The sequence below is a fragment of the Aythya marila genome, assembly GCF_965140915.1.
Source record: "Aythya marila genome assembly, chromosome: 11".
Classification (NCBI taxonomy): Eukaryota; Metazoa; Chordata; class Aves; order Anseriformes; family Anatidae; genus Aythya; species Aythya marila.
In genome coordinates, this window is record NC_139052.1 from 19,144,265 (window position 1) to 19,245,594 (window position 101,330).

The 101,330-nt window shown below is 51.3% G+C and overlaps 1 protein-coding gene across 1 annotated transcript; it reads right to left on the reverse strand.

The window, feature by feature from the left end:
- Nucleotides 1–5,727: 5,727 nt before the first annotated feature.
- Nucleotides 5,728–87,214, reverse strand: IGDCC4 (immunoglobulin superfamily DCC subclass member 4). Its single transcript, XM_082768785.1, has 20 exons — nt 86,990–87,214; nt 57,346–57,675; nt 50,217–50,358; nt 45,520–45,653; nt 31,430–31,564; nt 28,717–28,872; nt 27,763–28,173; nt 26,740–26,904; nt 25,712–25,849; nt 24,137–24,307; nt 23,507–23,740; nt 19,078–19,185; nt 18,187–18,370; nt 17,375–17,502; nt 16,825–16,995; nt 16,142–16,279; nt 15,530–15,635; nt 14,625–14,859; nt 9,140–9,304; nt 5,728–7,450 (listed from the first exon to the last, which is right to left on the reverse strand). The coding sequence occupies exons 1-20, from the start codon at nt 87,084–87,086 to the stop codon at nt 6,920–6,922; spliced, it is 3,879 nt and encodes a 1,292-aa protein (XP_082624911.1). The 5' UTR covers nt 87,087–87,214; the 3' UTR covers nt 5,728–6,919.
- Between the last annotated feature and the right edge of the window lie 14,116 nt (nt 87,215–101,330).

A 101,330-nucleotide genomic window follows, 5' to 3' on the forward strand; every position in this document is an offset into this window, starting at 1 on the left:
CCCTCACCAGAGCTGCCTCACGGACATCCTCTGAGGGATCTTTCCTCATGGGTGTCCCCTCAAAGGACTCTTCTGAGGGATCTTCCCTCATGGGTCTCCCCTCAGAGGTCTCCTCTCAACCCTGGCCCCTTGCTAATCTCCCCTCATGGGTCCCCCATCGCCATTCTCCTCTCACCAGAGCTGCCTCACGGATCTCCTCTAAGGGATCTTCCTCATGGGCATCCCCTCAGAGCTCTCTTTTGAGGGGTCTCCCCTCATGGGTCCCCCATCACCAGTCTCCCCTCACCAGAGCTGCACCATGGACCTTCTCTAAGGGGTCTTCCCTCACGGGTGTCCCCTCACAGGTCTTTTCTGGGGGGTCTTCCTCACATATCTCCCCTCGCAGTTCTCCCATCACGGGTCCCAGCTGTTTAGCACAGGCTGTGCTAATGGCAGGGGCTGTTTTCCTCATGTCTGCCTCAGGGTCTCGCTCCTGCTTGTCACCACTCAGAGCGACCCGTTGTTGGAAATGGTGACCAGGACCAAGGAAGAGGGCGAGGGCAGGGTCCAGCCCTGCAGCCGTAGCCGTTCCCTATTGTGGTTACCCCACTGGCCCATGTTCTCCACAAACACAACTCCCTGACATCATCAACAGCAGCAAAATCATCCCTTTGATGACAGCTCAAAGCCTTTTGTGTTGTTTGAGGGGAAAAAAATATTAGAGTTGGATGGTAACTCTTTTCTCTTTTCAGAACAAAAACAGAGCTTGATGTACCAGGTTGCTAACCCTGCAAACCTGTCCAGAAGCCTGATGAAAAACCTTTTGCAAAGACAGGCAACGCCTGGCTCTCCTGATGGTGCACTCTGAGCATGGTGGAGTCAGCTAGCAAGGAAAGAAGACGTCACTGCATCTGCTCCACATTAAAGGTTTGCTCATTTAGGGAAGGAAGAATTTGCTCTGGGCTGAACTGGCTCTGTTGGCCTCTCGGTAACATCTGAATTTCTGCGCTGTCCCTGACCTTTTGCACAAACTCTGCTCCTGTTCCCCAGCTGTCTTCCTGGCTGCCACCACGCAAGCATTTATCACGAGCAGCCATTGTGAGCTTGTAGGGACTCCACCAGCATGGTGAGCAGGCTCCAGAGCCCAACTGGCCCCAAGGACAGCTTGTCAGGATCAGTAACTCCAAGAGAAACAAAGCACAGTGTGCTTTACAGGGCTTGTTTCCCCCAGGAACCACAAATTTTGGATGCTTTTGTTCCTATGCATGGGCAATACCCTGTGTGGCAGTGGCAGGACTCAGGAGCAGGGGTAGATAGCTACCTCTTCAGAGGATCTCTAAATTCAGCCCACGTTGTGCAAATGACATTATTAGTGTCAATTTCAAAAGTCACAGGTGTGGTTCTGCCAAACAATGGGACTCACCTGATATTTTGGGTGGGATGAGGTTTGGGACTCACCATGATATTTTTTTTTTAAGAAAAATGCAGGTTTGGGGCTCTTCTTAGACTTACTTGAGGACAGGAATCTGGAGCACTCACGTTTTTCTGTGCTCCTCTGTAAACTACGAAGGCTAAAAAGTTGCTTTGTATTGGATGCAGAAATTTATCACACAGTGAGCAGAAAGAAAGAAACTTTTGAAAAACAGCAGAGCTGCAGCATGGAGGTGCCCAGCCTGTGCCAAGGCAGTGTGGGGTCCATCCCTCCATCCTCCCTCCTGCAGAGGGGTCCATCCATCTGTTGACCCTCCCCACAAGGTTATCCTCCATGAGAGCCAGCCTCGCAGGGCTTTGCTCACCCCTTGCTCAGTGAATTTCCATTAGCTCCAACAGTGCTCCTGATTTACACCAATTAATTGCAGACTGAGGTCCCCAAGACACCATTAGTAGTTTCAGAGGATGAAGCAGGAGATTAACCTGTCTGAATCCACTCCATTTATTATTCTATGTGTAATTGTGGCTTCCCTGCCTGCTAACAGCCTGGGAGATTTTCACTTACATACACACACGTGGGGTTTTAGCATCTGCTTTGTGGTCAGTATTGGGAAGAGGAGCCAAAATTGGGGCACCCTGCAGCACTGGGACATGCTTCTGGAAGCCGCTTTTCCCAGTGGAAATCCTTTGGCATCCAGTCTCAGGGCTGGGACCAGCCCTGGCTGTGTGACAGAAGTGTCATCGCTGCAAAGAGGCGAGGAGATGGCGTCACCGTCCGTCCTTGGCGAGACCTCTCTCCCTTGGGCATGGCTGTAAAACACAGCGGGGGGGCACGCTGCTGTTTGGAGAGCCTGGGAGAGGCTTTATAACCGCTAAGGTACACATCGCTCCCAGCCCAGTCGGTATCCAGAGTGCGATGGGAACAGCTGTGGAGCATCCCCGGCCACCTCGCTGCAGCAGGGCGCGTTGCCTCCCAGCCCCTTGCTGAGCTACCTGAGACCACGGGAGCCTCGAGCCCAGTATGAGGATATTGCCAGCTGCATCACAGCACGGCAATAAATACTGCCAAGGAAATGAAATGCAAACAAATCTCTTATCTCCAGTCCTCCATAGTCCCAGCTCCCCTGTAACCGCTCTGTCCATCCGTCCCTCTGCTCTGTTAATCCAGGTGCTGCCCCACCGTGCCCCCTCGGCAGCCTCCTGCAAGCATCACATGCTGTGAACTGAGGTGGATGTGGGGTGTGTGCAGTCATAACCCCCACAAAGGTCCTTCCTTGCTCGTTACCTGTCATTAAGAGAAAAACTCGTCAGAATTGGGCAGTCTGACAGAGTTCCCTGTAACCACTATCAGCGAACACTATGCTAAGTGCAGATTTATTACCTCTATAATGCAGATAAAATGAGTTTTTATGGCCCCGTAGTCCTGGCAGCATAAAGCAATAATGGAAGCCATCTCCTCAAGTAGGGAATGCATCCTAGGAAGAAAGGGAGATGCATGGGAGGTTAACAGTGTGTCCTCAGGCACCGCCAGACATCTTCTTGCCAATCTTGCTGGACACAAGCCACTGAGTATTTAACCTACTGCACCATCTAGGAGAGGTCTCACCATTTCTTTGCTAGATGCTTCTGCTTATTTTCCCCATAAAAATCCCCAACGAGACAATGTACAAAACTGGACATGTTTTTTTTCTTCTAGGAATCAGTTCAACAGTTGAGAAATGAGTAAGCATTAAAACCACATTTCCCAGGGCCCAGCCGCTCCAAAGTTACAAGACGAGCCTTCCGCAGCAACTTGCTCTCTGAGAGCTGTAACAGACTGACTCCTGAGACAAATTCCACTGTTTTTTTAAAATATTTTATTAATAATCCATTAGTTAAGGAATATAAGGACAATGTCTTCTTACACTTTAACACTAAAGAGTATTTGTGGAGTAAGAACAGTCTCTGAAGAAAGAAAGTTATAATTAAGTACAGCATGGAACCAAATACAGACACAATCTTCAAACAAGATCAAGTTCTGGTTACACGTCCTTATGCACTGTGTAGAAAGTTAAATGAAATTTAATTTTAAAATATTATCGAGGGAATACAGTAACAGAACGAGATGGTGGATTTCTGCTGGACTAAAGCCCTCTTTTCTAACAAGGGTATTGATTAGAAAAGACTAAATGATCCCTTCAAGACATCTATTTCTAATGAGACCAGAAACATATATAGCAATGTACTGAAGTGGTTGTTTTCTTATACAGCATGTTTCATGGGCTGACCTCAGGATTATTAGGCTAGTAACATAAAAAAACTCTCAGAACCTAGGTTATGAATTATCTGATTTTAACTATTTCAACCAGAACTTTATTGTCTGTTAAGTAGGAAATCAAAGAGTGGAGATCCTCAGCTGAGTCATGTATTTCATGTAGCAGGGATTTAAAAGAAGTAAAGGAATAAGAATTGTGACTCTCACAGCAGCATGGGAAATATACAGTTGTGTAGCCAAATGGCAACATTAATACTACAAAATTATGCCAGTGAGACAAATCTGACATTTTAACAATGTAAAACAATATACACCGGCAAAAAGCTGACTAGCAATAATCTTTAGTGTTACTGAAAGGAAGGGAAGGGGGAAGGGAGCCTGATGCGTAGGAACATATATTAAGTGTGATGGGTAATTAAAGGTATCAACAGCTTGAGTGTCTGTGAGAAATTTGCAAGAAAGCTACTTATTTCATGATAAAAAAATATATGCACTGGTTGCTTCAGCTTTACACGTCACGTGTGTACTGTCTGTCTTCTTCCATTCATTTCTAACCCAGTCCCACGCGTGCTCAGGACAGGAGGGCCCTGGGGCAGAGCTGCAGCAAACGAGGGCACCAAGGCCCCCGGACACTGCATGGACACAGTGCTCGTACGGAGCCTCGCTGTTGGCATCTCTTGGTGTGAGGGAACGGCCCTGATTTCTGCAGATGAGCTCTGGCACTCCAGTCCACTGCCCCCACAGCGCCGGGACATCCAAACGGTGCCAGCTTCGTGCCCTGGTAAAATCTACCGAGGTGGAACGAGATCAGAAGCAGCTTTGAGGTGGGGACACAAAACTGTTTCTGTGGTGTGTAAGGAGAAGGGTCTGCTCTCTGCTCTCAGAGCACACAACTAACGTGGAGGTTTCACGATCGGCCCCAGATGATCCAGGGGAATGCTGCCACGCTGTGCCTGCTTCAGTGACAGGCTGATCAGCAATGCTTACCCCACTTTCTGCACATCACAGCTATCAATGTGGCTTGTGCAGGGTCTGCTCTGTCACTGGGGAAGGACAAGGACCCTTCCATAAAGCTAACAGCAACTCAGGCCCAGTCTCTCCCCCCACCCTCCGCAGCTGGGGCCTGATAGTGCCCAGCTGAGGGTTTATACCTCTGCAATTGCATCGGCTCCCAAAGAACTGTGAATTGCCCTCATTGCCTGCAATAACACTTCACTGCCTTATCTGCAGCCCTGCTAAGTCGTTAGTCTCAAAGTCTTGTGGCAGGGAGTTCTGGAGGTTAATTATGCACTTCCTCTGCCCAGTTACCATTTCTTGGCTTTCTAGCTCCATGCACTAGCTCCTGCCTGGCCTGCTCGCTGGCACTGCTCTCCAGTCTCCGTGCCACACACAGCCTTGGTGACTCTGAGACTCAGTCAGCATTTCTGAGACTCCTCAAGATACCAAGCACCAGCTGGGAATCTTTACCCTCATTTTATCTTTTAACAAACAGCCAGATCTCTGAACCCTCAGGAAGGCAGAACATTTACCAAACACCCCATGAGCAGAATTAACAATCCTGATCACCCCCAAGGAGTCCATCTACAGTGTTCACAGTCAAAATCCACGACCCTGGAACAGGGCAGAGACAGGCTAAAGGCCAGCCAGAGGAGTTCACCCACCACCAGAAGGCTGGGCTGAGAGACACGGCAGCAGCAAGCCAACAGTGTCAGCAAGGAAGGGCCACAGGATGTTTGTCAAATGTTATCTCTAATAAACCTGGACCTAGCAGTGTGAGCACAAGGACTCGAGGACTTCACTTTGATTTTGTTCTGGTCTTAAAAAGTACTTCGGCCAGCATTTTCAGAGGTGACTAGAAATTATCACCTGTTCATCCAAAGCCTTTAGCGGGTCTACAGCTTACAGGAGGCTGAGAGCTGCTCTCTGAAAAATCAGAAACAGCTGAGGTGTCTCCACTTGGGCACAAAGACATGTCCCCAAGATCACAATTTACTTTTGCAATTGGTTCTTTTTTCCCCTAGATCACAGCTTGATTTTCTAATTGGTGTTTTTTCATCTTTGCTAGTATAAACTTCTGAAGAAAGGCTGACCACCATCCCACCAGCAGCCTCCTTTCACCAGCTCCTGCAAAACAGAGTCCTACAGAGCGCACAGCCCAACTCTCCAGCTGCAGGGAACGTGTCCCCCAACAATACTTAGAAACAAACCAAGATAAGACATCAGCTCTGCAGCGCTATTCAATAAAAATAGTCAGCAACCAGTGCAAACATATTCTTTAGAAAAAGGCAGTATAAGAATAAGTTAAAACCTATAATGGACTATAACAAAAGAGTAGATTTACTGCTTTTTTTTTCTCCAACAGACATGAGGTAGTTGTGTTGTTAGGGAGGAAAAAAAAAAGAGAGATAGAAGTAGTAAAAATGCTACTCTATACCACACACTACTCCACTTTATAAAATTAAATAATATAAAGATGCTCCAAGGAAATAAAAATACATGTTGTACATTAAAAGGACAGATGTGTACCTAAAATATTAGGTACAAGAACCTACGTAAAACCAAGCCCGGGCTGGTGAAATGACCCAGACGCTGAAGAAGGTTCTATATAGTACAAGTTGTTAGAGGCACTCGTAGAGTGTGTAATAAAAGGCCACTACATCAGCCTGCTAGCAATAGTTACTGTGGTAGCGTACAAAGAGAGCCTTATAATCCTTTTAACCACGGGAGGGCAGAAAAGGCTGGTGGTTACAGCTCGCGGCATCTGTTTGTGTTGCTTCCACCCCCTTGTGGGACTCGGAACTGAATTCATCCCAACACGGCGAGGCAGAAGGCAGTGCCAAGGCCCTCCCTGGCGAGCAGACGGTGGAGGAGAAGCGCCCGGTGCACCCTGCCTCGAGCCAGCAGCAGCAGGAGCCTTGCTGGGCGCCTCGAGGACCGCAGCGAGGGGACCGCAGCGGGCTGCGTCCTAGCCCTGGTGCTGGGTCAGACTTTGGAGATGGCTCAGTCCTGCTCCCACGAACACCAAGTTACTCTCTAGCTTCAGCGGGAAGAAAGCTGGGCCCTTATCCTTCTACCTACTGGTTTCTTGAAGGCGCTATGTACAGCTGACAGGTCCTAGCCCCGTCCCGGTGAGATGCTGAGCCTTCTCAGCTCCCGCTGGGTCCAGCGAGTCTTGGGCACGCGGTACCTCACGGGGACAGGCCCTTTGTAGTGCTTCTAGCTCTCCCATGATCAAAATCAGATCAGTTTAACTCTTCAGTGATTGTGGACACATGCCATGTTCTCAGATGCTGAGGACGAACTGCTTAAACCAGAGTTACTACACAGGGGGGCCTCCTCCAGCGCCACGGAAAGCGATTGGCACTTGACCGGCCGCACATCCCCCCTGCACTCCTGGACGGAGTCCGAATCTCCGCTTTCCACCGAATCCAGACTCTCCCCGTGCCTGTGGAAGCCGTTGGTGAGCCCAGGGACGCAAACGGCCTCAGTTTTGGGAGTCTCTCTGGCGCTGTGTAACGGCTCCTCCTGGGTCTGAACCTCAGAACCACTCCGGGAGCCATCCAATGCTTGGCCAGCATCCTGCTGGGCGCTGGGAGAGCCAGGAGGAGCCACCTCGCCAGAGGGCAACTCTTCAGGCTCCTGCTCTTCTGTTTCTGCCTCTTCGGTGTCCAGGCCGTGCAGCTGGGAGTCGTAGTCTCTGTCAGAGGCTGAAAAATCAGAATGGACGATGACCTCTGCTTCCACTTGGTGGAGGCTGGCTGGGGGGTGGCTTTTCTTTGCTTCATTCTGTTATCAGAAAGGGGAAAAAAAAAAAATTAAAAGGCAAAGTAAATTAATTGAGGCTGTGACCCAACCACACACTGCAACATGCGGTGTTTTTTTTAATCCCACAGAGTGCAATGGGATGTACACGTGCTGCTATTAAGCATTATCTTGATATGTTTTTCAGAGCTGAAGCCTTAAGAAGCATCTCAAATCATCTCGGGATCATTATTCCTACTTCACATTTGGGAAAGCAAGTCCCAAGGGAGCGATACGCCCCAGGTTTCTTGGCAGGCTGAAGCAACCATTTCTCCAAGCCTCTGTCAAAGACAACAATTTTCAAAACTCACCAGTCCATTTCTGTATTAACAGCCAGATTTCTACAAGGTGAGCAGGCAGCACTTGAGAAAATTGGCTGCTGAGACAACTCATGACAAGGAACCACAAGTAGATTCCAGGGCTCCCTTCACCTTTTTGGTTTAAAATAATCAGTTCTCTTCTGCAGTTCCAGTAGTTCAGGCTATAGGGTCTGCAGAAATCTGGCTCACAAGCAGGCCATTCTGCTTATCATTCAATAATTCATCTGATCGCCACTCAATAATTCATCAGTCAAACTATTTTGGAAGTTCCTGAAGGGCACCTCAGGCAATCAGCACTCAGATTCTGCGCCGTGTGATTTAGCAGGAAGAAGACGATTCGGAGTATGGAAGTGAGACATCCCATGTGTAATTTGTGCTCGCTGTTGAAGCCAACTTTGTGCATCATTTACATATTTTAACACTTTTCCCTCTTTGTTGACAAACTCTGATGGGTAAGCTGTGCTGTAAACAGTGCCCCGTAATTGGGTTGTAAAACATTGTCTTAACTCTATCCACAATGTTAATTACATCCTGCGTATAATTGATTTTCACACCACTATCTAGGAAGAAAACATAGGTGGGTTGCTTGGAAGAATTTGTTGGGGGTGAGCTTTTTAAAGCAGCACCCAGACAATTCTGGTACAAACAGCCTGAGCAGGTACCAGCTTGCTTGCAGAGGTGGCCCAGATGTCCTCTCAAACACAGTTGTACACATTTATTCCCATGAAGCAATACCAGAAAGAGCACTTCTTCCCAGTCCGTACACCCACAGACGGATGACAAGTGCAGTGGGAATTGCTCTACTCTGGAGAAGTTCAAATCAGCCCTCAATCTTTGACTCCTGCCACAGGGAAAAATGCAATTCCTTCTTCAGGTGAGCACGTTGAAGATTTTAACGCCTCTGTGCTGAGCACTGCAGCTCCTAGCTCATGAGCAGACTGCTGGTACCTGGCTCTAGATCCTCAGGAACCAGGACTACCACAACCTTGCTCCCTGAGCCCTCTGGCCACCACCCAAAGGCCTGAGCCCTTTTCAGCTTTTGTTTTTTTTCCAGCCCTCTTCAGCACAGGCCCTTGGGGGGTGGCTTAAATCAAGAGAGGAGACGAGGGGAGAGCTGAGGCTTTCAGAGATGCTTGGAAAAAAAACAAAACAAGCAGCTTTTACTCAAATCCCATCCGTCTCACTGGCGTACGCTCCTATACCCAGGAAAGAGATAAAGCCCGTGAGCAGCCAACTAAAGCCAGCTCAGAAGAAAATATTTTCTCCTTTTTGCTGCAAAAAGGAGGAAGGGAGATGGGGAAAAAGGAGAAAACCACATCAGAATGCACAAGCCAATAAACCAAAGGACACCCACCAACACGGCATCATAAACCAGAGCTTGTAACAAAAGCTTTTGTCCTGTGCTGGAAGGGAGCTTCAGTGATCCGTTCACGGCAGAGAGAGGCTCCTTTGTGATAGCGTCCCCGTATCGGGCTATGCTGTTTGTCCAGGGCTGGTTAGCCGATTTATTCCATGAAGACTGCAGGAAAAAAAAGTGGGAGAGAGAAGAGATCCAATTACCACAGACACCGATCCTTATCCTCTTAAGCCTGAAATGAGAAATGGCTTGAAAAAGGGAAGTGCAACTTGGAGAGAACAGCGTGGTGTTGGGAGATTGAAGCTAAACGCAGGGAATGCTCCTGGAGGCATCGAAATAGGAGCAGACTGGCACAGTCACCCCACGACAACAGGTCACTGCTCTGTGCCACCGTCTGATGGCGAGCAAGTGGCTACGAGTTGCCAGGTGGCTCTCAACAGGGGCCTTCCACGGATTCTCACACTTTGAGCGTACGCCATGGCACAAAACCCACCTGAAGGTCCCCTGCAATCGATCCCCTGCGAAGCTGCCAGCAGCCCCGAGCAGAACGAGCCTCCTGAAAGCACCGCAAAGCTGGAAGTGAACGGGGATGCTGGAAGCCTGGAGCTGCACGACTCCAGTATTTGCTTTGGCAAAAGCAACGCTCCGCAGCGTGGAAAAGGACCCTCACCTGTGTGCAAGGGCTGAAGACAATGCTAAATGCCGTGCGGACACATTTCCTGCTCTCAGCTCGGGCCTGGGTAAACACTCGGCTATTGCCCGTCCATAAAGAGGCACAAAATTCGGGGCCTTATTTCATTTATTTATTTATTTGTTGCAACAGACCACCAAGCAATTCCTAGTTCAGCTGAAATCCCCTGGGCAAGCAGTGTTACCTTGTTTGTAGATCTAATTAAATTATATGGGCTGAACGCAATTTGTTCTGGGTTCTCTCAGCTTCCCCTTGCAATAAACTGTTGAATGCACACCTCTGTGCATGGGAAATGTGGGCCTTTAAGAGCTGAAGTTATTTAACAGCTCAGACTATTAGTTCACAGGCAGAAAAGTATTTGCTTTCCAGGGTCTGATTTTACTGGGCTGCCCTGCATCTACCTGAGCTCAGCCTTGCTGCTGATGCAACCACGCGGGTTTAAGGATGACGTGAGCCAGCTGCCTGTAGGCTCCTTCCTCAGATGCTAAAATCTGCCCAGACAGATGTGAGAGGATGATGCAAGGTGAAAGCAAAGAGAAAGTGAAGAGGACACCCTGACCCGACAAGCGTGGGTGTGCACAGAGCACTGGTGCTGTGAGCATGGTGGTTGTTGAGGGTGAAGATGCGCGGCACTTCCATTCACACCCCCAAACCACCGACTGCTCGCTGTCAGGCAGGGAAAAACCAGGTTTCTGCTCTGCTTCGTGCCACTGCTTGCACAGCCCTGCTCTACTCCAGCAAGAGAGAAGGCAGCGCGAGCCCAGCCAAGGCAGCAAGGAGATTTCTGACATCAGCCTGACCTTGCGTGAGTCATTTGACCTCCTCGTGCTTTGGTCCATCTGGCTGGAAATTAGGTAGAAATACAGGACCAGATGTTGTATGTGAGCCAGGCATTCCTCAGTCAGCTATTCAGCAAGCAGCAAACGCTACCTCGTGCTGGCAGGAGGCATTTTAAGCGTTCACCTACACGCCGAGGGGCTGCCTGAGCCTTCCTGAGCCCTCTGACCACCCTGCCCTGGTGGGAGGCAGAGCACATCACATCCCTGTGCCAACCCCAAGTCACAGCAGCTCGGCCACTGCCTCAGGATCAAGCCCCAGGAAAACAAGGAGTAAAGAGCCTCGTTTAAGTGACTGAACCCTGTAGAACAGGGGCTGCTCGACCTGGAGCTGTGGACGTCAAGCAGTCTAATTCAGAAGTAGATGCTGGAGGCAGCAGCTTGGCTGTTTTTCTCTCCACCATCCTCAACAATATGCTCTGAGCCAAGAGCATCCCCTAACCGCTTCCCTTGTAAGCAGGCAAGCACTAAACTACCCTCTAACAGCAAGAAATCAAGCAAACACTCACACAGGGCTCACGACAAGGAATGTCACTAAACGTGAGTGCTCAAGCGATGCGCTCCGGTTGCTTCTCCTGCCATCTTTCTGCAGCTCCACCGCTGACTGATGGCTTCTGTGCCTCTTCCAAGGAACATACGTTACTGAGCAAATACTGCCTGGAAATTTCAGCACCGAACCTACACAAATATGCACACCCGCCCGCAAATGTGTGGGTCCTATTATAGATGCTCGCATGCATATTTGCCATCAGAGAGATCTGAGCATCACACGCATACGCATACACACAGAGCAAGCTTGAAAACCTTCTTGCAGGCATCTTGTGAATACCAAAAAATGTGGAGAGAAACAGGCAGCTCTGCTGCAATCCCCAACGGGCCATCTGTTAGCGGAAACGTCAATCTGCCGTGTTTACATAGGTTTTGATGACTCCGGGAACAGCCTGCTCGGCTCTGGCTGAAATTGGCTGCAACGAAGAACAAACTTGTTTTGCACCACTTTGCAACTTTCAACAAACAGAAAAAAGCCATCAGCCACACAACATGGCCCAGATCCCGCGTGTTGTTGGAGCCCGTTACGGTGCGGGGGATCCCTCGTGGGGCTGAGTCTCCGAGGTTGGGCAGCTGCAGCTAACTCCAGGTCTGCTTTCATCGTAGACCCATCGTAGCTTTGTGTGCCTCAAAGCTTCTGTTTCTTTCAGGCAATATCTTCTGGTGTAATAAATGATACCGTTTGTTTCCACACAAGGGCAACAGCGAATGGCTGAAGACGACAGGGAAATGTTCTCTTGTCTTTTGTGTTGTTTTTTTTCTTACCATAGAAGAGCAAGGGGAAGGGGAGTCAGCCTAACACCAATTCAGAGGGAAAAATCCCTTTTTCAGTCCACCGCAAACACAAGAATGGAAACAAATAAAAACATCTTCCAATGAGAGGTGTTTCCACTACAGCTAAATCCTTATCAAAGCAAACAAGCCTCTTCGTTTTAGCCTGTTCATAGAAACTCCACCTGATAAAAACGTGCCCAGACCATGCCACCTTCCAGCGACAAGCAGAGATTTCATGCACATGTAGGAGCTGAGAATGACCATGTAGGAAATGCTGATCCTGAAGCCTTCCCTGTTTTATGGGGACTGTTATTTAAGCTGGCTTGAAGCCCTGCACAGAAGAAAGCTGGCGACATTTCAGACTTGCCCAGCTTTTAAGGGTGGCACAGTGGAGAGAAGAGACTCATCGCTGAGTGGTACCAGCCTGCAGGAGAGGGAAAACCCTGTGTCATGCAGACAAACAGGCCAAATCCCTGCCCACAGAGACCAACACGAAGCTCTCCCCGGTCAGATAAAGGAGAATCTCTGCCAGCTGTCAACGGGAGCACAGCTCTCACCTAGGACTCTCCAGAAAACATCGGGATTTTGCTTCCACGCAGAAGAATTTCAACAAAAAAATGAAAAACAACTTGGGGAGATCCAAGCTGCCCGACGTGTTACAGTTTTGCCCTCTGAAAAACAGGGATGCTTCAAGGGAAACACAGTCCCTGTGGAAGGAGACTCCCCAGGACAGAGCTGGGCAGCAAGCAAGCAAGGTTCCAGCACAACAGCAAACATTTCTAGGCCATTGGCTTCCCTCAATGAAAAGCTCAAGTCTTCCACGGAAAGCAGATGCTTTTTAATGCTCTCCCCCACCCCCCGAATTGCTTGGCCCCGAAGCAGCAGTGGCAGAGATGCCTGGAGCAGAGCCATTTCAGCATCCTCAGTCCATCTGTCAGGGGAAACGGAGCTGCGGCACCACGGCCCCTGCGTTACGGCGCCACTCAGAGCGCGCTGCCAAGGGTGGCAGCCTGGGGGTCACTGGGAAGGGGAAGACACGAAAAAAAGGAAAAAAAAAATCACTTGTCAGTGCTCGTAGAGACCCTGGTGTGTGACCCCCACGTGGTGCCACCCAGACGTGATTTTGTCCCTTCCTCCTGAAGCCACGCTGCTGGGAATCCACCCGGTCCCGCGCTGTGATGGGAGATCAGGAGAGAGGGGCTGCTGCTGCTGTCCCTTCTTTGTGCCCACACATCTCCTAACAGCACGGAGCCTCCAAGCTCCGCTGGAGTCTCTTGGCAAGTGCAGCATAAAGATGGTTTTGGGCTGGGTCTTTTCACATCCGAATATACCCAGCAGGGTATGAAGTGGGTGAGACAAAGCTCGGGCTGGCTCAGGTGGCACCTCCCAGCGGGCAGGGGGCAGCGGGGGCTCCTGTGCGGGCGCACATCTCCCTCCAGTGCCCGCTCCCAGCAACAGCAGCCTGTTGCTGCCGGCCACCACTCCAGCTCTGTCACCTGCAAGGTCATCCTCAGCTCACCGGGCTCCTCGGGTGACAACGCTGCTCTCCGGGTGGCTGCTCCATGGTGCTCCCTGCTTCCCTGTCCACATCCATCACAAGCCAAGCCGGTTGTTCTGCCAGCAAAACGACTTGGCAACCTTAACTCTCACTTGCCTTTCCCCATCCGATTAAGGAGGCAGAGAAACCACTGCCAGAATCACCCCCTCCCACTGGAGGGCACTGCCAGCCCCAAGTCAGAAGTCATCCTGCAGATCCCTGCAGACAGCACTCCTGCTTTGGAAGAGAGATCTGGATACACTGCCCCTAGAAAGGCCTCCCAGAGCAGGGGACTTTCCTCTGCCTGACCTGTTCTCGGGGTAAGTCGCCATCGCTGAAAACATTTGTTCCTTATTTGACAGAAAGAGCTGTAGGAAATTCCTCACACTCTTTCTTCGGCTCGGGTCCAGAAAGGCAGCTCCATTCTGCTGAAATCCAGGGATGTGGCTTGGCTGCAGACGGTCTCCTTCAGCTGAGCGCCGATCCGACACGGCACTCGGGGGCTGCCAAGAGCATGGCTTCGGTGCACGGGGCTGTTAAAGGCAGCTGAAGGTGTTTTATTTCCTAAAACAGTCACAGCTGCCTCGCTGCTAGCAGCAAGCACAGGTTAGCCACACATCCTGAGCTCACCTTCCCTCCTGCGACACACAAGAGGATTGTTGGTGCAAATCCCCTGTGTTCACAAGGCGTTTGTCTCACTGAACCTCCTAATTACTTTACATGCTCTCCCCGGGTTACAAAGAGAGGCATAAACAGATTAACTAAATTAGGCCAATTAAAGGTTCCCTAATGGAATGAAATGTTTCAGACGAGCTTGAGAGAGGAAATGGGCAGGGAGGAGGGAAAGACAACGCAATGTCAGGCAAGCTGGGAAAGACTTCTTGTCCTAGGGCTAAGGGGTCACTACCCCTGGCAGGTGAAGCAGGACAGCAGATGGCACAGTGATCCCAAATTTGGACCTGACAGCCTGCAGCCAAGACTACCAGCATTTTACAGAGCCAGACAGAATCAGACCCTGACTTCCCAGCAGGAACACCCCAAATGAAGGCTCCTGCCTGGGGTAGGATTGCAGTCACCACGTGCATGGGTCCTTACCTTCCTCTTCCCATGAACAATGTCCTCAGGGAGGCTGGTGTGGATGAGGCTGTGCACTTCTGTCAGTTCTGTGATGTCTCCCAGGGGCACGGGTGCATCCTCCGGCAGCGGGGACATCAGGGACTCCAGTTCGTGCGCGTCTGAGGTGGTACTGGGAGCTGCCACCCCTTGCCTGCCCCAGTGGTAGTAAGCGTGGTTGCCGGCTGCCTGGGAATCCAGGCCTGGCAGGGCCTCCCTGAGGGAAAACAACAAGAGTTGACTTCTCTGATCACCTTCACGTTGTATTCCTCTGCCCCAAACTACCAGATAAAGTAATCCAGCTCAGGCCACTCAGTCCATGCCTGTAGAAGCAACTAGACCCCAGCCTGACACTCATGAGGAAGCTGCTTGTTCCGAGGCCTGGGATCTCTCACCAGCTCAAAGCTCTCCCCCGGCACTAAGCTGGTTTCCTATCACAGTCTTTCCAAATGCTTGTGGCTGGATCCAGACCCCTGCAATAGCAGGGGGCTTTGGGCTGAGTCCAATCCTACCTAAAACAAGCTGTTAGTCACAGGGCGGTCGCTGTCTTTCATCACCTTCCCAAGTGAAAGTTTTACCAAACATCCTTAGAGTTGTCCAGCATCAGAAGCAAAATACTGCTCAAACACACACATGAAATAACCAGGCAAATGGCAAATAGTGTTTTTTTCCCTTTTGTTGCCTTTTTTTCCCCCCATCGGAAAAAAAAAATAAAATATATGTTCCTTTTAGCTGGCTAACGCTCCCATAACTCAATCTCTACATTAACTGGTGTCATGTGCACTGCATCCCAAACCGCCCAGCTGAACCTGGAAGAAGGTCCCAGCACATTTTGCCTCCTTCCACACCAGCCTCCTCTCCCCCCTGCAAGGCGAGGTGGCACCTACCTCTGCTTGCTGTTGCGAAAGCTGGCGCACATGCAGAAGAGGATGCAGAGCAGCCCCAGGCAGACTCCCACGATGATTCCGGTGACAGAGTGGATGTCCAGAACATCTAGGAGGGGAAGGACAGCTGCGTTATTTCAGCTGTTAGCAGGAAGAAGGCACAAAGTGTTCTCAGTTCAGAGAACCATCAGCTTCACTAAAACCAATGGGTGATGCCTTTATATACAGAAAGGATTAAAGATGGCTTGGCAGTGACAATTTAGAACACCTTAAAGCAAGCTGGCATCCGTGTATATTCATTAATTTCATGCTACACAGGCCTAACAAAGGCAGCGAGATGCAGGTGGCACGTGCCTTTAAAGGGGGGCTGAGATGGCAGATGAGAGACTGAGTTCTGCTGCAGGATGGGTTCTGGGGCTGCTTGGGGCCTACGGAGCTGCACATCTGAGGACCCCGCTGCGATCCTCTGCACTCTCCTACCCACAGTCTCATCTCACATTCTGCACGGTGACACCAGGCAATTCGTTAGCAAACAGAGAAATGCCACTGCTGATGAACTGCGGTTTTCAGCACTGCAACTCGTTTCCTGCCCCGGGACAAAGGGGAAATTCGTACCAGACAATTTCTCCCGCAGGGTGTGCACATCCTTAACGTTTGAATAGGGACCAGACCCCACCACTGTCTTTGCTCCCATCTTGAAGAAGTATCTGGTATCACTTTCCAGTCCATGCACTTCAGTGCTGAAGATATTTCCTGATCAAAAGCAAGCCAAGAGAGGTTAAAAATGTGCAATTTCAAGTGCATTCACAGGGCTGCAGCAAAGCAGCAGTGGAAGTCTGCTGAACTGCCAGAAGTGAGAGATTTTGTGCCATGAGCTCTAAGAAGTAATTCAGACACCTCCTAGGTCTTAATGAATGTGCTGCTTACAGAGCTGATGACACAGACTGCATGCAGTGTTGCTGACATACATCTTCCTAGGAGTGACTGGGCAGTGGCCTGTATCTCCTGGATGTCTGCTGGACAATAATGGCTGTTTCAGCCCTAGATATGTACGTGATTTCACATCTCTCATCAGTCACAGCCCTGCACTCTCTTGTATGACCAGAAGAAATGATCAGCATATGTGTCATGAACGCTGGTGGCTTGAATTTATTTGTATGTACTCAAAGAGAGGCAAAAATCAGCAGGACTAACCAGCCCAGGCTGACACAAAACCCAGGGGAGAAGGCAGGAGCAACCAAATAGCTGGCGGGGTATTTAGTTGAGTTTAGTAGAGACTGTTTGCCTGGATGTCTCACCTTCTCGTGTCAGCAAGGTCCACATGTCGTCAGGCTGCGTGTTGTTGGCGTTGTACAGGATGAGGTACTCCACGATGATGCCATTGGGCTCGGCAGGAGGGCACCAGTGCACCTGCACGGCGTAGGGGTTGAGTGGGTGCAGCCGCAGGTCAGACGGAGGAGTTGAGGGACCTGGCAGATGTGAGTAAAGACCCACTGTGAGCAGCAGAAATGAGGAGGAGAGCCCTCAACCTGCAGGGCACGATGACTGTGCCTTCCATGAATCTTTCTCAGTGGTGCCACAGTTATGCTGGCACACATAAAATGATGTGTGACCCAGGTGGCTGGACAGCTCATCCAAACAAGCTGCTGAGAGTGCAGAGGGAAGGAGGCTGCTACTGAGCCCGCTACAGGGCAGGACTTGTTGTGTTGCTTCAGTGGGCTCGGAACCCTGAGCATCTCTGAGCTTCTTATGTACACAGTGACATCAGAGCTTGGAATCTCTCAGGGATTTGATGGAGATTCACAGAAATCCAGGAAAGATCAAGGTTCAATTCCCATAAATACTCACGGTCGGGAAGGGTGAACCGCTCCACCACGCTGCCGAAGGGCCCGTCGATACCAACACCATTGGACTGCACAGCAAACTCATACCTGGTGTAGGGCTTCAGCCCACTGATGAGGATGTCTTCATCCGAGCTGCCAAAAGAGGAGGCATTCAGAAGGTCATTAACATGAGATGGAACCCATGGCTACCCTGGTACCTTACCAGGAGCACTGTAAGAGGTTATCCTAACTCTTACAGTATTTGATTTTTCACCTAAAGCTTCATCTTCTGTGGTCATGTGAATGCTAGAGCACTCAGCTCCCAGATACAGAGGAAAGCAGGTTCCCAGCCTTTGGGACCCCTTTTTATGTATTTGCAGAGAAAAGCCTAAAGTTACAGGCTGAAGACCTGCATGGAAATCTAAATTTAAAATATATCCCCAAATCACAACTCCTTAAACTCTAGCCATTTTTAAACCAAACTTGTGAGGACCACCTTGCAAATCACGGATGCATTGAGTCTGGCCATAATTGTGCCTGGCTTTGTCATCAACAGGGAAATAAGCACGTAAGGTCCGTATAATGCAGAAAAGATGCAGAGACTGGTCTGTAAATTGCCTCCTGGTATTTAAGTCATGGACAAACTCCCACTGTGGAAATCCCAGTGCCACATTTCACCATCTCTGAATCCATCTGTGACCGAAGCAGACAATCCCAGCATTTAAAACACCTAGGATTTTGCCAGGAATTGGGACATCCCTGCAGATTCCTCCTCCCTTGTGTTTACTCCTGATATGAGCAATATATGGCAGATGAACCCTCAGCATCCCTCTTTACCTTGTGTAGTACGTAACAAGAGAGGCGTTTTTCAGGCCCCAGGGGCTGAAGCGCACGGTGTAGTTGACGATCTTGACCGTGGTGAAGTCAGGTTTCTTCCACCTGAGCCATATGGACGTTGAGCTGTTGGACTCTGCATAGACTTGGACTGGAGGCAGTGGGGGACCCTTCTGCACCGGGGGATCTACGGTGGTGCAAGGCAAAGCGAAAGATGTGGAGATGCAATGACAGTGGGGCAAGGGACAGCTATCACAGACAGAAATCAGGGAATAAAACGGGCTGTGAAGCTTGCAAAAAGATGTTGTCCTCCAGTGTAACCATGGATGTCCTGCTTAGCCCATCTGTGTGCACAGCTGTCCATGCTTTTCCTCATTTATGGGGAAAAATCCCAGTGAGGACCCCCACACCACGCTGGTGGCGTACTGCTGGGGCATACAGGAGGCCAGCTTCAAAGTTACCTGCTCAACAGGCCCACACCAGGGTGAGGAGAAGCCCAGGCTCTTCACCACCCCACCACAGACTGGCAGGGCTGGGATCAGAGCCTCAGAGCTTTCAATTTCTAACACTGAGAAACCTGGCATGCAGATCACCCACATTCCTGAATCTGTGTGATGTACGAGATGAAACCCAGGTTACTGGGCATTTCCAAAACCATCCCTGAGCCACTTCATGGGGCCAGAGAGTACTGAGAAAGAGGAAAATTCGCTCCATTCTCTCCTTCCCAAGATAATTCCTCCAAAACAACTGCAATGACTGTCAAGGGGAGTTCCCTTATCTTGGGACCTTCCCCGTTTTGGCACTGTGCCTGTTGAAGTCCTTCTGTACCCACACCTTTCCTTTGAGGCCACGTGCCAAACAGAAGAGACAGACAGCAAATGGGGCATTCCTCACCTACTGCTGCTGCAGGTGCCTTTTCGGTTTTGCCCTTCCAAACGGCTGCATAACCATCTTCATGCTTGTTGAATGCCACCAGCTTCACCTCGTAGAGCTTCCCAGGAGCTGGAAAAATCAAGCAGGGTTTGACTGGGGTTACTTTTCTTACCGGTCCTCCTCCACTTAGACTTGTTTTCTTACAGCTGACCAGCTTTTCCCAAGAAAGCAGCTCTAACAGAGCTGTATTTGCTAAAATGCATCAGGACACACACACCCCCTTCCTCTTACAGGGTTTTCACATTCAAATATTGTCTCACAACTGGAGCATTTATCGTCACAGCTACTCCCTCGTTCTCCTCTCCCTTTTTACAGGAATTATCAGTAGCAAATGGACTTTTGTCCGTTTAAGTCACCGGGAGCTTTGTTGTATGGGGACTATTTTGCCTCCCCAGCAGAGTTCCCACATTTGCAGTTTGGAAAGCAACAGTGCAAACAAAACCCACACCAGAAACCTGAGGATCCTCTTTACATGCCCTTCCCATCAGCCAGGCACATGCTCCATGGGGAGCATCACACTCCGATCCCAAAATGAGCTGCAGGACAGGGCACCACGTCACCAAACAGCACTGGCCTGGTCCAGAACCCACTTCTCCCTTTCCTCCTGCCTTTCATTATCTGAAACGTTCCTTTGCCATGCTAAGAAACATCTGAGGGGGTTTTCATGGAGATGTTTAATCAACAAAACAGCTTGGGACATCCCAAGTTCTCAAATGAGCCACTCGCCAGCCTCGCCCTTCAGCAGCCAGCCCATTCAGAAGCCCAGCAAGAGCCTCAGACTGTCTTTAGCTGCCTTGACTGCAGCATGTTAATGAAGTTTGTTAATTTGGGCCGAGCCTGTTCATTCCCTGCCCGGATAGATCACTGCTTGCTTTGCCAGGCAACGTAAGCAGAACAAAACCCTTCTTATTGATGCCAATTTTATTATTACTGCGCTGATTACGCTCCCAGAGGCTAATGGTACCAATTACCCAAGGCTCTAGCTGCTCCACAACACATGTTCACGCTCAGAATATAAAAACAGTTCAGCCACATTTTTGTCCCTGAAAGAATCTCCAACGCAAACAGAGTTTTATCTGCCTCCAAAGCAGCCTGATCTGCCTCTCCACACTCTCCAGCCACAGGAAAATGCTTCAAACCCACACAAGGGGGAAGAGGCCAAAAGGCACTCAACTTCCAAGCAGCTGGGGCCACAGGCTTGGTGAAACAAAGAACCCCCAGCCCATCTCTCAGCAGCATGCATGCCCCAGCCTCCTGCTTGAGCTTTTGGCTGGGCTTCACTGGGTTCATCATGAATGATGGGATCCAAAATGATGAGGAAGAGCTCACAGATGTGATCCAGCTGCAGGCAGCTCCTGTTGGGGCATGAAGCGAAGGGAAGGAGAAGGCCTCCATCTCCATCCTTGGGTAGGAAGAGTACGGCAGCCACTCAGACGTGAAGCCAGAGCAGCTCTGCTACACGACCGAGCAATTCGTATTCTGAAAACAGGGGTATTTTGGGTTTCTCAGAGGTTTGGCTTCAATTTTTATACACAGGCCCAGATGTTCAGACTCTCAGAACAAGCAGACATAAAGCTCTATCAAGCTGTCAAGAAGCTAGTAGGCAGCATGGAAACAGATGTATTTCACTACATTCCATCCTACATTAAGTATAAGCAGAATAATCCAGTCCAGATCATTTCAAATCACTAATCTGGACGACTGTGTGTAATATATCCAATATGCTAAATACGTTGTTCCGTTCAGTTTTTCAAGGTGTTCATGTAGGCCAGATGCCACGTGTTCCCCTAAGTGGGAAATCGCCCTGATCTCCAGGCAGTCACTTCCAGGGGAATGCACTCTTCCTCCATGGGCACGTGGAAGACAGGATCAGGTCCTTACCGTTTGTTTTTCCTGTCGATTACAGCCCTGGTAGTCACACACCATTACAGAGACCGACTGCTAGAAAGGAGATAGGAATCGATGAGAATTTCTCAGGGATAAGCCATCCTGGTGATTCAGGACAGCTTCCTTTGGATTTCATGGGATCGTTAAACTTCTGTGTTTCTTCTGTACCTTTGAACAGCTGCCCACCTCTCTGGCAGGATTTCAGCACAGAACTCTGCACGTAAGAGCAGATGCAAAGAGCGACCTTAGTGATATCACTCCAAGGAGACACGGTTTGTTCCCGAGGTTAGCAAGAATACAGGAGAAAATATCTTCTCTTGCTTCAGACAGCTCAAATAGAGGGAGCTGGGATATAACCAAAGGCAAAATCAAGAAATCAAATATTGAGAGTAAGGCAAAGGATGAGGAAGAGGAAGCCTGCAGGACAGAGAAGAGGTGGTGGGCAAAGCTGGCACTATATTAGTAGCAAGACCAGCTACAACATGGGAAACTAAAGCTGGGAAACGTGGGCAGGGCTCTTTGCTGGTGCAAGAGCTGCATTGTTGCTGTGAATGAAGAACTCATGTGCTCAAGAAGCTCTGTCCATGGCTGCTTTCTGCCCATCCATCCACCTCTGCCTGAGACATGTCTCAAAAGGAGCTGTCCCATCAGAAGGCGTTTCCCCTCTTGTCCTGCTGTGCTCCCCCCCCCAAAAAAAAAAAAAGAAATCAGGAAATCCGAATCAAGCTACACAGGATTTTATCCCTCAGGCTAACCCTAAATCAAGACAGGACAAGGGGCGGTGAATCCAGTGCAGAGAAGTGGAGCCAAGGAGCACTGAGTGACTGCACCACAGCAGTACACAGTGTGTATGCTGGTTTGTTTGCAGTAACACGGCGTGCAACTCTGTCTGAGCTACAGCCTTGCATTCCCAGTGTCTAATTCTGGGATTTCCTCACACCTCCCCTCTTCAAGCTTCACTCAGTTTGGAGTTTCAGCCAGGACACTTCAGTGGCCCATCTCTTCTGGGCCATCCAGACAGCACCATCACCACGTGCAGCGCCCTTGCTACCTGCAGGACCCCTAAAGCAGATGGAAGTACTCGCACTGGGCAGCTCCCTGCCATAAACCTCAACTCCTTTAAACCCCAGCTGCTCCTCCTCCTCGTTTCATGTCCAAACTCCTGCCTTTCACAGCACAGCCAGATTCCCGACCCCATTACTGTACACGTGCAGGAGCACATCATGCAGCAGCACGAGGGGAAGAGAAGAGAACGACCATGGCTGGAAGAAACCAGAGCCTCTTCCTGATACGGCGATGGCTGATACACAACAGCCAAATCATAAGGAAGCTATTAGGTCTTGACGGATGCCCAAATTTAAGGAAGTAATTACAGAAGAACAAGCAGCCTTCTCAGCATCGCCATGCCAGAGCATTTGGAACCAATTCAGCCCGCTCCCGAGCCCCTCTGCTAACTGATTTGCCAGTGGTTAGAGCAGCGCGTGATGATGTTCACATGTGGTTTCCTCAATGCAGTAATTACAGACCTAAATTCTTCAGAGGAGCTCCTAACTGTTAACACCCTCTCAGTGGCAGGACGGCTGCAGCAGGCCTGGAGTACTGGAAACCCGCTCAGTGATGACACGAGCTGTCCGTCCAGGTGCTGCAGGCTGCCCTTACACCGTGCACAATCCACCTCAGCCGTGTAAGATGAATCAGCAGGAGAAACACTCACCCCTCAGCCTCAGCTGTGGGCATGGATGAAGCATGAGTGGGGGATGGAAGAACTCTAAGAAGCAGAATCCTGTTACCAGGACGCATCTGCCGTGGCTCTTTTCTCTCTCTATCCTGTATCGATGGGCAAATCAATTCATTAGTATGATGAGATGTCAAAAACATAACCCCTTATGGGAAAAAATACATGTAGTGAGCCAGGCAGATAACTCTGACTGCAATGCAGACTTGTTCTACAGACACTCACTCTTGTATCTCTTTTCCCTCAGAGGAGGTGGAGGAGAACGCTGACCCAAAATTAGTATGCTGTGATTTAACCTATATCTGCATTTTAACACAGAGACATTTCAAATAGCATGTAACTGTTGAGCTTCTTAGGAACACACAGACAAGGAGAGATCATTGCCCTGACTGGTGATTTTAATCTAAGCACTCTCATATTGACATAATAAGGAACTGTAATTGATTCATATCCCCTCATTACTATATACTAAGTATATTAGTGGCCCTCGGTTAAAAATCCAATCGCTGCTACACTGCCTTCATCAATTTCTGTCTTTCAAACTTTGCTTAGAACAAACCCCAAAAGCCTCACACCAGAAATTATTTTGGGTGCTCTTAAAAGAATAAAAAAACAATCAGGCAGAGTGCTCAGCTCATGCAGCTGTGGACTTCTACACGCCTGCAGGTGAGCAGATAGCACTGAGCTGCCTGGAAGGATCCTGGGACTGCTGTAAAGTGTGAGAGTCAGACCTGGTTTCTGCACCCAGTGCTAAGACGACCAGCTCACCTAGTCGAGTCAGTTCATACTGCTTCACTTTCTTCTTCAGCTTGATGGGCCCTACGTCCCAGCTCTCATCTTCAGCACCATCCAGGGGGCTTTCATCGCTGGCCTCCTCCTGGCTCACCTCGCGGTAGTACAGCTTGTAGCCTGATATCTGGGCATGGTTGGCTGGGGGCTGCCACGTTATCAGGAGAGACTCCATCTTCGCTCGGACTTTTAATTCCGTTGGGGCAAATGGGACTAGAAGAGGACAAGAAAAAAGTGTTCAATCACTCATCTCCATTTCCCTGCTCTACTGAATCCTCCCTGACCTTGGCAGAGAGCAAGGGGTGTGAGGAGAGGCCATCCTGCCAGAAGGACACCTCCACTGCCTAACAGAGCAGTGTGGTTGTGCCCTCCCATGAGTTTACCAACTGCACGATGCAGGAAAAAGCACTTTCAAAAAGCTGTGTGGGAGTTTCTCGGTGTATTCTGAGTTACCACCACCTTTAACCACAGGTACCCTGGTCCAGCCATAGCCATTAGTTAGAATTCCCTAATGAAAGCAAACATCTCTGGTTATGCCTCAAGCTCCGCCTCTGAGAAATAACACCCTGCAGCCCCTGCTCCCAATCCCAGGCACCATCCAGCTCCTACCGTGCGTTTGGTTGTCCCTGTCAGGAGTCCGGTGCTGGGTCCACTCAGAGGGGGCCCCGTAGCCCATGCTGGTGCTGGCCGCGATGCGTACTTTGTACACTTTGTTGGGATGCAGTGAGTAGAGAGTGATCTGTGTTTCGTTTCCACCCACCTCAATGGAGGTAACCTGATCTGCTGGAACCAAGGTGACACCAATGAAAAAGGGTTTTCCCACCCAAAGCGCAGCCACAAAGCCCGGCAACACCCACATGGCCCTCTGCCACCAGGAAAAAGCAGAACTAGAGATTGGGCAGAGCTGAAATCCTGACTGACAACCCCCTTCATCACATTCAGAACCACAGGACGCCTTCAGCACTGCTGAGCCTGCCTGGAGGGAGCCATCAGAGCCCTTACTGCTGCTGACATGACGGCAGAACAGGAGCACAGCTGATGGTAAGTTCCAGTGGTTCCCACTGCTGTATTTAAATCCACACCTTAATTTGAACCAGAACCATCCAGCAGCCCTGCTTTCTGCAATACTCACACCTTCACCAACACCAGATTGAGTTTTTATCACTCCCTCGTCAGCCCACCCAAGTTCGCAGGGGAGATAGCAGGAAATTTAAACCGAGAATGAGCTGGGATTTTCACTGTAACGACTAATTGGTCTTGCAGGAGATTCATACGGCCTGTTTGGTGAATGCAGAGGTCTTGCTTTTCAGCTTCACCGGGTGTTAACTCAACTGAGAGTACTGCCCTGCCATGTAACAGCGTCTGGTTGAGTGTGAACTCTGGACTGCAAGTGTTTCCAGGGTTTTACGACGCCACAGAGCCACGTGCAGGCTTGAGGCAAAAAAAGAGAAAGAAAAAGAAAAAACACAACAAGAGCCAGGAGTCACACTGCAGACTACTAATCCAGATCAAACACATGGGAACATGTCCAACACTTCATCACATTCCCCATCCTTCCCTTAGTAAGAAGCATGACCCCGGGAAGTGAGAAGCTGCAGAGCTTTGATGGTTTTAAGAGCAAATACCCAGAAGGATTTGCAAAGCAAGCACACATGGAATCAGAACAACTGCATTCAGCATATGGAAATGTTACCATCCCTGCTGAAGGCTTCGTGTAGTGTCTGACAATATAAACAAAACCAGATAAAACTCAGTAACAGGGCAACGCAGACTAGCCAGAAAACTTACGTAAGGATCACTGATTAGAGTCCATTTTAAAGGAATCCAATGCATTAGCCCTTGTCCTGAAGCAGCAAAATGCCCTTCTCCCAAAACACACAGTGCACAGGGCACCACAGGGTTGGTGATGGAAGCCTTCCTGGAGCAGCAGGATCGCAGGAGCCATCCCCTGGGGACAAAGGCTCCTGCACAATCACGGGAAAAGGCACCTGGGAGTAGCGGGAGGTAGCACAGCAGCAGCACTGCTGTGACCACAAACAGCACAGTCCAGCTTCAGGAGGGCTGTTCTCAAGTAAAAATGGGTCCCCCGGTGAGGGACCTTGCACCTCTTCCCCTCAGCGTGACATGTTGGTAGTGTTGCTGAAGCAGAAGACACAACCCCCTTCCAAAAGTCGTTTTCCTCACCTTCCTTGAGGGTGCAGTAGTCAATCTTGTACTTCGTTATCTTGCCGTTGCTCAGCTCCGGAGGAGGAGGCAGCCACGTCACACGGATGTCACCAGGAGTCATGCTCGACAGGGACAGCTGAGGGGCAGCACTGGGAACTGGGCAGAAAACATAACAGAAAGTCAGTAAAGACTGTGTCTTCTACAAACCAGGCAGGTTAGCAGGTTAATCTGCCTACGCTGTAGTGTGGAGCATGGAGACACTAAAAAAAATGCCTCACTGATTCAGGCTTCAGCCCAGGAATCCCCATCCCCTTGAGAATTAGAGCTCTGTGCTGCACGCAGCTTTCATGCTTTCAACTGAGCTTTTCAGGCTTGTGACACAGACACACGGGACCACGCAGTTCACTACGTCAGGAGCATTAAAAGCATGTAATGCACCCCGCAGCACAGCAGGGGTTTGCCTGAGGTCTGCCAAAGCCAGCGTTTCTTGCCTCTGTCGTGCAGTCTGTTGTGAGCTGTGCACACACTCCCCTGTCGGGCAGCTGTCCCTCTGGCACTCTGCCTTTACTGCTCAAGAAATGCTATGTGCTAAGTGCTAATATTAACAAAAACTATTGACTCTTAAGGGATCCAACCTCAAGCCTGCTCCCACCCCCTACAAATTGCAATAGATGTTTTTCCTCTGAGCTGAAATCATGTTGGGCCCAGAGACAAAGTTTGGAGCAACACCATGTTAGGTAGATGGAAGTCCAGAGGATCTGACTGCAATTTCTGCAGAATTCTCAAAGGCCCCAGTATCAGCGAGGGCATTTTCATGCTCTTCACCATCCAAGCTGATGATCAGACCAGGGTAGTTTTATTATCATCATTTTTTTGTTGGTTGTTTTTTTTTGTTGTTGTTCTTGTTTTTAAAAGGGTTGACAACAACAAACTGTAGGAGCAGTAGATTGAGGTTCCTAGGATTTCATACTATTCTCCAGAGCACATCCAATGCCCACCATGAAACTGGACAAGAATATTTGCTATACCCCTCTAATTCAACGCACCGTCCTCCAGTGTCTGAACAATTATGGAAGAGGACGTCCGGCTGGCTCCGAGCTGGGAGTACGCGACCACGTAGAAGACGTAGTTGGTGTTGGGTTCTAGGTCCTTGACTTGCAGCTCAGTGGTATCATTGTTGACAGCAAACTGGTACTCCACATTATCTGTTCCTAGAGCCAAGGAAACACTGATCAGCAGGTCAGTGAATTGCCAAGACAGTCCCTGGAAAAAATGACTTAAATCACAAGACCCATAGCGCAAAGCCACCTTCAAACTCACTGTGCCCTGTCCAATTTTCCAACTGCCTGTACAAAACCCATCTCTTATGTGAACTCATTGGGCAAAAACATCCAATGCTTAAGTGTTAACAGCTCCATTTTGACTCAAGCTCCTTGATCCATGCTAAAGCAGCTGAAATTACCACCCCAAATTTCAGAGGAGCTGTGGAAGCAGTTCAGCAGGAGTGCTGCCTCGTTGGCTGTTCAGGCAGACAGACCCCAAGCAGCCCAAGTGCCTCACTCCAGATTCTGGGTGTCGATATTTAGTGACCACCTCTGTGCACAGTACAGCTGTTCAGTATCTCCATTGATAATCATACGCTTTGCATATAAAATCAACGTGTTGGAAGAAGAAGAAGAAAGAATGGAAATAAGTTTCCAGAAGTGCCTTCTAGAAAGGGAAGAAAACACCACTTAGGAGATAACTCGGGTTGTTTCCAAACCATCTGGATGCACTAAAGCTATCCCGACCCTGTTGGAACAGAAACAAGAGTATGAGAGTGGATCTCTAAAGAGGTGTTGCAAACACCAGACTACAGCAGCTTGAACTATCCAAACTAACACACCCAGTTCTTTGCCTTGAGCACAGTTCTGCTGAGAGCATGGTAAGAACAACCCAGGGGAACTCCTGCAACTATAAAAAGCACAGTACTAAGTGCAGGGTGGACTTCCTGGTGTTTCAAAAAGGGTCTTCTCTGCCCATCACATCCCCACGGCCACTGCCGTGCTGTGCAGGCAGATAACACCTACCCACAGCCCGCTGGTAATGCAACGAGAAGCCAATGATCTGCTCGCTGTTGTACTCCGGCCGCTCCCAGGACACTAAGACTGTGGTGCTGGACAGAGACACGGCTGAGACCTTCTTGGGAGCGCTGGGCAAGCCCTCCCGCACAATCACGGAGAGCTTGGCAGTGGCACAAGCCATGCCCAGGCTGTTCTCAGCCACACACTGATAGTAGCCGGCATCCTCCAGCCCGATCTGGTTGATGACGAGGCTGCCGCTGCTCTGGACCTTCACCCGCCCGTTGGAGAGGATGGCCTCGCCGTTCTTCAGCCAGTGGATGGTGGGGGCTGGCTCACCCTCCGCCTTGCAGACAAACCGAGCCGTGCTGGCTCGGGTGCGTGAGATGGTTTCAGGAGCCTGGGAGATGCTGGGCGTAGCTGGGAGGAGAGAGGACAAATTAATGCAGGAAGAAGGAGGGAAAGAGAGCAGAGCAAATCCCTTCTCCTCCCCCCCTCGCTGCTATGTTTTATTCAGTAGCAGCTTTGCTTACAAGATAGGATTTGCCAGGCAGACTCTAGAGGCTTAATTTAGACTCTGTCCAAAAGGAAAAATAAATTCCGTATCAATCATGTGCTGCGTTCCCTGATCCTAGGCTGTTCTCCCTACTGGCTTCCACAATGCTGGAAGTTAATTGCTGATACAGATTTCCATGGGGGGACCCAGGAGAACAAAAGCAAGGCATAAAACGCTTCAGCAAACACAAGGAACGAAACCCCAAATTAAAGAGGTGACACTCCCACCAAGAGCTATCCCAACCCAGGGCCTCCCGACTCTAGCCCGACTCCTTTCTTCCCCAGCACAGATCAGAAACACGACCTCTTGGGGAGCTCCTGGATATGAAACCAGGTAATCCACAGCTCCACGGCCAACGTTTCCTCACTTTACCTGGAGCATTCATCCTCCTCCTGCTCTCTACTCACCAAGGACACGGAGCTCAGCTGCAGCTGTAACGAATTGCCTGGTCTGGGGTTTGTTAGCACGGCAGACGTACACTCCAGAGTGATGGGGCTGGCTGGAAGGAATGAGGAGGTTTGTCCGACCCAGCACGATCACGTCTGTGGAAACGGGCTTTCCATCTGCAGGAAGAAACGTGCACAAATGTGGGAGGGAGCCTCAAGCTGCCCGTCAGGAGGGCTCGCACACGACGTGTCTGCCTGGATCCAGGAATGCAGCTGGGGAGCAAGGAGACCCTGAAATCCCAAACCACGGCCCCGCAGAGGATTTCAGCCCGGACATTCCTCGGTGCTCAATGGGTGTAGGCCAGCCCAAGAGAACGCTGACCCAAGGTTTCGTTTAGCAATAATGAAAAAAGCTCTGTTTTGGATCAAAACAGTCTCTAATGCCTAGGGCGTGCCTGGAATGAGACCCTCTAGGAACAGCACGTTTAAGGGAAAGCTGTGCTAACACCTTCTTTGGAAAAACACACTGCTGGACCTGCCTGCTGACCCCATACACAATGCACATCTCCTCCCTTCATGTGTTAATGCAAATGTCAGTGAGAGCGCTGCATGGCTTGGGGGTTCTTCCCTCTTCTGGGTCCTGCAAGTGAACCCAAATCGGAACCCCCTTGGGTTCATTGGGAAGCTTCCCCATTTACCAGCAGTGTTGAGGTAGGGAGGAGATGGTCTTCTACAACTTCAAACAGCCCCAGGCTCTTCAGCGTGTCACAGACAGACAGACAGCGGGCTGCTGGGCACTGCTGCCTCCCAGCATTGGGGACCACTGTGTGGGTACCTGAACAAGGAAGGGGACAAAGGCAAGAGCTGGGGACAGGGTGTGGACAAACCCAGTGTGGCCAAGGCAAGGCACAGCTGGGCAGTCAGGAACCCCCTAGAAGCACTTCCCAGGGTAAGAGAGCCAGCCAGCTTGGGCAGCACAGCACCGGGCTTTGTCCCTCTCCAACTGCAGAAGAATGGGTACAACAAAACCTGCAGCACTCCCCCGCCTTCACCTCCAACAAATTCACCTGAGCCTGCACCTCAAGGCAGGAGCGAGCTCTCCACCTCCGCTCAGAGCAGCTGCACCTACTTAGCACCATCAGCGGGGAGCACAGCTGCCATCAGATTCTCTGCCCCCTCCATTTATTTCAGGGGCTTTCTGCTGGTCTTACAGTTCAGTGGCTGTGCGCTCAAAGGAACAGAAAGGCTGCGCACCCCGCTTGCACAGGAGTGGCTTGAAAACCTGCCTCCAGATGGTAGCAATTAGCTGACACCACCCGGGCTGGCAAGAGCCAAGCTGGCAACCTGGAGGTACAATCCTCCGAGTTACCCACATGCCAGTAACCCAGCCTGCTCCTTAACATTATCCTGCAAAGGAACATGCTGGTATAACACAGAGTTCCTATTACACTCAACACATCCTTTCCCACTTGAAAAGTCCACGTTGGAAAGCAGAAGGGACCAAGCAAAAAAATAAATAAAGCCTGCAAGGAACTCCTTTACCAGCCAATTCACCAGGGAACCAATCCACCAGCCTTTCACCAGGGAACTCTTTCCCCTTCCTCTCCCGCCATCCGACTCAATTTCATAGTGATAATTTAACCCCGATAACATCTATTATACGCTGTGCTTTTAGTATAGCAATGAGTAAGTGATCTAGCATGGGAAAGCTGTGTATTTCTAATTGTGAAGCACACAGGATAAAACACAAACGTTGCTGCCACAATATTTAATCCTTGCTGATTTGATTTCCAAAGTTGTGTCCCTTGAGATTTTTTTTTTTTTGCTCCTTTTTTGAAGGGAAGAGGAAATATTTGTATACACTAAAATCACTGCCTGTGGACAAGTCTGGGCTGAAGACCAACTGCAATAAATGGTTACAGAGGGAAGGAGTCTTAAATTGTGACCCGGATTTATGGAAATGACTGAGAGCCTTTTCTGGGAGGGAATCGATTCCTGAGCTGAGAACGGGTTCAGTCAGAGTCTCTGAAACATCTGATGGGTTTGACACTCTCTGAAGTGACACTAGCATCCTACTCGTGACTTGGGCTATCAGTGCTGGGTAACGTATGCCAGTCTGGTTTATTTGTACACCTTGAACAAGATCTAAGCATCTTCTTGATCCTTCCATTATTCTGGGGAGAGGGGGAAAAAAAAAAAAAAGCCAACAGTTTGACACAGGAAGATTTTTGAACAAAAAAAAACAAAAACCAGCAACACTCCCAGCTCACAGCCATTTCAATAATTAACAGATCTTATCCTGTTTTATAATCCTTTGAGATAATACAAGTTTTTTTCCCAGCGCAATGGCAGATTCCACAGAATCCCCGCTAACCTCTGAGTCACTGGAGGAGTGGCAGAGAGCTGACCCCATCTGGTGACCTTTACTGCTCGAGCTCCTACAATGAGTATGACTAATTTAGATCAAAAGGCATCCAGGCACCGGAACTCCATATATTTCGCAGGTCAAACAGATATAAAGTGAACTGTGTGCTTTGTAGCCTGCTAGATTTAATCAGCATTTCCAGCTTAGCAAGGGCACCCTATCCTGTGACAACACCTGCGTCATTAGGCACTGATGTAAAAAACACCTTTCTTGTCCCCCAGATTTTTCTGCCTTTTAACAGATTTTGAAAATAAAGAGTCCCCAGGTTCCTCCTGATGACAAAAGCTTAATTCTGTCCCACGCACTCACCCTGTCGTATCCAGGAGACGAAGGGGGTGGGATCGGCGGCTGCCATGCACTCCATCACCACGCTTTCCCCCGCCACCACCGTGGTGTTCTCTGGAGCGGCAATGATGGTGACATCTCCTCCTGCTGGCTGGGAACCTAAGGCCAAAAATAAAAAGAGAAGTCTGTTCCTCCAAACTGAGAAGCTTCCAGGAAAGCGGAGAACCCCAAACCATCCCAGCCATGCTTCCCCAGGTTGTCTCATGTGTGTTAACAGCTCGTGCCTAGTTGGAAGAGAAAAACAGGTCTTGGGTCTGTGTTTTCATGGAAAAATAACAAAAAAGTGCACTGAAGATTTATTCTGACCACACCAGCACTAACAAAAATTAGTGTCAGGATTTTCACATGGAGCATACGAAGAGTTCCAGCCCTGCATCTTTGTCACTGTTTCTAAATGGATGCTCGTTAATTATGTGGAACAAGATACCTCTATCCTTACATGGAACAACTGCTCGGGACACAACCCAACCTTTGCCAAGGCAAAGTAACAGCACAGAAAGAATCTAACAACTCCGTTAAAGAAATTCAGATATCCAGACGTGTATTGTAAACTGCAACAAAGAGAGGTCGAGCCTCTGTGCCCAGACCTTCACCCCAGAGCACAAAGGCTAACTAAATCAGTCACCGCGCATCTGGAGGGGGCTGTGCTGTTTAGCTTACATGTGCACAGATGAATGGCCGGCACGTAAATCAACTAACATCTACACGAAGATCTACAGGCTGCCTTGCACAATTTCTTGAGAAGGAGGTGGGGATTTTTTGCTTGAAACGAACCTTCTGCATCTACCCACTGCTGAGCAGAGGTTAAGGGAAGGTGAAGGAAATGCCTCTGCAGAGGCCAGATTTCTGTTGTCAGATTAAAACAACCAGAGCACGCTTGAGAAGACCAGACTGTTTGTGACCTTCGACAGCAGCAACGCTGTTTTTCCAGTTTTCCCTGAAATGTCTAACTCTGAGGGACAGCTTTTGTTGTTGTCCTCAGGAAAGGAGAAGTAACTGCAGAGGAGTCACAGAGCTTAAGTAACTCCTAGGCCTGCTCCAGGTGCTCCTAGGATGTAGCAGAGAAATCCACGAGCCTCACACAAATAAAAGCAGGACCTTTCTGTACAGCTCCCAGTGAAACTCCCACTCTCAGGATACTGCACGGTTCCCACTAAAGAAGTTCGGGGAAGCTCGTGAAGGACACGTTTACCAGGGCTGTTAAATTGAAGGCCTCGCTGCAGGCCCCAGCCCAGGCTGTCCCCATGTCTCTGACCGTCAGAGGCTGAAGGAGATGTCCACCTTCCCCTTGAGTCTGCTGTGGTCACTTTTGGAGATGAGGCCCTCTGGCCTGACCCCCAGTGGCCTTCCTCGAGGCATCCAGGCAGCATTTTTACCGACTGGACGGTGAACGGAGCGAGCGGGAGCCTGTGCTTGTCCAGCAGATGGAAGCAGAGACCAAGGAGCGCCCGCGGTCCCCCACCTGGGGCAATGCCTGGCCACAAAAAGCAACCCCAGCCCTGTGTAAACACCAACAAAAATAGCAAAAATAGCTGCCACAGGGCACAAGGGGAAGCCGAGCCAAGCATCCTCCGTGCGGCAGAAGGTGTAGGCCGCATGCAGGGCCTGGTGCATACGGGCATGTAAACATCACAAAAATGTGCTTCCAGCACGGTGTGGGCTGGTCAGGGCTTTGGCACGTTCAATTACAGAATGGGGACAAAAAGAAACCACGGACCAAGGATTCAGAGGCCCCCTTGCCAAACAGATCAATGTCCTGGCCACTCCTGACTGCAGCACCGAGCTGAGCCCCAGAGCTGCGGAGAGCAAACAGGCTGAATGCACAACCAGGCACGAGAGCTTCCACGAGAGGCACGTAAGCTGGATGCTCACAGAAACATGAGGCTTTGCAGAACAGCAGCTTTCATTTAGCTCCAGCTCAGCAAAGCACTAAAATCCACAAGTAATCGTTAGCCCTGCAGAACAAGCGAGACACGGCTGGGCGAGCGCGGCTCGGTGCAGTCTCTTAAATTAGCAGCACGCCTCTGCCCTTGCTCTTCCCCATACAGAAGATGGATGAGAACAAGGGGAAGGAGCTTTTGAGCCAGGATTTTGGGCAGGACATGGCTGGCTGTCCACGTACCCCTTGGGCAGGACCCAGCTGCAACACTCCTGCATGCATAAAAAGACTCCTGCATGCATAAAGCTGTCTTTTTCTGCATGGTGCTGGGGAAAAAATGCCTAGAATGACAAAATAGCACCAGCCAGATGGCAACACTTCCCTCGCCAGACTTCCAAGCAGCTTTCTCTACCGTTCTTAGAGGAAGAGAGCGACCTCCCTGTCCCTTTGCAGCCCTCTGTATCAGCCAGGCGGGCAGCCCCCAGGTGTGACTGACACAAGCATGGAAGAGGCTGCAGGAATTTCACACAAAAACTGCTTTCCTACACCCAGGATCACATCACTCAGTCCCTCAACAGCCACGTAGGGCTGTCGCTCAATGGGAGAGGCAGCTGACGAGCTGCCCAAACCCTCTCTCTGAAAAGGTCCCAAATCTTGAGCTGCCGACAGCTGAGAGCATCCTTTAGAGCATATTTTTCCCTTGCTTTCTCAACAGGCCGGTCGGATAGGATGGAGCTCAGGGTAACTGCTATGAACTGGCTTTGGTTTGGTTTGAAGAGTTCCCAAGAACCGACTCAGCTAACCAGGAAAAGCTCCGCTCAGTGCAGTCTGACAAACATCAGAGAGCAAAACCAACTCTAGTTTTTGCCTCCGCTGCCACTGAAATAATTTCAGGTCAAGAGGGAATGTTGTTAGAACCAAAGGAAAAAAGAGCTGCAGTTTCCAAGACATCTTTCACTGCCTGAACAAAATAGGTCACCAAACACATCTGCACCATGCCGTCCGGTCTGGAGCACTAAAAGCTTTCCACAGAGCTGCTATTTAAAACTTGGGTTTTGAGATTCCTCTTCCCCATAACCCCCTTTTTGTTTTGTCTCTCCAAGGAGCAAAGCTGCCCCAGGCAGAAGCTTTGCCCAGCCCAAGGCATGAGCCATGAATTCAGATAAAAACTCCCTCACCGCTGCCTTTGCAGAGTTTTTGAAGCAGTTGGACCAATTTTACTCTCTTTTACCAAAAACTGCCTGTAGGGTGCAAAACGCTGCTCCGCGATGGCTCTGAGGGGGTACTGAGACTGAGGGAAATCCCCTGGGCACTGGAACAATTTGAAATGAAGGCTCTGCTCCTGCACATTTTGTCAACCTGTGCCCACGCTCAGGGAAGCTGCAAGGCTGCCGGCCCAGCACAAGAGACAAGGTGATGATACCGACGATATCAAGAAATATTTCAAAAAATATTCTCCTAGTTTTCACTGTTTATGAACGACTCACTCCAGCCGATTTCTCAGTGTTTATGCATTTTCCTCCCCTCCTACCATGAGTCAGGCAAGTCAGGCCAAATGGGGTCCAGGGCCGGGTGGGACAGGCTGAAAGGAAACACCACAAATCACTCACTCACCAGCAGGTGTAGTATAAAGATCAAAAAGATCAAGGGGAGCACAGGGAACAGACAGCAATCGTGAGCATGCCCAGCACATCTCTGCCCACGAGCTGCCTAACCTGTAAGAAAATCCTATATAGTTTCGGAGAGGAGGGAAACTGCACAGGGATGTGAAGGGAGGCACCATGGGGAGCTGCTTGGGACGAAGCACAAAATGCTTACTTGAAGTTTTAGCTTGAGTTATAACATATGAGAGTGACTTCAAACTCCACGAGTTTACAGCTTGGGCCTGCCTCTAACACATCCATAATTCATCAGCTACCCTCTCCCCCCGGCTCCTGCCAGCGCAGAGTATCAGCTACGAATTCAGGCAGTGCCACAGGAGGGAAGGGGTTTTGTTCAGCCCATTTGTGACGGTCGTTTGCAGTGACAAGGGGATGACTTCTTGGACGGGAACTCACACCTCTCTCTTGATTCCATGAGCACCCTGCCTCGGCAGAGCTGCTGGAGGTTAAACATGACTTGCATGGCGACACGTTCAGCTCTCAGCTGTCGGCAGCTCAAGATTTGGAGATATCCAACGATCAAGCAACAATCTTCTGTTCTGAGAACTTTCTCACCCTCTCCAGAGGAGGAGCATGAAACCTTATTCATCCCCGCACGTCTCCTCCGGGAATAGATTCTAGCACCGAGCAGCTGTTCATTAGAGAAAGTCAATGCTGTCACTGCTGTTATTCTGCAGACAATAAAGGAGCAAATTACCCATTGCAAAGCGCACACCTTCAAAAATGCAGGCGCTGTTTGCTGAGCTCGTCCTACTCCCACTCCCTAGCTCCCTTCCCTTCTCTCACACAACTCACAGACCTCCTGGATCGTGCAGGGAGAAAGCTGACAGCAACCACAGAAGAGAAAACACATCCTCCGCACCTGCCTTTGTCCCCTGTTTACAGCATCCTGGAAATTTATCAGCGATTTATTTCTACTTCTACTCGGAACTGGAGATTCTAGCAGGCAAAACGTCGAGGCAGGCAGGATGCTTGCCTAACAGGATCCTGAGATGCTGGCACATCTGCTTTGGGGCAATATAAACAATGTCAGGTCTTAAAACCGAGCACACTTAGCAGCAAGCATTTCTTCTCTTGTAGCTCTCCTCATCTGAGCACAGCAACGAACAGTTTGTAAACAAGAAAGTGAAGCAGCCAAAGGACCAGCCCCAGTGGTTTCCAGAAGTGACGTTAGACACCCAAAAATTCTGGCTTCCCCAGAGTATCACAAGTCAAATGTTACTCTTTTCCCCAAAAGCAGCTCTCACAACCATGCACCCTTTCCAAAAATTACTGTTAGCTTCTCTCTTAACTCCCTCCTGCCCTTTTGCTAGGCCAGTCCCTGTGGCTGTCTGAATCCAAGGTGTTCTCCTTCATCGCTGAAGCCAGGGATGGGTAACCTTTGGTTACAAGCTTACAGGCTCAATTCACCAAATACTCTTTTACAATTCACCAAATTACTGCTTTGATGTTCTCTGCACTGAAAACACCTCCTCTGCAGAAGATCAGCCTCTGGTTCCCAAACGAGCCTTGCAGGAGCTTTTAGATGTGCGTCTCAGAGGCTTGCAGAGACAACAGAAACTCCAGCACTAACCACCCCTGGGTACCGAGACTGTAAAGTTTTCCCACTGCAATCCAGCAGCACCGGTGCCCATAGCCTCCACCACCAGAAACATTCCTTCCTCTCCCTTTTCTGGAGCTGCAGAGTGAGACACGAGTCCAACCTGGAAGAGCAGCTGAAAAGGAATTTGTTTTTTATTGCACAAGCGACACTGTATTGGCAGAGCTGTTTTTTTCCTGCCCAATAACGTAAATGAGCTCAGTAAATCAGTTTCGTGTTGTCTTTTTACCTCACATCCTCAAAACATCTTGTGAACAGTTACGCATCTGTCAATGCAAAAGTTTAATTGAAAATCTGAGCGCCCGCATTTTGGAACAGGGATGGAGCCTGTCTTCCTCAACAAGTCGGGGCTGTAGCAGAGCAGCTACGGAGAATTTATCTTCTTAAACAGCACACAAAGAAACACATGTAAATGATTAAAACACAGAAGTCCCATCATGTTCTTGGAGCTATTGAGAGAGCTCCGCATACAGCCCTTGTATCTCAAGCTACTATCACAAAATCCCCAACAAAAAGTCAGCAAACAGATCCCCAAACACGCACTGCAGCTACCTTCTAACAGCAGGCACGAATCCTACAGCCTAAAATATGAAAAATTGAGAGTTTAATAGACAAAACCACAACTTCTTTGATTTAAAAAAACATCAAAGATTAATGAGTTTGGCCAAGGAGTGTTCATTTACCGCCGGACACCCTCCTCCCACCTGCCACGGCTCTGGGGTCCCTCCTTGGAGAGTGTCACTTGCTGAGTGCGGCAGGAGGAGCTGCTCTAGGAACTGCTTTTTGCTTGGCTGGGACAAACAGCCTGTTAAATGCTTCCCCCAGCTCCTCGTCCCTTGTCTGGAAGCCAAGGAAGCACATGGACCCGCGGCCAGACAGGCAGAGGGGCCATCAGGCAGTCCTCTTTCATTCCCCTCAGCTCCTTTATACAGCTGACAGCTTTCATCCCAGAAATTGAATCCCTTAATGCACCAGCTCGGCCACAAGCTGACACCCTGGACTGGGTGTAACCAGAAGCCCAGGAAGAGGCTGAGCAGTGGCAGCTTTCAAGGAACGGCCTAGGATTTTTAGGGGGCAAAACCACCCCAGGTTTTGCTTTTGCAGTTTTAGACATCCAGGCAACGTTGAGCCTTGCTGCAAAGCAGCCTGAGCGTGCTTTGCCCACCGCTCCAGCTCCCATAAAGCTGTCAACATTGGCTCCGTGTTTGCGTACACGCAGTTGGAACTGCTCTTCGTTACGCCAGGAGGGCCCGGAGCCAGCCAGACTGCACCACGGATTCCTGCTCCCTTCCCCAGCGAGCATTCGCAGCGCCCCGAGCGGGAGCCAGGCTCAATAAACACGAGGCGCCGTGCCGACAGCCCCAGCTGCCCCACAGAACCGGGGCTCTTCTGCTTTTCTGCTGGGGGCTGCAGGGTTGGAGACCTCAGGACCCTAAGTCTGAATCTCCAGCAGCTTGAAGAAGCGTGGTGAGGAGCTTCTGGGAGGCAGGAGACAGACCCAAAGCCGGGACATGGCAGCAGCAATGGGAAACGCAAGCCCAAGACACAGCGGGCACTGCGACCTACCGTTCAAATACCATTGATGGTATCATTATTGTCGATAAAAACTATTATTTATAAGCTTTGAACAGCTCTTTGGGCTTCTGCATAGATCGGTGAGAGTGAGAAATTTCTCAATTTCTGAGTGAGAAAGTCACTCAGAGCAGGATTTAACCCACAGAGGACACAAAGCAAGGAGCAGGTACCAGGTGTACCTGAAGCACTTGGGAAAAAGGCAGAGCAGTCCCCGTCCTAACCTGTCCTGAAACCCAAAAAAGTAACCCCAAAGGGCCAGGGGGCCCTAAGCTCTCCAGCCTCTGGGATTCAGGGCTCCCATATTTCTTTAATCATAACTCTATTTGTAATTAAAGTGGGAAGGGGGGGATTTGGAGAGGGGCACAGGACACAAAGGCTGTCCCGTGGCTCCTTTCCCCACACGAGGAGCTCACGAGGAGGGTTAGTTAGCTGACCACTGCTCCATGCTAGCACGGCAGCCTGTTTCTGCATTTTTTTGCCCTCAGGCTAGTGCACGGGCAAAAGAGGACTTGGTTGTGTGCACCTGCCTGGACAGAGCTGCAGGCACCGCCACTCCTGGGTCTGAGAGGTCACCCCTGCACCCAGCACGGGGCGGACTCGCTCACGCATCCCGACACCAGCCAGCCACTTCCCCGGGGGGTTTCTCCAGGCCACTACATCCAACTTCCAGGATGCTGCAGGAGAAATCTCTCAGGAAAAAAAAAATGAGACAGAAAAAAAGCAAGCTGTAAGGCAGACAACTATATCATTACCCTTACTACAGAATTCAGACACAAACACAGTCAAGCCCTTTTTGGCTTGCTCGCACACCCCAAGCCCTGAAGCCCCTCCTTACTCAGCCACCTCAGCTCATCTCGGCGCCCGGAGCCATTTCACTCCAGTAATTTCCTGCTTGCGCTCAGAGGCTGACATTTCCCAGGGGCTGACACCTATTTCATCAGCTCTATTTGCAATTCAGAGCCCCTTGCAACATCAGAGCTGTTTGTAATTCATGTAATCCGCACCCCCAGCGACGGACGGAGGGGGGAACCGGCTGGGGGCCGAAAAGAGAAATGTCGGAGGAAGCCACCTCGTGGCGGGGTCTCCCCGGTGCCAGGGATGCAGAACGCTCCCTGCAAGTGATGCTTTGAGCACGCAACACTGGGAGCCTGCAGGAACACAGTCTGGCAGCAAAGGGAGGCTGCCAACTTGGAGGGAAGAGCTCAAAGCAGATGGCTGCATCTGCAGTAACTCGGGACAATGCAAAGCTGTTTTGCTAGGAAAAATCTGGGAGGAAAGCTGGCTTTCCACGGGGAAAGATCGCTAGCGTTACCTCCTTAGTACCTCCTTATGCACCTCCTGCATCCAAAGGAACAGGACCGTGAGCTCTGCCGTGGCTCCGGAGCCTGGATGTCTCCACTCCAGCTGCTGGGATGCTGCAAGCACCGCGGGGCACCGCTAGCCCTCGACCTCGGAGCGCTCCCGAGGCTCTGCTGCGACACAGGCGATTAATAATTAACGAGTGCCATCAGGAAGCCAAGCACAGCAGCCTTGCTGTCCCGCAGCCCCTTGCAAGCTGCCGAGCTGATTATTATCGCCGGCGTGAGCTGCGGCCCCGGCTCGGCAGGCAGGCACAGACTGGTTAACACGACCCGGGAGAGGCCGCCTGGGATCCCTGCAGCGCCGACACGCCACAGGGGCAGCCCAGCACCAAAAGGCTCCCCGAGGAGAGAGCTGAGTGAAGCCTGCGGCGAAAATCCTGCTTCAGTCAGAGCCTTACCAAACACCAGCTTGTTTCGAAAAGCCTCAAAGCGCTGTCGATCTGGGTTAAGAGATGCAGGTGGAGAAGAGTGGAGGACTGCGAGCCATCCCCAAATCCAGCCGGCCCTCCGGAGGCAGTGCCCGCAGCACAGGACCCTGGCAAACCCCAAATCCTTCTGGCAAACCCCAAACCCTGCAAGCAGCTGGCAGAGCGTGTGGGAGAGACCAGCTGCCCCCGGGGACCTGGGAACAGCTCACCTCCTCCCCGCCTTACAGCCCCTGCTCTGCTCGATTATCCTCGACACCTCTGTCGCCACTCACTTTGGTGCCAGCCCCAGGTTCAGCTGTTCCGTTTAATGGGAAGTGAGGGCTCTGGGGTTCATTTATTTATTTATTTTTATTTAAAAATCAAACCCTCTGTCACCGCGGGCTGCTAGAGCTGTCAGGAGCGCGGCGTATCATAGCCCTGCAGAACTTCACAGACAGCTGAGCTGAAATTCCCCCTCCGGCTCCCGGGAACAGGCTGCTGCCACTCCAGCTCCGAGTTGTTCTCCCTCGGCGATGAGCACGGTGTGATGCATGCTGGCCCCAAACTGACTCCGGCAAGGAACGAGCTGTGTGTTTGGAGGGGTTTCTGCACCCACCCTTCATGAGTTTCACCAAAAAGCCGTGGTCTCAGTCCTGTTCCATGCTCCCTTGAAGCCCCTGGCTTTGCCAGGCTCAGTAAAAGGGAGACAGAATGAACGCTTACAGTCCCTCCTCAGCAGAAAGTCACTTCTGGCTTTAAAGATTTACTTATTAAGCTAGAAATGATGTCTAATCCCTCCTTCACTTTGCCACCCTTCGAAATCATACTTACTACGGTTGACTTGGCATCACCTACCACAAAGCAAGAACGGGGAGTACCTTCCCCACCCCAGCAGATGCGTTACGTGCGCAGCTTCGGCTGCCTGCTGCCCAGAAAACACATGCAGAGTCCTCGTGCGTGAGCATTTGGGATGTCAAGTGCAGACCAATCCCCTGCTTAAGTGCCAGCAAGGAGAATGAGCAGAGGGAGAAAAAAAACAGGATGCCAGTTAAACCAGCAACTAGCAGTAAAAATGTTTTCTCCCGACACATTTCCACAACCCCCTTGTCTTCCAGAGCAGCCTCTTGTGCCCTGCTGGAGGAAGACCACCCTGCTCTGGTCAACACTGCCCTTCTCCAGCATCAGCAGCATCACAGGATCGATGCCTGGCTGTGGTTGGGATGTCAGAGCAGAGCAAAACTGACCCAAATCCAAGCTGCCCTGTCCCGGCACCCGCATCCTGAGCGGTGAGGGGAGCACGGCGCGTGTCGGCAGGGCTCAGCCTGAGAGCCAAGCCAGCATCCCGCACGTCATTCGCACATGCGGGGCCTGAAAATCCACTTGTGGTAACAGCACGTCTGTTCCTGCGAGGTGGTGGCCAACTGCGAGCGCTGCTCACTTCATCAGCACCTCCCCGGCCCTCCCCAGGGCTGGTCCCATCCACGAGCTGCGTTCTCCTGCAGCAAGAACCACCCAGAGGTTGGCTCTCCCTTGGGACCTCAGCCACGGCCGTACAAACACCAAAAGAACAGAAAACACAAAGGTGTTTCTCAGCTCCGTCCCTGTTAGCGTATTTCATACAAATATTTGACTCAGAAACGCGTTTGCTGGGACGCTGCTGCAGCAAGCTGCTGTGACTGTCAGTGGAAATGATGTTCTGCCAACGGCAATCGCCTGGTGTCACCTCTAATAGCACGGCACTAAATCCCAGCTCACGGGGGACGTGCTCAGCTGCTGGAGGGCTCCTTGGTGGCACGCTCAGCCCAGACCCCAGCCTGGCTGTGTGTGCGTGCAGGGCGCTGCTCTGCGCTCCCCAGTCCTGTATTTACCCCAGGACAGGCACAGGACCACGCAAAATGTGTCTGTGGGACCACCACAGCACCCTCGCTGCACAGAGCTTGTGTCAGTGCTGGGGGCAGGCTGCTGCGTCTGATTCTTGCCAGCCTGGCCTGGGGCAAAAAGGATTTACCCACGTAGCAGCACGATGTGCCACCAACATCTCACCTAGGGTTACTCTGCAGGCACTAATCAAGAACAGGGTGCAAAGAACACAGATTAAAAAAAAAAACAACAACAAATCACACCTGATCAGGTCCGTATCTGCATCTTCTTCTGACCTCAGCACCCAGACCTCCTGCACCAAACGCCCGCACTGCCTCCAGGCTGACACATCGCTGCTCCAAGCCTGTGTGTCTGTACTTATAGAGGTGGAAATTGAAGCGTTAAGGGACTGATTCTGCCTGTGGCACACTCAGAAAGGAAAGGAGAACCTGAGCGCCCTGGCTCCCCGGACCTCGCTGTAATTCTTCTGCAATGACCACCCTAAAACACGAAGGGAGACAACCACTGAACTCTCCAGGATGGGGCTGTGGGGTCAAGATCTCAAAATGGTCTTGTTTTGATCTCTGTACCTCCCCCAGCCCAGTCAGACTCCGTTATGGTCTGAAATTGCTCATCCCGCACACAACACCGTGGTGCCCAAACCTTGCTGCTGTCCGTCCTTGAGAAGGAAACACTTGGCAGCACTTCCCCGTGCGCGCTAAGGACTTGGGGCAGCAGAGGGGAAATTACCATTTATGTATGAATTCAGAGCAGGGCTCCAGAGCCTGCTTCTTGAGAAAGGAGCTGCAAGAAACAAGGCGCAGCCCCGCAGGAGCTGACCCCGAGCAGAGGCAGCACGGACAGACAGCGCCTGGGAAAGGCGCCCTGCAGCCAGCTCCTAATGCCCTTCTTGGCAGAGCTCGCAGCAGGGCTGCGGCGTTCATCCCTCATCCGTCCAGGTGAGGGGTGGAGGGACGGCGCTGCCAGATGTGCTCGGTGCTCCTCCTGCCAGGGAGCAGATCCGGGGAGGGGAAATCCAAATCCCCCCTCTGCTTTCTATTCCTCCGGCGGGCTCCGTTTCAGGGCTGCGTGACCGAATCCCGCTCTCCGTTCGCTCTCCCTCCCCTCCTGCTCGAAATGCTGCTTTCCCAGGGGAACGTCTGGAAATTTGCACCGTGAAGTCTGCACAGCCGAAACATCTGCAGGGCTCGCAGCCCTCGCTCGGCCCTGCCTGCGCGCGGCCAGCGCGCGTCTGGCCGCTGATACACGATCTGGGCAGCTCAGGAAGGGACGTTTTGGGGTTTTTTAGTGTGGCAGAAAGGGGTCGTGCTCATTGCTACCAGGAAAAAGCCTTTAATAAGAGAGATGGAACAACCCCCAGCCATCATATCTGGAGCAAAGGGGAAGGGGAGGGAGAGAAAGGGCAACTGAAGAAGGAGTTTTAGGGAATTTAGTTCTTTTGCTGCATGCAGCCTGTTCAAATCCAGCACAGGCACGAGCACGAGGTGTTCCCAGGCCTGTGAGCTGGCAGCCTGGTGCCAGGGACAGTGTTTGCATTGCACCAGCACGACCCAAAGTCCATCGGGACTGCCCAGCGCTGACACCAAAGCCGCAGGTGCAGGTGGTGAGGAGCCTCTAGCTCCCACGGCACAAACCCTTTCCTTCAAAGACTGGGCTCCTCTTACCCCAAAATCAACGATTCGCTAGCCAGCAGCATGCTTAGCTGCTCCTTCCTGCAGACACAAAGGAGTTTGGCCTCTGAAACATCCAAACGAGCAACTCAAGCAATACTAAATAGCTGCATCTCGGGCTTTTGTTCTTTTTTTTCCCTCCCTTTCCTTTTCTTCTCCGTCCCCTAACCAGCAAAGGATTTCTGCCTGACCAGTTCACCCCAAGTGCTGCCAGCTGCTTCTGAACAGGGACTAAAAGACTCCTCGAGCCAGTCCAGGCATCCAAAAACGTGCCTCTGATAGCAAAGTGCTGAAACAAAAAAAAAAAAGGATCAATACCACGCCAGTCACTCGCTGAGGAGTGTGTGGCCTGCACAGGTCACTGCAGTTTCCCATCTGTCTCAGAGATACTTTTCCCCAATTATAAAAATCCCCAGAGATTTAACAGGCATGTTTTTCATCACTAGCAGCTCAATCTGGTGAAAAAACTCAACCTCGCATATTTGTTTTTGCAGCCAGCGGGTGGTGTGGTGCTGCAGAAGCGAGATTTGGGCGAGAACTCCAGGCAGAAATCTGCTCGGCCGGCTGGTGCTCCAGAAGGAACGCTCCCCGTTTAACCTCTTCCACTGCCTCCATTTGCAAAGCAGATTAAACACCGCGGAGTACACGACACAATTATGCAGAGCGAGTTATTGTGCCAAGGACGATATATTCACCTCTGTGGCCTGATCAATGTTACTTATCAATAGTGAACCAGACCCAACACGGGAGCTGTGGAAGGGGCCCTCAGCGAGCCCTCCCCTTGCCTCGCAGCTTCACGAAGCACACGGGGGATCTGGCAGAGGCTGCCAGATGGATGCAGAGCGCCCAACTGCTCCCAAATTCTCCGCAGATTCCTCACGGATTGCCTCCACGACACAATCCATTGATCAGAGGTGCGTTCGCAGGCCCCCGTTAATTACGTTCCCTGCTGATGGATGAAGAGCAAAGGCGTCTCCGGGAGAACAGGCTGGCAGCAGCGTGCCAAGCAATACAACCCCAGACAAAGACAAAACGGGCTGGGAAGCATTTTGGAGCATTCAAGGTTAAGTGTGCCTACAAAATTCATCGGGGTCAGCAGGACAGCGTCCCAAGGGAAGGGACAGCTCAGCCAGTCCCGGGGGTTTTGCCACTTTGCAAAAGGGGATTACACCACCGGGGAGGCAGCCAGGGAGTGCTGGGAAGGATGCCAGCGTCTGGAGACCCCCGCTGCACTCACGCTCGCTCTCAGCTACCTCCTCGTGCCCCAACTTGCCCACCGTGCTCTTGGTTTACAGAGAAAAATGCACTCCGAGGCTGAGGCCCGGATCGGGAGGCGAAGGACAGCTCGCATGCAAAGCCCTGCTCCATCTGCGTCACCAGCAGAAAGCCCAGCTGAGAGTGCTCTCAAATAGCAGGAGGATCTCTGGAGCCTGCCCCCCAGCTCGGCGGAGAGCCAGCGAGGCAGACACGGCGTGCTGGGCGGGTGTCTGTGTGCTGAAGCTCCTCTGGACAACACTGGGGTAGACACAGCCCTGCTAATTACTCCGTCCTCTGCTTCTCATTAGCTTGGCAAGCATCTTCCTCTGTCCGTGCCACTGCTTGCCTTGCCATCCGAGGCCCCTGGAGCTTAGATCACACCACCACTGCACCTCCCCGAGGTGCAGGCAGGGCGCCTGACCCTTTCTAACAGCCCTAGCACATAACTGCTGTTAAAATCCACCTGTAAAAGAAAATCCCTGGGTGCAGAGTGAAACAAACCCTTTATTACTCTCAGCTGCCTGGTCCTGGGGCTGGCCACAGCAGCCAGCTGCAACCCCCAGGTGGCAATACCTTGCCCCAATCCTGCTGACCCCAACACAGCAAAGAGAAAATCCTTATTAAAATGCCTTCTCTGCAAGTTTTGGCCAAACGCTGCCCCACGCAGAGCCACAGGGGCAGGAGAGATTCTCACCGCCGTGTCAGCTCAGCTCTCCATCACACAGCAGCTGCGTGGCCCAGCCCAGCAGGCTCTGCCCCTTACCTTTCAGCACCCTGAGCACCGCGTCGTTGCTGTAGCGCTTGCGGGCAGCGTTGCTCGCCACGCAGTGGTAAGCCCCAGCATCGCTCTCCTGCACGTCCACAATTTGGAGGACACCGTTTGGAAGAGTTATAAACCTGAGAGAACAAAAGGAAAAATGTGAGATAGGCTATGCCTTGCCTGAGCTATCTGTCATCAGTCAAAGCCCTTTTCTCCTGCCTTTTCTCCTACGGACAAATCGCTTTTAGGACCTGGTAACCACAGCACAGTGGGACTGGGAAACCTTCGAGCCAACCAGGTACAGACCCACCCATGGCACTCGAGCCTCTACAACACGGAATCAGCTTTGAGGACACCAGGCTAACAGGGCTTTGCTGATATAAACCAACTGGACAGCAGCAAACAATTAGGTACACACAGCTTTCCAGACATCCCCAATTGTCCAAGTGCCTTCACACGCACGGTCTGCTCTGACCAGCCTCAGCACTTGCTCTTCACAAAGGTTTGGTAGCCAGAGTGAAAAGCATCGCAAGGAATTCTGCACAGCATCCTGTTCCTGCTGCTCCTCGTCTCCACGAGTGGCCATCAGATGCCCCTTCACAGCTCCAAGCAGCCAGGACACCGCTCCTGTACCGAGCAGCTGCCTGAAACTGCGCCATCCCTGGGCTGTGCCGATTGCTTTTGTTCTTCCAAGAATTTCTGGCTTTTCACGAGCTGGCAAACTCACACCCAGGCATTCAGCATCCCCCCCCGTCTGCCCATGGGGCGCTACCGGGGAACACTTCCACGGAGTGAAATGGCTACACGGCTCCCAACATGAACACAATCCTTGCTGCATTATAGCGAACAAAGCAGATGATTAGCAATTAGCATAAAAGTAGGAGCTGGCTGTCAGCATCTCCATTTTCTGCCTGGATTCCTAGATGGCAGCCTCTTTATTCTTGAATGCAAGGCGCAAAGCCTACGTGATCCTTTTTAATTATATATGAGATCCATTTTTAATTGCAAGCCTCTATAAACAGAGCTGCCGAGCTTTGACAGGCAGCTCTAGGTTATCAGTCTTCATTATGAAAAGGACACATTCAAAGGCAATTGCTGAGGGGAGGGATAGCAGCTTCCACAGGAACAGCACAAAGACATGTTATAACCACGGATGCCAGCCCTTCCATCCATGAAGATCCCTGAAAGTAACCCTGACATTAATAACTGTGGTTTCTCCAGGTGCTGAGACAGCTGCATCCATGAGCAAGGGTCACGGAGCCGGGGGGACAATAAGAAATGAGCCACCCCGTGTCCAAGCCATGGGCACCAACAGCACACCCACTCCTGCAAACACTCATTTCGTGGTCCCAAACCTCCAGCAATGGAAATCCCGTCCCCACCCCAAGCAGCTTGCTCCAGATAAATATCCCAGCTGCAAGCCTAGCCCAGACCTCAGCTGCTGCGATCTGAGCTCATCGCTTCTTGCTCTCTGGGCAGCAGATGCAGAAGCAGAAGAGCTCACAGAGCTCCTCCTGTGACCATGCTGGCACTGTGTGCACGATCCTACAGCTTGATTCAAGGACGCAGTCTTGGTGAAGCTTCCCATATAATCAAGGGCCGCTGCTCCACATCCCCAAAGCCCTGCTCTCGCTGCCTACAGAGACACATTTTGCTCAGGATCCCTCTCCAGAGACTTCAAAGGAGGTGGTATCCTGAAAGCCCTTACCAGGATGCCTCATCAGGACACGGGAGAAGGAAGACAAATATTTGCATCTTGTCAGCACTGCGGAGGGAAAGCTTCCCACTGTGACAGCATTTATTTTTGTCGTGCATCTGCTGTTTGAGTCCGTAATTAATATCAAGATATTTCAAGCAGTAGGCAAAGCATCTTCCAGCCACAAGAGAGAGCCTCCAATTCTCCATCACAGAATCACCGGGGTTGGGAGCGACCTCTGAAAATCTGAAGTTTTCTCCCCTCTCGGAGCAGGATCAGCTGCACCAGGCTGCTCAGGACCACGTCCATACCGTGTGTGTAGCAGAGAATATTCCAGCGTGAACAGCACCATTCCCTTTCTTACCTTCTCCCCAAGAAACTGCTGCCACATCCTTTCTGGCAGGCTAACACAATACAGGCTAAGGCACCCCAGGACAAGCGAGGGATCTGCTGCTTTGCTGCAGGCTCCAAGGCTGCTTTTGCTCGCTGCTGCAGAGCCGCGTGGGTGCACCCAAGCACATCAAGGCACTGCTGACACACGGCAGAAGTTAGCCCTCCATGAAGATAAAACCCTCACTTAGCCCCAACGTCGACAGAAGATGCTGTGACCGCAGACCGTGTGGTCTAAGGTACGTGGTTATGCGCAGACCTCCGAAGACCTCCAGCTCTTAGCAAGTGCTCATCTGGGCTCTAGAGGAAATAATCAGCAATTTGGAGCCTCGTGTGAACCACGGCCAGTATGTAAAATAGAGGAGAGCCTATGCCAAAAGATGCAGCACACACCCCAAAACAACTGCAGTCTGGAGAGATCCTGCAAGCCACTTCTCAGCAGCTGCTGCAGATTTAAGACTTTTTTTTTTTTTTTTTTTTTTTTTTTTAAGTGCTTCAGAGACAGAATTGCAGAAGAATTCTGTGTCTTACTCCCATATGGAAGCTGGATTCTGCCCTGAACGTCAGCAGGGTGGGAAAGGTATTTTGAAAATACCCATAAACACGTCCATACCTTTTGGGTTGTTTAAGTGGTTTTTAAGCTCAGCCTTCGAGACCTTTGAGATGGCACCGTGCTAGCACCTGCACCCAAAGGCAAAGGCCAAAGAGAGTGCCCAACGGCAAGGTCAACACAGGAAAAAAACAAACAAAAAAAAAAGAACAAAAATAGTTATTATGCTTTTTTTCCAGTTTGCTGTGATTGCTCTATCCCTCTTCACACGCACCAATATCGTAGCACTGTCTGAAAGGCTGTACCTGCAGCATTTGGGCATACATCTGAGGGTGCTGTTTTGGGATACGAAGCCATCATCCCGATGCCTACCTAACCCAATGAGGGCTTTTTCCCGGGCTCATCAGCCACGTGCACAGGAGGGAGCGCACAGCGGTCAGAGGCTGGTCCTCAGGCGCGATGGGGCAGAGCTGAGAGGGAGAGGGCTGGGTGGCAGCCAGCGGTTCCTGGAATTCACTTCATTCCTTCGAAAGCCGGTTACGTTAAATCCAACAACAGCAACAACAACAACCAGACAGCAGCAAAAAACGCAAATCCTTCTGAAAAAGGATATAAGCTAAAAGCTAAAACGCGATTTAAAAAGCGAGATCTGCAGCCAGAGATTACGGTCTGTTTTTTACAAGGAAAACAATTTTCAGGCTGCCCGTGTTGAAAGCAATCTCCAAGCAAGTACCTTCACGACATCCATCCAGCTGTCTCGTTAAAAAGCCATTGCCCAATCTACAGCACGCTTCCTTCTGCCAACCCTTTTTTTTTTTTATTACCTTTTTTTTAATTAATTAATTTTTGTCTCATTACAAAGCAACAGCTTCCTACGAACCTTTCCATACCACACTTCATACTCAAGGATCCGAGCCATTATTCTTACAGAAGCTGTTTTCGTAGAAAAATTATTCCTAAACCTTACCCCCTCTCCTCCTGCCTCTTGGACTGGCTTTCCTGGGAGGGAAACAGCTCCTTGCTCCTTCTCCAGGACAACAAATGAGATTTTAGGAACTAAAGGGCAATGCAGTCACTGATCCCTTGCAGGGATGATGTCTACAGACCAGCTAAAACCCAGCTAATCGTTTGTTCTCTTTGCCTGTAGCTGACTTTCCTTAATAGAAGGTATCATGCTGCAGGGACTCTTATCTTTTCCTCCCCCAGAAAACAAGCAAAATTCGGGAACTGTCACTAGATCACCTCCATACATAGGAATAAAATAAATGGCAAGGCCACCCGGGTTACCGAGCACACACAGAGCTCCAGAAGAGTCATTAACCCCAACACAGATCCGTGTGGGACAACAGTAAAAAAACAAACTGGCTCTAAGACCACAACCAAATCTAAAGAAAAAAGGCATCACAGCTCTGTCAGGTACACCCCACAGTCAGATGGGGAAATATTCCTCAAGCCAGGAGCCCCAAAAAAACTTCTACCCCACTTAAATTTGCAGGAGAGGATGTGCCAAATGCTGGGGCTTTCCCAGGGTGCAGGATCCGTGCGGTACCAACTGGCCCGATGTCAAGTTTCTCCACTCAGGTTTATGCTGCTGTCTGCCCTTTGGCACACTCTTCTGTCTCCCTTCAGCACTCCAGATTAGGAGAAAGTGGCTGATAGGGAAAACTGCAGCCCAGGCCTCGTTTAATTACCTTGCTCATTAGCCAGCTTCTACCCAATCAGCCAATTTTATAGACTGAGCACTTGGTCCATCACGGCAAAGGTTCCAGAACAAGAGATCAGTAACAAAAAAGGGCACGGTTTGGTTGGTGTTTTGTTGGTGGTGCTTTTTTTTGGTTGGTTGGATGATATTTGGGGAACAACTTATTTAATTTTGTTGTTTTATCAACCTATAAGCATGAATCCCTCCAACACCTGCTCTTACAGCACTTCATTTTTCATGTTCATACCTGGTCTATCATTTTTCTCCTCATTCTACCTTTTATGAAGGGTTTCCACATCCTAAGCAGTCACGTTTCAGATTTATTTTTTCGAGCTAACCCAGGAAAACAATCAGAGCATCACCTAGGTTCCTGTGGAACGGCTACGTGATCCTTCTCCCAGGTGATGACAGGGGAGGGCAGCCCTTCGATCCGGCACTCGAAGCGAGCCATGCCATTTTCTTCCACTGTCTGCGACTCCGGCTGTTGGAAAAAGCGGGATAAGGCTGGGAAAAGAAGAAAGGAGGGAAGGTTAGTGGCTCGAGATCCTGCTGAGAAACGCAAACCTGTGATGCCGCGTGATTTAAGAGGAAAGCTTTTATCTGTGAAAGAGCCTGAAATGTAATCTCTCCTTTTCCTGTGTCCTGCAAGCCCTCAGCGGTCCTAAGGACAGCAACTGAAATGCTTCCATGTGCAAATTTCCATCTTGCCTCATTTTCTCCTTCGAAGGCAATTTTGTGAGAGAAGAGACCATCAGCTGGTTTGGCCACTTGCTTTTCTAAATCGCTTCCTTGTCTGTTCAGTTTCTCCACTGGAGAATGACACCCAGAATGAGAAAAAAGAGGGGGAAATGCCCTGAGAGGCAAGAGTTTCCCCTTGCCTTGTGGCACCCCCACAGCCCAAATCAAAACAAGGCAGGAGGAAGACCAAAGCCAGATGTCAACTTCCACAAAACTGCCCCAGATTGACAACGCTGGAGACAAGGCTGAGATCGTAAGGGCAGGAACAGCTTTGCTGAGCAGAAATGAACCTTAGCCCACTCAAACAGGTGAGATGTGGCAGCATCTCATGGCCGGAGCACGTGGGGATGCAAACAGCCATGTTCTTAAGAAAACGAGGATGGATTTCACACAGGCCAGACCACTCCAATGCTCTCCAAGGTTCATCCCTGTCCATGCAAAACCCTGCTGCTATCAGAGTGGAGGCTGTCCCCCTGTGGCCATCAGCATCCGACCCATCAGTAGCATAACCCCACGGCACCTCAGCCACACGCGGTTTTGGATACGCACGTGGGCACCTCGGCTGGAGCAGAAGCTGAAATTCTTACTCAAAGCAAGAGCCAGGTCTGCTGGAGAAGTCTCTGTTGAGCCGCCTTTGCTGTTAACGCCACCCAGCAGCACAAATCCTCCAGCGGTGCTGTAACACGAGCACCAGGAATCCTGACCGTGGCACAACAAACACAAGGACCCTTGGTGACCTCCTGGTCCCCCACAAGCATGTGCTTGTCCCCCTGCCTCTTCCCAACACCACCACGACTTCACATCTTACAGAACCCACTCATTTCTGTTCTCTTTGCATCACAGATACACACACACAGAGTTCATCGCAGTGTTAGCCTGAGGAAGAATGGACGACGTCGAAAATCAAACGCTTTTACGCGCCCCATTTTAACCCCAGCGTATTCTCAAGTGTCATTAGTGTTTTTCTTGAACTTAACCAGTTATCACTTGCTTAAAGCAACTCACTGCTCTCTGCAACAGTTGCAGGCTGAGTTCTCCCACCAGCTGTCTGCCAAGTGTAGTTTTACAATTCACTACGAATGGCAACGAAAAGCCTTTTCCTGGAAAAGTCTGAAAAATAAATCAGCGTAAGGCCCCACTTTGGGCAAACGGCTTCAGTGTTTTCAAATACACTCTGCAGAGCACTTTAACACGGCATGATTTCCAAGAACTGCATGAGCTTTTAAGCTCACACTAGTGTATTTTGCTGGACCCAAATGTTTAAAAGAAAAGCCATCAAATGCAAGAGCACATTCGGGTTGGCATCACCCAAACCACCTCCTCCTGGTGTCCTTAATGCTCTGTCCCACTGCGCTCTTTTCATCCTACGAGTGTAAAAAAGAGAACTTTGGCAGTCTCTGAAGGGTCAACACGCCTGGAAATGTCACGAGGGGAGGCAGGAACACCCCTAAACAGATTAAACCTATCGGTATCTGTTCCCTCTGCCCCAAGTCAGGTCACTTGTTTCATTAAGTGGCACAATCCAAGCGGATAGGATGGAGTCCCGAAGTTTCCAGCTTATGCAGCCCATGGTGTGCGTGAGCAGCGATGCCACCAGCAGCAGCAGCAGTGAAAAGGCTCCGTAACTTACAGCAGGCAGCTCCTTACTCTTTTTTTCATCTCCTGTATGCAGTGTGCCAGGAGATGCAGGATGGCCGCCAAGCCAGACTTACCTCCACCTATTTTTCCACGAAGTACAAAGGGGCACAAAGCTGTCCCAAAGCCGCCACCTTTCTCCTCCCCATCACCTGCCGGAGCCTGAAATTCGCTGCTGAGAACCAGAGCCTGCTCCACGCCTCCCGCCAGCCCCACACGCCTGCTGTGCTGGGCTCCAGCCCGGCTCTTCAAAAGCCCAGAGCCAAGAAATGCACCCGTGACGGATTGCTCGTTAGGGTGTGGAGGAGCGTGACTAAAGGGTGACCCTGATTAGGGAGCGCGGCGGCCAGGAGCAGCGCGGCTCCTTCAGCCCCAGCGAGGCCGAGGAAACCCTGCCTGGAGGATCTGCTGGTGGGGTTTGGGGACCGGGCAGCTCTGCTGCTGTGCCCTGATAGCATCAGGGTAGGGCCCGTGGGGATTGCTGATGCCAGGCTGGGAAAAAAAGGCTCTGAGAGCTCTGGAAGGAGCTGAACGAGCCCGGCTGCGAAGGCCACGCACTGATGGGTGAAGGAGGGGACAGGGAAGAGGAGTTTCTTCTCCTGGGGTCTTTTGTGCACAGAAGGGGTGCCCGGGTGGAACAGAGGCAGCAGGAGACGCCTGGCGCAGGCTCAGGACTGGGCTGCGAGCTCGCTCCAGGGCCCCAGGGTTATTCGGGAGGGTCTGTGCTCGGGAAAAATGTCAGACTGCGGGTGTGAAGAGCACCAGGACAGCTCGCCCTCAGCACCGTGCCACAGCACCACGCTCTGCTCCGCTCCCCCTGCTGCTGGCACCTTAAACCCAGCTGGAGCCGAGCCGCGGTGCCAAGGCTCCCAGCCCGGGGTGCCGGCAGCACGGGAAGCCCAGCGCCCTCCCCCTCTCCCCCCCGGGCTGATCCACACAGGAGGCCCCGAGCTTGGAAAAGCTGCCAGCCAGCAACACTACACCCCGGGCAGAAAATGCTGCCTATGCGAGGAATTCGGCCTTCTGAAACCAGCCTGCTGCTCTCTCCCACAGCGCTTTGCCCCCCGAGCCTCCACGTGCTCGCTCCCCGCATGCCTTTCCTTATCATCGCTCGGTGTTTCTGAGGTGGGGGCAACTCCAGCCCCCGCTGAGACCACATACAGGGCTACATGGGATGGGGAGGCAGCAGGGAAACGTGCAGGAAGCCCTAGGGGCGATTTGCCACGGCCCGAAGGGTGGAGGAGGCAGAGCCAGAGCTCAGGCTGCAGGGCTGGAGGGGTACAGGACCGGTGCTGCCCAGCTTTGTGGGGCTCAATTCTGTCTCTACACATATGCCAGCTCCTCACCTACTGCAAACAGCATCCAGAAGTCACACCGATGATGTTCCAGAGCTCGTGCAGTTCTCTGCTGGAAGTTTTCTGCCCAGAGTGGTGGCAAGCAGGCAGAGACCCCCACCGAGACCTGGCTCCGCGCACAGGTCTCCACTCAGCTCCGCACCTAATCCACAAAACAGCATCAAACCCATAAAATGAACCCTTCTGATAAGCCCAAATCCCGTTCTCTCAGACGCAGTGCATCACGGAGAGCAGCTCTCCTCGGGGAGAGGAGCACCGGCGTCCACGTGCACTCCTTGCTGCTGGGGCTGCTCCGCCAGCTGCAGCAACACCAAACCTCGCCGTCAGCTGCTGCCAGCGCCGCGCGGTGCGGGCCCGTTCCCTGCAGGCACAGCAGACGTCTTCATCTGACAGCTACAATTACTGTAATTTTCCAGAACCTCCCTCGCACAAAATGTTTAAGCTAAATTAACAGCTTTAACAAATCTTCGCCGATGTAGTTATTAGCAGGTAGAAAGCTACACCTTCCCACCACTACAACAACGCCCCTGGTGTTTCCACGTGGGGGGAGAGCCTGCAAACCTCCCTCCTCAGCCGCCCCGGCTGCACACAGAGCAGGTAAGAGCTCAGCAAGACCCCTCAGTCCCTCCTCCTGCCACCACCACGAGCTGTGGTCGGTGACACGGGTCTCAGTAGGCGGGGACGAGGAGCAGAGAGCCGCAGGGTGCTGTTGTGTCGCACGTTTATCCAGCACAACACGAGCTGACACGTGGAAGGGGAAGGATGGAGGTCATCGCAGTGTTTCTAGGTTTCCCTGGAAGGCTCTGACGTGGCCAAGACACCGGGTCACCACCACGCGTGGCAAAGCCACCAGTCACCGCCGTCACCTGTCCCACAAGGGCTGCGCTCCCCAGGCCTCCTCCTCCGGCTGTGGTTGTCCCCAGCAATCCGAGCCCTGGCCCAACGCTGTCCTGCGTGCCCCAGGTGACAGGCTGCACCCCTGTCACACACGTGAACGTCTTCTCGGCAACTCCGACAGCAGCAGGGCTGCCTTTGAGGCCACCTTGACTGCTCAAGCATGGGCTGAGCACGGTTTTCCTGTCTGCGTGTGTAACGGGAGGCTTATGCATTCTGGCAGCTGCTGTCAGACAAACGAGCCGTGGGGTTTTTGCCCCTGTTTCACTCCGTTTCCGTAACCACCTCCAGCAACCCACAACTTGGTGATCCCTCTTGGCGCTCCGCTGTCACCTGGGCAGCCTGTGTCAATCCAGCTCTCCGGGGACGCCGTCTGTCTGCTCCGATCTGCCTCTGTGAGCCTCCCCACTCACCTCGGCCTGACGCCTTCCCTTCCCAGCTGGGAACCAGCACCTGGGGAAATGCCAGAGCTGCCCTCACTTTTGGGGCTATCGGGAGGGCAAAGCTGACTCCACCGTGTCCAGCGGAGTAGAAGAAGCGCTGACAAAGGCCACTCGTTTCACTTAGCTCCTGCACGCACTGCTGAATAAAGCCGGTAAGGACCAGGCACTGCACGGGCAGGCAGGAGGAGAGGAGCTCATCCCCACCTCCACGGGGCTCCTGCCTGCAGGGGAGCCCAGCAGGATGTGTCCCAGTCCCCCCAGGACTGCCTGCACACCCACTGCAGCAGGCGCTGGGCCAGCCCGGAGCTTCCTCCTGGTACTCTGCCTGCACGGGGCAAGGACTGAACGAACAAAGAAACGACTCAAAGCATGAAGAGCCACAGGAGATGACTCGATATTATGAATACCAAATGTTCTTACTTGTCTTTGCAGCACTGAGCAGCGCAGAGCCCAGCTCAGGATCTCCTGCCCGGGTCGGGAGCAGGGGCTGAGGCTAACGAAGCCTTCCTGCTGCTCGGGTTTGCTTCTTCTGCCTCGTGCTGGTCAGCAGTGCCCAGGGCAGTCAGCACAAAGAAGAACTCCATCCACACGTAAACAACTTTGGGCAGACTGCTGCATTCAGCCAGCAGGGAAAAAAAGCCTTCAGGATCCTCGTTTGCACCAGCTGAATGCTAATGCGGCAAGCGCTTCTGCCCAACCCCGAAAAAACACAGCCCGAGATGCATTTCATTAATCAGTTCCCTCGCTGCTCTCCCTCTGGGAATGAATATTGTACATCAGGTGCGTGTGTTTGCCACAGGAGCAGCACCTTCCCGTGCAGATGGCAGTAAGATGTGAGTACGCACAAGGAGAGACAAGCTGCAGGGAGCTCACCTGAAATTCCTCGTTTCTGAGAGACCTGAAATTCCTCGTTTCTGGCTCCTCTGGAAAAATGCAGGGGAAGGGAAAGGTGATTTCAGTCTGCCTCCTGTTTTTGAGAGATCCTCGGACCTGGCAAAGCCTTCGGCTGCTGTCAGGACTCCTGCTTCCTACAGCCATGCTCACAGTGGCCACATGTGCTTGGCCAGACCTGCGCCCCCTGCCTGGGGCACCCAAATGTTAAATACATCACGGTGTAACGTGGATGTTCGGACATCCTCTCTGCACGTTCACCTACAACAGCCCTGAACACGTTCAGCAGCACCTCAGCCCCAATTTCCCAAGCCTGGAAACATATTTCAGGCCTGCACCTCAGGGTGCCCCGTGCAACTGCATCCAGCAGCATTTACGTAGGCAGCTGGACTAGAGAGAAGCGTTTCTGTGCTTGCATTATCTTCCAACCTCTCTTGTTTGGGAGGTCAAGGAATCATTTATTGACACTCACGTAGTTAAAATAGCTCCGGTAGCCATTTCTGCACAGAAAGGAATTTTATTCTTGAACGCTGCACAAAGATTCGGCAGTTCAGATCTTAGAGTGTTGTTCTGAGTCTGAACTGCAGACCAGCCTGAAGAGCCCTCTCTTTCATCTCTTCCATTAGAGAGGGAGATTCACCTCAAAACAAAGCCTTAATTCCAAGAGGAGACACAGCTTCTCTGACACACAGAGACGCCTGTCCCAGCTTTGTTGAGCACTGCCCTTCACTGTCGAGCTCTTCCCCTTGAATTCAGTAAATTCTTCCTGCAGCAACACCTGAGCAAACCCTCTGGCACCTACCGCACTCACCTGCTTCCCAGAGCACCAGCTGCTGGGCTCTGCCCTGGGCACGCCATCCAAGTCCCCAAATCTCCTCTGTGCCCCTTCCCAAGTTGTGCTGCCTGCTCACCAGGAGCCCAGAGGAGACCAAGAGCAACCTGCAGATGGACAGGCTGATGTGTATGGCCAAATCCAGCACCTAAGACCTAAGCTAGCGACCAAAAGCAGGGACAAAGGGGAACTTGGACCCCTTTGTGTACAGCCTGGCCTGTTTCCAGTGCTTTCTGCCCTCACGTAGCCACCCACTTCCACTTGCCCACCTCTCAGTGATCAATTCTGATAAAAGAGACGATGCTCAGACTCCAGGCAGTGCTCCTCATCTACATCAGGGGGAAATAAGCCCGCCACGGCCTTGGCTGCGGCTGCCAGAGCTCTCAGAGCCACCTTCCCATGCAGACAGTGCTGACTCGAGGCTCTGAAGTGTTGATTTCCCTGCAAAAACAAGTGCTGGCTTTTGGAGAGTGAGCAGAGTCCTGTTTTTAATTCATGGCTGATGGCACTTACCTGGGAGAGTCGCACAGGATGTTAACAGTGGGTCAAGAGACACATCACAGCTAATTTGGGTGCTATCCCAAATCCCACCCACGCGTCATTAATACAATTTCACTTCACAGACTTTATCTTCAACTCTCTGGGTGGTAACGGTCTGTACAAAGACCAGAGGAAAAGCAAGACAAACACGAAACACACTTACTTGAAAATCTGACAGCAGCCGTTTGACTGGTGACAGCCCCTAGGGAGCTGTGAGACACGCAGGAGTAATTACCCTCAGCGCCTGCCCTCTCGGGATATTTGCTGTCCTTTGCCACAGCCTGGGACGAGATGAAGAGTGATCCATTCGGGAGCACACGCAGATGTTCCTGCTCCACTACCGGAAAGCCATTCTTCTTCCACGTGACATTGATCACCTGCTCAACAGGGGCCAGGTTGCAGTCCAAAACCACGGCTTGGTTGGGCTCCAGTATCACCTTTGCGGGTCCAGCACTACAGCTCAGCTCCAGAGAATCCCCTTCCAGCAGCCTCCCTGCAAAGAAAAACAGACAGTGGTTCCTTGGGGCTTTCTCCATCACACATCTCTCGGGCTGCAAGCACAGCCAGCACCACCTCTGCTGCTCCCCCTCGTGCCCAGCAGGCGCCTCTTCTCTCCCTGCTTGCTTTTTCCACGCTGGGTTCAAGCGGAGAGGAACACCTGGAGGAAGGTGGCAGGGCAGCAGCAGCAGCAGACACCCAAGATGCTGCAAGAGCCCCAACCTCTCCTTCACCTGCCAGAGCTGCCCGTGAGAAGCGAGGGCTCCCTCCCACGTGCTGCAGACCTCAACCTCCTCGAAGGCTGATGAGCCCCCAAGGAGGTGGCTAGCACAAGCCAGGGTGCTCGAGCCCAGCTTGGGAACCCCGTGCCAACAGCAAACTGGGTCAGAGGAGACGCAGGAATGGGTCAAAACGTCCTCAGGGAGAACTGGCAGGAAGAGCTGGGAACCCAGAACAGCAGCACCTCCCAGTTCACCTCGTGGGATTTTCATTTCAAAGGAAAGCTGACAAAAGAATGGTTCACAACGTGCCCCGTACCCAAAACAAATGCCCCAGATGCATTTTCCCTGCTGCCCTCAGGCACCCCTCCTGCTGCAGCCAGGAGCTCAGCAGGGCTCGGGGCTGGCCCATTTCCAAAGCCACGTCCCCGCAGGAGAGCTCCACCTCCGAAACAAGGCTCGGCGTTTCCTACAAGAATATTGCCATTAATAAAATGCATTTGCCGTTAGAGTTCTCCAGAGACACTAAGTCAATGTTAGCTGGCAGCGCTGCTTCCACACACCAGCAATTTCAATCTCTGCCGTGCTCAAACCATCGCCATCCACTCTTTTTATGGCTCCGCTCCAAATTATTTTGTCACCGCTCCAATCAGAAATGTTTCCTGCCTCTATAACAAGTTTATCAACACTGGATACGAACCACATGGCTCCCTGCCCGTCTCCTATCGCAGAAGGCTACAGATTAATTTTATAGGAATTCAAACACCCTATTAAACCTGCTACTACCTACTGCTGATAAAAGGGCCGCGTTTTAAAGGCGCGTGTGTTAAGCGGGCAATTAGGGGCAATGACACGCAGAATTACACGTGCGGGGAGGTGGAATAATTTCGAGGCGTGTGTCGGGGACTACAGGTGCCCCCGAGGGAAGGAGCTCGCCCTGCCCATGCTCGGGGCTCGCTCGGTGCCCACCCAAGCTGATAGGGACAGGTACACGTCAGACCTGCCCTGATTGCTGGTAGCAACCCACCGAAAGGCAGCCCCCAGCCACACCGTGCTTGTGGAGGCCTTTGAGGATCACAGCAAGCTACAAAACTCACTCACTGACTCCACGGGAGGCCAGAAGAAGTGGGGACAAAGCTGAAGGGGCGCTCTGGGAAGATGCTGCCACTGGGAGCCTGCCATCCAGAACAGCCGCTGCAAAAAAACTGCATGAAACAGGAAAAATGAAGCATGGAGCAAATTCCCAAGAAGTGCACGGCCCCTTGCCTCCTCCTTTAAACCCCACTGCCAGGAAAACCCATGGGCAGCCCCAGCACCACAGGCACTGATGCTGGAGGCGCCTCCTCTCGCCTTCATCCTCACAGAGCTTCCCAAAACACGGGCATCCCCTGTGCCACCAGGCACCCAGTGGCTGTCCTTGCCCCTCCAGACCCTCCACGGGCTCATGCTCCGTGCCAGGCCCTCCTCCTCGTCACTCAGCAGCACAGCCCGAGTCTCTGTCCTATTTTCTGTTTCCCTCAGACTGCCATTAAAATGGCATTTTGCTGAAATTACTCCTCCTCTGCAGAAGGTGCAGCGAGAAGGGGCAGCTGGCTGGCTCAGGGAGCCAGGAATAGAGCCGAGCTCTGCGCTGCTGCTTCCTACGCCAGCACAGGTCGGTAGGAAGCAATTATCAGCCTCTCAAACTTCAGTCTTTTAAATATCAGCCTGCTCACGGCGAAGTAAAAACAGCATCGCGGTAGAAGAAACGCTTGGGTCTTTTAAAAATACACGGTGATGGTTCTATATCCCTAAATATCGCCCAGCTCTTTTCCTCTAAGGCAAAACCTGGCCGGGTCCAGGCTTCTAGTTGGTATGTTGAAGAAAAAAAAGGGGAACTTAAAGAAAAAAGGGGCAAAACTCAGTGCCAGAGTTTTTATGTTAAAGAAAAAAGGGGCAAAACTCAGCGCCAGATTGCAGGGCTCACCCACGCCGTCCTGATGGGCTGGTTCAGGCCTCGCTCTGCTAGATCAAGGGAGGAGAAAGGACCGGCAAAGGATCCCCCCCAAAATACTGCAATTTTGGGGGGCAGGCCCTTTGCACACACAGTTGGAGCAGCACTGCAAAAAGCCTGCGGCCCTACGGTGTTCACAGAACGGCAGAAGCTCTCCCTGATGAAGCAAAAAAATACCTTCCAGGCTCTGACAACGTAGGAGGAGGTCTGGTTCAAAACACCGCACTAAATTAGCCAGCCTGACAATGAGATAAAAGCCCTTTCAAGGGAAAGGATCAGAAGGGAGTAAAACTACTCCAAGCGAGATCAAAGACAAACGAAATCAGGAATGTTAAGTGCTTACAGAAGCTGCCGACTGTTTCCAACTTCCATTCTTCATCTCCCGGTGACAGAACTGGGTACGACCCTGCTCCAACACCCAGCCACGCGCAGCCTCCTGCTCCCCTTCAGCTCCGTACGTACCGGAGCAGTAACAAATGCAGTGAAAACCACCCAGAAAAGCCATCTCCATCATCCAGAAGACACGGCTCCTCCAAGGGATGTCGGCAGCACGGAGCTGGGTTTCTGAGCCAGAAACCTTCCCACTTACCGGTTGAGGTGGTTCGGCTACAGACCCGTGCCATGGAGCTGCAGAGCTTGCTGCTGCCTTTGGCTCCTCTTGGATGCAACTTCAAGTGTTGAAGCCCGGCAGATCTGGAAGCTTTTGGCTCATGGATCTCTAAATTGAGGGCCACAAAACCCCGCAGAGCGTTCCCCTAAGGAGGGTGACACTGCACGGACATTCAAAGCAGGCTTTTGTATCACAGATGTGCCAGCCCACCGATACCCAGAAATTACCTAAGACAACTGAAAACATCTCACAATAACTCTTTGGAAGGCAAAACGGGGAGTGGGGAGAAAGGAGCCAAAAGCAGAGAGGGGATTTGCAAGGAGAGAGGACCAAAGCACTCTGAGTCCTTCCAGGTGACCAGCAGAGCTCATACCGAGCCCCACGAAGCCCAGCAAATTGCTGAGCTGTAACGAGGCAGACAGCAGTGGCTTTGAGACTATAAATATACGTGCAAATAAATATTTGTGCACATATGGGTACAGAGAGCACATATATGCACGCACACAGTTGTGGAGGAACTGAAACATTATTAACGTGCCCTGAAGTGGAGGGTCTTTGCTTTGATATTCTCTGGCCCCAGCTCTGCAGGGGTATTTTATTCTCTCCCCTGTTGCTAATACTTAGGATACTTTATGCGATAATAAATAAATAAATAGAACAGCCCAAGAGAAAAATGGTCTTCTCCCACATCCACTTCCATCACTTCCTCTGCTCCCATTACCGCTCCATCCACCTCCGCTGTCCAGGCCCAGCCAAATAAATGGAAAAGCCTCCTGTTGAGTGGCAAAAAAAGAAACGGGGCCTTTCGGATGAACGCAGGATGTGAAATCTTCGTGGCACAGAATTGTCCCCTGCCCTCTGCAGCAACCCCAAAGCAGACACCTCCAGCCCACGCCTCCCCTCCCAAAGCATCCCAACGCAGCGCCAGCGCCCACTGCTGCGACCTCCTTCCCTTCACACCAGACGGAGGCATCGAGCGAAGGGGAGAAAGAATCAATCCTCTGCTTTCCACGCTTACGGGGCTATAAATAACCAGGTGAAGCACGAGCTCGCAGCACAGCGAGGTTTGACAGATTCCTGACGTGTAATTACTCGGTCAGAGGCAAGACCCTCAGAGCAATGTTTTCCCATCAAGAATCGCGCTGCTCCGAGCCCATAAATCAGGTGGGAGCTCGCTCTCGGTGGCTCAGACCAGCAGAGAAAACCACTTGTCTCCTCGTACGTACGGTTATTTCCCTTCCCTGGGATTTCAGCACCTAAACCGAGGAGGAAGGACGCAGACAAGTGAGATGCTTGTGGGGAAGTTAAGGCTATCGGCAGTAAACGCGTCGTCCTTGAGCTCTGCTGGGCAGCACGAGCAAATAAAAGGGTACTGTGCAACGCGAGGCTGTGTTTGGAGGAGGAGGAGTTGTGTTTTGGTCATTATTTGGAAAACAAAACCACGCTGGCATAAACCAAAGGGGAGGCCCTTCTGTGTGAGCCATCGGTGCGTCTGTGCCTCTTCGTAGAGCATCTCACACGGCTGGCATCAGGATGGATTTGTTCCATCAGCTGACTCAGTAAAAGCACCGTGACCAAAACACTGCTACAACAACAAGGTGTTGATGTTATGGCTTGGGGGCACCCTGACAAGGTTTAGACCTTAGCTTCAAGACAGGGCTGAGCGGGGCCCCAGGATCAGCTCGGGGCCAGGATCCAGCCCAGCCCGCGGACAGCCTCCAGCGCCTCCCCCCCTAAAAAAAAAACCCTTTAACGCTTCCAACCCAAAGCAAACAAAGCTGCGCCGAGCCAGACAGGACCCGTTACAGCGCAGGCCTTGGGAGATTAATACTTCACAGGGAGCAAAGTCCAAGGGTTTCGAACCTGACACACTTCCAGGGCTGACATCACTTGGAGCTCTTGGCAGCCGGCGGTTTTCCTGCAGGTCCCGCAGCCTGGAGCCCGGCCAGCTCCTTTCCTATCCCCAGCACATCTGGAGCTTTGGGAGCGCCTCGTGCACCTTGCAGGGCTCCGGCCAAGGAAAACCATCCCAGGAGGAGCGAGGAAAAAGGCTGGGACGGGGCAGGGGGCTGCTCGTCGTGTGTGTTCTGCGGGATGCAGAGCGCTAAGGGGGGGAAGGAGGAGGAGGAGGAGGAGGAGGAGGAGGAGGAGGGCTGCTCCCTCCCCTCCGCACCCCGCGGGTGGTGGCAGGGAGTCAAGGCGCAGTTAAAGCCTCGGCGCCGTCGCCTGTCTTAATTTATGTATTTATTTTGGATGCTGAGCTCGGGGAACTCAACAGCACAATTAATCTCATTTAAGTGGGAGTGAACAGCACCAAAGGAAAACCGGAGTTATTGCTTCCAAAGGGTTTTCCTATCAACAAGCCGACTACTGTGCTATTATTCTGCCGCAATGTCACCTTCTGCTGATGCTCTTCAGATGCTCTGAGAGCCGTAGAAAATCTTTAAGTTCCCATTGTCTAAGTCAGAGAGCAGCTATACTTCAGCATGTCCCCATGAAAGCAACACAAAGCCCTCTTTCTTCTCGGGAAGCTTATGCACTGACAATTAAAAAGTCAATAGCTTGGTCTCAGCCCGTTTTAGGGCAACTGCACTTGCCAAGGAGCAACCCAGAAAGAAATCTGGACGGAGATCTCAGACTAAGGCTGCACCCTGAGCACTCAGCACCGGCAGCACCAACAGCAGGGCCAAGGGAGCTGTGGGGTCAGAGGCTCCAGTTCACCAAAATACAACTTCCATGATCTCCACCAGCATCTGAAAGATCAGTTGTGCACCTAAATACCAAGATTTTTTTATTTATTTTTTATTTTTCCCCCCCAGGAAACATTCTTCCACCCAGCTGTAACGAGACCTGTGAGACGGAGGGGTCAAGATCTTCACGTTCCCTCCCCAGCACCACCACCAGATGTTACTGGAGCTTTCCAGCTCGTAAGGCAACACGAGCGAGCTGCAAATAAGAAAGCAACACCTACAGCCTGTGCTCAGCCTCTCTGGAACAGGAGGCTCCTAAAAGTACCTTCGGGGCTGCTGGAAAGCTCATTTTATTAGCACTCGGTAACCACACGCAGCTGAGCGATCCCAGCGCTGAGCAGCCCTTGCCAGCGGGGGACAGGCCTTACCCTGTTCCTGCACGTAGCAGGGCCTGGTGGTTTATTTAATAATGCACCACCTCCCACTGCTGCAGGGATATTTATCCAGCTGGCAGCCAGGGACTCTCAGATCATCCCTGTCACCCAGCAGAGCCCAGCCTTGAAAGGAGCAGCCGGGTGCCTGCAGCGCTCTCGCCCCATGCTGGCTGCCCCTGTGCAAGGGGTTCGGTACGGTGCCGTGCCCTGCACACCCTGCACGGAGCTGCTGCAGGGCCCCTCGTGTCCCCAAACATGTACGAACCCAGGGTGAGCGCTGTAGGGTGAGCACGGTCCCGTGGAGATGCCCAGCAGCTGGCTGGTCCCACCAACTCGGCTGGTTTCGATGGCTGCAGAGGGATGACAGCTCTGGAACTGCATTTTAGACATTTGTAGGATGGTCGCAGCGCCTTGCTCTGAAGTTTTTAGAGGATCGGGGTCCAGACAGTCTTCTGAGTGAAGTGCTACCTGGGAGCAAACACACCCAAGCCCTATTAACTGCATCCATCCGAGCAGGTGAGCCGTGGGGTCGCTGGAGAGGTGAAAGCAGCCCGGTTACTGCAACAAACCCAGCGGAGGGAGCACGCTGCCAACAAAGATACCCTCTTCCTACAGCTCTGCTTCACTTAATTATAAGGATCTTTGCCTCTCACAATTCTTCACGAGGCTTTGTGGCTTCGGGACATTGATCCGAAGCCATCATAGCGGTCCATTATTATATTTTCACATGTATACAAAGCCCTGCCATTTAAAAGTTAAATTAATCACAACTTATCAATTTGTTGTAGCAGGCTCTAAATGCAGCTCTGCCTAAAGAGCCACGCTGGGCACGAGGCCCTCGTCTTTGTTCTGTTCAAACCCCCGGTTAGAAACAGGAGCAGAAAGGATGGCACGAAAAAAAAGGCGTTATCTAAACCAAACACAACGCCACATCACTGCTCACACACCACATCCGCAAAGCTTGATGTTATCATCTAAAGCTGTGATTAAGGTAAATAGGTTAATGACTAGATTCACTTCGGTAAAAAGCAAAAGCTGCCAAAGCCCCGGGTAAACGAGTAGCTCTGAGTATAAATACCACGCGCCAGGCATCAAGGAAATAAAGCAGCAGCAAAGGTTTCCATCCCAGTGGTTTTAAGGACGTTTCTGATGCCCCTAATGCTGAAGCCAGCTGCAGCTGCCCAGGACCAGAGCCACCAACCCACGGTGGATGTCACCTTGCTGACTCAAAAGTGGCCCATCAAAGGCTAGAGCTGATTTCTATGAAGGAAGAAGTGCTCTCACGCTTCAGTTCAATCATCAGGTTTGCCAAAGCCCCTTATCTACAGATGACGACTACCAGATAGGGATAAATGCAAAACCAGCCCTCAGCAGAGCTCAGTTTCGTCGAGGTGTGTGTTATTCTAATGCATCTCCTGCAAACAAATGGTCCAGAAAGATGAAACAAATCGATAGCAGCAATAATTTATTCATTGCGTTGAATTGTCAATGGCAATCATAATGCTGAAGTGCTTGACTCTTTCGTGAAGGTTAAGTCCTTGTTATTTCCTCCTCTCTGACCCCAGAAAGGCTTTTGAAACAGCAGCTGAAGGCAAGAGGAGGCTAAAATCTAGGCTTGTTAAGCCAAGCCTTCTTCAGGTCCTGTCCCCACTGCTGGGAGCAGCGCAGGGGGAGCAGCCCCAGTAACATCAGCAGCAGCCTTCCTTGCACTGAAGAAGTTACTGAAGTGCCAGAGTTAAAGGCTAAAACCCCTGAAAAACACTTCGCAATCCCACCTTGCCCAAACCAGGGAGGGCTGAGCTGCTTCTGCCCCTTTCCCACCTGCTCCACGCCAAGCACCCGGCGTGCAAACATCTCTGCAGAACCCTCCTCCTCCGAGCTGTCACCCTGCTCCTCTTGAAAAGCCAAGAGGGAACAGCTGAGAGCATCTCTGCCGAAGCTGCTGCAAGCGTGGGACGCACGGGGAGCTCAGGACAGGGCCTCGGCTTCGCGTTCGTAAATGTACAGTGTGGAGGCAGATTAACATTACAAGCTTGAACAAACACACTGGAACAATAACGCATCAGAGTCCTGTAATTGGGCCCTGAAATACACTTACCGAAAAATACAGACCAGCTGCAACGTTGGAAATGCTCCTAATGCAATCCAAGGTAATTATTGGTAACAGACCATCAAACAAGTGCATTAATATGCTCTGATCAGAGAGAGAATCAGATGGACAGTCTGGCACAGCAGCTTGTACCTGCAAATTATGTAAATTATTTGAAAGAGCAAAGCCCCAAAGCCCTAGAAACACTAACTGTAATGAAAGTTATTAAATGCTATTTTTGCTATCTGCTGGTGTTAACAGTCTAAGGCCCATTTGCCGAGGTAACTGTAATTTTGCTGCCGAGCTGAATAAGCCTGATATTTGCCATTTTAAAGGGCTCCATCAAGCTAAAATGACTGGCTCGGATTTGCATGATTTCGTGGGCAACATTTAAACACATAACTACTTTTGGCATTTTCTCGCCGATGTTAGAGAGGAAATCCAGTCATTTGGGTTCTGTTAGATGCAGAAGTTCCTGTTTTTATTTCATGCATCATCGCCACGTTTGATCTGCAAACATCACAGGAGACTCTGAACCGATCTCCTGGTACAATGTTATCTATTTTTGTACTTGAACTATTTAAGTTTAGCATATTTTTAGGATATACTTTCATCTTTCAACGCCTGAGATAGCTAAAAACATGCAATACGATACAATCTTCAGTGTTATGCCTCTTGAGAATAGTCACTTAACTAGAAACTAATATTATCAGACAAAATACACAAAGATCCTCCACCTATGGGCTATAATTAAAACTCCAAGTACATTTTGTGGCTGGTTTCCTCTCAGTTAGTGACTTTATGACTCAGAAAATAAATAAATAAGAACACAATAAATGGAATAATATTCAGCTCCAACAGCGAGTATCTCATCTGTCAATTCTTCATTACCCTACAGAGGAAAAAAATAAGCAGCACATCCAACTTCAAACCTTGGGAAAAAAACAAATCAAGGCACAGAGGGATGGAACAACATCCCCACTGCAGGGCTGAAGCTAGCACCAAATAAACCTGTATCCTCTCAACCAACGATGCTTCAGCCTCTGCACCTCAGGCTGATATAGGCAAAATCATACAATCATTAAGGATTGTATTATTTTGAAAGAATTTTGAACGAATTCATTATTATGAAAGAATTTCAAGATCATCTGATATAACCAATGTCCCACGCAGCCCTGCTGCAGAGTGAAGGAACATCCTGGCCACCTCTGCTTTTGAAGACCTCCAGAACTTGGGCCATGCTTTGTAATTTCCCATGCAGGACAGCGTCTGCTCCCAAAGACTCTCCCAACTCCAAGGCATGAGCACAAACCTGGCAAACACCAGCACAGTCTCCAGGGGACCACACGGTGCAGTTCAGTGCCCAATTTGCTTCCCAGCAGGGTGGGCATGGTGAGCACCACCAAGGAGTGCAAGAAAGCTCAAAAACAAGGACACAAGGAAGGGTGTGCTACAGGGAAAGGAGAACACAGGCCCTTTGAATCTGCCCTTGCTTGGGTGTATGAGGCCTGTGAAGGAGGATGATGATGACAACAGCCGGTGTAATTTCTTGGTTGTCTCTGTCCACACTCACCAACCCTGCACCAGGACGCACAGCTCCGTTTGCAGCCAGACAGAAACAAGGGGCAGGACTGCAGGCAGCGGGGAAACGCTCCTCCAACACGTGCACTTTCCCCTTCTCGGGCTCCACTTCCCGTTGCCTCGCCTGTCATTAAAAGGGACTTGCACCGTGCTGCCGAAGGATGCGGTGCGATCAGAACAGCCGCGAGAGCCCCGAAAAGCACGTGGAAGCACAGCTCAGGAGATATTTACGAGCGCAGGATACCGCAGACCAGAACGGCACCAACTCTCCCGAGTGTTTCCACTATTTACACTGAGATCAGAAAATTAAAATGATATTTTACGCTTAATGGCTCGAACAAGACCTGCGAAGTCCTTCTCGCGGTCCCATTTACAACAAACGCCAATGACAGAGCAGCAGATGGTCAGAAACACTCCCCTAGAATATTCAGGCGATTCAACTTGAATCCGTGCCCAAATCATTTAACTTTAATGGATTCTTTCATTAACAACCAAAGAAAGGGAATATGGTTGCCAGGACATTAAAATCACTTTTTCAATTATACTGTTATAAAATCGAACAAATTAGCTGTAATTCTTAGCTGAAGCCTAAATGGAAGCACGACTTTATGAAAGAAATGAAAATTGATTTGGATTAGTGGGCATCAAGGGCTTTTTAAAAATTAACAAGATTCTTATGACTTCATAGCACGGATGGATTAGCTGGAGGTTTCACTGCCCCGCGTTTGTTACCTGCCAAAGCGCTGCAGCTGGCTTCACAGCATTTGTTACAGCAGGTTTTAATTAGGCTGAGGGAAGAGGATGCAAAGATAGGAGCTGGAACCAAATTTCTGGAGAAGCTGGGCGGTGCCCGAATTCACCCCTTGGACCTGGCCCAGCAGAGTCTTGGCAAAAAATGGGAAAATCAAAACCTCTGAGCTTTAGTACAATAGGGACTGCAGGCTGGGTGATTTCGTTTGGGGTGGTCTCGCTGTAGGATCAAAGCAAAAGTGCATTAGATGCTGCACAAAAAATAAAGGTTGAGCCCAGGATGCAAAGAAATCACAGCCTTAATGCAGACTATTAAAAAACAAACCAAACAAACAGGTAAGGATAAGCACAGAAGAATGATCAAGAAAGAGCAATTCATAAAGGAACCGGGAGCTGTGACATGGGGCAAAGGAATATAGCTCCCAGATACAAGGGAACTACAACACAGAGCAGTGGGGTCACCCTAGGAAGGAAGAAAAATTGCCTCTGTGTTGTATATTACAAGCTTAATGAATGAAACATTCACTGAACACAGCTTACAAGGATCCTTGGATGATTTTTTTAAATTAAAAAAAAAAAAAAGGAAGGTGGCAAGGTGGCACTACAAACCTGCTCTGGGTGCTGAGACACAGACGGGATGTTCTAGCACACCCCAAACATCCCCGGGACGATGCGGTGCCACGAGCACCTGCCAGCTGGCAGAACTGGCCTCGGTAAGGTAAATGCAGCAGAACATTTCAAAACCATTTTCACGAACTCTTGCAACACGAAGCACTTTAGATGATTCCCCCTTTACCAGTCAGCACTTCATAGTTTGTTATTTCCCCTCTTTATTGCAACACAGTGGTTGACAATTTGCATCAGTGAAAGCTGGCTTGAGAAGTTAATCTTTCTTTGGACAATCCAGGATATTCCTTCTTTGCCATATTCCTGATTTGTCACCCCATATCTGGCTCTCTGATGTGTCACAGGGTGGGATTTTTCAATATATACAGAGCTATTCCCTTTGAGCCAAGCCTTGCAGTGTAATCTTTGCTCTCCATGTGCTTGTTGCTGTTTTTGGATGTAAGGAAACAGAACAACATCCTAATACAGAAGCTGTCCAGCTCCACCTGCCTTCAAATTCTTTCAGGGGTCTGAAAATGAGGGGACCCCTTGGTTTTCTTTTATAATTCACGTGGCAGGATTTGGCCTAATGGGATAGCAACTGTGTAGACAAATACAGCAGGTGCAAGTAAGAGGTTTTATCTTATCTGGGGTAGGTACTTGCAAAGCTTCGAGTCAGAGGTCTTTAAGAGAAGATACCCCGAGATGAGACTATCACAGCCAGTAATGTTTCTGTAAGGCAAAGCAGAACTGGCCTAAGCAATGTTTTGTTGTTGTTGTTGTTGTTGTTTTTTACTGTTCCACCACTGCAGTGGAATAGGAGCATTCACACATCAAATCACCGTGCTTCTGCTGAATGGCAGCAAATGCCAGGGTAGGGAACAGTAATTTCCAGCTAAAAGCGCAGGAACTTTCTGACCCAAGCTGCCCGACACATCCAACCAGCACAGAGGAAGGCATTTGCCCATACCTGTGAAATCTGGCCTCCCAGGATCGTGCTGCTCACAGGTAGAAGCAGGCAGAAAGCTGTGCACACGCAGCACCTTCCTGTACAGCAGCGGGAATTTAACAGCGCCTATGGGGGCATCTGAATATCCACTTTGATTGTCTCTGAGAAGAAGCTTATTATTATTGCAATTATTAGCAACAATTATACAACTATTATATATGTTAATATATGTCAACAGAATAAGGATATTAACATATTCTCTACAGGGTATTCCACAGAATTAATGAGATCGAGTAATGAGCCTAACCTCTCTGACATCTCGCTGATGCTTATTTCTAAGCAAGCTACCAAATTCAGCAGGCATCTGCTCCGGCAGAGCACCGGGGCTGCAACTCAGGACCTGCAGGTCAAAGGGACACAAATGCTGATGAACAAAGTTTGTGCCTGGCTCGGGGCAGCGATGGAAAAGGTAAACACGTATTTGCTTCGGGTACCCGTGCTAGAGAGCTAGCACCCTCTTCCACAGGGCTGGCAGACAGTTTTGAGCAGCCACATCTCACAGCACGCCAGCTGCCTGCTGCAGTGAATGCCAATCAGCCCCCGAGAGCTCCCTGCCATCGTCACGTTAATTAAAGCCCATCTCAGGGCTGGCCCTACCTCCAGTCCCACCTCTTCGCGAAGACCTTCAGCGCTGCAGGCTGGAGGAGGAGACTCCAGCGAGGCTGCTGCTAACCAGATGATGTTTTGCTCGTGGCTTTAGCTGGCACACAGGGCTTCCCGTCCTCTGACACCTTCCCATCACTCTCAGGGGGGAAATAATGTGAAATAAACTCTGTTCAGTGCCCTGAGAATAGATCAAGGCAGCCTTAAAGACAGGGAAATACACCCCAGGGCCCTCAGGCCAGCCACAGGGGCAGCCAAGGCAACTTTTGGATTACTTTACAACTTACCACTCCTACAAGCTGGCTACTTGGTAAGAAGAGAGAACTATTTCAGACCCTAAAAGCCCTAATTCTGGCGTACTGAAACCAGCAACAAGATTCCCACGGACTGAGGGTGGAAGATGCAGCCCCAGAGAAGCTGCGAACAAAACCAGCATCTGTGACTCCCCTGGGAGACCCCCAGCACACAACGGTGTAAAAATTACACGCACGGGGACCTGATGCTGCCTCCTGGAAAACGATTTTGGAGTTTTCCTGCCTGCATTTCGAAGCACACCGCAGTTGTCCTAGGAAAGCCCAGGGGGGACGCTGACGGGGACCTGCTCCTGTACCTCAGCCTGCGAGCCAGACAGCGCTGTCAAAGGGCAAAGAATACACTCTGCAAACAAAACCTCTTTGTTCCTCTAATTTTGTTCCAGTTAAGTCAGTTCAGCTGTTCCATACAACCAGTCAAAAACATTCAGCATTTCCCAAAGTATTTTAAGACTTCAAAGTTGGAGGTTTTATTTTGACAGTTTTTAAACTGCACAGCTTCTTTTTTTCTTTACAGATTTTTTTTTTTTTGCATTAAAAAACAAAGCTGTTTAATAAATTAAGCTCCAACACAACCACTGCCGCTCTGCTTTTATCATGGCTCCAATTAAAAAACTGTTTCTTGAAGACAGCTAATGGCTTCTGAGAAAAAAAAAAAAAACAACAAAAATCACAAGGGTGTTTCACTGAGAACATTTCCAGTAGACTCCATTTGTTAAAACTTGTGATTAAAACCAAACTCCGAGTACAGCTGGCTCAAAACTGGGGCATTTAAAGTTTGCCCAAGCTGCTGATCTCAACTCAGGACTTCCCAGCCTTAAATGAATGTGTTCACCCTAAAAAAAAACCAAACTGGTCTCTGGGTCCGTTTGTGCACCTCCCACCTCAAGCCGTGTCCATAGCTGTGATCCCTCTGCCACAGTAGGGCTGCGGCAGAGGAAACCAACCCTTTGGGAAGGTCTGGGGAGGGTCTGTGACCCCAAAAGAAGTGGGAAAGGGCTGCTGTAGGCACAGGAGGGACCTCACGTGCCCCTGTGTGCAGGTCGATGCTCGCAGTTACCTGGGCGCAACAGAAGCGGTGGCAAGGCTGAGAAAAAGCAGCAGGCAGCAAATACCTCTCCGGCACACACTGATGAGGAAAAGGCAGGAAAAAAACATTATTTAGAGCCGCGCCTGGCAGCTCGGCAGCCAGGAGCTGACGGGGAGCAGGCTGTTCCAGAACAAAACCTTTCCACATAACCACCCAGGCAACAGATCTGACCTTTTCATCCACGGAAAGCAGGCAACCCGCCGCTGAACTCATTACCGCGGGAGCTCTGCCCCTCAGAACTGTTTTGTTAGCAGGCTCGGGGCCGGGCCCGCGCTGACACCGATCGCCTCTCCTGTCAGGAACAGCTCGGGGACGAGACCTGTGCTGAAACCAAACCTGCCTGAACTCTCCCCGCGTAACGTGAGCTTCGCACCCCGGTGCTGACGCTGTCCCGACACCGAGCGGGGAGCCGGGCAGGCAGGCGAGGAGCTGCTGTCTTCAAAAGCAAACAAAAGAGGGTTCTCAACACTAATTAGCTTCCAGCCGCCGGGTGCGATCGCAGCTTTGCGAGCACACCTCCGAGGGCTGCTTCCGAGCAGGGCCGGGGCTCGGCACCGTCACGGTGCCAGCAGCTCAGGCCCTAATCCCATCGTTTGGAGGCCAAAGCTCCGCTCGCATGGTTCACGGCGCGGCCCCCAACCAGCTGTGTCAGCACAAGCGAGGGAGCGGGATCAAGCAGCCGTGGGGAGGGAGCTTTTAAGCCGGCGACGCTGCCAAATGCTTCATATCACAGCCCTGCCGATTTGCATTTCTGCCTCGGGCCCCATCTGTAGCTTCCCATCCATGTCAAAGCCGCCCCCGGGGAGGAGGAAGGCCACTGTCCATTTGTTCGACACATCCCAAGCGCGTCCAGTTTCAAAAGAGCGAGGTGGTGAAACCCCTAAAGCTCATCTTTTCGGGGAGGTTCTGCATCTCTTGTCGTCTCGGGGGGGGCAGAGGAAATCAGAAATTGAGCCTAGAAGGCAGGTCTCCAAACGTAGCCTCAGTTAAATCACTTTGCAGTAACACGTAAGGAATAAAGTGTCTTCAGAACATGGTTACATCCTGTTCCAGGAGCCTTAATGGGCCATATTTTTAGCCCAGGAACAACCTGAAAGCCAGCACAGACACACTGCAGCACTGAAACTGTGTCACTGCAAAGCTATTTCATTACCAGCCACAGCTCTCCTCGCACAGAATTTCTTCCACGAGCCCAAAGGAGCTGCTGCAGGGTTTTTCCAGCGTGCACCTGCGTAGGGCAGCCAGGAACGAGCCCAGTTCGCCGTGTAGAAGTTGAGAACCAGGAGAAAAAAAACAAGGAACGCAGGAGATGGGTCCTTTGAACAAACAGGGCTCAGCAGAGGTCACTGCAATGACTTGGAGCTGGAGGAGGGCCAGGGCACTGTGCAGGCATCTGTCGGAGATCCCACCCAGGCGCCAGGCAGGCATCCTCAGACACGTGCTGGCTGCAGGAGCAGGGCAAGGGGGAGCTCAGGCTGCGACCACACATCCTCCTGGGCTCCCAGTACCTGCAGCAAGGAGCTGCCCAGCACAGCCGAGGAGTTAACACTGCATTCGAGTGAGCACAGGGTGCCAAGGAGCTCTGCACCAGCCTTTTTGATTGAGCAGCTCTGGCAGGGACTGCAGGCTGGGCTGGGAGCAGCCAAACATCTTCCTCTTCCAAAGGACTGCAGATCAGAAGCCTGTCCTTGAGGAGAAGCCCACGGTGCTGACAGCACAAAACAAGCAGAGGGTGATGTTGGTGGTCTGTGTTTTACAGGGGTTTCAGTGTGGGTGGTGGGCAAACCTGGATATAAAACGGATCCAGAGATGTCAGTGCCAGGTATCCCAAGGTCATTTCTGCTCACACAGAGATCTGAACAATTCAGCAGCTCCTGCAGCAGCTCACCTGAGCCCTGGTCCTGGCTTGGACGCTGCTGGGGACTCCTCCAAGGCTCACAAGGTGCAGGATTGCTGCTCCTACCCTGTCCAAATGATGCCCCCTGGAGCAACGTGGAGACAGGGCTAGGGACAGACACAGCCCCAGCCCTCACCACGCATAATTCTGGGGGTGGGAGAACCTGCGTCGCTGTCCTCTTCCCTCCGAAGGGCAAACAGGTCACAGGGATGCCCCCGGCAGATGCTGGGAAAGCTGAGACCCTTCGAGGGTTGTCTGATGAAGAGGGGCAGCATGAGACTTTGGTGGCTCTCAGCCTGCGGAGACAAATTTCACCGTGCTTTTCTGAAAGCTGCTCCTTCCTGCGCGATCCTGGAGGAGGGCTGGAGCAAGAAAGCACCCACACGGTCCTTATCTCCCTCATTAGGAAGGAAAGACGTTGCACAAGAACCTAAAATTGGCTTCTCCTCGGAATCAGCTGCAAAGCTGTCTCGGGAAAGGTAAGGTACGTTATCTCCCGGCAGCCCGAACCACTCCAGTGTGATACAGAATAATAAAGCCATTAGTTCTGTGCAATCAGACTATTACACTGTTGTTTTACATGGCAATAAGTTAACAGTTCCTCACTGTTTGCTTTAGGAAATCTGTTCCTTGAAAGGTCTATAAAATTATGAACTCTTGCTCCAGTTTGAAAACGCAGGCACGAGCAGGGATTCCTGGCCTGCTCCCATTCCCCTACCAGCAAACACCAGCTCGTAGGAAACATCTTTTGTTTATTGGAAGCAAATCGCAACGTGGACGTTTTAAACAAAAAGAAGGTGGGAGGCTGAGGGGAACAGACTATGTTTTCCACTTTCATTTTGCCTTGTGTCTAAACAAACAGCTCCCAACAGCTTTGTTTTCCAAAGCAACTTTCTCCCAGCTGCTGCCTGGAGCCACGGAAAGGGAAAGCCATACCCAAAATGTGCAGGGATTGCTTGATTTCCACTCTCTGCACCCAGCAATCGGTGTCGTGGATGTGCAAGCCACGTGGAGCATTATTAGGAGGAAGCCACAGCCTTGCAGGGCCTGGCTACAGAGCAGTACAGGGAGGGTTTGCTCAGACACCCCAAGGAGCCAGCATTTTGGCAAGCTTCTGTGCCAGCTCACTTGCCGCAGGACCAGACCTGTTGCCTTCCACCCAGCCACAACACACATCAGCTTGGAAGATGACTCTGAATCCATACAGCAACAGCTATGGTAGAAGACCAGAGAAAGTAATTCTTCCAGATCAGCTACCTGTAGCATCTGAGCAACAAGCTCCTACCCTCAATGCTTTCAGCTCGGGATCTTGCCTGTTCCCATAACGTAAAGGCACCACGAGGACACTCAGCCCCAGAAAATCCAAGAAATTGCGCTAGGATGGAGTACATCTCATGTTTCTGAATTTTTCATTATTCTAAAGATCAAAGATCTTAATCATCAAAGACCTTTCTCATCCCTCTGCCTTCAACTGATGATCAAGGCATCAACTCCTCTCTCCCTTTTTGCTACGCCGGCTTATTCAGACTGGATCTGATTTAGAAGCTCTGCCTGCACAAGAGACGTGGCAACATCACTAAGGCTTTAGGATAGGGATAGCGAGTTAGTAGCATTTTGATGCTTGTTCTGTTCATATAAGATTGCTTACATCTGACCGTAGAGGGAGATACATCCCCACCAGCCTCAGAGATGACGTGCACGTACACAGCTCTGTCACAGCCCTCACACACCTCTGAAATTTCCTCCGTGGCCATCCCACGGCACAGAGCACAAAACTGTGCAGCACCCAAGCAGTCATCCCACAGAGAGGGACAACGGGGAGCACTCTGCAGCAGCAGCTAGACACCTGAGTTGCCAGAAGACCTCAGAGAGAACCGCCAGCATCTTCTGCCCCAGGCAGAAGGAAAGGCCCCAGGCCATGGCCCAGCCAAGTCCCCTCCCTTCAGCCCCCCTTGCGAGCAATGAGGCACGTCTACATCCGAAGTGAAGGTGCTGCTGCCCACCTCTGTGCCTCTAGGATCCTTCCTGAGCTCCCCAAAATTGCCCTACAGCCACCTTCTTATGGCAACACCCACCTTGGTCTCGTTCCTAAAGCTCGTTTGCGAAATCGCTTCATTCGGCCTCATCCAACGCCTCCTGTCCCCTCCCGGGGTGTCTCTGGCCATCTGCTGCCACAGCCTCCAGCAGCCGTGCCCGGCCCAGTTGGTATTTCCACAGATGGCTCCTGGCCCCGCCACCGGGGTTTGTGAGCCCTGGACGTGCTCCACGCTGCCCCAAACGCAGCTCCTTCTGCCTCTGCAGCTGGACTTTTCCACGGGCACTGCCCAGAAGAGGCGTTTGTGGGGCTGCAGACGGGGCCCAGACCTCAGTGACCTCTCCCCTGTTCCTCCTCACCCCATATGGCTCCTGCAGGGAATCCCACAGCACGTGTAGAGCTGAGGAACAAGCACACAGCCGAGCCAGCAGCCAGAAAAACCCTTTCACAATCCCCTTCACGGCGTTTTCTTCTCCCACACAGCTGGCCCGGCAGCTAGGTCTCCCTGACAGCACGGAGATTTCCCTGCTCCTCACAGCACAAATAAGATAACGAGGCCAGAGATCTTCCAAGCCCTGCCACTGCTGTTGGTAGTGAGGTGCTGAGGTTCTCCTGACAGTAAAAGAGGCAGGAGGAGGGCAGGTAAAGCCCGTTCGGCCTCAAGTCCACCCAGCTTCAGCCACGAGGCCCCTGTTAGCGGCTGGGAAGCCCAGGTACAAAAACAATCCCTAAAAAGAGGAGCACTCGTACGGGGAAGCTGACAGCATGACTTATCTGCCAGTAAAACACAAGCTACAAGCAGCTGAACTGTGATGTTTTAATCAGTGACAGACCTTTTATCTCGCCGCCTTCTCCTCTGCAGGAAGGGAGCAGATCGCGCCTCTGCTCTCACTTGAAAGCTGCCTGCCAAGAAAAAGGGCAACGAAGCCTTCTGCGGGGTGACGCTGCTCTGACACGTCCCAAGACACGCTCACTCCGCAGGCTGAGAGCTTGCACAACAAACAAAATCCCCTGGGATGTAGTTAGAATTATTTTGTGTATGTTTTTTGACTTTTTTTGTGTGTGTTTTTAAGCGAAGCCAACGGCCTCCCTTGTTTACTCCCTTGTTTTGGGTGTCTCTGCGGGGCAGGATGCTCAGCGCCACCCTACAACACAGACACAACACTCGGGCCAAGAATATCTCCGTGTTCAGGTTGAGCAGGCACTTGAAAACTACATATTCGGCCCCTCTCTGCTCCTCCAGAAGCAGCCCCCCAGCCCCAGACCTGCTGCCTGTGTCCCGGCTGCCGTCCCAGGCCCACGAGGTGCGGCTCTCACGTGCTGCACTATAACCAAGTCGCCTGCCCCCAAGAAGCGAAGTCAGGCTCATCAAACTCCTGCCAACTCTCCCGCATTTCCCAGGTAATTGCACAAACCAGGAATTAATGAGAAATAATGAGCCAGCACACAGGGGAAGAGAAGACAATTCCGAACGGCAACAAAGCAAACTAATGGGAAAGTGTTTTAATAGCTCACTGCAGATGACTTCCAGCCTCTATCACCCCACGAGAGGCTTTCAGCTCCCCGGGAAGATGCAGGGAGCTCGGAGCACGTTATCACTTCACCCCCAAAGGCACCTTATCAGAATGGCCAGCTGACCAGCCCCATGTGGATGACAGCGGGCAAGAGGGGAGGCTTGAGGAGATGTTAAAAATGGTAAAGTAAAACATGAAATGGCAAACCTTTCAGTCACAGAAGCGCCCACAGCTGGATAATCCCAAGGCCTCGATCACCTCAGGAGTTTAAATCCTCCCTGCATAACTTCTGGCCTGGTTCAGTTTTAAAAGACAATATTCAACTGTGATCTGGAAACTCGGTTATCACTGCAAACAGAGAGCTAACTGCCCATATCCATGGGTGCTGGGATGTACGTGGAGATGGGGGAGCCCAAGGAGCCTCCTGAAGCTTGTTAGGACCCAGGCTCAGAAGGGGAGGGGGACAATTTTCCTTCCCGTTCCCAATTTCAGCTTCTATCATAACAGGAGGAAAATAAATTTCACAGCTCCGGTTCCCAAACCCCTCACATCCACTTTGCTGTTTAACTCTCCAAAACCTACAGTGCATTTCCCCGCTGTCAGCACAAGTTTCTCTTCAGAGCACATCAATCTTCCCTTTTTCCAACGCCGCAGCCAGGAGAAACCTGACAGTTTGAGGACAAAGCAGTAAAAGAACCGGGTCTGTTGCCAAACAGCAGAGGACACAACCTCAGCTCTATGGCACCGGGGTAGCAGAAACCCCCTGGGGACGGTCACACCACCCTGGGGTCCTGCTGCCTCCCCCTCCTGGCCCTAAACCTCTGCTCCTTGCACCAGGACGCATCCAAAACCGAGACCTGGGCTTCCACGGAGGTTTTACCAAAAGCCCCAAATTGCCCAATTTCTTCCACGGTGAGCAAACGTTTGCCTCTGTGCCCCAGACTGCTGGATAAGCACTAGAGATGAAGGCTGCTCTGGACCACAGAACACAACCTCATTTGTTAGTAAAAACAGATTAATTTCCATTAATCTCGACTAATTACTGCTGCTCCTCTTTTAATGAGCTCCTGTGTGCCTCAGCACATAACACCAACAGAGGATAAATCCTCTCCTTTATAGCCAGGCAACTTTGGGGCATTTTGAATAGCTCCTTCTCTATTATAAGGAGATAATGATGAGAACGGAGCCTCTTCCAAAGAGCCAGCTTCATTTCGGGAAACGCTGTGTGATGTGCGTTCAGGTCAGTAACAGCACTGCAAAATCTCTTTGACTTTATCCAACTTTTACTACTGCTGAGCAGGGATTAACATTAATTGCACCCGCCCCATATTAGCCAAGGATTATTTGTTAGTCACCAGCCTATAATCTCTCATGTTTTCCAGCAGAGACCTCACGCACATCGCTCAGATAGCTAGCGGGATAATCCAAGTCACATTTTTAATGAGATCTACATAAAAAACGCACATCCACGCCCTTGTCTTCCCCTTTCCAAAATGCCCAATTAGTTCAGCTTAGGAAACGCCATAAAAATTAATGCTGTGAAATTTCCAGTCTAACAAGTTTCTGGTGAGAAAAAAAAAATATATATATATATGCCCTATGAGGGCAACATTTTTTAAAACCCACAAACTTTAAAATAGGCGAACAAGTCAGCGGTCCTGAGGAACTCTCATTTCCAGGCCTGCACGTACCGCGTACACACCTGGGGGTGCACGATGCACCCCCCAGGGCTGATCCCCAGCCAGGCACAACCATGCCCTCGCAGCTGCATTTCGTGCAGCCCTCACCTCCTCGTCCCTGCGGGTCTCTCCGTTCGAGGCTCACACCTGCAGCACTGCCCCGCAGCCTCGGACACCTCCTAAAGTGCTCCAGCTCCATCCCTCAGAGGGGAATTGCAGTACCTCGTGAAAACTGTGACACACGTAAGCGTGGCACGCAGCAGGGAACCAAATGTCTGCTTGCTAAAGTCAGGAGGGTCTGATAAAAGCTTTCCTGCTTCTGATGCTTCAGGCAGACAGCCGTGCAGAGGCAGCAGATGTTTGCACTGTGAAGTACCAACCGTGTCGTGCAGGTGACATGGCAAAGGGCAAAGGCATCACTATCACTAGTAGAGGGCAAAGCTCCCCAAACTCCACCTGTGCTTGAAGTGCCGACAGAGGACAAGGCAGAGAGAGTGTTTGGTGAAAGCTGCTGTAGGATCAAGTATTTTTCTATGCCAGCATAAGTGTAGTGACAGACCGTGGGGTGTGATTCCAGCGTAGATGGCAACATTTTTCTGTCAAAGCTGCATTTCAGCTGCACGTGTGTGCCCCATTTCCTCCTCCAACTCTTGCAAAACCCAAAATCTGCCCCAGCAACAGCCCGGCTGCTCGCCACAGAGGCTCTCCGGGAGCAGGAGGTTTCTTTACCTTTCCCTCTGGCTTGGCTCAGCTCCAGTCACATCTGGAAGCCACGTCCAGCCCCCGTCAAACAGCAGCTCCGAGCTGAGCTGCGAGGGAACAGGTGCCCCTCGGGTCTCGCAGGTCCAGAGCCAAAAAGTTGGGCTGGAAGCAAAGCTGCTAAAGCTGCTCTGCTGAGCCTGCAGCGAGCTGCTGGGAAAAACGAGGCTGTTGCTTACATTGGTGTCAGCTTCAGGAGGCTGAGATTAAGGAATGGAAAACAGGTGAGAGACTCAAGGCCCCGCACGTACTCGGCTTAGCAGGTTAGCAGGAAACCTGATCAGGGAGGCACACAGGGAGGCTTTTCATACCGCTGCGTGCCTTCGTACCCACCAGCGGTCGCTCTGCGTGCAAGTGCACGTTACCAGCTCGCCGAGGGGCTCCGACAGGCAAGCACCCACCTCCAGGAAAGCAGTTCCAGTCAGAAGTAGCTGTTCCTCTTACGGAGATGCTCTTTTTGAAGCACAATAAACGTACCGAGGTTCCTGCTGCCCACAAGGCAGGAAAGCAGCCAAACCTCGCTAGCCGTAAACCTACAAATCTACATCCAAGCGCCTCGGCTGGTGTAAAACACAAAGAGGGAAGGGTGATGTGACAGCTGAGCCTCCTGCCCGCCTGCTGAAGTGTTACCGAAGCCTTTCACCCCACACTTAACTCCCTCGGCCGCCGAGCAGAGAGCCCTGGCAGCAGCCGCAGGCGCGAAGTAAATGGGAAGCGATTCTCTGCCAGCAGCTGGGAGAAACTTCCTTCTCTCCCCGCTTCGTACGGAAAGAAAACCCGACAATAGCACTTGAGGTCGTGCTGCCAGCCAGATTTCCAGCGGCAGGCTCTTGAGGAAAGCCTCCAGACACGAGGGCTGCTTCTAAAGACCCTCTTCAGGCGGATGGCAGCTGAGCGGGGGAACTCACAGCTCATCTCCTGCGGGAAAGGTTCGCTTCGGTTTCAGCGCGGAGAGGAGGGAAAGAAAGAAAAGTTGCATTTACTGTGACCTAGGAAAAAACAGAGCTAAGCAGTTTTGATCAATATTTTGATTTCTCTGACAAAAGCCGCAATCAGCACTGACACAAACAACTGGTTAGCAAGCTGGGGGGGCAGGAGGGGTAAAGCAAGCCAGAGTTTCGAGACACTCATCTTCCCGTCACAACAATTGCCACCAATGACAGTAATTTACATGGCTAATAGGCAGTATTATGTTTACAAAATCATTCTTGGGAAGAAGGCACTAAACAGTTTGTTGCCAGCCCAGCCAAGAAGATGGGATTTGCTCAGATGCTGGGTTTCTTTTCTCCCCTTTTATCTTCGATCTCGCCAGGCATCACCGCGGCGCCCTTGCGAGTGCGCACAGAGCACGGAGCGCCCCAGCTCCTCCTGGGACAGGCTGAGTTCTAACAGCAGGAAGGGAAAACCCCAAGCCAGCAGGAAATAAGGCAGCCCCAGATCCTCCCACAGCTCTTACCCCACTGCTGCAGATCAGATAACCCCCGGCCAGCCCCAGCATCTCCACCCAAGCCTTATCTCCTGCGCGGGGACAGCTCCATCCCAGCGCCCCAGGCTGAGCCCCGGCACATCAGCACGAACATCTGCTAAGCCCCTGCCCTCCCTGACCCGCTCACGAAGAGCTGCACGTCTCTCCTTTCCTCAAGGCTTTGCCCGGAGTCAAAAGCAAGCGAGTGGGACTGGTCGGGCACGGAAAGGGGCCACAAGCAGCCCGGTCCCTTTGGGTTACCCCGATAAAGGGCAGGGCTCCGCGTGCCGTCCTTTCAAAGCAGCACCTGGTATTTCCAGAAAGGTAAGAGCTCATCACGTCATGGGACCTTTCCAAAAAGAAAACAGGGGCACGCTGGGGTTTGTCACAAAACCATCTACAAAACCATAAAAATAAATATGATTTCCAATGGGACATAAAAGCCTTCTCAGTTACAACAATAACAAATCAGTGAATACCCAACGAGCTTTCTTTTAACACCAGACAGTTCCACTTCTGTCTGCAGAACACAGGCACCTATTCCAGCACTGGGATCCAAGCAGGCAGCTGCGAGGCCAGGGGAGAACAGCCTCGCATTAAGAGCAAACTTCAGGTCATTTTAAAGCCTGAAAACCTGCAAGCATTGCTGGTGCCAAAAAGAAAAAAAATATCATCAAAGCTGTGCATGCATAAACAGCCAAGTTTGGCCAAAGCCCTCGGTGTATTCACAGAGCACGGCACTGGAAACCCATTCCATTAAGTAACGACCTTTCTGGTCACACCAATTAACTTGATCATCTATCGACAGTCAATTTGGAAACTCTCAAGGCTGCACATTTCCCAGTACAGATGGAGAAGCAAAGCAGGACCGCATCCTATCCCCCAGCCTGCTGCACGGGTCTGCTCCACCTCTGCCCCAAGTTCTGCCATCCCAGCACCCTCCCCAGGGTTAATTTCCCAAATTCTTACACTGAACAAGGTGAGAAAAGTCACCCCGACCCCAAAGGGAAAGCGGTTCAGAGATCCAAGCAGGAAACGAGAGCAGGGAAATAAGTCAGGGGAAGGGAAAGCGATGCAGCAGGCTGCATGTAGGTGCGATACCTTCCCGTGCTAGATTTTTAATTCTCCCATCAATTTGCTGAGAGCAACCTCTGGGGATGCTCACCTTTCATTACCACACCTTTAATATTAACAACCTGTCCTCAAGAACTCCACACAAGGATCTCGAAAGAAAATTAAACAGAGAGAAAAAAAAAGAAAGCACAGAATAACCTGCACAGGTTATTCCATGTCAAATTAGTTAGTTAGTTAATAGCCTAGTTAAATTTAATAAGGCAGGACCAGGCAATTTAGTTTAAAATGCAGATACGGGTTTTTAAATAATTTCAGAACATTTGATATTAACGTTCCAGAGGGGTATTGTAATTGCTTATCGTAACAGCCACAGAGCATGTTTATTACCCACTAACATAATAAACTGCATCGCATTACTCTCTGCTGGACTTCTCAGATAAAGCAGGACCTGTATGGCAACGGCAGCATCCCAGGGGTTAAGAGCTGGACAGGATCTGGCTCAGAAACAGACCCCAAAAGGCCTGGGTGCCATGAGCAGAGCTCGGGGAACGCAGCAGCAAGGAGAGCACCACGACCTGCCCACCCCGAGAGGAGCATCGTGACACCTGAAAACGAGAAAGCATCAGGAACACTCACACCAGGCCGATGCCAAGCATTTGGGTTCTCCTGGATTCAGTTTTTGCAACCGTGAATCCCAGCACCAAGGAGCTGTGAAGGCAGAAAAGCATCAGTGGTGCGTGGAGGTCGCTTACTCTTGAGATTTTACTAAAACTCCAGGGATTTTAATAAATACAAGTCTGCTACTTGAAGTGACAGCTTCTTCCATTCGGTCAGTGTGCCACGGCATCTTCTACCCTGGAAGCAAATGGGAAAACTGGAGCAAATGGGGAAACTGAGGCAGGGATGGCAAGGGAGCAGCACAAGGACAACAGGAGGAGCCCACATCCCCGTGGCTCCAGGTCCTGTGCCTGGGAGATGCTCTCCAGGAACGGAGGAAAGCAAAGCAGCTCCCAAGCTCTGTGACGTGACTGCCAGCATAACAAGAAAACAATAGCATGTTGTAAAGCACAAAAGACTTTAAAAATTAAAATAAACAAGTGGATACGAGGACTGGAGATGTGACTTCCTGCAGCTTTGCTTCTTGTGACTGAAACACCCCGTCCCGTCCCAGCAAGGTGCAAGCCCTGCTCAGATCAGAGCTCATCCTGCAGCTGAGGCACTTCGAGTTCTTCCCCCAGCAAGGTTTTCCAGCTCCTCTCCTTCATCCCATGCACCATGACTGCATCAACCTCTTCTTCCACAGAAAACCAGGCTAAAACCACCGCAGACTGCGCCCAGTTCTGCTCCAGAAAGCAACGAAATTGCACCAGAGTTGATTTTGGCCCAGCGTGTACTTGGCAAATACTGATAACAAGGATTTACCATATCCCCTCTAATATTACAGCTGACTATAAAGCAAACATTTGCTTCCTACAGATAACAAAACGCCTCTGATTGCTCCGGGTTTATAAAGGTTAGGGTTTCTTCACCCAAGGCAGGCCTGTAGTTCTCCGTGGCCGAGCAAAAAACCCCTCTAGGTGCAACCTCAGCCTCAGTTTTTCCTTAGGTACCCACTCACACAGAGACACAGTCAGGGATCAGCTTGGGATGGATTCCAACAGCAAATTACCATCCGATTAAATATTAATTCCCATCTTAATTATATAACCATGACGAGGCTTTATGGCCAGGCAGCCATTTAAACAGGAGAGGAGCGCACAAAGCGCGCAAGCAGCATCTCCTACCCTGCAAATGCCCGACCTCCCCGGATTCTTCCCCGGGAGATCCGGCAGCCTTTGGGAAAGCAGCTCCAGAGAGGATGAGTTTGAACAGCCCAGCACGGGATGGAGCACCAGGAGTCAGCCAGAATCCCTGAGCTGACCGGGGACACCACAGAGTCCTGCCCCGGGACACCCGCACGCTGCGATGCGGATCCCACAGGTGCTGAACACTCCCGGATGGATTTTATCCCCTCGACACCTTTGACAGAGAGGAGCGTCGCTATTTTTGTCTGAAGATGAGCCCTGAGGACACCGGAGCAGATGAAGCAACTGGCCTGGGATGACAGCAGGAGCTCAAGCGAGGCGTCCCCCGTGCCACCGCAACACCCGAGCCCCCGGCGCAGCTCCCAGGCACAGGTGGCTCCGGTGCCCCCCGAGCACGGAGCCAAACCAGGCTGAGAGCACACGCAGAGAGAGTCGCCCTCCCTCCTTCCCCGGGGAAAGGCAGATTGCCAAACTTTTGCTTTTTGCATTATTACTTGCGCCCCTTTGAAGTGGTTCGCGTACCATCAGCGATGCACCCACCCCGCACGGGGCCCCCCGCGGCAGGATCAAACTTCCTACAGCTGTCAGGAGCAAGCCTGCTGCAGAAAGCGGGAGAAACGTCAGAAAATTAGCTGCTCCTGCTTCACTTCAGGCTTCGAGGCAGTGAAAGGAGAGGGTGTTGAAAAAGAAAAAGCTGTAGGGAAAACAAGAACGGAACCAAGCCTGAGCGGTTCCTCTCTCAGCCTCGATGCCAGCAGAAATGCTGCCTGCTTCGGAGCAGCCTCTGCAGTCAGGGTGTGAGCACCGGCTGTCACGATGGCCACGGCAAAACAGCAGCAAGCTCCTGCAGGAGAAGCCTGCCCCTGGGAAGGAGACACGGGTAAAGCCTCACTGACATGCTGTGCACCACTGCTCGGCGCTGCTGGTGCTCCATGGGGGCAGGAAGGGTCTCAAATAAATGGAAAAATTGGGGACTGAACACCTCCCCTTCTCCTGGCACGGCTCGTTCTGCCTCCTTGCAGCCAGAGAGGTGTCTTAGTGCAGGTGAGGTCCTGCGAAGAGAGATCCCAAATAGCAGCAACGCTGAGTTCTCCAGGTGGAGGGATGGGGGCAGGAAGGAGGAGGTGGGAAGGACAGAGCAAACCAGAAGTTAGGTGATGTCGAAAAATCTGTTCCGCAGCAGCACCGGGGCTCGACCCCAAATGCAAACGCCACAGCCCCAGATGGATTTCAGCCGATCGCTCGGATGGAAAGCTCAGCCCACTTCCCACTGACACAGCCCGGAGGAAAGCAACCAGCACAACCCCCTCGCCAGAGTTAACCGAAGAGGTTGGTGGTGGTTTTGTGTTTTTTCTTAAACCTTTTCCTGCTACTGCAGGGCGAGCAGTCCCAGGGCAGGACAGGCAGAAGGCTTTCAAAGCCCTGGCTCACACCCCCGGCTGGCACAGCTGCCGTCACGTCCACCGAGGGGGGGAAGGTTTCCAGCCTGCTTCTCTCCAAAGCGTTTCAATACCCAGCAAAGCCTGAACTTTGGATCAAAACACGTGGGCTTCGGGATCAGACGCACACACGCAGGCTTTCCCAAGACCGTTCCAACCCGCTGCCAAATGAATCTCAGACTGAAACAAGCCCGTGGGTTTCTTTTCACAACCGAACCCACCTGTTGGAAAGCACACCCGCCTGCACCGTACGCGGCCCACGGTCAGAAAATGAACAGGAACGATTCCCACCAGTTGCCTAATCGCTTGTAAAAAAGCAGGGAAGCCACGACTGCGGCTCCTCACAAAGCTCGCGAAGTTTTCTTGTTGAAGTGGGTTTGAAAAACAACATTCCCTCTCCCTCCCTTATTTTTTTTTTAAATCCTTGTACTCCATCAGCCTCAGGATCCACGCTGCGGCTTGCTGAAGGGGCAGCAGGCACGGCTCCCACCCGCTGATCCGCGGGTAGGGTCACAGCCTGCCACCCGTCTGGCAAAACCCACACGCCCCGATGATATGGGGCCATTTCCACGGACCTTTATTCGCTCCTAGGCACCGCCACCAGCACCCTGCACCTCCAGCAAACGCTGCCCCAAACCTTGCAGGAGCCTACCAAGGGCTTACACAATGCTCCAAAAAAACAAAACACACCACAACAAAACAGCAACCTTCCACCGCACTGTATTCCTCCCCAAAAGGCTATTTTGGAAGCCATAAAAACTAAACACCCTTCATGCTATAATTACATTCTGCTGAACCTGAGTGCGTTTTAAAAAGGGATAAAAACACCCAATGCAGCAGGGACGACCCCTCCACCACAACCTCCGCTTTCAGAGCTTGTTTTAAACCAGGGGATGTGCAGGGCTTGCATTTTTTTGGCGTGGCTCTGCCAACCCGCACCTCCCTGCCCCTCACGGGGATGCAGACAAAAGCCGGCGGGTGCCCACGTACACGCGGGGCAAACGCCACGTACCCAAAGGTCCAAGACTGGGACAAACCTCAAACTTCGATGGAGAGCACGGGAAGGCAGACAGGACGATGTGTGGCACCCCAAAATGTGCCCAGGCACGGAGCCCTTTATGCAACCCTTACGAAACGGGGCGAGCACCGGATTCCTTCGTGGGTGGATGGAGAGGGTTCAGGCACCAGGAGTGGGGCGATGCTCCCCTTTTGGGGTATCTGGGTCTGCTGTGAGCTCGGCCAGTGCTTCGTCCTGGCTCAGCACCCCTCTGGATGGATGCTGAGGGCTCGGGAAGGGGTCTCCCCGTGGGGCTCGCCCCAAAAAGTGACCCCAAAGGAGGCACCGCTCGGCGCGGCTGCTGCTGCAGGGGATGGGAAGGGGCTGGAAAAAAGGGGAAAAAAGGGGACGGGGTGTGGAAACTGGGGACAGAGTGGGGGAGAGGGGCTGAAAATGGCCACTGAAGCAAGGGGAGAGGGGTTTCTGAGCCCCGAAAGGGCTCAAAACCCCACAAGCGGAGCGCGCATCCCTGCGCTGCCCGCGGGGGGCGAGGGCAGGTGGCGCCGCGCCCCCACGCGTGCCCACCGCCTCCCGTGGGCGCGGGGGCACGGAGCCCCGTTTCCCCTCCCTCCTCCTCCTCCTCCTCTTTCTCCTCACCCACCTTGCACGGCCAGGACGGCGAAGCAGAGACAAAGCAGGTCCTCCAGCGCCATGTAAGCCCCGCCGGGCGCCGGGAGCAGGGGCCGCCGCGGCCGCATCTATGAGGGGAGCCCGCCGTCCCGCCGCCCCACCGCCATCTTGTGCGAGCCCCGCGCTGCCCGCCCGGCCCCGCTGCCGGCCACGGGGAAAGGGGAGGAGAAGGGGGGAGGAAAGGCAGGGAGGCGGCCGTGGCCTGCCGCTGCTCCGCCTTTGGCAGCGGGGCTGAACGCCCAAGCGAACCCAGGGGTCGCCTCCTCCTCCTCCTCCTCCTTCTTCTTCTTCCTCCTCCTTCTTTCCCTCCTCCTCCTCCCGCCCTCGGGTCCAACAGGTTGCTGCCAGCCCGCGGGCGGCGGCGCTGCCTGAGGGGTGGGGGGGGGAGCGCGGTGCCGGCAGGTGGGGAAGTGGGGGCGTTGGGAGCGTTTGGTGTGGTGTTATTTATTTATTTATTAAAAAAAAAAAATTCCACTCCTTCCTTGTGTTTGTTTATTTACGGGCGCAGGTGAGCGTGGAGGGCACCGCCCCACCGCATGAGGAGGAAGCAAGGTGTCCTCCTCCTCACGGCGCTGTCCGTCCATCCGTGTGTCCATCCATCCGTCCATCCATCCATCTGTCTGTCTGTCCGTCCATCCATCCATCTGTCCATCCGTCCTGCCTTCGTGGTGTTGGCACCTCGACGAGCTGGCTGGAGCCGCTCCATGGCTCGCAGCGGCCACGCACAGGCCGGGGTCCGTGGGGTGAGGGCTTGGAGTCCACAGTGGGCTTCAGGGGTGTGAAAGGGTAACCTGCGCTTTCAGCCGTCTTTTTAACAGAATAAAACCACCAAAACACAGCCACAGGAGCAGGGTGCCATCCACCAGCCAAGCCGAGCAATGAAAACACGGCAGAGAGTGCTGAGAGATGGAGACCAAGGCCACTGCCTCCGCTGCTTGGCTGAATCCCAAACACAGCTCCGTGCTGCACGTGTGCACCTACAGGTGCAGGGTTAGTCCTGAGGGTAAATGACACCCAGTCCGGCTTTCCACAGCACAGCTGGCACAAAACAAAATGTGGCCGCATGCGGAGCAGGCAGGGGACGGTCTGCATTGGCCTCCAAAAGGAGAAGAGGCTGCCTGGCTCACTGGGATGCTTTATCGCTGCGGGGTGGAATGCAGAGGGCTCCAGCTATGCAGAATATGGAAAAGGAAAACCTTTTTAATGCAGACCCTCCTATTTATTAGCTTGTTTAATGAACTATAAAAGAAATTTAAATGAAACCAGAAAGGCTGCGTGGTGGGAAGCGGGTTTCCCATGTGTATGAGCTGTGCAACTCCCAAGTCAGCGCTTGGCACTGGCGGCGCAGACGAGTCCTGGAGCCAGCAGCTCCTGCCCTGAGCAGGGGCATGCAGAGGCTGTGCCCAGCTCCGGGACCTTGCTGGGGAGGCAGCTACAACACAGCCACGACAAACCCACCAGCCCTGCTCCTGCACCATCAATAACATCAGCTTGATGCCACATGGCCCACTTTGGGTGCTGTTTTGTTTCAGAGCAACAAAGCATGTAGCAGCCTGGTTTTAATGTGCATGGACCCGACATGGACAGAAAGGAGACTTCTAATCAACCCAGCTCCCTTCTGCATTACTCCCATGCAGAGCTGCAAGCTCTCCTTTATCTCTGAATCTCTCCTATCTGCTCCTTTCTGGGTGAGGTGGCTTTAAAGGTGCTGTCAAATTGCTTTAACGAGGCTAGAGGAATGCCTCCTCATTATGCTTGCTCATAGACACACCCCTGCGCTTTTCCTCAGATACTGGACATTTCTCCTTGCCTTAAAGCAAGGAAACCTTTACTGAAATACCTGGCAAGTCCAGCATAACATAAATAATGACAATCGCTACCAGTCTGCAGAACACAGCTCTCTGGCTAACAGCACCTGCCTGAGTTAAGCCATTGACCCAGCTCCTTGTGAGCAGGTGGGGCTAGGAGCAGGGACTGACCTGGGCATCAAAAGACCCAAGAGCAATTCTCATCTTTGCTTCCTGCCTGACTTTACAGCGTTATTTAAGACCTCTCTGTCACCTCTCTCTGTCTTCTGCAGGTCAGTGGGAGCAGGAATTAAAGCAGCATTTTAACATCACCAAGCTTGCAGCAGATATGTTTCCCCTCTCAATGAGAGAAAAATAAAAAATAAAAGAAAAAAAAAAAAAAAAAAAAAGGATGGGGGAGTTTAGCAAACAGCCTTGAACTGTGCAAATGGCTGTAACATGACCTGGAGCACCAGCTCCTGTCACACATACAACTCACATACCCTGCGAGAGCAACACCAAGTCCCCTCCGTCCCCCTTGTCACCTGCACCAGCAGGGACAAAGCAAGCTCACGATGAGTGATGTCCCCATAGGACAACTCCTTTACCTTCGCAGGACCCAGCCCCACATACCCAGGCAGGCATTCCTGGTGTCACACCTCCTGGGTAGGCATGAGCCCCTTCAGCAGCCTGCAGGGATGTCCTGTATGGTGTGAAATGACTCCTCGCAGTGTCTGCAGAGGAAGGAGAGCCTGGGAGAGAGCCACTTTGTACGTTTGGGATGGATCAGATAACCCCCTGGCCGTAAAACCATAAAGGACAAAGTGACAGCAGAGTGTGCCAACAGGAGGGATGTTCCTTCCCAGATAAGGACAGTTCTGCCCCAATGATTATGGCAAGTAAAAAACCCCATTCATGTGCTGCAAGCTCACCAGTGTTCCTGCCCCTGTTAGCAAGGAGTTTCATTCTGCCTCACAATAGCTGCAAACCTCCGATATTTTGAGCTGAGAAAGTGTGAATGGCAAAGAGCAGCAGCAGCAAGAGGCAGGTGTTTGAGCCTTCTGCTCCCTGCTTGGGAGACACTAATCTTTGGTGAGTCAGGTGTATGGAGGGTGGATCATACACATCTCTCGGTCAGTATAAGATCCCAGCAATTAAGAGGTCGTTAGGGAAATCCAGCTAAAGCTGCTTCAGATTTATCCAGCTCATCAGGAGCTTTACCCATGCAGTCAGCTTGTAGTCCAGGGGGGACAGCGATTTTGGAAGGTGCCCTCTCCTGCCTCTGGTATAGATGGAAGAGACCCCAAATCTGCAGCACGTGTTGCAGAGGTACCTGAAGCAAAGTTTTGCCAGGCTTCGAACCCAAACCCACACTGAGCAGCCCATGTCCACTCCCAGATGGCTGCTGCTGGCTTCAGGCTAGCAGGAACCAGTTGTGCAAGACACGGTGACACAAACAAGGGAAAGAACAACCCCTGCTCCCAAAACACACACACACACACAGAGGAAGCACTGAGGAACAAGAAGGTTCACAGCGCATTGCATGGGTTTGTTAATTAGGCAGTGCAATATTAACCCAGGTTCAGTCTGGGTCCTACAGCTGAAAATGCTCTCTGCCTGCCTCCTGTGGGGGTTCAGAGCCTGGAGAACATGTGGTCCACCATCAGAGAAGGTAAAGCAAATGAAAGACATGGAAGTAAATTCAAAATTAAGGGAGAAACAGGTTTTAAACGGAATAGCTGACCACCTTTGACCACAGCCAGCCCTCCAACACTGAGGCTGATGTTTTGAGAGGGATGTAAGCTGCTCTCATTGCCAGAAAAGGTGGCTGCTCTTTCCTTTGTGCTGGCATTTGTGCTTTTAGGAGTGTGGAGCCGGGCAGGGGAAGGGACGGAGCTGGAAACTTCACTGGCAAGAGCAAAAACAACAAGAGCAACCCTCTGCTCCAGCTGCCCACGCAGTCACCCGAGGGTCAGTGCCAGCACCAGGGAAGCAACGGGAACGTACAGGCAGAAGCACGAGGAAGCTTTCAATGCAGCACAAAGCTGGATCGGCTCAAACTCATCACAGAACTGCACCTCACTCCTCCCTGAAAAGGAGTCCCTTGGGGACCTTTACCACCAGGACTCGCTCCGAGGCCAGATTTCTCCTTGCCCGGCAGCAACTTCAGCGCGAGAGGGAGCGTTGACTTCCAGACGAGAGAAGTGACGGTAGCCTCCTGCTCTGTATGTGTGAGCAATGCCAAACAGGAGCAGCTGGTTGCACATAATAACATGCATTGTGTAAGTGAGCAACACAATAAGCAATTTGCTCGACAACCCGGGGACATCAGGACAATTCTGTATAACAGAGAAGAAAGAAAAGAGGAAAAAAACATGTGATGACCAAACCCTAAGGGAGCCTCAGTCTACTACACATTCATTTCATTACGCTTGCTCTTATAAATATTTATTGCACGGGCTATCTCATCATTCTTCCAGGAATGGGTGTTGTGTTATTGCTATGCCCAGAGAGGGTTTTCCCTCTTCCCTGGTCCTGCTGCAGGCAGTCAGCACTTGCCAAAGACAGATAGGGAGCAGGAGTGTGACATTAACGATGGAAAATGCCACTTAAAATGGGGCTCTGGGGCAGATATTGGCAGGTGCATTGTTAGGAGAAAAACAAATGGAAGAGGGAAAGCCAGCAGGTAATGAGATTCGGAAGCTCGTATTTAAAATGGGTTTGTGGTAAAAGGGGTTTCTGCAAACGTGGGCCCTGGTCCTACAGGCAGGACCACGAGTGTGCAGAGAGGCACACCCTGCACACCCATGCAGGATCCTGCATGGATCCAGGCTGGGGGATTTTGCTTTCAGATGAAAGCCAGGCTCCGAAACAACTCGCAGAGAGGCAAAAGTGTGTTCTGAATATCAACATCACCTGCCTGCATATGGAAAACCATCAGGTTAAAGCAACCTAAAAATATCCTAGCGCTCACAAAGCTGTGCAAACAAAACTTGGTGTTTTTGTTTGCTTGTTTTTTTTTGTCTCTTCGACTCATATTGCTACCTGGACATCCTCTGTGCCCTGTTTTTTGATTACTGGGACTTGTCTCCCAAGCAAGGATTTGCAAAATGAAATGCTAACTTGCCTTGCACAGAGCCCCATCCACTGATTCATTATTCAAGATGAGTGGCTTGGGTTGGGTTACTGAAAGTCTGCTTTAGAAAAACATACTGAGACAGCCCAGATTGGGCAGATTTTCATGAGATGAATGTTTCATTCAAGTTAGTCTCCCTCGCTGTCACATGAGTCTTTTTTTGTGCATGTATATTTGTTAACCAGCTTGTTCACCACAAGCTATAATCAAATAAAGGTCTGCGAGAAACATCCCGACGTGTTACAAAGCATCGCACGGAACATCACCGCCTTGTAAACAGACAAGACTATGAAAAATAATATTTGCTCGTAAAGAACACCTGTGGGCTTCTCCTAACAGCATTCGGCAGGGCCAATAAAAGTTTGGATGCCTCAATAGGCTGAATTTTATCCGCTGCTGAGCTACCTGCTAACCGAGGTTGGGTTTAGGCATAAGGAACACGTGTAACATCAAGGCTTGCTTCACCGTCAGCGCTGCCGTCAGAAACACCCCTCAGGCTCCTTTGTAGTGGGAAACGTGTTCATGTGCCAAAAGGAAAGACCTGCTCCGAAGTTTTATTACGTCTCCAGAGCTGGCTGTAAAATGCCACGCTCGAAGCAAAGCGGCGGCAAGCAGGGAGGCTGCGTGGTGAGCATCATCATGCCACCCTCTTGTGGCTGACCCCAGAAAATGGAGCAGCCAGCACCCAGGGATGCGGGGCCGTGCCAGCGGGGTGTTTTTGGAGCACCTTGCTGCCTGATGTGGAGCAGGACGCATCAGCACAAGGCAGTGGCCACCTTGTAGCTGGCGGTGCCCTAATCTGGCTCCCGAGCAAAAGGGAAGGTTTGGCTAAAAGCACTCCTGCACGTCGGAGATTTTGGGACCTGGATCTGGCCTGAGGATGGGATTTCATTCCAGTCCGACACACTGAAGCTCTGCAGATGTTCCTGGTGGACAGATGTTTGACTTCTACGTCTCCGGCTACTCTCTGCTCAGGCACTGGGACTGTATACTGGCCTCTTGAGATAGTTTGAGCTCCAAAATCCTGTCTTTTTCTGATATTTCACACTGAGACAGAGAACCTGACTTTTTAACGCATTTATCGCCCTGCACCACAAACCCTCGCTGCCCTCCTCTTTCCTCTCAGCCCCACAGAAGGGCATTGGGAAGGTGGCTGGGCAGCTCACACACCTCTGTACAGGTGAAGATTTTTAACACCAGTGCTCAGAAATGGCCAATTTGCACCAAAACCAGGCACTGGCTTCCACATCATCCTCAGTGCCCTCACTGGACAGCGCAGGCTATTCCCACCCATCACACCAGCCCGCACCCCTCCGTAGATGATGTATTTATTTATGGATTACTGACCACAAGAAAGAGAAGCTTTGCCCCATTGTCAGCCTTACAGCACTCGCTCTGCTATAAATAATGCATCATTGTTCACTGTTGGTTTATGGTTTAAGTTCCAACGAGCACCGCGGAGCAGCAGACTCAGCAAAGATGAAAGCAGCGCGGGGCATTAGTAAGAGAAATAGTACCAGCGGACGAAGAGCATTAGGAAAACAAAGCCAAAACGTGCTGTTCCCGGAGTTATTTTAATGTCAACTTCTGCAGCCAAAGACCCGCTTTTACCTCTAATTGAGAATCGCACAAATCTATGATTATCCTCTGATTTTCGCTCTGCTTTCTCCCAGTTGTGAGCTAATTCGATTTCAGATAAACACTAATTAACACAAGAGGTCACCGCCGCGACCAGCAGGCACCGTTGCAACGCGACATTCAGACACACTGAAAGATCAAAGGAGCTGCCGCCGCTTCCTTTGAAGTCCCCAATTAAATTCCCCACAACTCCAGCTATTGTTTTACATCTGCTTCGTCCACGGGGGAGAGAGGGCAGAGAGCTAAGACATCGCTGCCTCTAATTGGGCTCTTTTCCCTCTCTTCTGACAGGTTTCTTCCGTGTGGGTTTTTCCTCCAGATTGGTTGAAGGAAAACTTGGCCAAAACGTCCGAAACACAGCTATTATCCTGCGGGGCTACACGAGCTGAAAGCAAAGCCGTGGGGAAGCTGATTTCCCTCCGGCGAGCAAAAAGGGCATCAGTGCCTTTCTTGGGACGTTTGATTGATAGCCCGTAAGAAGAACTCATAAAACGTGCCTCTCCCTGGCTATTTAGGCAATTCCCTTTTGGTGATGAAGCAGAATATTAGATTAATGCAGCTGCTATACTGGTGTTATCTCCTGCTTTTAAAAGAAAACATTTTTTGTGTACCCTCACGGACACAACCTGTGGCTGCACAAGCCCCGGGCTGGTGCTGTGCTGCTGGCCATGCTGTGGTTCCTCAGAAGTCTCCTTGGAAGGGATTTTTGTCCAGCTTTTGGCAAAACAACGGTAATATCAGACTTGTGCCACCACTTGGCAGAGAAACCGAGGCTGGGGCAGACAAGGGGAACTGAATTCTGCTCTTATCCGTGGGGGAGCTCACTTAAAGTCAGGATTAAGGCAAAATAGCATGGGGAAAGCTGCACAGCAGCTGTCTGGGCTGTACAGACAGGGGACATCAATCTTGAGAGCTGTCAACCCAGAGCATTCTGGAAGAAAAGAGAAGGAAACACCGGGCGGTTAGCTGGTGCTATTCACCCAGCCAGGGGCTGGCACCCTCCAAGCTGGGAAGCAGAGGGGCTCTGGGTGCCTTCAGCAAGAGAGAAAGGATCACTAATGTGATCCTGCATCCAGAAACGTCACCAGAGGATGTATCAGTGTCCAGAAACATCATCAGAGAATGCTTTTACTGGGAGGAGGATTGAGGAGTGGGTCAGGGCATCCTCCCTCCACACCAACCTGCTCTGGAGGGAGAGAAAAATTTACTTGATGCCCACAGACGAGGTCAAGCTGTGGCTTACACTCACTCCCAGCTCATGCTCAAGCCTGGGTTTGCACACCTAGCCTCTTACCTCGCTCATCACACAGTTTTCACGAGTTGCCTTTTCTGCAGCTCTGCCCCTCAATTCACCAGCAACGCCACCTGACCCTCTGCTGAGGACACTGAGTTACCTTAAAATACTCGTTTTCCCCACCACTGTGCTCCTGGATGCTGCAAAGAGTGCTTTGCTGGGCCCAGGATTTAATCAGATTAATTAAGCTGCACTTGTATTAATTTAAATTACAAGTATCTGAGGGCTCAGCCAAATCAAGTGATTTATGGGCCATATCAATCTAATTAATACCACCAACTCTTAAAATAAAAACCTAATAAATGAGTTTATTATACAGTTGTAGGATTGACTTATTAGTTTGGGGTCTCTAGTGACATGGCCAATTTGATGGAAGTTTTATCTCCTTGCTGGGAAAAGCTCTCCTTTTTTCCCCTTCCCTCTCGCTGTGCTTGAGAAGTGCATTGGACAGGGGGAGGGAGAGAAAAACAAGGTCAGTTCTCAAACACGATCCAAGCCAAGAGGTCCCTGAAGCCCTTCTGTACGTAAATGGTGTGGGTTTTCACACCTGTGAGCAGCCAGGCAAGAATTAGCTCTCTATAAAGATAAAAAAAAATAACTCTTACTTGGATGCAGCTTCAAACTCTGCTGGAAATTGTTGTGTTCCCTTCATGGACAACCTAAGTAAAAGGCTTGCTGTGACACAGCCTGACGCAGCCCCTGGCTGGGCAATGGGGCTCGCAAAGAAAGAAGACAAGGATTTAAAGCTATTTTTAAGAATTAAAACCCATGCAGAGCATGTAGTTGGCAGGAAGACTTCAGACTTCCCATCAGAGAAAAGTTTCTCCTGGTCTTCATGTGCAGAACAGCAGGAAGACCTCAGTGGCCATAACTCGCACCGATACGGCAGAATTACCCGTTTTATTTAAAAATGCATGAGCTGGAAGAGGAAAGAATTTGAGGCACAAACAGATTTTATTAGAAATAATTACCTCCAGGAAGAGCGAGGAGAGGTTTTATCACGCTGTGGTTCCAGGCAGCGTCGCGTGTGGGCAGGGGCAGCATGACAGAGCTCTTGCAAACCGGCGCCTGTGAATGCCAGGTATCGCAGAGACATTTTCAAATGAAAGCCCGAGCTCATCCAGGAATGTTGCTAAAAGGCGTAAAATGGCTGGATGGCACGGAAATGTTTAAATCTGGCCTTTGCTAAATGTTAATGGAGAAACTCCACATAATACGTCCTACCTCCTGCAGAAGGATAATGTCTGGCCAACAGAAGGATTAGAGATGGAGGCTAATTTTGCGTAAAGATAAAAAATAACTCTTACCTTGATGCAGCTTCATGTTGCATTAGAAATTGTTGGGTTTCCTTCTTGGACAACCCATATAACCCATATAAAAGTATGACAAAAACATGTATTTAGTGCAAGGTAGTCGTCCAGCTGCAAAGGAAACTAAACCTCAATGTAAATATACAGATGAAATGGGGATCACTGAAAAAAATGATTGCTCTGCTACAACTAGAACAAAATCCATAAAGTCTACAAAATGCTTTTTGTGTCCTGCTGATCTCTGGGAGGTGCTGGTGCCCTTTCTGGGTGTGCAGAGGGGTCCCGATGGGGATGTTCTGGCAGCATCACACCATGGGTTTCACAAGCACCTCTTCTCCCTGTGCTGTTTTTCAGCTGGTGTTTTTTAGGGTCGTTACTTATCTCAGGTGTGTTTTCACATGCAGGTGGGCGTGAAGCTGCCCCAACCAAAATGAGACACCCTGAGCTGGAAAGGCCACGGGGGGCAGCCCTCCTGAGTTGGAAATGAGCCGTGCCTGCTTCTTGCTGGAGCTTCAGGGCTCTGGGATGGGTTTTCTGGCCGGGAGCATCAACGGGACCGGCGCTGCCATCCCCAGCACCGATGGATGTGTAGTTTAAGCGGGGCTGGCGGCAGCTGCACCACGGGAATGGGAATTCCTCCCGAGCCAGAGCGCACAGCAGGGAAGAGCATAATCTGCGTGATTTACGGGCTGCGGCTCTAGTTTAAAATACATTAGGCTCCAACTATTTAATTACTGGGCACTACCAAATCACAGAGACAGAGGAGTCGGTCACGTCTGCTAATGCCAACATTTATCATCCTATTTATCTACTCCAGCTTCTGAGACCCATATCGAATCACTTTCCTCTATTAGCTAATAATGCGCGAGTTTATTCCTCATACCTCTGGGCGGCCCTCGATGGATATTGCAGCTCTGCTGGCAGCACGCATCTACCTGGGGATAGATAAACTGGTTTAGAGCATATAAAGAATTGTAATCACCAGCCAGAACTCGAATCAGAATCAAAGCCTTTTTCCTGCTGCCTCCTGCCCCTGGAGACATGATTTCTCCCCGGAGAGCGAATGCAAACAGCGCTCGGGTTCTTGGGCCGGATGAAGCCTCCTGAGATTTCTGATAAATCATTAAATATCTACAATTTATGGTTGCAGAAAGGCAAGGAAAAAATAAGCAGCTATCTGAGAGCTGGTGAATGGGACCAGCATCTCCTCTCTAGCTGCAGCCAGGGTTTCTCATCCCCAAAACCATCCCGAGAAGCCTTGCAATGCCCACATGAGCACAGGTGAGGTCTCCCCAGACAAGCCCAGTCCCACTCAGCAGGAGACAGACAATTTCAAGCAGTCTCATTGCCAGAAGAGGCTCAGCCTCCTCTCAGCATCGCATATTTTTTCTGTCCTGAAGCTGGGCGTTAAGCAGAAAAAAGCCTCGGGCCTTCCCTCCTTGTGCATTCACAGCAGAGGACAAGAAAAGAAATGTCCTTCAATTCCATGGCAGGGATTTTTTCACTGATGCCTCTTACATCACTATGATGGTTATCTCCTTACTGTTTATACATCACGTACATGTGTTTTAGGATTAATCCCTCCTAGCAGCTACCCCATTTCATTCCCCTGGCAGGTCAGCCTGTGCTCGAGCTGGTGACACCTCGAAAACCCGAACAAGCTGAGCTGCAACCGAGCGGCCGGTACCAAAAAGGCGACACCGTGCTGAACAAAGCTTTTTGGGGGAATTATCTCTGGATCCTCACGAAGTCCTCGGGAAGAGTTGGGAGCTGAAGCTGTCTTTAATTGATAGCCTGGCCACTGAGGAGGCAGTATCCATAGAAACCGAGGGGCCTCGGCAAGATGACAAACAACGCGGCAAGGGCCTAATAATAGCAGAAATAATGAGGTGTGGCCAAAAAAAAAACCCCAAGCAGGCATCTTGCAGGATCGAATGGGTGGGTCCAGCCTAATGAAAGCCTCACGGACGTCAGCAGTGACCGGGGGAAAGGGACACACAGCCAGAGGATGGAGCAGAGCCGCAGCATCAAAGAGGCTTCACTCTCTTTGTAGAGCCAGAAATTGGGAGCAGCGTTTCCCAGGAGCATCCCAAGAGCATGGTGCAGGAGCCTGGTAGCATTTTGGAGCCACCTCATCACCTTGGGGACAGCATTTTGGCCTACAGGGACATCTGTCCAGGCAGGGAACTCTTGGGGACTGCAGATTTGGGGCCGGGGCTGAGCGATGCTGCTCCTGGCCCCGTCTTCCCACGCGCCGTGGCCGAGCATCTCCTGCCCGCACCGCCAGGCACTGGTAGGGGAGGCCCTGACCTTTCCTTAATTAGCTTAAAACCGCACAATAAAAAATAAATAAATAAATACAAAATGGGGAGGGGGGGGTGGAGAAAAACCCCTCCGTAAAAGCCAGTCGCGAATCAAAAGAGGCAACAGTGAGAGCAAGCAATGTGTCACCACAAGTGGCCGAGTCAATGGAAACCTTGTTAGGTGGGGAACAAGGGTCTCCGCTAACAAGCTCTTATCTGTGTTTTTGTTTGCCATTGAAGGTGCATGTCATTAGCAGGAGTGTTAACAAGAGCTCTCAATAGCTTCATATGGCCGATGGCCTCTGAATATTCATGAAGGTGTGAACAGAATGTGGGAAAGCCGGGGAAGAAAAGGCGAGAAAGGCAGCGAGAGGGCTCATTGTGCCCGGAAGAAAGGCCCCATTGCTGGGTGGGAAAAAGGGCTCCTGAAGCCCTGGGACAACAGCCCATTCCCCAGGCAAAACCTGCCCTTCAAGCCGTGCCCTGGTATTGATGGAGCCCAAGACTGGGATTTTTTTTTTTTAGCAGTGCTGGCAGGAAACCAGCGCCTGTCATTGCAGGTATTTAGCCAGTGACTGCCGTGATTTTATTTAAAATAATAATAATAATAATAATAATAATAATAATAATAATAATAATAATAATAATAATAATAATAATAATAATAATAATAAAAGAAAACAACAAATAAAATAAAAAATAAAAGACTTAAAGATGAAGGAGCACACCCAGATGCTGCTCCAGCACTGCATCATGCAAAAGGGAACGGCCTCTGCCTCCTGGTGTCCCCCATGCCCACACGTCCCAAAGGAGCCCCAGGTTTGCCTCCAGCAGGACCCCAGACCCCAGTGGGGTGGCAGGGAAGGGGAAGCTGCAGAAATTGGGATTTAGGACGAGGAACGAGTGCCGTCGTGGCATGAGGTTGTTTCAATGCGGAGCAAAACGCCCCCCGAGCTGCTGCTTCTCCGAAGGCTCCAGTCGCGCGACAGCCCGGGAGAAATAGTTTTCATTCAACAAATCGATGAATAGAAGCAGAGTATGGCAAAAATACCGCCGAGTCCCTTCACTGATAACGACAGCTGCTGGGCTGCGAGGGAGAGCGGGAGGGGGGAGCGGGGGAATAGATTAAAAAATGTAAAAAGCAATGAATCACAGCTGGGGGGGGGGGATCGTAAAGCTGCAAGCCACCGCTGCTCCCACGCAAATGTACGTGGTGTTTACTCATCTATTTCTCGTGAAATTTGAAGTAGAATAGGAAAGGAGAGAGGGCTCGCAGGTCTGGAGGAGCCGGGAGTTGTGGCTGCCATGGGAGGAGGGCCAGGACAGGGCGCCCAGACGGACAGACAGACAGATCACTCCTTGCCAGCTGGAGCGGGAGCGCTCTGCTGTACAAAAACCCCACCCAGTGGCTGCCAAAGTGCCCCAAAACCACCCCAAATTCCCTCTACACAAGGAGACGGGGCGCCTGGTGAGGATGATGCCCTGCCCTATCAAGGCACACGCTTTGTAGGCCCCCAGACACTGCTGCTCTTTGCTTGCTGCTCAGACGCTCCCTGGCTGGGTGGCATTTTGCCCTCTGCCCTGTCTGCGCATTTTGCCTGTCCTTCCTTTGGTTTTGAAGCTAATTTCCAGCAAAAATCACCTTGACATTCACAGACAGATCCTTGCAGCTGTTGGAAGAGCTTCTAATGGGCACAGCATGGAAATGCTTTAGGGCAAACCATCCACGAGGTGAGCTTTGCTTCACATCTAGGAACATTTCCCCCGTCAGCAAACTCAGAGATGGCAAAATTTGGGTCAAGCTGTACGCTGCCACCTCTATTTTGACAGAGATTTGCCTGCAAGATGACCTGAAGAAAGTTTCCAGGAGGTCAAAAACACTCTGTTCCTGCAAATTTGCCTTTCCATTTCAAACAGGTTTTGAGGTTTTAACTAAAACACCGTCAGACACAAGCGTAAAAGGCTTAATTCAAAGCGAAAGGGCTTGTTGTTTTTTTTTTTTTTCTCTCCCGCGTTTTGCTTGCCAGAGCTATCCTTCGCTGTTTGTTTTTGATCCGCTTCAGACGCGAGGAAATATTGAAATCACGAGCTCCCTGCGAAATGCACAGCCTGGCTCCCGGCCAGCCCCGGCTACGCCGCGTGGGAAGCGAGCGCGGGGCCAGCACGCGAGGCTGCGCGCCTCCCAGGCAGCCTCAGCGGCAGCTCCCGGTGTCCCTCCGTCTGTTGGCTCAGCCTGAAAAAAAAAAGAAAAAGAAAAAAAGAAAAAAAAAAGAGAGAGAGACTCTGGGGAGGAAGATGCAGCTATTTACTCCCCGCTGCCATTTGCAGTTTCGTTCTCAACCCCGTCAGGTGCGCGGAGGGTTGGTTTTGCCTGCTGTAAGGCCTTCCAGGAAAGATCTTTCCCTTGCGCTGTCCCAGGCCAGCACTACGAAGCCCAAACGTTAAAAATAAACCATGACTTCAGCCCCAAAGGACAAATTCCTCCTCCGGATGCTTGCTCCCTTCTCTCAGAGCATGGATGTTGGGAAGGCACTTCCAGCAGTGAAGCTGTGCCCCTTGTGCAGGACAGGGCTGGGGCAGGACCAGCGCAGGGGGCGATGCCCAAAAAGAGAGGCTGGAGGGGGAGCAGCTCTTATGGAGCAACAACTCAGCATCGTGAACCCCAAACCAGGATCCATGGTGCTTTCACACAGATGGATTCACCTTGTACCAGACAGGATGCCCAGCAGAGCAAGCCATGATGCTCTTACACACCGAGGACAAATTCTGAGCATCGCTTCACATACGGGACACCCCAGCAGCATGCCCATGCCCCCTGGGGAGAGGATTTAGGGGTAGTGTGGC

Bases quoted from the DNA above. Each gene is read 5' to 3' on its own strand.
- IGDCC4 (XM_082768785.1), bottom strand. From the start codon at position 87,086: ATGCGGCCGCGGCGGCCCCTGCTCCCGGCGCCCGGCGGGGCTTACATG. The intron at 28,873-31,429 runs GTGAGTGCGTGG...TTCTTCCTGCAG, and splicing joins CGTCTCCTGGATACGACAGG to ATGGAAAGCCCGTTTCCACA. The intron at 25,850-26,739 runs GTGCGTTGAATT...TTTTCTGCCCAG, and splicing joins TGTTCAGACACTGGAGGACG to TTCCCAGTGCTGCCCCTCAG.